The sequence below is a fragment of the Mesoplodon densirostris genome, chromosome 1 (genome assembly GCF_025265405.1).
Source record: "Mesoplodon densirostris isolate mMesDen1 chromosome 1, mMesDen1 primary haplotype, whole genome shotgun sequence".
NCBI classification, from domain to species: Eukaryota; Metazoa; Chordata; class Mammalia; order Artiodactyla; family Ziphiidae; genus Mesoplodon; species Mesoplodon densirostris.
Genome location: NC_082661.1, coordinates 20,318,391 through 20,462,569, shown reverse-complemented (window position 1 = coordinate 20,462,569; position 144,179 = coordinate 20,318,391). Strand labels below are relative to the sequence as shown.

General features: G+C 43.5%; 2 protein-coding genes and 1 pseudogene across 2 annotated transcripts; all 3 read left to right on the top strand.

The window, feature by feature from the left end:
- Positions 1-33,471: 33,471 nt before the first annotated feature.
- On the top strand, positions 33,472-46,738 carry DUSP5 (dual specificity phosphatase 5). The gene is made up of 4 exons (XM_060102595.1): positions 33,472-33,930; positions 38,963-39,111; positions 42,137-42,356; positions 45,253-46,738. Exons 1-4 carry the CDS (start codon positions 33,552-33,554, stop codon positions 45,663-45,665), a joined length of 1,161 nt encoding a protein of 386 aa, XP_059958578.1. The 5' UTR covers positions 33,472-33,551; the 3' UTR covers positions 45,666-46,738.
- An 18,717-nt stretch (positions 46,739-65,455) lies between these two features.
- LOC132487809 (large ribosomal subunit protein eL28-like) lies at positions 65,456-87,950 on the top strand (annotated as a pseudogene).
- Positions 87,951-92,390: 4,440 nt separating this feature from the next.
- On the top strand, positions 92,391-125,145 carry SMC3 (structural maintenance of chromosomes 3). Its single transcript, XM_060099752.1, has 29 exons — positions 92,391-92,549; positions 93,536-93,611; positions 98,844-98,882; positions 100,390-100,457; positions 102,350-102,421; positions 102,792-102,871; positions 103,149-103,227; positions 104,629-104,746; positions 105,721-105,896; positions 106,467-106,547; positions 106,782-106,946; positions 107,241-107,362; positions 108,840-109,053; positions 111,362-111,465; positions 111,643-111,742; positions 112,358-112,518; positions 112,849-112,990; positions 115,230-115,380; positions 116,842-116,994; positions 118,353-118,504; positions 119,263-119,421; positions 120,048-120,155; positions 120,656-120,764; positions 121,643-121,890; positions 121,977-122,189; positions 122,512-122,703; positions 122,849-123,026; positions 124,077-124,183; positions 124,787-125,145. The coding sequence occupies exons 1-29, from the start codon at positions 92,535-92,537 to the stop codon at positions 124,856-124,858; spliced, it is 3,654 nt and encodes a 1,217-aa protein (XP_059955735.1). The 5' UTR covers positions 92,391-92,534; the 3' UTR covers positions 124,859-125,145.
- The last annotated feature ends 19,034 nt before the right edge of the window (positions 125,146-144,179 follow it).

Genomic DNA, 144,179 nt, shown 5'->3' with positions numbered 1-144,179 from the left:
TAGCTAACGAGCGGATGTGACAATAATAGTAAGTCTCCCCAAATACTCCATTCGCTTCCCTTTGTCTCCCACCCTCTTCCTGTGAAGCTGTGACTAGTTCTAGCCAATGAAATATGAGTGGAATGGACGTCTGTCACTTCCAAATGTAGGCAGTGAAAAGACCAGGCATGATTCTCCAGTCTGTCCTTTTCCCTGACATGAAAGGGTGGAGATGTACAGATGGCACCTCCAACCACCTAGATCCCTAAGTCACTGTGTGGAGGAGGGTCCCCCACTGCCCCACATGGGACATGCAGCATGGGAAAAAATAAACTTGTCTTGTGTTAACGGCAGAAATTTGGGGGATTGTCTATCACCATGCATCTCCTAGTCTATCAGTAGTGGAATCAAGGCTCAACCCAGCTCTGTCTTTACCATGAACTCTAAGGCTCAAATTATCTGGGTATGAATCTTATCTAGTAATGGCCACCAAAATCCTCAGAACAAATCGAGCCATTTCTCTCCTTCCCCTGCATGCTGCAAATCAGTAGGGGACATCTCATGGAGCTCCTGGGTATCTTAAAGCCCTCATTAGTAACACTACTCTGTCCATTTGGTTCTGGTGGAACCCAGGACCCAGCCTGGGCAGTGAGAACACTGAATTTTCCTAGCCCCAGGGACTGTGCACACGACTCTGGTTGGTGCAGACAGGGCAAATCCCAGGGCTTGTGTAGGATTTACCAGGGCAAGAAGCACTCTCTCTCCTGTTCATCCTTAGGGGGTATAGGCCTGAGCCGATGGCCATTTTGCCACCCCATGGGACCTAAGAGTGAAACCAAGCCCCATGGTGAGTGCTGAGCTGAAAGACAAGACCCGATGGTGTCATCTGAACCACTGGATTCAGCTGGGTCTGATTCCAGCTCTACTCAAAAATGGCTGTTGTTGACCAAAGCAGTTCAAATGGAACTTTTCTGTCACTTGCAACCAGAAGGTTGTGAGTGGGATGTCGCTGCCCCATCTGCTTCTGCCATGCTGCAGAGTACTGTGTGATCTCGATGGAGGGAGAAGAGATGCCTGGGGACCCGGGAGCAGGGGTCAAGGGGACATCTGGAAGAGACGGTGGGCTTGGGCAGAGCAGGGCTGAGGTGCTGGCAGGATGCCTGGAGAGAGGTGCCTGGCGGGTATGGAAGGAAGTGTGGACAACAGTCTGAAGGGTGCTAGAGCCTCTGATCCAGATACGGGAGGTCACGGCTGAGGGTGCGGGAGGATGTGAGACCATGGGACGGGGGCAGGGAGGGGAGTGGGGGTCCGAAAGGGACCAGAGAAGGGAATGGAGTCCAGACCTTAGGGAGTGGGAACCTCAGTTCAATGAGAGAAAGAGTTAAGTGGAAGGTGTTTGTGGCTTGGGGCCAGCTCCTGAGCTACTCTCTCCCTCAGTCTCTTTCTCTGTTAAGTGGGTTCACAGTCTCCCTGTGTTGTGCTGTGGTGAGGCTGGAGGATGCAGGGCAAGCCCATCTCTGAGTGCCAGAGCTCAGCCAAGCTGAGCTGGTATTAATTAAACGGGAGAAGAGAGGTAGAGGACCCAGTGTGGATGTGAAAGGAGAGGCGTTTCCAGAAGAGGTGGCTTCCTTCCTGGTGTTCCCCGAAGACGGCTCTCACAGCCTGTTGTTCTGAAATTGCCTGTTGCCACCCAGAGCCCCTCAGGTGGAGGCAGGACCTGTTCTCTTTGTATCCCAGAAACCAGCTGGCACGGGGTTGGCACAGAGCGGGCCCTGGGGGAGTGCTGGGTGTGGGGACTGGTAGAGGAATGGAAGAAGGACTAGCTGCCCTGCTAACTTCTACAGAGGAGGAGGAGAGGCCCAAGAAGAGGCCGTGCAATTTGTCTCCTAAGAAGTTACTGGTGGCTGTTGGGCATCACATGGTTGACTGAGGATCTGCTGCTGTTCCATGTGTCCCTGTCCTTCCAAAAGTCACTGCCCACCACCAGCAAGCGAAAGGAACTGGGGGACAGGGGGGTATCGGGCTGCACCTCTCACTGAGTTTCCCAAGGGCAGACCAGGCTCCCTTTCTCAGGCCCAGACTTGTCACCAGCTGGCTGGTAGCCAAGGCTGCCGCCCCCTCAATTTGGTAGGGGCTCTTATCTCAGACTGCTGGAGGAATTTGACACCTTTGACCCGCTTTCATCCTTCCTGGGGCAGTCTGGCGGGCAGAGATGTTCCAAACAGCAGCTGGGCTCATCCCCAGAAGGGCCACCCATGTATAGGTGATGGTGGCACACCAAGGGCACTTCCCCAAGGCAAGCCCCCAGGGAACCTGCATCCTGGTGATATCTGCTGAGGCCCAGGAGTGATGCGGGAGGGTTGATCTGACGTGGGCTGGGGCAGAGACCCTAGAAGAACCCTCTGCTCCCGAATCCCTACTTTGCAAAACTGCACTGGCCCTGCGGCCCTGCATTCCATCCTTGCAGTTGTTGTGAGTCCTCCTTTAAGAGGAAAATACCCCCAGGGTGGGACACAATCACTATAGGGAATAAAAACAAAGCCCTCAGCTGTGGCCCTGTGGACACAGGGAGAACACAGACTTGCTGGAAGGGATGATGAAGAAAGAGAAGGAGTGGAAAAGGACCTCAGCAAACCTTTCCCTCCTTCACAACATTGCCTCCTCGCAGCAGGGTGGGGCTGAGCTCCCTCTCGCCTTTCTTCCCTTCCAGACTCTTTGTCAGCTGCTGGGTCCGGTGACAGGGACACCCGGTTTGTTCAATCAAGTCCCTTGAGGTGAGAGTAAGGTGAGACCCGCAGAGCCTGGAAGAGAGTAAGGGTCCCTCCCCTACCTTTCACCCCTCCCACCCTCTCCCTTGTAGCCCACCCTGTCTCAGTGAAGAGGAGAGGCACATCTGAGGGACAGGGCTCAGAAGACAGTGGGGGACTTGGGAAAAGCCGCCCTTGCCTCGCCTCTGGATCCTCAGTCCCTGGGTGGGGCGGGATGATCCTCAGCGTCTCTTCCAGCTGAGACCACTGCAGTCTTCAGTGCCACCCACCTCATCCTCCTGACACATAAGAGGAGAAGATTTTCCCCTTCTCCCTGCTCCCAAGTGATTCCCAGGGGTACTGGAGGGGGGACAAACCTTTGTTCCAGATTGGGGCCCCTCTCTGGATCCAGGTGAAGCCTGAAAGGCACAATTAATGCCCTTTACCTAGAGCGGTGGCTCAAAGTATAGCAGGAGTTTATTCTGATGTCACTAGTTTGAGAACAGCTGACCCAGGGAAGACTTAGGCTAGAGTTTGTGGGGGGACGGGGTGTGGAGTGGAGACAAGGGAGAGGACATTCCAGTGGCCTGGCTGGCAGCAGCAGGTGGGCTTCTCCACGGGAAGGAGCTGGACCAACTCCGGGGTCAGGGGTCTGGCCCTCCCTCTGGGCTGGGGATGCTTATGGTGGGCAGGCCAGGGGGAGAGCTGGCCCATGGTTTTCATAAGCTGTTCAGAGGAATGTGAAACCCCACGATACTGGAGCCTTTCTCTGAAAAGCTTTTAATTTATGTAATACACAATGAATATTTGAATACATTCTCACCAGAAAAAGTCAGACCATACCAAAACACAGGGCGCAACCAGGAAAAGTCCTCCCCTGATGCCCCTCAGTGCTAGACCCCTCCCCAGAGGCAGCCACTGTGATCTGTTTGGGGTTTGTCCTTGGAGAACTCCCTGTACATGTGTACGTACACACAGAAGTACACGGCTGGGGAGTTTTTACATAAACGGGATAACGATGGGTATATTACACTTCAACTTCCCACCCCTCACCTCCCCCACCGCACCCCCATTTAACAGCTCATCTTAGCAATCCATCACAGGCTCTGGGACTCTTCTCAACAGCGTCTCTGGTGTGGTGGCTCTTGGGGCAAGAGAAAGAAACATGTTCACACCACATAAGACCATCTTCCTTTTCTTGGGTCCTCCACACGCCCCATTCCAGTCATGCCCACCCTACCCTGACACACACACTCTGACAGTGGTCTGAATTGAGGAACCCTGCCCCCCAGCTCTTGACCTGCGTGACAACCCCTGAACTCCCAAGCACTAGGGTGCCGAGGATCTGGGGCCTCCAGGGCAGGCATTGCTTGGCCCCCAGAAGGCCCTCCCTGGAACCAGAGCGGGGATGGGCTCTGGAAGGCAGTGTCACCACTGAAAGAGTTGTGTGCATTTGTACCTTTATCCTGAGTGGGAGTCCAAAGTCTTCCCTCATCCCAAAGGCTTCCAAAACCCTAAAAGATTAAAACCACAGCTATAAATTGATTACTTCTTAATGGGAAAGAGCATAGTAGTCAAAATAATTCAGTTCTTTCTAGAGCACTTTCTAATGTACAGTCGCAGGCTCCAGAGTCCTGCTTGGGAATATGGTGGCCTCACCCTCTCCCCAAGCTTGGGGCTGGGGACAGAGAAGAGGGAGGAAACGAGTGAGAGAGAGAAAAGTTCAAGATAAGATGAGGAGTGAAGCAAGTGAGCAACCCAAATGTCCCCACCAAAATCCATGTCCTTCCTAGAACCTCAGAATGTAACCTTATTAGATAGGGTTTTTGTAGCTGTTTACTCTTCATGACTGTAGTCTTGTAGTAATTAAGTTAAGATGAGGTCATGCTGGAGTGGGTGGGCCCTTAATTCAACATGACTGGTGTCCTCATACAAAGAGAAGAGAACATACACAGAGGTCCCAGAGGGGCAAACGCCACATGACAGTGGAGGCAGGGGTTGGAGTGATGCATCTGCAAGCTAGGGACCCACAGGACTGCTGGCAAGCACCGGGAGCTAGGAAAGAGGCAGGAGACAGCCTCAGGGACCAACCCTGCGAACACCTTGATTTGGGAATTCTAACCTCCAGAACTGTGAGAGAATGCATTTCTGTTGTTTAAGGCACCCAGTTTGAGGTACTTTATTATGGCAGCCCTAGGGCCTGAACACACCAAGACAGGGTGGCAAAAAGCAGAGCTCAGCAATGGGTTCTCGGGAGACCGTGAAGCTCCCCCCACCCCCACCAGAGTCCCCGGCTGTCAGTAACTGCAAGGGCCAGACCGCTCTGGGTCAAAGAGTCTGCACCATGTCCTACCCTAGCTGGGGCTGCGCTCTCTCAGGTGTGCAGGCAGCTCTCAGCCTGGAGAGATTTCCCCTAGTAAACAGCAAAACCAAACACATGTTCCCCTCCAGGCCCCGCGTCACCTGCCACTTGGCAGTGAGAGACATCAGCCCAGCCCCTGGCTGGCAGCGCCGACAGGCGCCCATCTGCTCCGGAAGTGCCCGGCCTGGGTAAACACAGCCGGGCCCTGCCTCTCACTGCCGGACCAGCCGGGCCAGGCGGGCCGTGCAGGAGCCCTGGGCCTCAGGCCCCCTCAGGGTCACTTTCTACCCCAGGCTGGCCACGGCCGGCTGCCCCTACTGGAATGCCATCCCTGGAAACTGGGAGGGAAGACACAAGAAAGGAAGAGTGGCGGCTCATCACAGGACATAGCCCCCCTCCCAGGTCACTTCCTTGAACCCCTCCCTGCTGGGCCCAGGGTCACTGCCCCCGCCCACTTGCCCTCCCCTCCTCGCTCACGCCCACGTAAAGCCATCTGCCACCTTCGCCCCCGGCAGGCACCACGTCTGTGACTCAGCGCCCAGCCCTGAGGCTGCTCTGTGGGTGGCCGTGCCAGAACCTTGGTGGGGAGGGAGGTGCTGGGAAGGGGGCCCGGGGTTGGTGGGGAGGGGGAGGGCTGGGGGGAAAGACACGTGCAAACCCCAGGTGGCCTTTCCCTGAGCACCAAACCCTGACCACACTGCCTTCATCCGGTTCTTATAGCAGATGACTCTCCAGCAGAGGTGTTGCCTAAAACGTAATAGTCTCGTTAAAATGCGCCTAATTCGGTTCCTTTTTTTCCTCCCAGTTCCACCAGCTGTTCTTCAGGCCCTGACCCTGGACCCAACTGGGACCTGTTTCTCTTGTGTATTCCACCCTCACCTCATGTGCCACCCCCAGCGCCTTGCAGCCCTTGGAACAGCATATTCACCCCATGCGCCCTTGGGTGGATAAATTCCCGCGAAAGGAATAGAGATTTCCTGTCACCTCCCTGCAGACTTGAGCAAAGAGCTTGACCCCAGTGCTTATCCCAAAGGAAGAGCGGTAATGGTGAGACCGTAGGTGTCATTCTGGGGAAGGAGTAAGTGAGGGTGGAGAATGTCACCCCTACCAGCGGCAGGACAGGGGCTGGTCCTCGCCCTGCGCATCTTGGGAAGGTGGCTCCAGGTCTGCTTCTGAGTCAGGAGCTCTTTACGTGTGTGTTCTTTTCCCTCAAAGGGGCTTGGCCCCTGGAACTTGGCTCTGGAGGAAAAAACCTGGAGGCTGGGCCTGCCCCACAGCTGGAAGATTGGGATTTGAGGCCCAGCCCCAGCCCGGGGTTGAGGATAGGGGTGGAGGATCCAGCCCCGGAAGACCTGAGTTCCCAGCCCGCAGGAGCCTGCTTGGGCCATCTGTCTCCACTCACTCTTGCTGAGCCTCCTTCCAGAGGGTCCAGCCTCCTTCAGGGCTCTCATAAGCTGCGTGGAGATTTAGCCACCTCGCCCCAAAGCTGAACGGAGTCCTCGGTATTTGGCCCTCGTTCCCTCCCTTACCTGGCGGCCCCCTGGAGTCTGTCTCAGGATTCTCTTACAGAACCAAGCAATGGTGCCCTGTCTTCTTTTCCCAGCCCTGTTCCCTCCCAAACATGCTACAGCCTCCTTTCATTTCATAGTGGTTGTTTTACTGCTGGTAGCCACAAGGAAACGGATCGGGCCTAGCAAAAGTAAAGAATCCTGGAAAGCTCCAAGAAACCTCAAACTTGTAGCAGGAAGAGTATGAATGTGTTTAACTTCTGGCTCTGCAGCCACGTGTAAACTTGAGCAAGATACCTACCCTCTCTGTGCCTCGGTTGCTTCAACTCCAAGTAGGGGATAACATGAGTATCTGCCCCAAAGGGCAGCTGTGAAGGTTTAATGAGGCAGAGAATTGTGAAAATACACAATCTGAGATAGTTAGTCTGGTTCCTTCCAAAGTGTACACAGTCTGCTAATAGTAAAAATTAATCATAGTCACATTCATTATTCATTTAGCACTTTTCTGTGTCGACGCAATGAGTGTCAGACACTGTCTAAGGATTTGCCTCCCATAAGTCTGGGTTCTTTCACCGCAGTCTTTCTTCCCACACTTTTTCAAGAGACGGTTCAATGCCCCCGGAGGCGCGCCTCCCTCTCCCTGGGCACTGGGTTATTTTCCAGGCTAATCCTCTCTAGAGGAGAGTCTCCCAGGCACATATGCTGCTTCCCAGAGCAGGAAGGTGGGCAGAAAACAGCCCCAGCTGGAAAATCAGAGTTTGCATTTCCACACAACTTCTTCAGAATAATAGACTTGTAGAAAAAACCAAAAAGCTCCACTTAGAGAGCAGCAAGCTATTTTGCCCAGGGTTCTCCCAACCTGCCCCATTTCACAGCTGCAGAAGTTGTGATATTTCCCAAGGCCACACAGCAAGTAAGCAGCAGAGATTCCACCAACACTGAGCACCTACAACATGGTAGGTACTTTATCCACCACGGTAGGTTCTGTATCCGTCCACGTCGTAAACACCCGTGGCATCCACGCCATGCTCCCAGCTCTGGTCAGAGCACTGGAGAGGTAGGAACCTGGAATGGCATAGACATTCTATGGAGAGGGATCAGACCCCACACAGGTCCAAAAAGTCACTGCTGAGACTGATAAATGCTATGAAGAAAATAAATCTGGGTGCCAGGTGGAGTGGTGGGTGGATTTAGGGGAGGGGGCGCCCTCTTTACCTACTGTAGTCAGAAAGGCCGCTGAAAAGTGACATTGAGCAGAGACTGAAAGATGAGACACAGGTATGTGAAGCGCTGGAGGAAGAGGCCTCCAGCTAGAAAGATGGCAAATGCAAAGGCCCTGGGGCAGGAGTATGCTTGGGCTCTTCCAGGAACAGGAAGAAGGCCAGTGTGGCTGGAGCAGCAAGAGTGATGGGCAGTGGAGGAGGCCAGGAGGAGAGGGAGGCAAGGGGCTTCATTGCCACAGTAATGAGCCTGCATTTATTCTAATGGCAACAGGAAGCCACAGGAGGTTTTCTAAGCAGGGCAATGACCGTTATGATGGGTCGTGTACAAAGATCACTCAGGTGGCTGTGTGAAGAATGGATGGAAGGGGGGCAAGGAGCTGTGAGGAAGCTTTGGTGGCCTGGACCACCGGGCCAGCTGTGGGGATGGAGGGAAGAGGAAGGCAGATAAACACCTGATACTAACACATGTGAAGCACTGGCCTGGCATGCATCAAGGGATACTCAACATAGAGTTGGGGGCCCAAGAAGAAAGGGTGCTGGTGGCTAGATGTGTGGCCAGGGTTAGGAGACGGGGGCGGGCAGTGACAAGGAGTTGGGGGCCTGCCTTTCCTGGGCTTAAGGCCACAGGAGGCCAGCAGCCCGGGGTGGGACCCTGCAGGGACAAATTCGGGGGATCCCACATCCTCCTTTCAGTTCCCTAATGTGTATGATGTCTTTCTCTTCTTAAAAGGCCATTGTCAGAGGCACTATGTGTGACATATCAGTGTTCCAGAAATAAAAACCTGGAAGCAATTAGAATAAAAAACAGCTTACTATATTCAGTTTTGTATTTCAAAATTTTGTTTAACTTGTACATACACGTGATAAAAATGTCAGAGTACAAGAGCATATAGCAAGAGGTAACTCTCCCTCCACCCCAACCTCGTCCCTAGAACATATTCTGTTATCTATTCTTCTTAATTTTTCCAGAAATAGTCTCAGCATACACACACATATATATTACACATTAAACATGGAAATAGCATAGTATAGCATTTTGTATCTTTTTTTCACCAAGCCATATTTCTTAAAGATCATTTCATATTAGTCCATGAATCACTATTTCATTCTCTTTTAGTGGCTGCATGTTACACCATTACAGAGCTGTATCATATAGGAAAGTAGGTATTTAGATGATTTCCAGGTTTGGCTAATATAAGCAATGTAGCAACAAACATCTTCATATGGAGGTCTTCGGCATTTCCATTGGATAAATTCCTAGAAACGGAATTTCTAGCTCAAAGGACAATTACATATTTTTCTGTTTGAATAAGTATTGACAAATTGCTGTTTAGAGCAGTTGGACTAACTCACTCCCCACTCTCACCCACAGCTGACCCTGACAGCATCGCTTTCACAATGTCAAAACAGGTCATTGTCCAAATGTTTCATTTTTGCCAATCTCACCACACCTGACAACTTGCATGTGTTAAGTGTAAGCCCACTGTCATTGGTGTGGTGGGTGTTATCACCCTCATTCTGCAGTTCGGAGAGCTTAGTTCACTCACCCCAGGACAAAGCCAGTGTCCCAGCACTGCTGTGAACCACAGAGATGACAGAAAGCACGTCTGGGAACAGAATAGGCAAGGCCAGGAGTGGGGAAGCTGAGGCCAGGCAAGGGTGTGGTTGCCTAAGCAGACACTCAGGCTCTGGCAATCAAGATGGGGGAAGGGGACATACAGGTCAGAAGCCAAGAGACCAGTCAATGGTCAGGTCTATAAACCCGCTCCACCAGGACCAGGGACACAGTGCTACCTCTTCTGCGCTCATGCCTGGGCCAGCCTGAGCCCCGGATGTGGGCGTCAATGAGCCATATTAGGGCTAAGGGAAATAGGTCAGTCACTTGCTGGAGGAATAGCAAATTTAGGAGCAGAGATGAGAGTGGATGTTGACATCGGGGACTAAAGCCCCAAGTTTCCTTTCTTCCTACCATGAACAGCTTGGCGGTTGCAAAGCAGGAAAATGCAGTCTCCATTAAAATTGAGAGAGAAAGGTCCCTGTCAATAAACCACAGTTGCCAAATGAACCTAAGTTTAGCATCACACTCTAAGCCTGTTTGGGAGCCTCTTGACTTTTCTAATGGGCTCCACTTCCGTGAACTCAAGGTAATGGAATCAGCTTCAGAGAAAACAATGTTCTAAATAAAGAAATGCAATCAGAGCTGCTAACCTCTGACAGAAGACTCTTCCCGTGCACCTTGGACTTGAAGTAAGGAATGTATGCTTTGAGAGGGTGTATGTGTATGTGTGTGTAAAGATTATGAATTTCAGGCGTGACTGAAACCAGAAAGTCCTAACATGTTACTAAGGCTGGCCTATTAAACAAACAAAAACTCAAATAAAAAATTTAGAGTAAGGAGGGCAGGGAAACCTGACTTTTGAAACTGACATTAGGGTCCATCCAGGTATAGGGGGTATTATACAGAGATAGGATGCCCAAAGGAGTGGGTTTCCAAAGACCCCCTCCCAGACTCACGGCACAAGCCTGAGCAGCAATTTGAAAACATGGAATGTTCCAAGGTGGGCAAGGCAAGACTCCCAAAGCAGGCTCATCCTAGAAGCTTGCATCCATAAGGAGAGGGCTTGCTGAGCTATGAAGGTCAGAATCAGGCAACCATAAAGGCCTTCAAGGGGGTCCTAGGGTATCAGCCCAGAGAAGCCCAGGGTGTGGTCTGTGGCTGGCAATGACTGTCTGAGATACTGGAATTTCCAGTTGTTCATCCTTCTCAGTGAAGATGGTCTCTACTCCTTCTCCAATTTTCTGGAAATTTCCATGGTCTTCCATATTGCCTATCCATCCATCCCATCCATTCCACTGTCTCAAGCAGTCCGTAAAAAAACCATTTTTTGAGCCTATGACAAATCAAAGACCATGCTAGGCACCATGTGGGATACAGAGTAGGGCACAAATGGTGGTGGAATGTTGGCAGTGGGGACTCTTACACAAGGTCATGGTGAGTATAGGTAGGTGTAATCACTTTGGAAAACAATTTGGAACAATTTGCAAAGTTGAACTTGCACACCAATAACCTAGCAATTAATTCCTCTCCTAGCTATATACCCCTCCAACTCTTGCAGCTGTGTGAAAGACATGTGTAAGGATGTTCAAAGAAGCATTGTTCAAAATAGTAAAATTATGAAAAACCCAGATGTCTATTACCAGAAGGAACACTTTGTGAATTATGGTCTGTTCCACAATGTACTATTATGCAGCAGTGAAAATGAATGAACTATAGTTTTATGCAATAAGATGAATGCATCTTAGAAATAAATGATGAGTTTCTATTTTTATTTTTGTTGTTGTTGTGGGGCTCTTTTTTTTTAATTTTTATTTTTGGCTGTGTTGGGTCTTCGTTTCTGTGCGAGGGCTTTCTCTAGTTGCGGCGACCGGGGGCCACTCTTCATCGCGGTGCGCGGGCCTCTCACTGTCGCGGCCCCCCGTTGCGGAGCACAGGCTCCAGACGCGCAGGCTCAGCAGCTGTGGCTCATGGGCCTAGTTGCTCCGCGGCATGTGGGATCCTCCCAGACCAGGGCTTGAACCCGTGTCCCCTGCATTGGCAGGCAGATTCTCGACCACTGCGCCACCAGGGAAGCCCTGGGGCTTTTTAAATTATTTTATCACTAACAATTTTTCTAGCTTTACTGAAATATAATTGACATATAACATTTTGTAAGTTTAAGGCGTACAACATGGTGATTTAATACACATATATATTGCAAAATGATTATCAAGATAAAGTTAGTTAACACATACATCACCTCACATAACTACAATTGTGTGTTGGCGGGTAAGAAAATTTAAGATCTACTCTCTTAGCAACTTTCAACTGTATAACACAGTATTGTAACTGTAGCCTCTACACTGTATATTAGATTCCCCAGTGTACCACCGTTTATTTATCCATTTACCTACTGAAAAATATCTTGGTCACTTGTAAGTTTTGGCAGTTATAGAGTATCTGTAAACCTTCATGTGCAGATTTTTGTGTGGACATAAATTTTCAATTCATTTGAGTAAATACCAGTTAGTAGGACTGGTGAGTTCCTCAGTATGCCTAGTTTTCTAAGAAACTGCTGAATTGTCTCTCAAAGTGGCAGTACCATTTTTGCATTTCCTCTCTTTGAATGAGAGTTCCTGGGGCTCCACACCCTCCCCAAGACTTTGTCTCATCTGTGTTTTGGATTTGGGCTATTCTAATAGGTGTGTAGTTGTAGCTCATTGTTTTAATTTGCAATTCCCTAATGATACATAATGAGGTATCTGTTCAGATCTTTTGCCCATTTTTAATTTTTCAGGTTACTTCCTTATTGTTGAGTTTTAACTGTTCTTTGTGTATTTTTAAAAACAGTCTTTTATTGGGTATTTCTTTGCAAATATTTTCTCTCAGTCTGTGGCTTGTCTTCTCTCTCTTTTGTAGAGCAATTTTAATTTTTAATGAAGATCAGCCTATCAATTATTTCTTTCATGCATCATGCCTTTGTTGTTGTAAAATGATGAGTTTTTAAAAAGCGAGTTTCAAATTAACACAACTTTGTAAATCAACTATACTTCAATAAAATAAATTTTTTTAAAAAAAGAATTTTAAAAGCAAGTTTCAGAAGACTACATATACTGTATCATTTTTTTCTAAAGCTTAAAAACAAGCAAAGCTAAATAAGATTTTCTAAGGAAATCAAACAAATGTATCTTAAAATTTTTTTAGAGCCAGGAATACTGAGCATAAAATTTTGGATAGTTGTTACCCCTGGGGGCAGACAGGTTATGGGACAGGGGAGGACCCCACCGGTAGGGCCAATGATCTAGTTCTTGGGCCACATAGGAGGTATCAAGTGTTTGTTGTATTATTATATTTTATTCATTGCATATGTTCTTTGATATCAGAAATACATAGTAAACATTTTCATGGCAATAACTCCGTGGAAGGATGACTTGAAGGAGACTGCCATTTATACGAGAAAACAGAAACACAGACCCCAAAAAAGGCATTTCGTATGTCATAGTGCAAGAAAGAACCTTATGAATGACCATACTTGTTTGGACTCATCGTAAGTGACTGAAACCAAATTCAAACTATTTCAAGCAAAAGTAAGTCTTAAGTAAATAATAAGTAAGTAAGCAAGTCTGTCTCGTTAATTGAGGTGAGGCCAGGACCAGGAACTCTAAAAACTCGAATAATGAGCGACTCACTTCCTCACTCTCTCTGTTTCTCTCTGTGTGTTGGCCTCATTTTCTCCCACTTTGGATGGGTAGCTTGGGGACCTTCCTTCTGGTGAAAGAAGGAGAATAAGGGATGCAGATACTGCCAGCCTGGCTTGCATCATGCACCACGTCAGTTTGGCAAACCCAAAGGAAGGAGAGATGGGTTTTTCTCCCTATGTTCCATTCACAAAATCCCAGGCAAGGATTCCAATTGGCCTGGTTTGGGTCACAGGTCCATCCCTGGGCCAATCACAGTGGCCCGAAGAAAGGGTATTATGTGATTGGAGGCCTCATCAAATCTCAGGGAGCGGACGAGGGGCGGGCTACTCAGAGAAAAGGGAGTCCTATCGTCAGAGAGAGCAGCGGAAAGGATGACAGGTCAGACAAACATGACAGATGTCCACTCCCAAGGCTCAGACAGCAAAGGGAATAAGAGTCGGGGAGTGGGGAACACAGTGAGGCTCTTTGGAAGAGAAGGTCCTAACGTGTAGGCTGAAGAAAGGGCAGAACTTGAGGCCTTAGGGAGGGAGGGAGGCTCCTGCCAGACCCTGGAGGCTGGAGGCTGACTGTGTAATGCAGGAATGGCTCGGGGTGATCCTGGGGGAGCCATTTTAATTGTTCTGTGGGCTGGTCGGCTCCAGGGTGTAAAAACAAACCCTGATGGGAGGGATTCCCTGGGAATGGAAAAAAGGTAAGCAGAAGGCAGAACACAGGATGTTGCGGAAGCCCAGAGGACGCCCCCACACAGGGGTCCGGCTGAGTCAAGCGGACGTCTGGGGCTGTGGAGGGGGCAGGTTGGAGGCAGCTGGGAACCGAGCACCGCTCAGGGCCAGAAGCTCTTCCCCCTGGAAGGAGTTGCCTAGAAGGATGGTTTCCAGCCCGGCCGATCTGGTTCACCACCCCCAGACTGCAGCCCTCAGGAATCCCACGCCAATTGTGCCAGAGGGGCGGCCCTTGGTGTTGGGACCAGGGCCCAGCAGGCCGGGTGGCCACGTTACTGGCCTCAGGAGAGGCGGGGCCTCCAGGCCCAAGAGTCCCAGCTTCAGAGAAAAGCGGGGGTGGCGGGCGGGTGCGAAAGCACATCAACTCAACAATGCCATGCATGCCGCGGATCTATTATGAGTCCCGGGCTCTAGCGTTTGCCCTGGATTCGAATCCCTGTTTTGACACTTGACGAATATGTGACCTGGGCCGCATGCTTCACTCTCTGAGTCTCAGCTTTCCAATCAGGAAAAGGCCCAGATCACAGTGTCGTACCTACCTGAAGGGCCGACTGTGAGGCTCAGGTGAGAAAAGGTTATCGTTGGCATGAGGTTCTGCATCAGTATTTGCCATGGTTATAACATGACTTCCTAATTTATAGTCCCTGAGATGAGAGTTGTGAGCCCCCAACAGTGCAGACAGCCACACAGAGGCTAAATGACCCCGTCCTGAGGACACTTTAGAAGGCGCTGTACAGTCCATTTGAAGCACTTCCCCACCCCTGGGCCTTTGCTTATGCCATGCCCCGACACTTGGAAGATGATTCCCTCAGATCCTACATAGCTGGCTCCTTCTCATCCAGGTTTAGGATAAGCGTCATCTCCTCAAAGAAACCTTCTCTGATCACCCTAACTAAAAAAAGTAAACTCCTGCCCTCCATCCAATTACTCTCATGTATGATCTTCCTTTCATTATTACCCTCTTATATTAACTTATGTATTTTATTTGCTTATAATCTGATTCCCCTCTGGAATATAAGGTCACTGAGTACAGACACCTCTTTCATCACTGTATCCCCTAGCCTAACATGGCACATTGACTGGTGCTTACATATTTGTGGAATGAATAAATGAAGACTGCCCTGGTAACACTCAGGCCATGCATTTCAACTAAGGCTCAGAGAGGTTCCCTTACATCTCCCATGGCCTTATTTACATCTGGCTTCTCAGAGCTCCTGGCTGTGAGGCCCTGGTTCAAGTCAAGCCATGGAGACACCAGAGCCGGGCACCAACTCCTGAACCCCCATAGCAACCTGGTCTTCCCTGGGGTTCCTGGGGTTCACCCAGAACCTCTGTGTGGGGCTGGGGCTGGCCAGTTGGAGCTTAGCTAGAACATCCATCAGTCTATCAATAAACATTTGCAGAGTCCCTCGCTACCTGCCTTTGGGAGGTGTCCTGGGTTGACCTGAGGAGACAGGGCCTGTTGGATATCCTCCTTGGCCACTATCCTGAAGCCTTCTCCATGGCACCTACTGGGCAGTATCATGCCTACATGTTTAACCCTGAATAACAATTTATGATTTCATGCTGAAAAATGTCACTGAGCTACAAGCCTGACACCCCAGTTTGCTGATCAGCTTGAGCTTCTCTCCCTGCAAGTCAATGTTTTTCAAGGCATGGTCTATGGCCCATCTATAACAAATCATGAGCTGCTTGTTGGGGTGGGGGGAACTACACAGGCTCCTAGCCAGCCTGGACCTGCTAGATCAGAATCTCTCTGCAGCAGGTTTTGGAGTCGGCACTTTTCTTTAGAGTAAATAAGTGGGGCAAGATCGCATAACTAGTGAGTGGTGGAGGAGCACCAGACCCGGGCATTTGGGCTCCAGAGCCTGTGCTCCTAACTTTTGTCCAATGGTACCTCTCCATTCCCCCAGGCCCACCACCGCCTGCCCCAGCAGAGACTCGGCAACGATTGTCTAAGTTCCATTTGCACTCTTCCAACGAGCAGGTCCAGTCCCCCTGATGATGGCCACCTCCATCCTTTGGCAAAGTCTGTTGTGAGCACGCAGGTCGGTCTGTCTCCCCCACAAGCTCAGAGGGTGAACAGTTACTTGGGTCATTTCTGCACCCCTGGAAGCCCAGACAGGGTCTGGCCCAGATTGACTCCAGTCTCTGTGGGTTGCAAGAAAGGATATATTCACCCACCCAATACTTCTGTGCCTACCATGTGCCAGGCCCTTTGTGGGCACTCAGGATGCAGCAGTGAAAAACCAAACAAAAATCCCTTTCCCCCAAGGAGCTTATATTTTGTGGGTGAAATGTACAGGTGAAGTGATAATGGCCCCTGCAAGGTCTGCTGGGAAGTAAATGAAATAAACTGTTAAGTGTGGAGAGAAAGGTAAGAGCTCTGGGGACTGAAGCAATCAGAGAGGGCTTCCTGTAAGAGGCTTCATTGGCATCACCTTCCTTATTGTTGAAATCACCTAAGATAAGTCTGTTGAAGACTTGGATTTTCTCTGTAGAGCCTCACTCCCAGTGGCCAATGCTAAGGACGTGGTGTATCAGGCACAGTTCCCACAGTTCAAAGCACCTTGACCAGGGTCTGCAGGGAAGGTGTGGGGGTAGGAAGAATGAGGGTGGAGAGTCAGAGGGACACTTATTAGTAGTAATGTTATTTTGAATGAAATCTTTGTTCTGGAATCCAATCCCAACTGTTTCTCTTGGGTTGCTGTGAGGATTAAACGCTTAACTCGGACAAAGGAGGAGAGGTCAATTAATGGACGGCATTGTTGCTGTTTGGGGTAGAAAACACTCTCAGTAGTCCCAGCTCATCTACCTTAGTGGGCAAGAGGGAAAGGTAAGAGATGGTCTGGGAGCCTCAGATTATGTGGGGCCTTGCAGACCATGGTGAGGAGAATGGATTTAATTCTGAGATGGGAAGCCATTGGAGGCTTTTAAGCAGGGTGATGATGAAAGATCACTGGCTGCTTGAAAAATGAACTGTTGGGAGGATAGGGTAGAAACAGAGACCAGTTAGGAGGCTACTGCCAAGGTCCAGGTGAGGGACAGTGGAGGCTTGGATGAGGGTAGTAAAAGAGGAAATGTCTTGGTGAACACACATGAATTTTGGATGTGTGAAATGCGGCAGGGGTGGGGCACGAGGGAAAGACGAATCAAGGAGGACCTCAGGTTTTGGGTAGGTAAATGGGGGTGCCATATTCTTAGATGGGGAAGGTAGAGGAAGAGCAGGTTTGGGAGACAAAATCAAGAGTTCTGGCATGCTTGTGTTGGTGGTGGTGGCTGAGTAATGCCCCGCTAATGATGGAACCTGTGAATGTGTGACTTTACATGGCAAAGGGACTTTGCAGATATGATTAAGTCGAGAATTTCGAGATGGGGAGATTAACTTGAATTATTTTGGTGGGCCCAGTGTCAACACAAGGGGCCTTATAAGCGGAAGAGGGAGGCAGGAGAGTCAGAGCTATTCAGTGTGAGAAGGACTCAACCCACCTTTGCTGGCTTTGAAGATGGAGGAAGGGAACCTTAAGTCAAGAAATGAGACAGCCTCCAGCAGCTGAAAAAGGTAAGGAAATGGCTTCTCCCCTAGGTCCTCCAGAAGGAACACGTTCCTGCTGACACCTTGCTTTTAGCCCAGTAAGACCCATTTTGGACTTCTGACCAAGCTCTCTCCTACCATTCTCTCTCTCACCCACTAAGTTCTAGTCCCAGTAGCATTCATGAATCCTCAAACAGACCACACTGGTCCTAGCCTCAGGACCTGGAACATTCTTTCCATGATTCATACATGTCTGGCTCTTTTTGATCATTCCATCATTACTTCAAATGATGCCGCCACAGCAAGGCCTTTCTGGCCCCCAGCTATAATCGCTCTCCCTTCTCCCCAGCTCCTACCACACAGGCTAGCTTTGCTGAGTTTATTTGTGTATTACCTGTCTTCCCCACTAGAAAGAAGATCCATGACAGCAGGGAACTCATTTACCTTGTCTATCACTGAATTCCTAGTACCTGATCCAATGCCCGGCATGTAGTAGGTACTCAATAAATTAAATAAAAATGAATGTTAAAAAAACAACAAACAATAAATGTTGGTGAGAATGTGGAGAAAAGGGAAACCTCATACACTGTTGGTGGGCATGTAAATTGGTGCAGACACTATGGAAAACAGTATGGAGGTTCCTCAAAAAAATAAAAATAGAACTACCATATGATTCAGCCATCCCACTCCTGGGTATATACCCGATGAAAATGAAAATACTAATTTGGAAAGATACATGCACCCCAGTGTCCACAGCAGTATTATTTACAATGGCCAAATATGGACGCAATCCAAGTGTTCGTCAACAGATGAATGGATAAAGAAGATGTGGCATATATATTTAAAACTCAGCCATTAAAAAAAAGTGAAATTTTGCCATTTGCTACAACATGGATGGACCAGGAGGGTATTATGCTTAGTGAAATCAGACAAAGACAAATATGGTATGTTATTACTTATATGTAGAATCTAAAATATAAAACAAACAAATGAAGATAACAAAACAGAAACAGACTCACAGATATAGAGAACAAACTAGTGGTTACCATGGGGAGAGGACTGGGAGGGAGGCAAGATACGGGGTAGGGGGTTAAGAGACACAAACTACTATGTATAAAATGAATAAGCAACAAGGATATATTGTACAGCACAGGGAATATAGACCATATTTTATAATAACTTTAAATGGAGTATAATCTATAAAAATATTGAATCACTATGTTGTCCACCTGCAACTAATATCATATTGTAAGTCAACTGTACTTTAATTTTAAAATAAATAAATAAATAAAAATGAATGTGATTTAGAGAAGAAGAAAAAAAAGATAGTCCTTGGTTTATGGCCACAGAAATCTAGAGTCTGAATGCTATCAACCAGCTCCCCTTGAATTCACTGAGCCTATTATATGCTATTTCCTGGGAGGCAGATGGGGAGAAGCCAGCCAGGAGCTCACAGCCCAAGAGGAACTCATGGAAGGGAAGCGGAGGGGAGGGAAGGAGAGGGGAGGGGAGGGGCAGGGGAAGGGAGGGCAGGGAAGGCAGAGAACTCAAATACAAGGCCCTCTGGTAAATGTCCAAGGAAAGTGAGTAGAGTCCCAGGAGCTCAGCGAGGACTGGCTCCGTCCACTTAGGAAGGAGGAGGAAGAGATGCGATTTCAGGGGCTGGGGGTCCGAGAGCTGGGGAGAAAGCGAACGCTCTCTTAGCTCTTTCTGAGAAGGCAAGTGTGGTTAATTCAAGAAAATTCTGTCTGAGGAATATAAACAGCCTAAGAGCCAACTTTGGCACCAAGCCGTTTGCAATCCAGCTGTGGAGAGGAGCCCCAGAAGGGCCCAGCGGAGCACTGCAGGGGTGCAGTGCAGGGAACAGCTTCGGAACGTAGCTTGGGGTCAGGCAAGCCTAGGTCTGCGTCCCACGTCTGCCACTGACCGCTGTGCCTCAGCTTCCTTATGAGAATGTTACCTCCTTCACCAGGTTGCTGTCAGGCTTAAAGGAAGATAATAAATCTGAAGTGCTCAGCAGAGAGCCCTGCGCACAGTTTAAGTGCTCAGTAAAAGGCAGCCATTATTATTAAAATAAGTAGGTTGTTCACGGGGCGGGAATCTCTTAGTGTTTTTGAGATTCCAGGGGTGAGAGGGCAGGTTAGTGTACCTAGAGATGAATGTCTGGGTCATACATAATCCACCAACCTGTGTTTCTCCCGGTGGGGTGCCCGGCAGACCACCCCAAGAGACCGTGAGGTTTGGGGTCTGTGGCAGGATCCAGAAATCGGAAGTTTAACAACCCCGCCTCCCCACCCAGTGACGTCAGGCCACTCAAGGCCAAGAACCATTGCTTCAGCGGGGCTCCCCTGGTTTTTGCCTTTCAAAGCAGTGTTTGGATGACTTTCTCATGGAGGCTGAGTGCCTTAACCCTGCCTTCAGTTTCCCGGAGCTGGGACCTTCCATGTGCAGTCAGAAACACACCTGGTTTGGGGATCTCTGAGGGCTGGGACTCAAGGAGACCTTCTGAATAAGGATGCGGTTCAGAAATCTACAGAGGGGCTTCCCTGGTGGCGCAGTGGTTGAGAGTCCGCCGATGCAGGGGACACTGGTTCGTGCTCCAGTCCGGGAAGATCCCACATGCTGCGGAGCGGCTGGGCCCGTGAGCCATGGCCATTGAGCCTGCGCGTCCGGAGCCTGTGCTCCGCAACGGGAGAGACCACAACAGAGGGAGGCCCGCGTACCGCAAAAAAAAAAAAAAAGAAAGAAAGAAAGAAAGAAAGAAAAGAAATCTACAGAGACTTGAACTGCGGGGAACACTCTGCCTTCTGCTTGGGGCCCCCCATAATTCTACCTCCTGAGCTCCTTTGCAACCTATCCCTGTAACCCCTAAACTGTTCCTTGTTTAATTTTTCTCCGTGGCATTTATGACTATTCCACAGGCCACTAGTCTTACTCATTGTGTTTAGTGTCTATCTACCTCCATTAGAATGTAAGCTCTCTGATTATAAGCTTTTGTTTGTTTATTTGCTGTTTTGTTCTGTTTTGGTCTTCTTTGTCCACGCTGTCTCCTTGGGCTTAGACCTGCTGGCTGGCATAGCACAGGCCCTCAATAAATATTCATTGAATGAGCGAATGAGTAGGACAGCTCTAATTCCTTCCTGCCCCAGAAGCTCCCAGTTCAAGAGACAGTACAAACCTGTGTCCCTTCTCCAGCCTTGTCACCAGCTAATCCTTGGGGCAGTGTTGGGGGTCGGGTGGCCTCTATTCTGGGCCTTTAAAAGTTTTCCCCTCTCCCACGCCAGTGTTTTCTTTAATTGCCCCTCTTGTGAGAATAGAGAACATGGCATGGGGCAGGGGCTTTCAGAGCTGGCTAGTCAACAGGCAGTCATTCCCTTTTCTGTCTTCCTCTCTCACATTCCTTTTTAGGGGGCTGAGTGTATCACAGGAAGGCATGTGCAGCCTCAAGATATCCGTCCTATGTTTACATATATAGACAAAGAAATATTTACATACTTGTTATTTTTAGTTATACAAGTAATAGTAACAGCTGAACTTCACTGAGTGTTTACTGAGTGCCAGGCATTGTGCTAAGCATATGCATCTCCTTGTTTAACCCTCTAAGCAACCCCATGCGGTCAGTTGTGTTATTACTGTCATCCCACTTTACAGATGAGCTGCAAGAGCTTCAGTGTCCGATCCAGAGACACATACCTGAGTTTGAAGCTAAACAAGATGGTCTGACTCCAACATACCCCTCATTCCTAACTGCTACAATGACTGCCTCTCTCAAAAGGTGTGCTCATTATCAGAAAGTCAAACAATAAAGAAAGTAAACAGAGGGACTTCCCTGGTGGTCCAGTGGTTAAGACTCTGTGCTTCCAGGGCAGGGGGCACGGGTTCGATCCCTGGTCAGGGAACCAAGATCCCGTGTGGCACAGCCAAAAATCTTTTTAAAATAAATTTTTTAAAAAAAGAAAGTAAACAGGGGGAGCTCCCTTCACTCCCCCAAAGAGGCTGCCGTTAGCTGATAATAGCTTTTATACTAGGGAATTTCTTATACCAGCAGAATATAGGTAAGAACAAGAAGGTCTATATGTCTATAAAAACGCACACCCACCTAGTTAAGTGGTTTTTTTCTTTTCCTACAATAGTAGTTCCAGACCTTTTGTTTCACTTAGTTTTTTCACTCTCTAATAATACATTTTGGACCAGATCTTTAAACTTCAATAAGTGATGCCTCCCCTCTTAGAAGCTATAGGTTGATGTTCTGGCTGCCGAGGCTAAGGATGAAGTGATGTGATGAAGACAAATCTATGGATGAAGCGAGAGGAGGTACATAACATGCTGGCCAGATCGCAGCTGGGCGAGTTTGGACTCTTACAGGCTTAGGAGCTGCCTTTAGAAAGGGGGGCTTGTTTGTTGTTGTTCTTGCTTTTTAGCTTAGGTAGTTCAGGGTACCATCCTGTTGGCTGAGAAACGAATAGGCTTCCCTGCCTGTATCAGCGGATCTCAAAGCCAAGCTCTCCTGGGCAGCCCCAGGTAACCTCCTGGAGACTGGGCTCAAGGGAGCCGAGGGGCTTCCATTCTAAGGATCCTTAAGTATTACACCCATAATTCATTGCTCAGCTTCCAGGCATAGCTACTGTGCTAGCCACCAAACTCCTGGCAGTAGTTCATTTAATCTGCAAAACCCTACCAGGTATTTCACTCTCCCCACCTTACAAATGAGAAACTAGGGCTTCCCTGGTGGTGCAGTGGTTGAGAGTCCGCCTGCCAGTGCAGGGGACATGGGTTCGTGCCCCGGTCCGGGAGGATCCCACATGCCTCGGAGCAGCTAGGCCCGTGAGCCATGGCCGCTGAGCCTGCGCGTCCGGAGCCTGTGCTCCGCAACGGGAGAGGCCACAACAGTGAGAGGCCTGCGTACCGCAAAAAACAAAAAAAAAAACAAAAAAAATGAGAAACTGATACTCAGAGAAGTTAATAACCTACCCCGGATCGCACAGCTAGTAAGAGGCAGCGCTGTGCCTTTCTCACTAAGGCCTCAACGGATCGCAGCAGAAGGTTGGAGCTGGTTGAAATCTAACTCTGGCCCCTTCTTCCATATAAATGAAGCACACAGCCCAGGGCCCTAACAAAGTTGGCTGCAGGCCACACAGCAGGTGTGAGGAACTGACTGAGGTTCCGGTTTTTCAGACTCTATTTGTTATGAAAGACCTCCAGGGAAGTTGGTAGAACTGAATGGAGTAGCGTCAGTTCTGCATATCCTGGTAGCCCAGAGGCATTGGAGTAACTGACTTCCTGAAGAGGACTTGCCCACAGTAAAACAAAATTAAGCCGTGTGTCAATATGAAGCCAAGGCAGAAGGGATCGTAATCTATAACTTCCTCCAAAGAGAAAGGTCCTACACCTGCCAAGGGGAGTCAGCTGATAGAGCTGCCCCGAGGGGGAGTATGGGGTGTGGGGGATATTATTACTGGAAACCTAAGACACCAGAAACTCATCCTTCAAATAGATCCACTCACTCCAGCTGGCCATTTTTACCAACAGGGACCATCCTTGAATCTGGAGCCCCTAATTAAATCCCTCCACCCCAATCTGCCAAAGCCACATGTATAGCCACCTAGAAGTACTTCTCCCCCCAGTTTATTCTTTTCTGTTAAAAGCAAACAAAACCCTCTGCCCAAAGAGGTGTAGACTAGGATGTCCTTCAATAGGAGATCCAGATAAATAAATTATGCCAAATCCGTACCATGGAATGTTCTGAGGCCCCCCGCAAAAGACTAAAGGGCATCTGGAAGATAAGAGCACTGAGACTTACTAGTAAATGGAAAAAACGAAGTTGCAGAATGATAAGCAGAATACATAACTGAAAATATGGTAAATATACAAAAAGAGTATCACAACTTCATAAGGAAAAATTCGGAAAATACAGAAAAGTAGGGGGGATCACACACCCCCGCACAGACCTCCCACCCTGAAAAAAAGAACCCTTGTTAATATTTGCTATATTTCTCTCAGGCCTCCTGGCTAGAAGTGGTCGTGTTACATCAGGTGGTGGTCAGCACACACTGGAGTGTGACCAGAGCTCAAATCCCAGCTCTTCCACCCCTACCTGGGAGAGCCTCACTCTGCGTGCGAATCTGTTCTGCGGAAGTCATTCCACCTTCTTGGGATGGTTGTATTGATTAAATGAGGCCAAATATGTAAAGCACTGAGTGCCTAGCAAACAGCACTCAATAAATGCAGCTGTCGTTGTCCTTTGTAACCTGCCATTTCCCTCAATATTTTAACATAATTGATTTTGAACATCATTCAGAATCTTTGAAAACGTCACACGTGATGGCTGCTGAATGTACCGATTTCTTCACCATTCTCTTATGAGAAATGTTTTGGCTGCTTCCATTTTTACCTTCGTATAAATAGCCCTGTGATGAACACTATTGTAAGTAGAGCTTTACGTCCCCCATGTTTTGAAGATTTTCCTTACGATCATTTCCCAGAAGTGGAATTACTAGGCCAAAGGGTAATCACCATTTTCAGGCTTCATCGGCGCAAGGCCTGATTGCACAAAACGGGCCATATTTCCTGGACGTAACCTCCCCCACCTCCTTACCATCCCCAGAGCCTCCCTGCCCCCCACCAGGATGGCCTTCTGCTCCCCGGAGAGGACACCTGGCTGCCGCCACCTCCCTTGCCTCCTTCAGTGGCCGAGCTTCTCCCCTCTGCCCATGTAAACCCTCCCTGCTTTCAGTTCTTACACCTCTCCTTGGCCCACCCTGACTGCTGGGCCCTCAACCATCTCCCCTTCCTCTGGGTTTCCCAGCCCCCTGAATCTATAACCAAGTCCAGCCTGACTCATGGACCCTCTTTCCCTTTCAAGATTCAGATTTGGGTCCCTAACACCCAGACAGTAAGCTCCTGAGGTCAGGAATGAAGCCCTGGGCTCTTCTTCCTTCCCCTCTCAGCCCTGGAGTGAGCAGTACAGTGCTAGGATCTGAGTTCCCATTGGGCAAGATGTCTTCCTAGGGTCAGCTGTGGTCCAGGCTAGGCACTATGGCTGCAGGGACCTTAGGAGCTGGCTCCTCCCTCGCTCGGGGCGGGGAGAGGGAAACATAAATAATCGAGTGTAACCATGAAGGACAGGGGTTTTGATACAAGTTCATAATAGAGGAGAGAGAAGGGAGGGTGTCAGCTCAACCTGGTGGGCTCTGCTCAGGCTGTGAACCTTGCTGGATGTCTTGCCGTGTGACCCTGAACAAGTCATTTAACCTCTCTGAACCTGGATGCCCCCTTCTGTACCAGGCTCTCTCCACTGGGATGTAGTGAGGTTAAATCAGTTATTCAGGTGAACTTGCTTAGCCAGAGGTATGCAGCAGGTGCTCACTAAATGTTTGCTCCTGGTGAGGGCTCCATACAGACTTGTGGATTAATAAAGGGGCTGCACCGGCAGGGTGCTTGCAGCCATGGGACTCAAGCATCTCAGCAGGCCTGTTCTTCTCGCTTGGGGACTAGGTTGCTGGATGCCTATTTCTTCCACTGACGGGCGAGTTTCTTGCAGGTTCTGGCCACCTGGGTCTCCACACCAGAGTCTGGAGGGGTATGTGGAAGGGTTGGCATCATGCTTACAAACAGTCTACTCGTGAATCACCTCTGCCTCCGGTGCAGTGCAGCAGTGGGATGGAATGTTGAAATGCCTCCTTTTACATCCATTTTCTGAACTCGTGACAAGCCTGCTCCCATCCCGGTTGCAAATCCTCCCCCCTAGCAGGCAGAACCTTGCATGAGGCCCAAGGAACAGAGGCTTCCGGGGGTGATGTCACTCAGAGCTCAAGGAACACCAAGGGCACCAAGCTGGGCTCTCCAGTTATTCATCCTCCCTGCAGTCAAGGCGGGCTCTGAGCAGGCCCATCCCTGCAACAGATGTGGCTCAAGGTTATGGCCAAGGTCAGGCCTGTTATGTGTCCTTTAGTGGTGGGGGTGGTGCAGAGATCACTGGCCTCAAGTTTGGATTTAAAGCTGAGAGAATCCTTAGACACCATCTAATTCAACCACCCTCCCCTTTGTAGAGGGGGAAACTGAGGCTCAGAAAGGTCAAGAGATCTGGCCAAACTCACACAGCTATGGCATGGGTTATAAAGCTAGGACTTGCTCTTTCCAAACCCCACAGTTACAAGAATTCTCATCAACCTCTTCTCTATCTGGGGTTACCTCTCAACCCACCCCTACCCCTATATACACCAATCACTATAATACTGATAATAGGGGTACCATCTATTGGATAAGCTCCTGAAGGAAGCACTGGGGCTAAATGTTTAGGATGTATTGTCTAATTTAAACCTTTCAACACCTCTAGGAGTTGTAAAATAACTCCTTGCTAGTCCAAGTGTGGTCTGTGGCCAGCAGCAACAGTATCACCTGCAAGTTGGTTGGAAATGCAGACTCTCCAGCCCCAGGAGGAGAATCTGCATTTCAGCAGGCTTCCAGGTGATCTTAGGCACAATCAAGTTTGAGAAGCACCGCCAAAACTCCTCCCACTTTAAAGACAGGAAACGTAGCATGGAGCAGGGGAGTGACTCCCACAATGTCCCACAGCAGGTGAGAGGCGGAGCCCTGGCTGGTGGAACCTTAGGCAGTGCCCTGGCTCTGAAGTCTTGAGGTTTAGGAATGTTTTCCCACTAGTTCTAGGCCAGAGGAGGTAGGATTCCAGACCCCACCTTCCCCAGGAGCAAGGAAGTTACTGATAGAAGGAATATCCCAAGCATTTTACACGGTACTTTCAAGTATATTATTTTGTTTTTACTTTACAACTTGTTAATTATCCCAACTTTACTAAGAAGAAACTGTCCCTTGGAAGAGTCTAAGCCATTTGTACAAGACTGCACTGCTGGCCAATTCCAGAGTCTGGGCCCGACGCTTGTCTCCTTTACTCCAGAACGCAATCACTGTTTCTCCAAGCACAGAGTGGCATCCCAGTGGCAGGAGAAGTGACTGTAGGTGGAATACAGATGAAAGTCTATTTGAATTGTCATATATTTTAATTTCTACTACAAAAAACCACGATTAGATTATTAAACCTCAGAGACTACTGTTTAGGACAAAATATGGGTTGGTTTTTTGTTTGTTTGTTTAATGAGTCTCTGAAAAATCAATTTCAGGAATGATAGAGGAGGTGGTACTCAGATATTGCAAAGTCCATGAAGGTGGTAAAAGACTGGAGTGTGGGACACAGCTCCAGGCACCACACAGCAGGGGTGGCGGGGGAAGGGGGGAGAGAAAACCAGCAGCCAGAGAGATCTCTACTCAGAGGCTGTAGATTTTTCACATATAGGTGGTTTTCTCCCCATGGCCTTCCCATCCTCACTGCCCCCAGAGTCTTAGTATGGAGCAAATACAATGCTCACTTAAGGGCACACACTCCCCATTTTTAAAAAAAGACCAAGTTTTACCAGCCATTTATCTTTCTAGCCAGAATCTCTATGGTGAAGCTGGAGGGACCACAAACTTGCTCCTTCTAACATCCTCCCACACCCAGCCCACTTCCTGTAGCTTTCAAGGATGCCCCATGCCCATCCAGGCCAGACTTGAAATGCTGCAGGGGGTAGGCTAGGAGTGGGGGTAAAAATCCCCCTCGCATCCTTCAGAAATAGTCTGTGGCTCCCCAGTGGAGGGGAAGAACTGCATCTTTGCTTTCAAGTGTTTGCTCTCTTCCATCTCTTCCTTTCTCTAACCATGTCCACAGCCACTCTTTTTCGGTCAGACCTTTGAACTTTGAGTAAATGGACATTCTCTGCTGCACCCCCGTTTCATTCAGGGATCACAAGTAAAGAGTTCTGGCAAATGAACAAAAATCTTCTAGGAATTCAGAAAACAGTTATAGTAAGGAACAAGGACTGTTATCTTAGAAAAGATAAGGTGGGAAAGGGACAAGATGACCATCTTCAAATATTTCAAAGAGGGTCTAGGTTTAGACAGTATTTCTCCAGACCTGGAAGCAAAGAGTGGAAAATACAGGGAAGCCAGCTTCAGCTCTTCGTCCTTCGTCAACTGTAAAATGGGGGCAATAGTGCTTACATCACAGGGAGGTTGTGAGGATTAAGTGAAGGGCTCAGGACATACCTGACATCTCATAAAAATCACAGGATATGCTTGTTTCCTTTTTTGGCCTCATTCAAAAATGCCTCATGAGGCAGTAAGCTCCCTCCCTGGAAAATTTCAAAATAGAATTACAATTCCTTACTGCCAAGATTCTGTGCTTCCGTGCTGCCTGTGACTTTTCATAAAGAAAAATACTGGCTCACACGGAGCCCTCACCATGCTCCAGCAGGCAGAGAAGGGCTTTTTGTAGGTACTTCATTTAATCTTCTCATCAGCCCTATGAGGTAGGTACTATTATTATCTCTCCCCGCCCCTGCCCCGTTTTTTTTTTTTCACATGAGACGACTGTGGCTTCGAGAGGTGAAGTAACTTGTCCAAGGTCACACAATCAGTAAGCGGCAAACCGGGGACTTAAACGTCACACTCCAAAGTCCTTGCTCTTACAATTGGAGGGGTTATTTATCAAAGCTAAACCCCTCTCCCAGACTTGCCTGCTCTAATGCTCCAGGCTTTATTGATCTGTCTTCTGTAAAGTTTCTTCAGGTCTCAATATCAAAACCACCTAACTTAGCACTTATTATTGTGTGAATGGCTTCTTGTCCGTCCTAGTTTACTGTAAGTGGGTCTGGGGATTTTTACTCTTTAAGTATCCTTTTGTACTCAGTAAGCCTTCAGAACAAGTTCACAGGATTCTAGTAATTCTTTCTTTCACTGACAGCTGAATTAGACAGCAAGTAACTCCTTCTTCCCTGTCATGCCTACCCCCGTCTTTTTTTTCCTGTGCCGTTAGAAAAGTCTTTTCTTGGCTGGAAAAAATACTACAGTCTGTTCAACTAGTTAATGTTTATTGAGTTCTTAATATGCACCAGGCACTGTTCTAAGTACCTTTCGTGGATTAGCCCACTGAATCCTGATAGTAACCTATGAGCTAAGTCCTATTTTCACTCCCATTTTACAGAAGAGGAAACTGAATGTACCAGTGCATCAGGATTTGACTGAGTAAATGCTTTGCTGATGGATATTATTAATAGCAGCAACAACCATACAAATACCTTATGCTTGCGTCAGGCTATAGCTTTATGTATATTATGTCATTGTCACTCACCATTAGCAGATAGGCACTAATGTCCCTATTTTATAGAAGAGGAAACCATGACAGGAAAACAAAAGGGTGAGTGATTCTCAACAGTCACACAGCAAGTGCTGCCTGTACCCGAGTGAACATTGTATTCATTCCACTCTAAGATCTTGGGGGCAAGGGAGATGGGAGGGTCATGGGGAGAAAAACACCTACACACACAAAAAGCATTCTACAAATATTAGGGAAACAACAGAAGCCGGTCATAGCAGAGGCTGGACAGGAATCCAGATCTTTGACTCCTAGTCCAGTGCTCTTTCCTTTGACCAAGATGGTGGGAAGCAAGTCTTGGGTCCAGACCCAACAGCAGTCTTGATTGGGGATGTTAACACCAAAGAAAGTAGTGCTCTTAAAAAAAAACCCATCATTTTCACGTCTCTGCTTTTTCCACCTTTTCAACAACGAGCAAACGCGCTACTTTCATGATGAGAAACAAGCAAATGAAGAGAGCTGGCAAAATGCATCGTCTGAGGGCTGGAGCTGCTAGAGGACCCTTGGGTTGGCTTCGGGGTGGCACTCTGGGGCACCCTCTGATCCATCCCCACAGGCCACCTGGCCCCACTTTATGGGCAGAGGAAGGAAGCAGGGACGATCACAGGAGTTCCCAGGTCCGTGAAACCCCCTGACATTGGAAGCTGAAAGCTGTGTGTGCACTTTTCCAAGGAACAGGCCCACACTTTTAAAAAGGGGCACTATGACCCTTCAAAGGGTAAGAACACCAGATCGCAATGATGAACCGGGACCTGAGGACTAGGATGACCGGTCAAGGAGGGTGAAGAAACATAAAAATCTCCTTGCCCGACTCTGAGCAGAACTGGCAGGGGAGAGTGAATGACAAACAGAACAAGGTCTTGCCTCATACGCTCATGTTAATTTAAATTCTGCTTCCTTCCCTGAACCCCCCTCACTCCCATTCCAAAGCAGTGGGCAGGGGGTGGGGGGTGGAGAGAGGCATGATTATTTAAACAGTTCCAGTCTCAGACACACTCCTCCTCCTCCTAGGCCTGTGGCCTCTGAATTCTAGTTCCTGATCCTAGGGCCTGTGCGTCCACAGCTTCCTATCTTGCCTCCTGACCCAGGGTCTAAGGCCCTGATTTATGCTGTGGCCAACTTTTCCCCTAGGTGCCTCCTAAAATGCCTGCTGCTTTCAAGCCTCAGCAAGCACTGGATTCCATTCCACCAACACTGCCTGAGCTCCTACCATGTGCTGGGTGTTATGACTGGGTCACAGATGGTGGGATAAGTCCTGAGTATGGCCTGGGAGCCTTCAAACTAATGGCAGGACAGATAACACTCTGTTGGGGGAGGGGGAAACTGCACAATGTGAGAACACCCAGGAGGGCGACTGATTAACAGGCTGGGGGATTAAGGGGGGGCCTTCTTGGAGGTGCAACGGTAGCTCTGGAGCTGGTGTGTGAAGGCAGGGAAGGATTCCTAACAAAGGAATGGGGGAGGCCCTCAAGTCCTGTAGAAAAGTGTGGAGGCAGCAAAATACTGGGCAAGTTTAGGAAATAGGCAGTTTTGTGTGACTGGAGCCTGGGGCTGGGGGAAGGGGGAAGGGGGAAGGAAGGAGACAAATGAGGCTGGAGGTGGGTTACGGCCAACTGGCTAGAACAAGGACCTTGATGTTCCACTAATGAATTTGGATTTTATCAGACAGTGCGTAGGTGCCACTGAGGGTTTTTGAGCAGAGCAGGTGGGCTCTGTGCTCTGATCTAAGCTTAAAAAGATCACATTGCAGAAGACAAGAGAGAAAGGAGAGGGCTTGGCGATTGGGAGGCAGGATGCTACTGTAGGGCCCAGTGCAGGGGATAATGAGGCCCTTTAACTACAGCTATGGCTAGCACGGGCTACATAATTTGCGGGGCCCAGTGCAACAGGAAAATTCAGGGTCCCTTGTCCAAAAATTATCAAGAATTTCAGGGGCTTCCCTGGTGGCACAGTGGTTGAGAGTCCGCCTGCCGATGCAGGGGACACGGGTTCGTGCCCCGGTCCGGGAGGATCCCACATGCCACGGAGCGGCTGGGCCCGTGAGCCATGGCCGCTGAGCCCGCGCGTCCGGAGCCTGTGCTCCGCAACGGGAGAGGCCGCAACGGTGAGAGGCCCACGTACCTCAAAAAAAAAAAAAAAAAAAAAAAGAATTTCAAGAGAGTGACAGCAGAGCATCAAACCAAGCGTCATGCCCTCTAAGGATGGCCTTGTGCAGCTACACAGGCCACACACCCAGGAAGCTGGCCCTGGCCATGGGACTAGAAAGGGCAGGTTAGGAATGAGATCTGGAAGGCAGAGTCTCTGGAAGCCAGGGACTTGGTGATCTGTTGGGGTGGGACGTGACAGAGCAATCCACTGATGGACGACCTTCCTGCACTGTTTGCCAGGCCACCTTTCCACTACCCTCTTGGGTGGCCCAGGATCAACTCCTATTTATTAATAAGTCTAAACGTCACCCCCCCGCCCCCTCTCCTGCTACACACCCGGACCTGTTCCTATAGGGTCCCTATCTAAAGGTGTCACCATTTACTCAGTCACCCTCTACTCCTCTCTCCGCCATCCCATCCCTTCCGGCAATTTACTTCCTAAATGTCTCTCCCATCTGTGTGGCCTCTTCAATTGCTGCTATCACTGCCAAGTTCCGGCAGGCCCTTATCAGCTCAGGCCTGGATTACCCACAAAAGTCGCCTGTCTGTCTCCCTGACGCCGGTCTGGACCCCACCTCCACTTGCAAATAAAACATCCATCCTCCACAGTGCCACCTCAGTGAGGCCCCCAAATGCTCACCTGACCAACTCACTGAGTAACGCCCTCATCTGGGGCTGCTCCAGCCACACGATAAGATCCAAATGCCTTAAATGGCACACAAGTCCCTCTGTCACCTGAGCCCGCATAACTTTCTAATAAATGCCAGAAATGCCTTAGTCTCCCACGTACCTCCAGCACATACCTTTTGCTGGGTTCTTGGTTTTTTTCCCTTTACCGCAAGCAGTTTTCTCTGCCTGGAATGTCCTCCACTCTCCCACTCCATGGCCTGGTTCACCTTGATTCACTCTCGTTAAGCTCACCTCCATGGCCCACCTCGCACACCTGACCGTGGATGCTCTTCCACACTGCCTACAGGACCTTAGGCCTGTGGCGACTTCCCTGGTGGTCAAGTGGTTAAGACTCCACGCTTCCACTGCAGGGGTTCGATCCCTGGTCCCCTGGTCGGGGAACTAAGATCCCACATGCCACGGTGCAGCAAATAAATAAATTAATTTAAAAAAAAAAAGAGGTCTGTGTGCTGGACCAAGCCTCCTCTCCGAGCTGGGGGCAGCTGGAGCAGAGTGAGTCCTGCTCACTTTGGTGTCCAGCAACCAATACAGAGCCTGGCCATGTGGGTGTTCCACACATGTGTGGTTGTAGGTTGAAATGTCTGGGGCTGGGTGACACTAGAGGAGGAGCAGATTGCAGGGAAGGCTGGCACGTATAATCCCAAAGAAAGAAACCCCCCCGCCCCAGCATCACATCTTCGTTGGGATTCCACTGGAAGCGGGAGGACAGTGCCTCTGACTGAAGGCATCTGAGACCCAGAGGCAATGGTCAGCTAGCTGTTGTCTGGTTTGACTGCATTTGATTTCAGAATTGGACTTCTGCTTCCTTCTAAAAACCTCACTCCCCTCTGTCGGTAGTAAACAAGCCCCTCCCTAGTGGAGGCAGGCTGCTTTCCATCAGGCAGTCCCCTCCTGCCTCAGGCTCACAATAAAATGGTTAGTCCTGAGTTTGGGGGTAGAAGCATGCTTCCCTCAAGCATGTCCCTGCAGCTACCAGGGCACAAAGCTGACCCTCAGTAAATACTTGCTGAATGGGTGAATCGTGTCCAGTTCCCCAAGATCGGGGATGGGAAGCCTGAAGCTGCTGGGGACTGGTCGGGGCAGACAGCCTGGGATTATACTTGAGCCACAGATAATCCCCCAAATCCAGAAGCCACCTGTACAGTTGGCTGGGCTGAGCTCCATCAACGGTGCATGTTGATGCTGCAGCTGATTTCAGGACAGATTTTTCTGGGACCCAGAAAACGGTTCCTCAAAAAACAATTATTCTAATTTTTACTGGGAGTGTGACAAAGAAAAGGACCATCAATCCTTTGAGGGCAGAACCCATTTGGGGAGATTAGTTGCTTGCTCTTCTCTCTCCACTTTTACTTTGAGGTACTTTTATTATGAAAAATTTCAAAATATGAAGAAAAGTAGAGAAAACAGTATAATGAACTTCCAGGTACCCATCACCAAGCTTCAACCATAACAACACAAGCCCAATCTTGAGTCGATAGCCCAGCCTTCGAAGCAAATTCCAGCTATCATGTCATTTCCCGCGTAAAGACGGTTAAGGATCAAAATCTACGTCAGATCCATCTGGGGGCACTGGCCGAGGGCGCCCCTAGCTCTGCCTACCGCGGTGCCTGGCCCGGCCCCCAGCGGGTTCTGAACCTACGTCTATGAAACTCTAAACCCACGGCGCGCCGCCAGCTCCGCCTCCCCCGCTTCCTCCTGTTCCCGCACAGCGTGGGTCACCTCGGCCTCGTGGCGTTCCTGACACCCCACCGGCAGTCCCCGGTGATGCGCGAGTGAGTGTCTCCGCGCAGCGCCACAGAGAGCGCAGCGAGCTACCTTCCACTTCCTCTTTCTCAGGCTGACTAACGCTCGGCGCCCGCCCAGCGCGTCCGGCTCCCGGGGGGGCGTGGCCACAGCCCGAAGGGGCGGGGAAATACCCTTATTCGGCCTTATATGGGCAGCCACGTCACAGGCTGTACACCCATTCACATAAAACGCTGAGCTGCCGGCGGAATCCCCGGCTTCTGGGGCGGCGAGTGGCCGGGCCGGCTGCCGAGCGTGCAGGGCGGGAAAGAAGAGTTGAGCGGTCGCTCCGGCGCCGGGCTCGGTCGGCCGGCCGCAGCCCTGCGGGTCGCCCTCCAGGGCCTCGCCGGCGGTCACCCTGGCTGTGGGCACCTGCGGGGCGCACGGCGCGTGGCCGCTGCGCGGCGGCGGCATGAAGGTCACGTCGCTCGACGGGCGCCAGCTGCGCAAGATGCTCCGCAAGGAGGCTGCGGCGCGCTGTGTGGTGCTCGACTGCCGGCCCTACCTGGCCTTCGCCGCCTCGAGCGTGCGCGGCTCGCTCAACGTCAACCTCAACTCGGTGGTGTTGCGGCGGGCCCGCGGAGGCGCGGTGTCGGCGCGCTACGTGCTGCCGGACGAGGCGGCGCGCGCGCGGCTGCTGCAGGAGGGCGGCGGCGGCGTGGCGGCCGTGGTCGTGCTGGACCAGGGCAGCCGCCACTGGCAGAAGCTGCGTGAGGAGAGCGCCGCGCGCGTTGTGCTCACCTCGCTGCTCGCCTGCCTGCCCGCCGGCCCGCGGGTCTACTTCCTCAAAGGTGAGCGCGTCGGGGACGCCGGTCCACTGTCACCGTTCGCGCCGGGACGGCCCGGGCTCTGGGGTCCCCTGCTGGCGCCGGGCGCCTTCCTCGACGCTAGAACCCGAGCAGTTCTCCGCTGGCGGGAGTCTGCACCTTGGGGCTTGACGTGCGCTAGGGAGGGCACTGCCAGTGTCAGCGCTCACAGCTTCCCCACTCGCGTTCCTCGAAAGCGCTTGACGATCGGCCTTTCGGCCCCGGTGGGTGGGGTGAGGTTGCTTACGCAGCCGGGGCCCTGCTTCTCAGCTGGGGGTCGGTCGCCTAGTGCTGGGCGCGGGCCGGCTTTCTTGGCGCCGGCTTCACCGCTCTCGCTGGGGCCTGCGCTCTGGAGCCGTCCTGATGGACAGATCTGGAGTGATCAGCAGGTCGCAACACCCTCACCCCCGAAGTGTGGCGCCGCGGTGTCCCCTTTCCTCCCTCCTGCACGATTAACGTATGTTAGGCTGTGTCTTCTTCGACCCTCTTGCCTTTCTGACCCTGACGAGTCCCTCTCCTCCCCTCCCCTTCCTTTCCATTTCATTTTATTGCTTTTTATTGTTCCTTGGCTTCCCCTTCTCCCCTCCCAGGCCTTTCTCTAGCTCCGTTTGGAGCTGACACCCTTTTCACCTCCTCTCCCTCACCCCGGGATCATCTGTACTGGTCGTGGGCCAAACCCGGCGGGCCTAACGCTGTCTGCTAGGGGTGGGAGGCAGGCTGGCCAGCGAGCCAGGACACATGAGAGGTGCCACGGGGTGGCTGTGAAGGGGATTGCGTCGCATTTCGTTTGAGATCACCAGAAGCTGCTTCACCAGTCTGCCCATTCCACCTGCTGGGGGAGATGACGTTGGTGGTGGGTGGGTGATTTACTTTCAGGGTCCAGAATATTGATTTCTGTGTCACTTCCTACGACTGCCGCCGCCTTGTATTTGAGTCCTTTGTAACCTCAAATGTATTGAAGGCGTAGCCTGTAGGGCAGACATGAGGACTCAGCCTAGGCTGCTCCAGCCGACTCTGACGGGGACACCGTGAGATGTAACACTGATGTGGTTCAGAGCTCAGGTGCAGTGAGCTGAGAGAGTAAGAGCGCTGTTTTAAAACCGTGCAACTTGTGGAGTTTTACACGTTCCAGGCCAGGAGATTCCACAGGCACGTGGGCAGCTCCCACCTCTATTAGCACCTCTTGCAGACGGTCCCCTGTTGATTCCTGTTAGGGAAACAACAGAGGCAGAAGATGATGATCTTCCTCCTTTACCCAGCCTCAGCCCCCAGGAGATGGAGAGTGCCCTCCAAGCTCTGCAGAGGTTTTTCACACATAGTCCCTGATTTCTTTTTGATTTGCTTTTTGTCTCCTCTTCTTAGCAGTGAGTACAGAAAAAGCTTCTGCCTCTCCAGTAGCATGAAAGATACATTCCAGGAAACCCTTCCGGGTCCTACCTCTGCTCCCCACCCCTCTCCAGGGGGCCATGCTAGCAGTTTGGAAGTTATTGCCACAGGAAGTAGGCAGCTCTGTAGACTCACATCTCAGGAAAATTAATGTTCAAAAAATTTTTTTAATGTAAGTAACATACAGCACAAAGGCTGTACAATGAAAAGTGGATCTTCTGCACACGCTAGAACTCAGTTCTACTCCCCAGAGACAACAGTCAACTATTTCTTGTTCATCTTTAGATAAATTAATTTTCCATGAATAAAAATAGAATGATTTTGTATATTTCCTGTTCCTGCCTCTTTCATCTAACTAGATCTTGAGAGATTTGTCCATACCAGAGCATACATGTCCTATTCACTTTTTAAACCCATCCCCTGGTGATAGCCAGTAAGTAGGTTGCTTCCAGCCTTAGTATTTGAAGCAGTGTGGGAGAGTATACCTTTGTCCAAATGCTTTTGCATGTGCACTTTCAGTAAAATTATGAGAATTGCCAGGTCGAAAGTTATGTCCGTTTTAAATTTCAGTAGAAATCGCTTAATACTTACCCTTATAACAGTGCTAAACTTTAAGTTGTTGCCAAAGAAAATTATTTCTTTACCTAACTCATGTCCAGATAAAAGTTCAGGTTTTTAATCTAGTGGCATCTCAGATCGTGGGGCAAACCTTTTTTTTTTTTGGCCACGCAGCATGTGGAATCTAAGTTCCCCAACCAGGGATCGAACCCACGCCCCCTGCATTGGAAGCACGGAGTCTTAACCACAGGACTGCCAGGGAAGTTCTGCAATGCCTTTTACACTTCCCTCAATGCCCACCCCTCCCGAAAAAACCCACTAAAATGAGATGACCAAACGGCATTGTCAGTGCGTATTTATATATAGCGTCCGTGTGCTTTCTCCGCTCAGCTCCCCTGGTAATGCGGTGGTGATCAAAAACAGAATCACTCTGAAGAGGATTGAAGCTGCCAAAAGAATTGCCACGGCTCTTGGAGCTCAAGTGAGGCACCAGAGAGGAATGTTCTGTCTCTCCACGCCTCTGATGGGAGTGGGTGAAAGACAGACCATTTAATCTATAGGACTCCTGACCCCAGCTGGAAGAGGCAGGACCCTGTTTATCTGTCCCTCAACTACACTGAGACTTTGTCTGCCTGCCTTATTTTGTCAACAGGCAGGCAGGACCCAGCCCACACCCGCACCTCCTGTCTGTCCTCCTAACAGCCAACTCTTTTTATTATTATTATTATTTTAATTTATTTTATTTTTGGCTGCGTTGGGTCTTCATGGCTGCCCACGGGCTTTCTAGTTGCAGCGAGCGAGGGCTACTCTTCGTTGCAGTGCACGGGCTTCTCGTGGTGGCTTCTCTTGTTGCAGAGCATGGGCTCTAGGCAGGCGCACGGGCTTCAGTAGTTGTGGCACGCAGGCTCAGTAGTTGTGGCTCGATGACTGTAGAGCGCAGGCTCAGTAGTTGTGGCACACGGGCTTAGTTGCTCCAGGGCATGTGGGATCTTCCCAGACCAGGGCTCGAGCCCGTGTCCCCTGCATTGGCAGGCGGATTCTTAACCACTGTGCCACCAGGGAAGCCCAACAGCCAACTCTTAAGTGCTCTGTTTAAAGCCAAGAGATGGGGTGGCCTGAAGGCTTCTCTTTCCCAAGCTTCATTCTGAAGTTTGAGAGGGCCTGGGCCACTCTTACTTCAGATTCCCATCCCCTATCACTCAGTTTGTCTCCTGGGACCCAAAATGTTGAGGCCCAGGCACAGGAAGTGATTTGCTAACTAGGGACACCTCTTCGGAGGAAGCTGAGGGTCAGTGTAAATGTGGTTTCTTTTTGCCTTCTGGGAGGGAAGGGGGTGGGGGCAATGGTGGGGAGGGAGGGAAAACTAAGCCACAGACACCTTCAAACTTTCCACCTCCGCCTCCCTCCGGCATGGCCTGTCATCATGACCGGGAACGTGGTCATTGTGGAGGTCCAGAAGCTCATTTGGGAAGGCCCAATTGGCTATTTGTTGAAGTGACCACAGGGGAGATTTGGGTGTGCTAAATGGGGTTGGGGGCAGTTCCAGCAAGCTGAGAGGAAGCAGTAATGGCTAGATGACTCATTCTAGGAATTGGCTGCAGCTTCTGGGAGAGAGCTGGAGACTGCCGTGTAATCCATTAACCATTTGCCTACTGCAGGGGTTTAAAAAACCACCATGTGCTCCACTATGGGGCTATTAGAACACCAAAAGACAGAAGAAAAAAAGGGGGCCTTTTTGGAAAAATACATGGTCTCAGAATGCTTATTTAATTGATGATTTAGGGAATTCCTAATTCCTGGCAGCACTTTCACTGCCAGGGCCCGGGTTCAGTCCCTGGTCAGGGAACTAAGATCCCATAAGCTGAGAACTAGGATCTCACAAGCTGCGCAGCATGGCCAAAAAAAAAAAAAAAAAATTGATAATTTGACCCCAAGTGAATTCTCTGGGCCAGAAAAAGAAGCAGGTTTTCTGGAGGCTCTTGGAAGTGTCTTAGGTCCCTTTGGATTGGAAGCAAAGTGTTTCCCCACACAAGTCTGGCCTGTGCACCCAGCAGCAATTGGCATTCTGAGGCTTCGTGGCCAGTGTTTCGTTTGGTTCTTCCCTACCTCATGTATGGGCCTGAGAACTTACCTACTCAAGTGTCTATGACTTGGTCAGAGAGTAGTTTTTACCTTAAGTGATCTGATCCATTTGGAGAAGTTTAAATATAGTGAGGATTTTTATAGAATCATACCTGCCAGGTATGAGGGTGTGTGTGTGTGTAGCTGGGGAGAAAGTTCAGGAGGGGAGGGTAATAAGGAGATAAAGGGAGAGTAGGTGGCCATCAAGGAGGAAGAAAGAGTTTTTACTTAAGGAGGTAAGAATTAAGTTCAGAAGGCCTCATTGCTCTGGTTTGAAAGGTAATTAATTGATTAATTAATTAATTGATTAATTAATTAATTGAGATTGATTACATTGGACCTATGGAGAGGATTGTCAGCAGTGTTCTTAGCACCTTGGCAAAGAGAAGGGGAAGGGCTGTTTTATTGCCCTGAGTTTAAACCTCGTGTTAGCCCCCATTTCCTTATGAATAGAGGGGGTTTCGTGTATAATCCAGTTTAGAGCTAAGGGACTAGGGATGAAACAGACCAGTTTAGGAGTCTCATTCACAAATTAATGAAATTCTGCATAATCACACCTGCAGTTTAGATAAATGAGAGAAAATAGCTTTTGTTTTCTGGAGGGATTTGGTTAATATTTGCCAGATGTCAGATATATTTCCTTTCACAGTTTAAGCTTCTTCTGATAGGCATAGAAAGTTAATCATTGCCTCTCTGAATTATAGCTTTTTAAGAGAGAGAGAGAGAAAGTGTGTGTGTATGTGTGTGTGTGTGTGTGGAGCCCGTTTCTATTTTAAAACTATTAAAACTATTACTTGTTTTTTAATATGACCAAAATGTATAGTAGCTGAATATTTTTTTACTATTCCACACTCAGGGTATTGATCAATTCTGGGCATTTTCTGACGGCCTGAGAAAAATCGATGCTTATATCTTTCTTGCTTTTTTTTTTTTTTTTTTTTTTGTCTTTTAGGGGGATATGAGACTTTCCACTCGGAATATCCTGAGTGTTGCGTGGACGTAAAACCCATTTCACCAGAGAAGGTTGAAACCGAGACAGCCCTCATCAGTCAGTGTGGGAAGTCAGTGCTCAACATCAGCTACAGGCCGGCTTACGACCAGGTACACGCTGTGGAAGTACCACCCCGGCTCCTGGCTCTGTTCCTTGCACAGCACCCTGGCTCTTCCACTCCCTGCTCAGCAACCTTGGTTGGTTTGTTTGCGGATCAGGGAGTTGGCAGAGGCCTCTAGCTTTAGAGAGCCTCTGTTGCTTGCCAACTTGAGTTTCCATCTAAGAGTAAATGGGCTTCCTTCCAGCAAATAAGCTGACAGGAGCAAATGCGCTTCAGGATGCTTGGTGGCTTCTGGTAAAAAGTGGAAGCGAAAGATATATTATTATTAGCTGGCCTGGGAGGTGCAGAGAAGCTTTGAAATACCGGTTTAGGTTTCCCTGAAGACGTTTCAGAGCTGACTTTCAGGCTTCCTGTGTTGATCTTCTTCGTAACTGTTCATGCTCTGCAGTCTGCAAACCAACCCAGTACCTGTAAAGGCGTGTCTTGGTATTTTTAACTGAAGGAGGAAGACTGGGGGAGGGTTGTAGAGAAATTACTATTTGGATGGCTAAGCAGCCTCCCCTAGGGGTTTCTGATGCTTATAATTCCATAAATTCTGAAACCAGAGATCAAGACACACTAGAGGATTTCAGGTGTCTACAAACATGTGGGTTTTTTCCCTTCAAAGAACTGTACTTTCTGGCAACTCATTAAAGGAAGAAAAAGTGGACGGCTCAGGCAGGGGTTACCTATACAATGCAGGAGAATGTGGAAAAAGCCAGCAAGGACCCAAATCTGCAGAAAACAGAGATCAAAACCTACCTTCCCATTTTACAGAGGGAAAAACTGTCACAGCTGGTGGAATGATTGATTTTGCCAAGAATCCTACAGCTGGGTTCATGGCCACACTAGGCCCAGAACTCCCTTCTCTTAACTCCTTTTTCTGGTTCTTTTCAGGACCCTGTTCTGTTTTCCACATGCCTTCTTTTGGAAGAGGGCCATTCTAGGCATCTGACTTGGTAGGAGGAGCTTTTTGCACAAAAAGCTCTTTGCACCAAATAAGAACATACCCAAATCATAAGAAGGAAGATTTCTAGATACTGCCTAAGATGCCAGCTGCCTGCCAAGAGCAGAGCTCTGCCCCTGGGGATAAACTTCCAAATACAGCCAGGTGGCTTTTCCTTGAATGGAAACCTATTAGCTTGGCGAGGTGCCAGGGTTATTATTTTGTTTGTTTCCTTTTATTACAATTACAGTGTATGATGAACCCTGGGCTTTCAAGCCATGGGCATCCGGCTTAGCTGAATTTCTATTTTTGTTTGTTTGGGTGGTGTTTTCCCCCTCCTTTCTCAGAAAGTGAAAGAGAAACGAGAATTTGCAGGATGTTGTGAAAGCACAGCAGACCTTTGGCCAAGCAAGGACCAGGGAGGCCCTGGTGTGTTTCCACGGTTCATCTGGGGAACCCCCTAGTGCTACTCTTAGTAGCGCTTCTGCTTGAGAGAAGCTGGGTGAGGTGGTGTTAACCTTTGGGGTTTCTGAAGGCCTTTGGTTTCTTCCTCTTGAGTCCAAAAAGAAGATTTAAAAAAGGAAAGAAACATGGTTTCTGGGGTGTTGGGCTAAGCTCCAGGAGAAATTGAGTAGGATCCTAGGCCTGGTGTGTCAGCATTTTCCAGGCTCTAAAGAGAGGGAGAGATCTATGTAGGTACACCTAAAGTGTTAAGCTCAGGGGCCAGCTAATAAAAATACTGGTTACTATTACTACCTTTTGTAAAATCTCTATAACTTTCTTTCAAGTGGCCAAACTGGCCTTTGCCTTAAACACCTGACTTCTCAGGAAAGAAAAAGCAAACATCCATGCGGGGTAATTTGAGAATTGCCTTCTCTTGGCCCTTGTCCCATGCCCCTTTCCCTATTGTGGGTCTGGCAGAGAGTTTCCATTCTACTCTTATTCCAGGACAGGAAATGGAAACACAGGAAGCGGATGGATGATATGGAAAAGGCTGCCAAAGACACAGCCACTGTCACCCCAGCTCAGTGTTTTCCCTCTAAATCTCCAGGGGCTCCCATTGTTCCAAGTATGGAACAATGGCTTTTCTTGCCACCCTGGAAATGCTGAGACTGCCAGAGTCTGACTAGCTAGCTGTTCTTTTTAGCTTTGCCTCAGGGTAGATGGTCTCTGGTTCTTTGGGGATCCTTCTTAACTAGAAACCTCAGGTATAGGTGGTCTCCCAAAAGGGTGAAGATGTACACGTCTCTCACCAAAACTCAGCACCACAAGAAGAAGATCAGGCCTGGGACTTCCCTGGCAGTCCAGTGGTTAAGACTCCACGCTTCCATTGCAGGGGGCATGGGTTTGATCCCTAGTTGGGGAACTAAGATCCTGCAGCCTTCATGCCACGCAGCGCAGCACAGCCAAAAAAAAAAAAAAAAAAAAGATCAGGCCCTGCTCATGGCCTAACAGCTTTTCATTCTCTGAGAACTTTGGATAGATAGTGGTCATTTTCACTTCTGAAAAGTATACTTTTTTGGGGGGCGGGGGGAAGCATATTTTAGCATCTCTGAGCTCCAAATGCATCTTAGGATCAACAGTGTCCTAGGTTTGATGAAACACATATACAACGCCAGGATTGTAAAGGAGGGGGCTTACCTTGTTGGACCGTTTTCCATTTTATCTAGAAGGAAACCGAGGCTGCCCCGAGGTTTAAAGGGCTCACTCTGGCACTCTCAGGGCAGCTAGGACTACAGCCCGGGCCTCTCAAGTCTTCCATCACACCACCCTCTTCTCATCCTTGTCGCATAGGAAGGCTGCCGGCATGTCCTACCACCTCAATATATATAAGAAAATGAAAATCATAGCCGTCTGGGATTTGCTGTCACTGAGTCACAAGGCAGTAATGTAGGGTAGAGAGTTTACCAGGACGGAGGCTCCACCCACACACTCTTGGGTGAACTGCGCTGACTCTGAACTCTACCTGGAAACCAGAAAGGGAACCTCCCACCTGAAAACAAATAGGTCAGGGTTGTTTTGTTTCTTCTCCCCAGAGAGCAAGCTAATCCAACATTTCCTGGTTGTCCTCCTTTGCCCCTCCTTCCAGGGCGGCCCAGTCGAAATCCTTCCGTTCCTCTACCTTGGAAGTGCCTACCATGCATCCAAGTGCGAGTTCCTCGCCAACCTGCACATCACGGCTCTGCTGAATGTCTCACGACGGACCTCTGAGGCCTGCACGACCCACCTACACTACAAATGGATCCCCGTGGAAGACAGCCATGCGGCTAACATCAGCTCCCACTTTCAAGAAGCAATAGATTTCATTGGTAGGTACAGCCATGCGGCTAACATCAGCTCCCACTTTCAAGAAGCAATAGATTTCATTGGTAGGTACAGCCATGCGGCTAACATCAGCTCCCACTTTCAAGAAGCAATAGATTTCATTGGTAGGTGCAGCCATTCCCCCTCAGTTGTTTTGGGGGCCCCTTAGGGGAGCGTGTTCTTGGATTTTGATGTATTGATGGGGGTTCCCTTCACTGAGAAGAAAAGCATCTTGTTGTAGAGCCAACTTGGCTGGTTGGATGCACCGACCAAAATGACAGAGGAGAGGATTTGAGTTGCTATTAATAGGAGCTTTAATTTGCAAGATAAATGAATTACTACAATTTTATAGCAATACTCTGTTGCTCTTGTTAGTGTTTCTGGCTGGGCGGGAAGCAGGGTGCATCCGTGTGTGATGCTCCATGCCAGGGAAGCTGGGGAGGGAAAGAACCACCCAAACTGTGCTTCTACGTAGGTTGGGATATTTTTAAAAGCAAACAGAAGGACTGAGAGAGCACTCCTTACGCACTGAGCCCCCAGGGCCCCGGCAGCTTTCCACGGTTTTTGGCAGACTGCTTTGGGGGCAATTGTTTTGCATTTTCAGCTGATTTTGGACTAAAGATAGCGCTCGTCTCAAGCTCTGTGCTTTATGCACAGAGAAGTTGGCATCTTTTTGCATCCTTTGTACGTTCCGTGAGGCAGTTATCATTTACTCCATTGTGTAGGCCTGGAAACCTCTGGTCCCTCTGCCTAGAAAGGGCTTTGGGCCTTGGGATTCCAACTCCTCGAGCAGGCTGGATTGTTCTTTCATTTGACATCTCTGTTTCCCTCAAGCATCTCCCCTGGGGGCTGGACTGACTCTTTTGTGTCTCAGATTTGCAAGCACCCACCACTCCCCATCCTTGTGGGCTTGCCTCCCTTTCCAGAGTCCTTCTTTCCCTTTATCATGCATAGCTGTTGAAGCTGAGCAGCGATCTTCCTGCCTCGTGCTCTGAGGGATGTTGGAGGGAGAAAGGCTGGTGCTGGGTGCAGCAATGATTACTTAGTGCAGGGAGCCGTTAAAGGCCCCCCTTCCACCACGTGGTGGGCCCTCTGCTCAGCACACACAATCTCTACTCCACAGAAGCCTGCAGAGAAACTCACCAGAGGCAAAAGGCCGAGCCTCCCTCCCTGTTCCCTGAGCCTCTGGGCTGCGATGGTTCCTTTGGAGTCTCTGAGAGACAGTCAAGATGATGGGGTCAGGGTGGGAAACCCTTGACTTGTTCTCCCTGTCCCTGGGAATGCCTTGCCCTTGTCAGCCTGTTATTTAATTATCTAGATAGCTTCTCAGTGAGGTCATGAAACCCGCCCCCATCACTTCTCAGAAGCCTCCCTCCCCATCCTGTGTGTGCACTGTGTCTGTGTACACAACCGCACAAACCGACAGCATTCTGAAGGCACACGAGATGCTTTTCCCCAGACTCCTTGCCATCCTGAAGGAAGGAGGGACTGAGGCCGAACCATGCATTGACCCCTTCCGAGGGCCACATAGAAGGCAAGCCCCCAGGGGTGAAGTGGGATCCAGAAGCAACACACTGTAGGCCCTTTGCTTTCTGGGATTTGGCTCTGGGCCAATTAAAAGCTAGACTACCAGCTTTTGGCTGGTGGAGGAGCAAAAGAAGGTTGGAGTCACGACCCTATAATCCTAGGAACTTGGAGTCCCTTTTGAACTAATTTACAGGAACTTTTTTTTTTTTTTCTTTTTAATCAGAGACTGGCGCACTTCTAATGAGGAACCCTGGGGTGTCCTTTAGGATTTTCATTCTGTTGGGGAAACTCCAGGTTCCTCCCTGACTCCTCAGAAGCTGGATCTTTCAGATCTTAGAGATGCATTTGCAAATTTCTTGAACTTGAGGAGGGAGGTGGGTAAGGGGGCTGACTTTTTATTTGCCCTTCAAAATCTTAAATGTTTTTGCATACTGTGGCCTTACATAGTGCCATGGACATCTAACTTCCTGTGATGTAATTGTTTCCTCACTAGCAAGAGAGGGAATTGGAAAGACTCTTTTTTGTGGTTTTTATTTGATGTGTATATATGTTTAACCTTTTACCCCGGCTCATTTTTAACAGTTGGAGCTCTTTTGGGGGGAGGAGTAGAACAGAAAAGGAGGGCACCCTGCTTTTGTCATATTGAGCTAACAAATGCTAACTGAAGGTGGTAGCTTTATAGCAGTGACTCCCATTGTTGTGCAAGATGGAGTTTGCCAAAGCCATTTATATCCTCCGTCTAGTAAGCGTTACTTAGCCAAGGCTATAATTGGTGGCTGTGCACTATTTATTGTATGTTTGGTTGGTTGGGAACCCTCGGTGCTGAGCCAAGCATCCCGCCCTGGCACAGCCAAACAGGGATCCTGGGGAGGATGGAAGGCCTCAACCAGGATGAGGGCTAGGTCATCACCATCAGAATCAGACCCCGAGAGGCAGGAATTGCTTCTCCAAGTCAGTCTTTGAGCCTGGGACCCTCTCAGGGAAGTGTGAATGTGCAATAAAAACTTGCATGCAGCTTCAAAGATTTTCCCAAAGTCTTCTTGAACTGCATCCATGGAACCCGAGTTAAGATGGCGTCCCCAGGAAGGAGTTACTCCAGGTCTAGCACCTCCGGTGGCAGAACCTGTGAAAGTATCCTGGAGAACTAAGGATTGTGAAGGTCCTACGCAGAGATAGACATCATGGTGGGACCCTAAAGTCTGTCCTCAGCAGTGGAGGTTAAAGACTGGCAAAAGCCTGGTGTGGGACCACAGACGTTGAGCAGGGATGATGATTTGATAACTAGGTCACTTTTGTTTTTTAATTCTTTAATCAAATCCAGTTGCCTTTGAGTTCCAATCCCAACTCATTTCCACTGTCTTTTCTTTCTTCCAGACTGTGTCAGGGAAAAGGGAGGCAAGGTCCTGGTTCACTGTGAGGCTGGGATCTCCCGCTCGCCCACCATCTGCATGGCTTACCTCATGAAGACCAAGCAGTTCCACCTAAAGGACGCCTTTGATTACATCAAGCAGAGGAGGAGTGTGGTCTCGCCCAACTTCAGCTTCATGGGCCAGCTCCTACAGTATGAGTCCGAGATCCTGCCTTCCGCGCCTAGCCCCCAGGCTCCCTCCTCCCAAGGGCAGGCAGCCGGCCCTTCGTTCATAGCCCATCTGCAGACACTGAGCCCTGATGTGCAGGGTTCCTACTGCACGTTCCCTACCTCGGTGCTGGCACCACTGCCCACCCACTCAACGGTCTCAGAGCTCAGCCAGAGCCCCATGGCCACAGCCACAGCCACATCCTGCTAAGACCAGGGTGGGAGAACCAGCCCAGCTCCAAGAACAGCTGTGATTTTGTATTTTAACTTGTGGACATTTCATACCTGTGCAATACTGAAGACCTCACTCTAGCCCGCTGTCCTGGTGGGACAGTGAAGGGTCACCAGGTTTGCAAACAAGCTTCACACTGACCTCGGGGATGGGTTCTTGGGACTGAGGGAAGGCCAAGCCATTATGAGAGCACAGCACGTGCTGACTACTGTATTTCCAGACCCCCTGCCCTCAGGACTGCCCCGTCTTTGCACCTCAAAGTTTGCCTTTTCATTTCAAGCATAAGGCAATAAATAACCTGCAGCAATGTGAGAGAAAGCAGTTGCTGGACCAGGAGAAAAGGCAGTAATGAAGCTGATTCATTTTGAAGGAAGCACAATTTCCACCTTATTTTTTTAACTTCGGCAGTCTCCGTATCTGTCTCTGTTGCTTCAGGGCATAAGCTGATCACCACCTAGTCAGGAAAGTAACCCTACAGGGTTTTAGGGACATGATGCATATGCTGATTTGAACCCTCAGATGTTTTTGAGACTCTGTCTTGGGTCAGGTGGAGTCATTTGGGTGAAGTAGTGAAACAGTAACACTTCTGGTTTCCTCTTCGCTGTGGGTTTTACCCTGACTTTGGACTTGGGCATGATTCTTGCTCATACTTGAACCTTTCTCGTTGCATCTCTCCTCAAAGCAACTCTGGCGTCATTTGAAAAGAGTTCTTCAGACCATAGACCAAAAATCACCCCTTTGAGGTGGTGGCACGGGGTGCCAGGATAGAAAGGGTACCCACTGTCTGAGTCAGTGGCATTGAAACGGTTGTCACCCCAGCTTGCTGTCCTTATATGTGCTTGTCTCGTCTCTGGTGACACTTGTTTTCTTCCCTGCCCCTCGGGGTTGTCTTCAAGCTGTTGACTTCTGGGATTTGCAGATTTCTCAATGTGGTACTACTTCTTTTTTGTCTGTAGGTTATTTCTCCAGGGGAAAAGGCAATAATTTCCTAAAATCCATATGAATGTGAAGAAAAGCAGTATGTTACTGGTTGTTGATGTTGTTGTTTTTTATAGTGCAAAATAAAAATAGTAAGAAGAACAAAAACGCTTCTTCATGTTGGTGAGTTGGGGTAAGGCAGGGATACACTGAGGCGGGGCCCAGCCTGCCTCACTGGGTTTTATTTCCGAATGAACGCTAAGGTGATGGTGGTGGGTGTGCAGTTGGAGGCATGAGGCTGTGCGTCTGCTCACGAGCTGGTGATCATAACAATACAGAATAATGCTTTCCAGTTGGGAGGCTTCCCTTGGCTCACTTGCAAGAGAACTCCTTAGGCTCAGGCCACATGGAGACGTGGTCAGAGCATCCACCCACCCTGGGTTCTTTGTGAGCCCCAGGCAGAGTTCAGCTTGAACCTCCACTTCTTCGTCCATGCAATGAGTGAACTAAGCTAGATGATCCCAAAAGTCCCTTAGAGCTCAAGACCCTTGATTCCAGCAAACCTGAGGGGCAAGTCTGTGGTCAGCCCCCTCCCTCCAGTGCCTGGCATGTGGCAGACTCCAAAAAGTTTGGAAAAATGACCAAGGGACAGATAAGTGAACTAGGTAAAGGTTTACCTGAAATGCCTGTTCTCCCTCTTTTACCCTTGGAATTAATTCTTCCAGATAATTCCCTCAGGAGATCCTAGGTAAATCCCTCAATGAGCTGATTTAAATCCAAGGCTGAATCAACTTGCCTTCTGAGTAATTTCCTCTGTGGTGGAGGAAGGAAGGGGTGATATTTGCGTCTTCCCATGGCTTAAACCTCTGCTCCAGCATAACTCTCGGGGCCTGTTTCCTCATCAAGGGGAACGGGAAATTGGCTGGGAATGATACCATACCTGCCTGACACAGGGATTCCAATCCATACGCCCTGATTATGGGGGGGGGGGTCCAGAGAGGCCTCCAGCTCCCCCCCAGCAAGCACCATGTCAACAAATAGCAAGATGGCGGCGGAGCCCAGGGTAGCCCAGCTCTTTCTAAGCGTCTCACCTCAAAGACTTTGCTTGAGACTTTGCTCCCCACACACCTGTCCTTCCCCACTGGTTCCTTGGAGAGTCCTCAGATAAGAATGTCACCCAGACTGGGGAAGCTGCATTTCCTTCAGTCTGCACCCCTCATCTGCATAATCCAAGCAGGGTTTCCAGGGGAAGAAAGTAGAGTGAAGGGCACCGTATAGGAGGAAGAAATCTGGGTTCTAGCCCTCACCCTGCCCCTGACTCTAGTGCTTTAGAGCTGATCTCTAATCTTGCTGGACCAAACTTCAGGGCTGGGTCTACCTGAGGTCCCTCCCTGGTTTCATACCTCTGAGCCTCCGCTCTGCCTTGGAATGTGTCCCATTGTGTGGACCTGTCCAGGTGCTGAGTGCCTGGAGGGGCCGCAAGCAGGGAGAGCCAGGGAGGGGGAAGCTGGATGCAGGCTGGGGTGATGTGCTAAGCCACATCCCACTTGCTGACATTTGCTTTATTGCATTAAAGTCTTTCTCTGAAGGGTGAGTAAGTCCTCTAAATCAGGCATAGGAGGATTGCTCATAAGCCAGTGAGTCACTGGAGGGTAAGCCAAGTGAAGCCCCACAGCTGGGGATGGCTCTGTAACTCTCACTCCCTTAATAGTCTTCTTATTAATTACACCTCCATTTTTGCCAAGACCAACTTTACATTGGCTTCCAGTGCCAGGTGGAGAATTAAAGCTGGTGTTATCCAGTTCCTTCATCCCCAGGTTTTGAAGGAACACCTCTCTTGGTCTCCAGCAATGCTTCAGGCAGAGATGTGTCTGGGAGAATAGAAATGTTAATTCTCTATTCTGTTCCCCAGCAGAGTCTGTGGGTGAGCTCCTCAGATCTACCCTAGCTCCTGAGCTAGGCCTGACCTAGGGGGCAGGAAATGTAAAAGCAGCTCACATCAGTGTGCTCGCAGGAGCCCTGTGTACCCATGGCTCTCCTTTGTGTGAGGACCCAGGGAGAAAGTACCCCAGATCTCAATACCCTGAAAGGCTGCATCTCACTGAGTTGCTGGTGGTTTCTCTTCTGAACACCATAAAGTTGGTAACCACCCATGTTTCCCTCTTTGCTCAGGCAAGGAGACAGCTCAGAACCAAATTTTTAGCCTACCTCTGGCAATTTTATAGGACCTTATGGCATATATTTTGGGTATCAACTCTACCTGGTTTCCATTAAAATTTCCCAACTTTATTTTTCTTTACTTCCATTTCCACGGTGACTTTTAAAAAAGAATAACACTTGGGTAATAAATATTAAACATACCACAGTGCGTTTATAGAATGAGGTGATATGAACGTAGAGAGAAGCCAGTACATCCTCGGTGTTGCTACTCTCCATCTCACTCTGAAGGATTTATCCGTGGGACTGTGTAAATCTTCACCTTCTCAGTAAATCTGCCAAGTTTTGTATTCTTTCTAGAATAAGCCCTGTCCAGAACCCAAACCCCATGACTAGGGCCTGGCTCCATGTCTTAGAATCTCTGGCACTGAGACCCTATATTCTGCTGCTGGTGACTTTCTATGGGGGGAGCCCTGGACCAGATGGACAGATTGCTCAAAGCCACAGCACAGATGCTCCCAACCCTCACACACTGCATGTGATGGATGTGACTCTGTGCCTAGATAACCATCATCCGTCCATCCATTTAACGCTGAGCACCTGCTAGAACCTGGGATTCAGTGGGGAATGAGAGCTTCATAAGTACTGATGACTGTCCACTGGACTTTCTGTCCCAGAGTGGAGCTGGCCTCCCAAGGTGGACCCATGTCCCCAGCCCCACACAATCCCCTTCCCCAGCTCCTCTCTTCTTGGCTCCAGCTCCATCCTCTCCCCTCTGGCCCCAGGATGCTTCATACCCAAGCTCCCAGACATACCAGCCCGTGGACATGGCTGTGTTTCCCTGTGCTAACCATCTGACCCCTGCCTTGGCTCATCCCTCAGGTTCTCTTGCATTGTTTACTACCTTGTCTTGAACACTGGATTAGTCTTGCCCCATCTCCACCCCCCCACCAGTGTGCAAAAAGAAGTGAGTTCTTATTGAGCCATGGTCATTTCTCAGTCATTTAGCTAACATCAAAAGTGTGCATTAAGCACCTACTATGTGCCACAAGTCAAACTAGGCATACCCACAGGCATCATCTCTTTAATCCTCAACACAACTCAGTACAAATGATTTTATTGTCTCCATTTCCAGATGCATAAACTGAGCCTCAGAGATATTAGGTAACTTGCCCAAGGTCACACAGCTAGTAAATGGTGGAGCCTGGGATGAAACTATTTCATTGATGCCGTACCCCTCTGAGCACCTGGCGTACACAGTAGGTACTTTTGTCCATTGGGCTTTTGTCTTCAAGAAAGAGAGTCTCCTCAGGCCACATTAAAAAAAACACAACCTTGGGCTTCCCTGGTGGCGCAGCGGTTGAGAGTCCACCTGACGATGTGGGGGACACGGGTTCGTGCCCCGGTCCAGGAAGATCCCACATGCCGCAGAGCAGCTGGACCCATGAGCCATGGCCGCTGAGCCTGCGCGTCCGGAGCCTGTGCTCCACAGCGGGACAGGCCACAACAGTGAGAGGCCCGCATACCGCAAAAAAAACCCCACAACCTTTTGTGTATAGACATGAATGGCATTTAATGCCCAGCTACACTCCACTCCAGCTACAGTGGATTTATGACAAGCTCCTTTCAACAAGCCATGCTCCCTCCTGCCTCTTTGCACATTCTGGCTCCTCTGCCTGGAACACATTTCTCCCCTAAATTCACCCTTCAACTAAATAACTCCTATCTGTCCTTCACTTCTCAGCTCAAACTTCACCTCTCTGGGGAAGCCTTCTCATGCTCCCAGACTAGGTCAGACATCCCTGTTCAATCTCTCATAGCTCCCTATCTATATCTTTTCTTCATATTTCACCAAAGTTTAAGAATTATTCATTTACCTGTGATTATTTTAATAATGTTTGTCATCAGACTAGAAGCACCAGGAGAGCAAAGATTATATTGAATTTCAAGAGGGATCTAGCACAGGGCCTGATTTATAGTAGGTGTTCAATAAGTATTGGTTGAGTGAAGGAGTGAATGAATGACAAGTTAGGAATGAAAAGCCGTCAGAACCAGAAGCTGCTCTCTCCATCTCTCTCAAAGTCCATGCTGTCCTCTGCACATAAGCTCATAAGCCTGTTAACCCCAGGTCCCACTTTTGAATCCCTCCCCAGTCCTAAAGGAAACAGGTTTCCTAGATTTAATTACTGCTACCATATTGGTCAGAGTCCATGTCACCACATCACCTCATTGGTCACTGGTCAGCCTATGGACACCCTTGGGTCAGGTGTCCACCCTGGCACCAATCAGTTTCCTCTAAGTTCAGAGAGCTGCCTAGCTCAGAATCCCTGAGCAAGGACTGTAGATGGAGCAGTTTCAGCTAGAAAGGGTGGAGATCCTGCCACACACTGGACTAACCAGCCACTAAAGAATTTAATTAATGCCCAAAGACTGAGTATTCAATAAGAAGGTCCTGGAGATGACCAGATAGCCTGGGCACAGAAAAACTCAACCCTACCCTTCTTGTCCCACCTCCGGTGAGCACCCACATATTATCAATTAGGGTACCTAAATTTAAAATCATGGTAGTATTTATTTATAGTAACAGGTCAGATCCCTTCCTGCCACACACATCCACCCCCATTCACTTATAAAGTTTATAGAAACCTAGAAGCCACTAGCTGGTAGTTTAAAATAGACCCTTGAAGCATCCCTACGCTTTTCATCCTGGGCTTCTCCAGCAGCCAGGAGAAAATGTGCTGCTTGAGAGGAATAAACCTCCCAGAGAGTGAAGCCTCAAATATATCTCTAAGGTAGGAAGGCAGAAACAGTTTCTCTCCAGCCCACGAGGAAAAGAATAGTAGACTTAGAATCAGGAAGCATAGCTGCCAGACCCTTGGGAATCTAACTGCTTAGGACCTTTATTTATTTTTTTACAGATTTATTTATTTATTCATTGCACTCGTTGCGGTGCGTGGGCCTCTCATTGCAGCGGCTTCTCTTGTTGCAGAGCACGGGCTCTAGGCACGCAGGCTTCAGTAGTTGTGGCACACGGGCTTAGTTGCTCTGCGGCATGTGGGATCTTCCTGGACCAGGGATCGAACCCGTTTCCCCTGCATTGGCAGGGGGATTCTTAACCATTGCGCCACCAGGGAAGCCTGCTTAGGGCCTTTAAAAAGACCTTTAAAAAAGCACTTACTATGGGCAGGTTGTATGCCGGCTGTTTTCCATTATGTTCTCTCATTTAAGATCCACAAAAACCCTGCAAGAATAATATTGTTAGCCCTATTTTACAGATGAGAAAATTGAGAGGTTACAAACCCAGCCCAAGGTTACACACTTAGAGCCTGTGAATGTCAAAGCCAGGATACCCAATTGCACTGGACTCCCAAGGCTGTACTCTCTCCCCTAAACAACACTGTTTTCCAGAAAGGAAATTCAAAAGATTCTCAGTTATGTCTCCATGTCTGTATCCCTTAAATAAAGCTATGAAATCTACTTGTTCTTTGGAACGGGGTTTCAAGTGATCTCATTGTAATAGTTCATTAACTGTACAAAGCCTTCTCTTCCAACATTATTGAGTTTAGATTTGGGAGCTGAATTTCAAGTGGGACATGGACAGTGTTTACAGATAATGGTCAATGAAGGGATTGGAGACTATGTTATATGAGAAGAGTTTGGAAAGGTAGTGATGTTTGGCCTGGAGAGGGGAGCCAATGAATTGTCTGACTGAAGTTGTGTAAAGCAGTTTCTAGGAACTCAAGGGCTGGAGTTTCAAAAACCTGAGTTTGAATTCTGGCTCTGCCACTTGCTAGCTGTGTGGACATGGACAAATTACTTCTTCTCTCTAAGCCTCAAAGTTCTTATCCATAAAAAGAGTATACTAATTGAATCTACCTTGTGGGTACAATTTTGAAGAGTAAATCTGATGAGGAATAATTGCCTTGTATGAGGTCAAAGACATAGTAAGTCCTCAATGAATAGTGGTTATGATTATTAATTACAATAATTACAACAGTGAACTACCCACTGGTGTGAGGGTTGGGCAAGCAGAAGTGGAATTTCTATTGGAAAGTCTGCTGTGGGAAGGATTCACGCCTCAGGGCCTTTGCACACATGCTTCCCTCAGCCTCATCCCTTCCCTTCCTCACCTGGTCATTTATGGGCCTCCTTATACCTCATTCGTGACTTCACTTCCTCAGGGAAGCCTTCTCAGATTTCAGGATTCCATATTAAATGCTCTCTTGGTACCTGTACCTTCCCTTCAGAGCACTATCACATGGGAATTAAATAATGATGCTCATAATTTTCAAAAATCAACTTTATAAAAAAAACAGTTCTGAAGAACCTAAGGGCAGGACAGGAATAAAGACGCAGACATGGAGAGTGGACTTGAGGACACAGGGAGGGGGAGGCGTGGGCTGGGACGAGGTGAGAGAGTGGCATGGACATATATACACTACCAAATGTAAAATAGATAGCTAGTGGGAAGCAGCTGCATAGCACATGGAGATCAGCTCGGTGCTTTGTGACCACCTAGAGGGGTGGGATAGAGAGGGTGGGAGGGAGGCGCAAGAGGGAGGGGATATGGGGATATGTGTATACGTATGGCTGATTCACTTTGTCATACAGCAGAAGGTAACGCACAATTGTAGAGCAATTATACTCCAATAAAGATGTTGAAAAAAAATCAACTTTATAGAGGTATAATTTACACAGCACAAAATTCACCCACTTTAAGTTAAATTAGTTTTGACAAATGTATATATACAGTCATGTAACACTTCCACAATCAAGATATGGACTATTTTATTCACCCCCTAAGTTTCCTTGTGTTCCTTTGCATTTACTCCTCTTTCCCCACCCCAGACTTTGACAATCACTTGTCTGTTTTCCTTCATTATAATCATGCCTTTTCTAGAATTTCATGTAAATGGGATCATAGAGTATGTAGGTTTTTGAATCTAGCTTATTTTACTAAGCATAATGCATTTGAGATTCATCCATGTGTTCATGAGTACTAATTTTTTCTTTTTTTTTTTTTGGCCGTGCTTCACGGCATGTGGGATTTTAGTTCCCTGACCAGGGATCGAACCTGTGCCCCCTGCACTGGAAGCACGGAGTCTTAACCACTGGACTGCCAGAGAAGTCCCCATGAGTACTAATAATTCCTTTTTATTGCTATAATAGTACTGCATGGCATGGATATGCCAATGTTCGTTTCCAATTCACCCATTGATGGACATTTGGGTTGCTTCCAGCTTTTGGCTATTATGGATAAAGCTGCTATAAACATTCACGGACATCTTTATTGTCAAATGTTAAGTATATTTCTAATTTTATAAGAAACTGCCAACTATTTTTCAAGTTAGTTATACCATTTTGCATTCTGACCATTAATAAATGAGAGTTCCAGTTGCTCTGTATCCTAGCTCATATTGGTAATGTCAGTTTTGTTTAGCCATTCTAGTAGTATGTAGTGGTACCTCACTGAATTTTTTTAATTTGTATTTTTGTAATTACTAATGACGTTGAGAATTATTTCATGTGCTTATTGTCCATTCATATATCTTCTTTGATAACGTATCTTTTGAAAATTTTCTTCAAATAAGCTATTTGTTTTATTACTGAGTTTTAAGAGTTTTTTTTTTTTAATATTCCACTGATCTATATATCTATCCTTATACCAGTAACACACTATCTTGATTATGGTAGCTTTGTCGTAAGTTTTAAAATCAGGAAGTGTGAGTCCTTCAACTCTTTATTCTTCTTTTTCAGTATTGTTTTGGCTGTTCTGGGTTCCTTGAATTTTCACATGAATTTTAGTATTGGCTTGTCAATTTCTGCCAAAAAGTCAGCTGGGATTTTGGTAGGGCTTGTGTTGAATCCGTAGATTTATTTGTCAAGAGTCTTAACAATGTTAAGTCTTTTGATCCATGAACAGGGATGTCTTTCCATTTTATTTAGGTTTTATTTAATTTATTTCAGTAATGTTTTATAGTTTTAAGGGTACAAGTCTTGCACTCCTGTTGTTAAATGTATTCCTAAGTAATTTTTTAAACCATTGCAAATTGAGTTTTTTTTAAATTTCATTACATGGATTAATTTTTGAGTGTTAATCAAACCTTGCATTCCTGGGATAAACCCCACTTTACCATGATGTATTATCTTTCTTATATATTGCTGGGTTTGATTTCCTAGTACTTAGTTAAAATTTTTTGTATCTTTATGGGAGATATGATCTCTAGTCTTTTCTTGTTATGTATTTGTCTGGTTTTGATATAATGAAAATTCTGCCCACATATAAAAGATTGGGGAAGAGTTTCTTCCTCTTTCAATTTCTGCAAGAGATTGTACAGAATTAGTATTATTTCTTTCTTAAATATTTGGTAGAACTTACCAGTGAAGTCACTGGGGCCTGACATTTTCTTTCTGTGAAGCTTTTTAGCTATAAATTCCATTTCTTTAGTAGATACAGAGCTATTCCACTTATTTCTTCTTGAGTGAACTTTGGTGGTTTATGTCTTTCAAATAATTTGTTTATTTCATCAAAGCTGCTGAATTGCATTGCACAAAGTTGTTAATACTATTTCCTTATTATCATTTTAAGATTTTTAGGTTCTATAATAGTGTTCCTTCTCTCATTCCTGATATTAGTAGCTTTTGCCTTTTCTTGCTTTTTTCCTGATCAGCCTCGTTAGAAATTTAACAATTTTATTTATATTTTCAAACAACTAGGCTTTCAGTTTCATTGATTTTTCTGTACTATTTGTCCATTTTCCACTTCATTGATTTCCACTCTACTTTGTGTTGAATTTACTCTACTTTTTCTAGTTTCTTAAGGTGAAGATGGATCACTGGTTTATACTTTATTCTTTTTCTAAAATAAACCTTTAAAGGTATGAATTTCCCTCTAAGCATCCTATACATTTTGATACGTTGTGTTTTAATTTTCATTCAGTTCAAAATGTGTTGTAATTTCCCTTGTAATTTCTTTTTTGATATATTTATTTCCAGAATCTGGGAGATTTTCTAGATATCATTCAGTTATTGATGCCTAGTTTAATTCTGTGGTCAGGGAACATACTTTGTGTGATTTCAATTCCTTAATTTTATTGACAATAATTTTATGGCCCAGAAATATAGTCTGTCTTGGTGAACGTTTCATGTGAAATTGGAAAAACACATGTGTATTTCTCTGTTTTGGGGTGGAGTGTTATGAAATGTCAATTAGGTCAAAGGTGATTGATAATTGTTGTTCAAGTCTTCTATATCCGTACTGATTTTCCGTCTACTCTTCTATCAGTTACTGAGAAAGGAGTGTTAATGTCTTCAACTAAAATTGGAATTTGCTTTCAGTACCACCAGTTTTTGCTTCATGTATTCTGAAGTTCTGTACGTTGCAGCAATGTTTAGATTGGTGTGTCCTCTTGATGAACTGACCCCTTTGTTTTTATGAAATGTCCCTCTTTGTCTCTTGTTCTGGTCCTTGTTCTGTTGTCTATATTGCCTCATAGTAATACTGCTACTCTACCTTTTGAACCTATCTGTGTATTTATATTTAGAGTTGTTTTCTTTCTTTCTTCCCCCACTGCCCCCGCCACACCACTCAGCATGTGGGATCTTAATTCCCTAACCAGGGATCGAACCTACACCCCCTGCAGTGGAAGCGCGGAGTCTTAATCACTGGACTGCCAAGGAAGTCCCTAGAGTTGTTTTCTTGTACACAGCATACAGTAAGATCTTGCTTTTCTTATCCAGTCTTACCATCTCTGTCTTTTAAATTACCTTTAATGTAATTATTGATATGGTTAAGGTTAAATTTAGTATTTTACTATTTGTGCTCTATTTGTCCCCTCTGCTTATGTACTTTTTTTTTCTCTTTTCCTGCCTTCTTTCAGACAAATTGAGTATTTTCCATAATTCCGTATTTGCTGCACTGTTGGCTTATTGGTTATACTTATTTTGCTGTTGTTATTGTCTTTAACAGTTGTCCTGAGGTTTAAAATATACGTGTTTAACTTACCACTACCTTCAAATAGTACTATTACTATTATGTGTAGCAGAAAGAACTTCTAATAGTATACTTACATGTCCCTCTTCCCAGTCTTTGTGTTACTGTTGTAATGAATTTAGTTCGACATTTGTTATAAACCCCATAATAACTTGTTGTTCTTTTTGCTTTAAACGGTTGATTATTTTTTAAATAGATTGAAAAATGAGGAATAAATTTTTCTGGACCCTTGATTTTGCAATAATTGGCTAGCTCAGGGAGTGTGAGGATGGCCTCACTGTTACATCTTGAGGTAACTTCCACTGAGAACACTGGACAGTCCCTGAGTCCCCGGCTGCCTACAGCTCCACTCCAAGCCATGTGTCCTCTTTTGCATAATTGTCTTTCTTAGTTACAGTCCTCACAGTGGGGGGGGGGGGTCACAGAGCTCCAGAGCTGGGCTTCTTTCGAAGTCCTCTGTCCCTGCAGATGCCTGCAGCCCAGGACAGGCTGTGATGTGCCCTTAAGGTCTTTTTAAAATTTACAAGAACATTGACCTTCATGCCAGAGCATTAATAATCATGATGGCTCACATTTATTGAGCTCTTTCTATATGCCGAACACCTTGCTAAGCCTTTTGTGTCCATTGTCTCTTAATTCTTACTGCCATCTGATGAGGTAGATACTACTACCAGTTTTACAGATGAAGAAATGGAAGCAAGAAGGTTTAAGTAAATTGCCCAAAGTCATACAGCAAGCTCAATAAGGGAAACACGATTTGGTTCTTAGTGGTCTGATATCAGAACCAAACACTCTCAATTACTGTGCTCTACATCTCCCCAGTGACCTGCCTGGGGACACTTTGCTGCCCTCTCAACACACACACACACACACACACACACACACACACACACACACCTCCATTGGTGTTATACACCTGGAGAACCACTGGGTTTGGGGCCTCATCTCCCCTGTCCCATTCTGCACATCAGTGCCTGTGATTAAGAGCATGCACACTGTTGACCTGTGTGGTTTAATGGCCACAGCACTGGACTGGGAGTCAGGGCACTCCGTTCTCACTCCTGCTCTGTGGCTCACCAGTCATGCCTCTTTAGACACATTAGTTAATGTCCCAGGGCTTGGAGTTTCTCAATACCTAAGGGAAAGGGGTTGAATTAGATCAACTCAAAGGCTCCTTCAAGTACCAACATCCTATGAGTCTATGACTTAGTGGCCTTGCTGATAGAGAGCTAATAATTTACTTAACCTGGCAGGACATCTAAGATTTATTTACTTTAATAATATTTATCAAAACCCAGAGCTTAACTACTAACTTCATGCTCTTAAATCTTCTCTGGCTTCCTGTTTATCCCAAAGGTTATCTTTTCAAACTGCCCTTTGGGCTTATAAAATCTCTTTTGTGTTCACTACATATTATTAAGTGAACAAAAATCAGGTTACACAACTGTATGTATCCCATTTTATTTTTTTAAAAGTGTGTGTATACTTGTATGTGTAAAATATATATACAATATATATAATAAAATTATAAGTATATATAATAGATTTATATAAATGTAATATATATACATATATTGATATTGATATTTACATTTATATAGTCTGAACAGATGTGTATCAAAATTTAGGATGACTTTTTCTGGATGGTGAAATAACTGGTGATTTTCAGTTTATTTTTTCTTTATATATTTTTGTCCTTTGCAATTTTTGTCCAATGGAATTGCTTATATTTTTAATACTTATTACTTACAAACACAGTAGCTCACAAACCAATAAGTTATATCTCCTTTGGACTCAGAATCCCCTGCTCCTTTAACTTCTTCTCTGGGTCTTCTCCCAGGTTGGCTACATGGCTTTCCATTTTAAAAAACAAGACGAGGGAGGAGGGGGTTCTTGACACATGGGACCAAGTCATCTAACCTCTGGAGAGTCAGCCCTTTCTAGCCCCAGCTTTTGGCTATCCCCCTTATCCCCAACCCCCAGTCACTCTCTCTCCTTTTGTGTCAGTATGTTGGGGACCAACATTTTCCTCAACAGGTCTTCCCAATTTTAGTTTCTCCCTCTACAACTGATCTTCAGCACTTCTGGCTTTCATTCACTGATTTGTTCATTCATTCATTCACTCATCATAAATTATACATAAATCAGAATAACTGAATAAGTGTGTGGTTTAGAGTTGAGGGCTGAGGTTTGAGTCTGAACTTGCCCGAGGTATACCAGGATCATGTGAAAAGCCCTTGGAAAACTGTAAAGACTGGACCAGTGGGAACTGTCATTGCCCAGGCCCTGTGCTTACCCCCATGGAGGAAGTGAGGGGGAGGAGCCTCTGTCCTCAAGAAGCTTAGAGCTGTCTGAGAGAGTCCAGGCGTAAATGCAAAGGGGTAGGGGGAAGGCAGGGAGGGATGCAGAGATAATATTCATAGACATGGGAATGAATGTCTGGATTCTGCAGAGGATGAAGAAGTCTGAGTCAAGAATCATCATGGGGTGTGGGGACGGGGTGACTGAGAAAATAGTGTGCCACTAATGTATTTATCAATCCATCTACTCATTCATTCCACAAATTGAGCATCTAACACCAGCCTGGTGCTGTCATAGTTGATAGAAATGAAGCAGCAAACAAAACAGATAACAATCCCCCATCTACCCCATTTTGTACATTCCATGAACAGCAGAGAGACAGGAAGTAAACAAGTATATAAACAAGATCATTTCCAAAGGTGATAAGTGCTATGAAGAAAATAACACTGGGTAGTGTGTCAGAGAGCAACCAGGGGAGGTGACATTTGTGCTTGTGTGTCATTAGCTGAAATAGAATTCAGGGGCTGGACTGAGGAGAGAGATGGTAGGGCTGTTGACTCAGAGGTGCTAAGATTCCCCTCCTGGTGAAAAAGTTTAACCTTTTACTAAACTCTGCCTTGTATCATTCTCTGGCTCAGAAACATTCAGTGGGTTCCCACTGCCCTCTGGACCAAATCCTAATTCTTTAGCTTGACATTCAAGGGCCTTCACAATCTCCCCCAGCCTGCCCATCTGCCTGCCCACATCCTCACATGAACCTTCCATTCTGGCCTCAGTGGGCTCTTCATTGTTTCCACTTAGGCTGTGTCCCTTTGCACCTCCATACTTGGGTCCTGGGAAAGTCTCCTGAGTTCTCTTGTCCACAACTATCCTGCTCTTCTCAGGGCTCAGGCCTTTTCTCTGCCTGCCTGCTCTCTTAGATTGTTTAAATGTCTCATAAGCAAAGGACTGACTCTCCTATAAGAATGTGTCTCCTTGAGGGAGGGGCTGGCCCCTTCATGATCCTCTCTCCATTGCATTTGCTCTGTACACCTGCCCAGAAACACATTAAGTAGCTTTACAGATCAATCATCTTCTTGTATAAAATAAAGAAGGAAAAACAGAATGAGAAGAGTCCAGAAAACCAAAGAGGTTTCCCACCCAAATTCACGGAGCCAGAAGACAGAATTAAGCTGTGGTCAAGTGTTCAGAAGCAATCAACAAAGAAGTGAATCCATTTACTAGAGGAATTAGAAGTTGGAATAACTCCATCTACTTTGTGCATCTAGGGATCAACCTGCTTGGCGTTTCATGCTCTGAGCCGGAGAGTTCTGGGATTCCTCCCATTCCTCAATCCACAAGAGGGGCAGAATCCTGGACTCTGGTCCAGAGGAATCCATAGCCCCTCTCTCCAAGGTTTCCTTCCTCAGTTTCATAGGCTTCATCATAGTTTCTTCCCTTTCACCTGTGGGGGAATGGAGCACCTCAGTTTACCCATCTGAAATGCAGGATTGTGGGGGATCAGCTGCACCTGCCCTTCCCTCCTCCCCTTCAGCATCCTTTGATACTGATGCTCAACTTCTGTGCTTTGAGGCTATGATGTCAGGGCAGTGGGAGGTTAGGAGAGAGACACATGACTATCATGATGGATGTTTGGGATGAAAGTCAATACCGTAAATACATATTCATCGTGACACTCCTTCTGCTGTGTCTTTCATCTGGGGAATCTAAACGCCCTGGACAAATGGTAATTAATATTCACAGTAGCTTCCACAGGAGGATGCAGTCTGCCTGCCAAAGGCCAGAGGGCCATAGTCCGAGTACCCCTCCCTCAACCCTCCCTGCTCGCTCCCAGCTGCTGCCTACCCCAAGGTGGCAATTGTGAGTTGGATAGGATGCCTAGGTCTTAGACGTCTGGGGGATTTCTCTGCCTAGAAGGCTCCCAGAGCAGATGGAGACGTCCAACTAACCTCTTGCTCCCACCCCTACCCTGCTTTCCCAGAGGATGACTAAGTGTAAACCAGGGCAGGAGTGGGAGGATTTCCTGCCTCCACCAGCAAGCTGGGGCCAAACAACTAGTTAGCTGACTCAGCAGGAACCACATGGCTCCAAAAATGCAACTACCTCTGCCCAGATACACCTCACGCTCCCTTGGCCCTTTGGACACAGTCACCCGCTCGTCCTCCCTCTTCCCCCTACCCCAGGGGAGCTACTCCAATTGATGTTTGCCTTAACTCTGATTATAGAGGAACTGTATGCTCATCAAAGAACGCTTGGAAAATATAGAAAAATATAAAAGGGAGAATTATTTTAGTAATCCCATAATTCCACAACTCCCCAAATAACCACTGCTGAAATCTTGTTACACTTCCTTTCTATTCTTTCTAGGTTTTTTGGATTTTATCTAAAAATTAATATATAATCATGGCAAATATATATACATAAAATTATAGATTGCATATATATTATTTTATATATATAAAATAGGACAGAAGGCTATAAAGTGAAAAGTTGAAGTCTAGCCTAACTTTCTATTCCTACCCAAGAGGAAACTACTGTTAAGAGTTTCTTGTGTATCCTTCCAGAAATTGCCTATTGCACGTCCCAGCGTGTATATGCACACTCATTTTACATAGCTGAGGTCATACGGTATTGAATAATTTAGCCTTATCTTCACTTCACATGAATACATGAGCATTTTCTATTCCATTAAAAATTATTGGTTAGGGCTTCCCTGGTGGCGCAGTGGTTGAGAGTCCACCTGCCGATGCAGGGGACACGGGTTCGTGCCCCGGTCCGGGAAGATCCCACATGCTGCGGAGCGGCTGGGCCCGTGAGCCATGGCTGCTGGGTCTGTGCGTCCGGAGCCTGTGCTCCACAACGGGAGAGGCCACAGCAGTGAGAGGCCCGCATACAGCAAAAAAAAAAAAAAAAAAAAAAAACATTATTGGTTGAACAACGTTTTTATCGACTGCCTAACATTTTATATTTTTGGTATGCCATAGTTTATTTAACCTTTTCCCTCTCGTTGGGCATTTACTCAAGTGAGGGGCAGGGAGAAGGAAGCAAGTCAGAATGAAGCGTTGGGAGGAGGAAGCGAGCTAGCTGAGACTGAAGACCTAATGTGTGCCAACCACTTTTTCTATCTGCCCAATCATTCAATGTGAGAATTTAGGCACTGTTCCCATCCTGCAGATGAGGCAACTGAGGTCCAGAAAGGTTAAGGAAGAATCTGCTTATAGGTTAAAGAGTCAGGTTTTAAAACAAGATTTGTCAACTCCAAAGCCCATGGCTGTTCTATTTCACCAAGATGACTTGGAAAAGTCCCAGGGTTTAAGATTTCCCATTGCTTAGCATAGGGGTGGGGAGAGCCCTTCATTCACTTATTCTCTCATTCATTCCAATAACATTGATGTGCCAGGCAAGAGGAATTCAGGGTGGGAAAGACCCTGTCCTTGTTCTCTCTAGAAGGTCACAGTTGCATGGGGGTAGACATGTAAATAAGTCATCAATCTGGTGTGGGAGAGGAAGATGCAAGGTGTCATAAGGGTCAAACTAGGGGTTCCTCTCCCATTCTCCAAAGGTTAAAGAAGGGCTCCAGGATGAGGACACTCTACGCTGAGTCAGTCCTCTGGCACCATCCAGGAAGTGCCAGTGAGGCCTGAGACGCCTCTGCTTCCTCTCCTCCGCAATCCCATGCGCCCCAGTCACTGGAGGCAGGAGCTGGCTCCACCCTGACCTGGCTTTTGTCTCTGGCTTCCTGCCCTTCACAAATTGGCTTGCCAGGCTCCCACGTCAGTCGAGTGGGTGGTGGGCCGCCAATTTCTGAGAAAAATTTCAAGCTGATGTTTCCGGTTTGTTTTCTAGGAGTTCAGGAAATGTTTATCATACTCTGGGGAAGAGTGGGCAACACAAAAGGATTAGTTAAATGCTTGAGCTCTGGATGGACAGATCTGGATTACAGTCCTGTTTCCACCATTTGCTCGGAGACTGCTGGAAAATCATCACTATCAGTCAGAACTCTTAGTAACAAGCCACAGAGATGGACCTGGATGATCTTAAAAAAAAAAAAAAAAAAAAAAAGGGAATCCAGTGCAGTAGAACTGGCAGGGATTCAACAGGGGTAGTCTTGGGAAAGGAGCAGAAATTAAGGCAGTGCTCAAGGCCCAGAGCAGCAGAAGGCACAAAACCACCCTTTGGCCGGGAAGCATCTACTGAGGACGCTGATGTCACTGCAGCCAGATATCACAGCAAAGAGAGTTCTAACTCTCCAGCACTCCAGGGGCTCAGGGCCCAAGCCTCAGATCATGTGCCCACACACATTGCCAGGAAGCTGGAAGGGGGAGGATCTGCCCTTGGACCTCAGTGGTAGGAGGTAGGGTGCTTCCTTCCTCCAAGCCGACACACAAGGGCAAGTCCTGCATACGTCAGGGGGCTTTGGAGCCTGGATAGCGAAAAACTCAATGTCCCGGACATGCCTAACATCTCAGAGCTTTTGTAAAATAGAGACGTTAAGGGAATTCCTTAGTGGTCCAGTGGTTGGGACTCAGCGCTTCCATTGTGGGTGGGGCATGGATTCAATCCCTGGTCGGGGAGCTAGGATCCCGCAAGCCGCGTGGCCAAAAACATAAAAATAAAAAATAAGATAGCGACATTTATAATGTCCACTTCAAAGGATTGCCATGAGGATTTTTTTTTTCTTTTAAAGAAGTAAAGTGCTTAGCACAGTGCCAGATACCCAGTAAATGCTCAGTAGATGTTAGTTTACTATTATTGTTGTTGTTGTTGTAATTATTATTATTATTATTATTACTCTTATAATCCACTTTCTCTCTTTTAAAGTAAAAAACATGGATAGTTTTCACTATAAAGTAATATATGCCATAGATAGAAAAGTTAAAAAATACTGAAAAGTTGAAAGAAGAAAATGAAATCTCCTACCACCCACAGAAAACCACTGTCAACATTTTGGTGTTTCCTGCCAACCTGTTTTCTATGTATTGGTTTGGGTTCTTTCATTCTTTCTTTTTTCTTTCAAACAGCTGTGATCATCCTGTGTGTACAGTTGTGTATCCTACCTTATAGCATCTGCACTTCCTCATGCTGTTAAAGACTCTTTGTAATCATCATTCTTAGGAGCTGCAAAATATCCTGTGGAGTGGATAGACTCACTCCCCAAGTATTGTTTCCACTGTTTGGAGGGGTGGCGGCAAAGAGGGGTGGTATGCATTTACAAATTATGAGTGTTTTTTCAAAAACTGTTTCTGATTCTGGAATGCTTCTTTGGAATACCAACGGATGCTTAATTGACACCAATTAAGCAATTTGTTCAAGAAACTTTCAAGAGACTGTTTCCTAAAATTCCCACAAATCTGATGCAGGTCAGGGGACAGGACCCTACTGGATGCGTACCACATCACTGATTTTTTTTTTTTTTTTCTTTTTGGCTGCGTTGGGTCTTCATTGCTCTGCGCGGGCTTTCTCTAGTTGTGGTGAGCGGGGGCTACTCTTCCTTGTGGTGCGTGGGCTTCTCATTGCGGTGGCTTCTCTTGTTGTGGAGCACGGGGTCTAAGCGCACAGGCATTACTAGTTGTGGCACGCGGGCTCAGTAGTTGTGGCTCACGAGCTTAACTGCTCCATGGAATGTGGGATCTTCCTGGACCAGGCCTCGAACCCTTGTCCCCTGCACTGGTAGGTGGACTCCCAACCACTGCACCAGCAGAGAAGTCCCCTATCATTGAATTTTGACAGGGCATTTTCACTGCCACCAAGAGTATGAGTCCCACAGCCCCACAGACCTGGACAGGGCAGGCCTGCCCACTGCTTTCTCACCGTTCCCAATACGCTCAACCACTGTTTAGACTGGGGTGGTTTATCCTGCCTGTGAAATTACCTGCCTTTAGTGTAGTAGGAAGTGCCCTGGCTCTTCCTTTTGGCAGCTTGGGACTTGGGGCGATTTTCTTATATCTCTCAACCTCTTCTGGAAAATGAAGAGAATCGCGTATAAATTCACTTAGTGTTTCTTCCTTCTTCCTTCTTCCTGGAGAGTTTCATATTCTTCCCTTCTTCACCTTACATCCCCCACGAACACACACCCCGATTTAGCCCCAGCCCCTTCCAGCCTCCCGGCACCTGCCGGTCCCAGGCCGGGCTCCAGGAAGTGGCTCCCGCCTACGGAGCACCCAGGGATCACGTGACCCGGCTCCCCCCACGCCCAGGGGTGACTAAAATGCCATAGGTGCTGATTATTTGGACTTCCTGGGCAGGGCCTGGCAACGGCCAGCGGTGGGGCTTTGGAAGCAACAATAATTACTATTTTGCAGAGTGTGATTCTGATTGCCCGGCCGAGGAGAGGGTCCCACCCTGAGCTGGGAGCTCCGTGGGAACTGCCCCGGCCACATTCTCCGGCAGCGCTTGCGCAATGGGCACCCGCGCCCAGCCGGCAGGGAATCCAAGGGTGCCGCGGGCGGGCAGAGGATGCGCCCCAGCCTACCCGGGCGCAAATACGCCCTGGCAATGCCCTGGTCACCGGTGTGGGAATGAAGTGACCGGAAAGGGTAACTGAGGAGGGCAAAGGGAAATGAACTCGTCCTCTCCCCTCCCAACCACACCTCCCGGCCTTCCGAAACGCCAGTAAAACCTAAAAGAAGCAGGGGGCTCAGAGCTCTCCTTGCCCAACTCTCTCCTTTCATGCAGTTGGAAACTGAGGCCCAAGCAGAAGTGAGTTGGTCTACTTGAAGTTTCGATAAGAAATGACCAAATGAGAGTGACAGGAGCTTTCGGAAGCCCTGTCCACGACATTGTTTATTGCGTGCGATTTCAGTGGCTCAGAAAGGCTTTCCGACCCCCCAACTCCCCAACACCTGAAATTCCACTTCACTTCTGTGAGGCTTTGATGCCCAATAAAAGTTAAGCTTCCCCTGGCGGGGATCACTTTCCATGTCAGTAAGCAGTAGTTTCTGTTCCTTTTCTGAGAGCAGGTGTGATGGGGGAGGGACGGACATAAAACTTCACTGTGCCAGGAGGAGTCCTCTGACGACTTCCCAAATACGGTGTTTTCAGTTTTCAATACACTTGCAATGGCAATTTCCAGTCACCTTGGCAACAATGTTGTGAGGTGGGAGAACACTTAACTGTCATTCGCATTCATTAGATGAGCAAATGGAGGCCCTGAGGAGTTCAGTAACTTGCCCAAGGACACACAGTAAGTACCCAGACAGAGTTGAAATCCTGGCACCCAGCTGGTCCCCATAGCCAGTACAAGGGTGTGATGTTAGTATTTTTGTTGACTGGTTTATAGAAAAGCATGAAACAAGTCCTGGGGCTCAAGAGTTGAGAGGGCTTGGAGTAATACAGTGCAGAACGCCTGCCTTCTCTCATTTGAGCCTCACCGACAGCCCTAGGCAAACATCATCCCATTTTCCAGAGGAAAAACCTAAGGCTCAGAGATTTACTAAATTCATTCAACTGTGAGGACCTCCAGGGCAACGAACTCGGTCATGTCCCTCTTTTTATGTCTGAGCCATAACTTTATCTATGAATGTTTGTTGAGTGTTTGCAGAAAGAATCCTAACACAGTCTGTGCATTTTACAGATGAGAAAACTGAGGTCTGCAGCATTAACAAATATGCCTGGGTCCCATAATTAGTGGCAGAGCCTGGACCTGAGAGTTCTCGATCTCCACTCTGGTGTCCTTTCCACTTCATTCATCCATTCATCCATTCATTCATCCAACTGTGGGAACTGAGCTGACACACCTCCAGATACTGTGCTGGACTGAGGATACAAACAGGATGGGGAATAGTGTGAGAAGAGTTGAGTACTTGCTTTGAGTACAAAAACCTAAGGGAGGGGTGGAGTGCCAAAAAATAATATTTTAATGCAATATTAAAAAAAAATCACATGGCAAACTAAGGCCCATAGGCCTTCAGCCTATTTTTGTAAATAAAGTTTTGTTAAGATTAAATCCCAGTCCCTGTTTTGAGGAGCCCACCAGCTTCATCAGGGGAGAGAAGCCCAAACGGAGTATTTATTTACTTCTCCATGAATGTCCTCAGGAAGCAAGCAAGAGGTGAGGGGGAGCGCCGGGGCAGGGAAGGAAATGTGCAGAAGTCTAGCTGTATTCCAGCTGGGGTTATTAGGGGAAATGACAGCAAAGTTCTTTGGTGTAGGAGAGACAAGGTCAGGAGGCAGGGGAAGGAGTGGTAGGTAAGCAGGTCTCAGAGATTAAGGAGAGGACAGAGCAACGCAGGGCCCACCAGGCTGAGAACATCCTCTAAGGACTTTGGACCTTACATCACAGGCTGGCAAACAGCGCTCAGGCTGACACTGAAACAGGAGAATACGACACAAACCAGAGGGGGCGGATCTTCCCTCAGAAATATGTTCACCCCACAATGAATATGTTTGGCTGTCTGTCCCTAGATGTATCTGGGGTGTTTGCCCCCCTCTAGTCCTTGTCTGCCATCCTGGGGCTCTGTGGCCTCATCTGTGCCTGGACCTCTCCTAAGGGCAGAAGATGCCCACAAGCTGCTACTGCCTTGAGTGAGCTGCTAGAAGCCAGGGAACACCTTGGGAGAATGGGAGCCGCCATGGAATCCTCCTCACTTGCTGAGAATATTAGAAATGCATATTTAAAGATATTCCATGTAAAAAAAAATAAATAAAATAAATAAAGATATTCCATGTGAATCAGAAGAGAACCTGGCATAAAATAAATACTCAAAAAATGATGGCTGTTACTTTATGTTTATTATAAAAGTAGTTTAAAGAATTTTTAAAGTTATGATTTGAAAGACCCATGTTTGAAGGATGTTGTCCTGCATATGTTTGTCCTTCCTCATGTTTATGTTGATTGTTGATGGTTGCAAGATGTATCTGCTAGATCAGGCTGTCGGCTAATAGCTGAGAGGGCAGGGTGTTTGGGAGGGACTAGAATTCTGGGGAAGGTTTAATGCAAAAGGACTTCCTGGAGGGGGTCGCTGGGCAGAGTTTTAAAGGAATTGATGAGAAGATGGCTGAAATCGTGCTGAATGACATGGCATCTGAAAGATGGAACAATTTTGCCTACCTTCTCTGAGAATTAACTGATATCATATACATTAAACGGTTGGCACGTAACAAGAACCCAGTTAGTGATGGATGATGAATGGGGGTGGGGGAGAGAACGAGGGAAATGGGCTGAGAAGCAGGAGACCTCGGTTCTAGGCACACCTGTGCCTCTGGTTAGCAATGTGAGACTTTGGGTACATCACTGGCCCTCTTGACACCTCAGATTTCTTTTCCTTAAAATGGATTATTCAGGTTAAGATTTCCACCTCTGGGAGTCCCAGATTATAATAAATACTAAATGATAACAGCTATTGTTTATTACCACCTACCATATACCAAGCACTTTTCTAAGTGATAAACATAACATCTCATGTGATTTTCACAATAAAGCTGTTAGTGGACTCCATTATTATTCCCATTATATTGATAAGGAAATAGAGGCTCAGAGAAGTAAAGTAACCTGTACAAGTGGTAGCTTTAGTAAATAGGGTCTCTGACTCCAGGAAAGCAGAGAGATGCTGCCTCCTGGGAGCTGTCCCCTCTATGGAGAAGCATTTTCCCACATGGCTGGGACTGGTGCTGGCTGGGACTCCCTGGAGACACCGGTGCTACAGGAAGGAGTCTGCCCTCCTTCCCGGCCTCACTACCCAGTTTCTGCGGCAGCACCAACCCATAACTTGAACATCCACCCACCCACCCACACCCCCACCTCAGCACTGACTTTCCCCAAAAGCTGTGTCACTCCCAACAGATGACATTCAGGAAAAAGCTCTGTGGTTGAATCACAGTGACCACTTCCTGTTTCGTTCAGGGTCCCCTGTGCTCCAGAGCCCTCACTCTGCCATGCCCTGTTTAGTAATAAGAGCCATGATACGTATGACCCCCAGCTGCCAGGGAGGCTTAGTCACCCCTTCCTGTGCCCTTATCCTACCAGGTTGAGAGGCACCAGCTCTCAACTTCAGCCCTATTCCACAACCCTGCTATGGAAAGCCTGGCGGGAGACCCTGGTTGTCCTGGGGCTGGGTAAGGAGGGAAAAGAACCAGGACCCCATCCCTCCAGACCTGTGATGTAAGCCTGATGGGGACAGGTAGGCGGATGTTCAAGCCTCAGCCATGAAGTAAGGAGTAGTCACTGACCCTGTGGGCGCCTCCTGGGCACCCACTCAGGGGATATTGTTGTCTCCAAGCACAGGGGTCAGGACTCTGAGTGGAAAGACAAACACAAACGGGGTTGTGTGTCTTGGGGGAAACCCCAATCCTCTCCCAGTTGCTCAGAAAGGGCTTCCTGGAGGTTGACAAACTGCAAAGAACGTTGAGTGTGAGAGCGGAAGAAGTCATCAGATATTTGAAAGGCTGTCTGGTGGGGGACACTTCCTCCGGGTAAGTGCAGAGAGCAGAATCCAAGAATATTGTTTAAGATCTTTCGAAGTCTTAAGGCTCTAAAGATCATATTTCTTGCCCACCCTCCTCCCAGACGTAATATAAAATTAAGTAATCTAATTCCTAAAGACAAGTATAAGGGAGTCCAATAAGGTTCTGATGTTTCTCATAATGACCACTTTAGTGCTTTCATTTCTTTTGTTCTCTTTTTTTAAATAGTGTCAAATATCAATGTCCCTTGAAAATTTGTTTATGCTTTCAGATGCCTCCACTTTGCTGATCCTGTCAGCCCGGTTTGGTCTGCCTGTTGGATGGGTGTCACTGGGCCACATGTGTTGTCTAATATAGGGAAGATCTTTCTCACCATTTGTGTTGTGTGACCACTGAGTGGGCTGCCCAGGGAAGGAGTGCCTGGTCCTTGGTGTGTTCCCACCCCCACGAGGTCAGAAGTCCCCAGGATGGGGATGTGTTGTGTGGGAACGGGAGTCAGGAAAGGGGGTGGTTCATCCTCTCAAGTCCCTTCCAGTCCGGTGATGCAGGGGTGGGAATTCCAAGCACTTTGGAAGGAAAGCGTTCCTCAGGCCCGCTCCAGGCTAGGGGTCACCAGCTGTGGGGACGGCCTCTGGGGTCCTGTTGGGGATTTTGAGGAGAAGAATTTCCCTTCCCCAGGGAAGGCAAGCTTAGCCCCGCTTTGGAGGCTTTGGGACCAGCCCTGCAGGTACATCTGGAAAACCAGCCACTGCCACAAGATGGTGCCAGTGGTGGATGGGTCAGGACCAAACGGGCGGAACTAAGGAGCATCTGAGCCACTAACCCAAGCAGTCTGTGTTTAGTCCTGTTTACACAAATGCTGCCCCCAGGTCCTCTGCTTGACAAGAGCTCCTTGAAAGTCACAGCTGCCTTATTGGTCCTTGTATACCTGGTACCAGCCCCCAGTTAAATTAATTGAACAAATAGAGTCAGGAGAAGTGGGGTGACATATTTCTTTTAGGCAGTACATAAATGCACATTCTATAGACAATAAATAGAATGCTTTCTGATTGTTTAGTGACTTTCCAAAAGGATACACAGAAAACTGGCCATGGCATTTGCCCCTGGAAGGGGAGACCAAGGGACGAGGTCTGGAGGTAGGAGGGAGACTCTCGGTCACTTAGTGTCATTTTTATCATGTGCATTTATTACTTACATAAACTAACATTAAAACGCTGGCTTAAAAATTTTCCAAAGTGCTTTCAGCAACAACAGCAGGTGATTTAAGAGGTGGAACGGAAGTACTGGATTTTGCAAGTGCGTGAAACTCCCTAGAAGGGGCTCTCAACTTTTACTCAACTTTATTGACTTTCAGTTTACAGTTTTCACCACACTGAAGTGTTTATTGTCCAGGATAGAGCTCATTAAACACATCTGGTTAAAGGCGGGCTTGTGGTGAGGGCAGGAAGCACAATTTCCCCAAGAGAGGAGTCAGAATAAGGTACCTCAAATGACAGTCACCAAGATGACCAAGAGTTACTGGCAAAAGATTACCTCGCAGTCATGTTGTTTTTAAAGAAAGTGAGTCAAAATACTTCTTTGTTAAATCAGTTATTCCAGAGAAGCTACAGAGTAGATTTCATTGACACCAAGAAGTTTGCAACCATCCATGAAAAAGAGGGGATTTCCACTTCAAGGACCAATGCTGGGCCACAGAGCCCTTCCTTGACCTCCTGCTGACTCCAAGGTGAAACCCGCATTTCCTTCCCTCATTTGTGTAAACACTGGACACCTTGACCTTGGAGAATTGCTCAAACTCTCTGGGACTGAATTCCACAACAGCCAACTGGAAATTAAAATTCCTATACTCTGTTCTGTGTTCTGATTGTGATGCTAACAGGATGAATCTATACATGTTTTAAATGCATAGAACTGAACTTCTCTGGTGGCACAGTCGTTAAGAATCCGCCTGCCAATGCAGAGGACATAGGTTCGAGCCCTGGTTCGGGAAGATCCCACATGCCGCAGAGCAGCTAAGCCTGTGAGACACAACTACTGAACCTGTGCTCTAGAGCCATCAAGCCACAACTACTGAGCCCACGTGCCACAACTACTGAAGCCTGTGCGCCTAGAGCCTGTGCTCTGCAACAAGAGAAGACACCGCAACGAGAAGCCTGCGCACCTCAACAAAGAGGAGTCCCAGCTCACTGCAACTAGAGAAAGCCCGCGCGCAGCAACGAAGACCCAACACAGCCATAAATCAATCAATCAATAAATTTATAAAAAATAAAAGAAATAGGGCCTCCCTGGTGGCGCAAGTGGTTGAGAGTCCGCCTGCCGATGCAGGGGATACGGGTTCGTGCCCCGGTCTGGGAGGATCCCATATGCCGCGGAGCGGCTGGGCCCGTGAGCCATGGCCGCTGAGCCTGCGCGTCCGGAGCCTGCGCGTCCGGAGCCTGTGCTCCGCAACGGGGGAGGCCACAACAGTGAGAGGCCCGCATACCGCAAAAAAATAAAAATAAAAAAAAAAAAAAAATAAAAAAAAATAAAAGAAATAAAATGCATAGAACTGTATATCAGCACAATCAACTTTACTGAGCAATAATTTTAAAACAAAAAACTTTTTTAATCCTATGCTTTAAGTAAGACGCTCCTTACATGGCATCCTTTTTACCTGTTTATTCTCCCTGGCATCCAGTGCAAGGTCTAGCTCACGGTACACATTCAACAAGTTGTATATTTGTCGAATGAATGAATATGGAAAGAGCAGAATGCTGATGGCAGGCAGGTGCTCAATTGTTGTTTGTTCCTGTCACCTTCCCTTTAGTCATTTCAGATAATAGGACACAGTGCAGGTTTCCAGAAAATACTAACCGCTTGATCAGTTCTCGGCCACTTGGGCAATGTTTGACCCAAGGGGAGAGGAAAGGCAGCTGCTGGCACGGAGAGTGACCTCGGTGGTTTCCTGTGGCCGTGGATACATTCTATATCCACCAAGTGACTTCTTCCTGCCAAGCACGTGGTGTGGATACGGAATCAGTTTAGGCACATCCCTCTCCTTGGTCACCTCGCATGATGGAAACTGAGCATTTATCTCAATGCCCTTGGGTTAACACACACTGGGGAATCACCCAGCTTCTAGTCTCTACAGAAGTCACAGCTTATTTCAAATGACCCCCTGGGAATTAGACTGAAGGAGGCTGGGCAGGAAACCAGCCAGGGTAGCCAGAGCCGACCAGCGTGGACCCTGGGACTTGACCCACCTGTTCTCCCAGCCCTAATCAGCTCTGGAGGGACCCATTTATTCTAAGTAATAACAAGAGTGGGAATAATGAAACAGGAAACTAATGTATTAGTTTATCAGGCCATTCCTGAGTCCAGCAGCAGCAGTATTGTTCTTTGCTACAGGATAAGGCAAGCCGAGGCTACTATATAAGCAGAAGGTTGCTCAGAACATAGAAGGAGCGCAGAGGGATCTGGCAACTCTTTACAAGGGAGCAGGTGATGTCGTAGAAAGAAGGTGGCCTTAGAGTCTGAAGCAATTGGTTTGAAATCATAGGTCCAGCACTTATGAACTGTATGATCTTGAGCAAGTTACTTCAAGTCTCTGTGTCAGTTTCTCTGTAAGTAAAATGGGCACAATAACACCTAAATCATACTGCTTTAAAGTGTAAATGAGATAACATACAGGAAGATCCAGGTACAAACTAGATATCACCCAGTGGTCACTTTGTTTTAATTATTTTTTATGGATAACTTTCATTTGCAAAGGTAACACATGCTAATTATTGAATATGGAAAATATTCAACAAGCCAAAAGGAAAAAACCAAAACCTCTCCATCATCGAGAGGTAGTATTTTAGTATTTGTCCTTCCAGGCTTTTTGTGTATTATAATTTTTTTAAAACAAAGATGAGATCCTATGCCCACGCCATCTTCCAACCTGCTGTTTTCACTTATGAGTGTGTATTAACATCATCTCATGTCTTTAACTGGTCTTCCACGGCATCATTTAAAAAAAAATGTCTGGCATAGTGTCCTACCAGATAGCCATATCATCATTTATTCAACCAATCCCATATTGTTGAGTATTTTCACCATTATAAACAATGCCGAAATGAACATCTTAGCAGTTGAACATCTTTATTACTCCCCTATGAGGAATTTCCTAAAGGAGAACTGTTGGTCCATACTGACAAACAGGCTTCCAAAAACTTCATGTCAGTTTATGTTCCCACCTACCAAGTCCAGCAGTGTCCCCGTCTTGATTGTCGACAACGCTTCCTTTCTCTCCAGCGGTGGTAGCCTGATCACTTTCTCTTCTCCGTTCTAAGGATTTTTCTGTCCAAATACATAAATTTGGTCTCCCAGCCTCACAAGCCCTCTTCTACCTTGTCTAGTTCTGGAGACACAAACTCTGACTATCGTCTCCTGCCAGTTATCCATCCCAGCCACCAAGTATTGCTTCACAGAGGACCGCTGATAATGAGTTAAATGACTGCTTATTTGCTATTGAATACATTTCCTAAATCTCATCAGCCTTGTTCACAGATCCCATCTAGGGTGAGTTCTTTCCTTAAAAGTTTTCCACAGATAGCTAATATCACTCATTTTCTGTGGACACTTCTGAGAGTGAGGCTCTGGCTTTCTCTCTAAAGTCAGGAGTTGGGGAGGCAGGCATTTTATCAGAGCTGAAAGTAGCAAATTTGGTCCCTGGGACAAATAACAGGAAGTGAAGGCTCAGATCAATGGAAGGGCCTCCGTGGGGGAGGGGCATGGGGGAAGCAGAGGTCCCATTTCACACACTGTCCTTGGCTTGTTGGCCCACATCAATCCAACCGCTGCTTCTGATGCCACGTCTGCCCCTCTGACTCTGCCACCTTCTTTCCCTTAGGCACTCTCGAGATTACCCTGGACCCACCCACTGGGAAAATCTCCCAACTCAAAATCCTTAATTTAATCACATCAGCAAAGTTCCTTTTGCCATGTAAGGCTGTATAATCATAGGTTCTGGGATCAGGGCTTGGACGTATTTGGGGGTCATTATTCTGTCTACCTCACCTGGGCAAGCCATTTTCTCTCTCTGGCCTGAGTTTTCTCATCTGCAAACTGTGAGTCTTTGACGAAAAACTCTCCAGATTCCTTCCAGGTTTGGCTGCTGGGAATATTCTGAAATGTGAAATGTAGGGTGGCTGAGGTATAGAAACTGCACTGAATTTCTCCTGGGTTTCCCTATTTCTTCCTCTAGGACTCCACCTTCTCCCCTAAATTCTACTGATGTCATTTTTGCTTATGCTCCTATTGATTGAAAAAGCCCACATAGTGTGTTTACTATGTTCCAGGCTCTGTTCTAAGCACTTTGCAGCTATGAAACCATTTAACCTTCACAGCAACACCAGGAACGAAGTGCAGTGGTAATCCTTATTTTATAGAGGCACAGAGAGGTTAAGTAACTTGCACAAGATCACACAGTGGCAGGCTGAGGTCAAACCTCGGCTGTCTGACTGTAGATTCTGTACTCTTAACTGCTGATGACCCAGCCTCTCAAAGCCCTTGACCCACAGTCATGTAGCCATTGTTTAAGTCTTCTACACTGTGAGCAACTCAAGACGAGGAGCCTTGTCTAATTCTGTGACTCCCAGCTCCAATAACACCCTGGCACACAAAAGTACAACAACAAAAAAAACCGACTGATTGAATGAATGAACATGGGCGTGACTACTTATCTACCTGAGAGTCTCCTACAGATCAGAGCCATGTTTGAAGGACATGAAAATAAACATTTATGGGACACTTCAAAAGAGAGCATGATCCTCACACCAGGTTTGGGTGGTAGGTAGTGTTATTAACGTCATTTTACAGACAAGTTAAATGCAACAGAAAGGGGATAAGTCACTTGCCCAAGGTCAGCAACTGGATTTGACTTGAGACCAGCTTGACTCAAGACCTTGCATCACGAAGGTCAGCATGAACTCCCTGAGGCCTATGTTTGTAAAGTTAGGACCTAGTATGACTATGGACAACGGAAGAGAAGGAAGGAGGCAAAGGAACATTTTATTGGGCAACTATTATGTGCCAGGTGCTTTACATAATATATACTATTTAGTCCTCAGAGTTACCTTATTGTCCCATTTCACAGATGAGGAGGCTGAAGCTTACAGAAATTAAGTGACCTTCCTCAAGTCCACTGGTAGAGCCAGGATTCAAAACCAGGTCTGTCTAACTCCAAAATTCATGATCTTTCTGCTATCACTAGGCTGCTGGGCCTCAGTTCTCTCATCTGTAGAATGGAGTTGGAAGAGATGATCTCTGAGTTCCAGCTCAGCTTTTTGGGGTTTTTTTTTGCGGTACGCGGGCCTCTCACTATTGTGGCCTCTCCCATTGCAGAGCACAGGCTCCGGACACGCAGGCTCAGCGGCCATGGCTCACGGGCGCAGCCGCTCCGTGGCATGTGGGATCCTCCCGGACCGGGGCACGAACCCGTGTCCCCTGCATCGGCAGGCGGACTCCCAACCACTGCACCACCAGGGAAGCCCTCAGCTTATTTTTTAAAGCCAGCGTTCACTGTGCACTTATCCTATGCCAGGCAGTGTGCTAAGAACTTCACTTATGTGATTTCATCCTCACGACACCCTCTGAGGTGCTACTATTATTATTTCCACTTTCAAGTGGGGAAACTAGGGCTCAGACATAATGTCTGAAGTTACACAGCTACCACGAGGTCCAGCCTGAGTTCTAACTGCAGCTTGTCTGATTCTTAAGTCAAACTCTTACCCATCCACTATACTGCCTCCAGCAGTCCCAGACAGTCTTTAAAGTGAGAACATCGTGTGTTCCTACAGAATCGGAACCAGGCTGGAGTAGGCGTGGGATGAGTTCCTCAATGCGTGGGCCCCTCTTCCTTTGGATTTCAAAGACTCCCTTCAGTGAAGTTCTGTTAAAGTCAAAAGGTGACATGCTTCCATGGACAGTTGGCCAAGGTTGAGTCCAGCCCTGGCACCTCAAAGGCTTGGCTGTTGTCTCTAATCTTGTTATCAAGGCAACTCTGGATCACTCTATGGTCCTATAGTTATTCTCTCTTCTTCTTTCTTGTCTTCCCACCTGTGCAAGAGGACACTTGAGAGCCAGCAGCTCCAAGTGGCCCACTTGTCGCTGATTGAAGGAGATGCTGACTTGAAACAGAAACAGTTCCCAGGACCGTCAAGGCCCCAAACAGAAAAAGCTACATTCTCTAAACACCTTGAGAGTAGAAGCTCATTCACAGCTGTACCCGGAGCCTTACAAGGTGCTGGGAACAAGGTGATACTCAGCAAACGTTGAATGAACTAATTACTGAAAGCAATTCCCTAAAGAAGTCAGCTAGGAAACTGGAATAGAGTGATGGGCTAAGATTTGTAGTGACAATCAGAATAAAAGTAAGTGTATGTATGTGTGTGTGCCCCAGAGCAACAGCTCAGTAACGCCTGTGATGTGCAGCCTGTGTCCCTCTACTTCTCCACATCTTATGAACTGGGGCTGTCAATATAGAAGGTTTCAGCCCACCCAGTCTTCAGGCCTGAGGAATGAATCAACCTCTCTCTCTCTCTCTCTCTCTCTCTCTCTCTCTCTCTCCTGCATGTGCATGCACTCTAAAGTACAAATAATATAAAACAACATCTTGCAAAACTCTTTCTTTAGCCTTGTGTTGTCTCATTTTTACCTACTATCTTGGATTTTAGCTATAAATACATAGACATTGGTTTCGAGCTCTCCATCGAGTCTTAGTGTGTTACAGTACAGTACTGGTACCAATAAACGTTCGCTGGGTAATTGATCTTGCTCTGTTTTATTTTTTCTCCGTACTTCAATCTCTTAGTTAAAGAGCAATTTTGGCTTTATGATACGCCCAACAGTTATAAGTACTTCTTGACTGCCCTCTAGTGGGAAAGATGAAAAGTGAAACTCAGAACAATGTTCATCTTTCCTACTGGAATAAAAGTGGCCCTTTTTTCCTAACTTACTGCACTTCACATCACTCAAAATTGTAATCAAGGGCTTCCCTGGTGGCGCAGTGGTTGAAAATCCGCCTGCCGATGCAGGGGACATGAGTTCGTGCCCCGGTCCGGGAGGATCCCACATGCCGCGGAGAGGCTGGGCCCTTGATCCATGACCGCTGAGCTTGCGCGTCCGGAGCCTGTGCTCCGCAACGGGAGACGCCACAACAGTGAGAGGCCCGCGTACCGCAAAAAAAAAAAAAAAAAAAAAAAAAAAAAAATTGTAATCAATCCTACACACCACCATATATAAAAAATAGACAAACAACAAGGATTTCCTGTATATCACAGGGCACTATATTCAATATCTTGTAATAATCTATAATGGAAAAGAATCTGAAATATGCTTGTTTATTTATTTATAACTGAATCACTTTGCTGTACACCTGAAACTAACACAATACTGTAAATCAACAATACTTCAATAGGGCTTCTCTGGTGGCGCAGTGGTTGAGAGTCCGCCTGCCGATGCAGGGGACACGGGTTCGTGCCCCGGTCTGGGAAGATCCCACATGCCGCGGAGCGGCTGGGCCCGTGAGCCACGGCCGCTGAGCCTGCGCGTCCGGAGACTGTGCTCCGCAACGGGAGAGGCCACAACAGTGAGAGGCCCGCGTACCGCAAAAAAAAAAAAAAAAAAAAAAAAAAAAAAAAAAAAAAAATACTTAAATAAAAAAAGAATAATGGGATAAATGATTCAGACCTGGCCAAAGTCCAGCATCCTGATGGCATCAGTAATCAAATCAAAGATAAACTCATGGATTGACCTAGTCCAATCAGAATGAACCTCAGAATGTTTCCTGGAAATGCTAGGATAAAGACACTCACTATTTTTCACTGAATTTCAACATGGAAGCATGCAGCTCTCATGCTGCATCTGAAGGGAGCCACGAAGAATGGAGACAACACCAAGGCAACAGCTGAGAAATGTATAGAGAAAAACTGAATTTTGGAGACATGATTTCGGCCCTGGGTTAAGTCATATCTGAAGCTGGTATGTCTTTGAATTGCTTGATTTACAAGAGCCAATAAATTCTTCTCCATGCTTAAGCCAAAAGGAAAAGCAAAAGTGTGATCTATCCAAAGTTAGTAGTTTAGGGACTCCCCTGGTGGTCCAGTGGGTAAGACTCCACCTCCCAATGCAGGGAGCCTGGGTTTGATCCCTGGTCTGGGAACTAGATCCTGCATGCATGTCTCAACTAAAGATCCCACATGCTGCAACTAAGACCTGGTGCAGCCAAACAAAAATAAATAAAATAATAATTTAAAAAACCCCACAAAGTTAGCAGTTTATCCTCACGTTACAGATGAAGCTGATGTGTAGAATGGGGCTTCTCAAGCTAAATGTGGTGAAGGACCAGTTTTTATATATTTTTTTAATCTGTTGCAAATTACTCCATTTGTAAAATTCAATAAAAAATAAAAAATTAGATAAATTACATTTAAAAACAGACATACAAAATAAAAACATAATTGTTACTATCAGATTCAACAGACAATATTACATTTCAATAAACATAATCAGAACAAACATAACAAAGGAAAAAGTAGGGCCTCCCTGGTGGCGCAAGTGGTTGAGAGTCCGCCTGCCGATGCAGGGGATACGGGTTCGTGCCCCGGTCTGGGAGGATCCCATATGCCGCGGAGCGGCTGGGCCCGTGAGCCATGGCCGCTGAGCCTGCGCGTCCGGAGCCTGCGCGTCCGGAGCCTGTGCTCCGCAACGGGGGAGGCCACAACAGTGAGAGGCCCGCATACCGCAAAAAAAAAAAAAAAAAAAAAAAAAAAGGAAAAAGTAAAACAATTGCAAAATCTGTATGTGTTGTTCATTAAATGTGCATGTAATAACCGATTAATATAGATAATTGCTATTATGCTAATAACTTTTTTGTCATTCTTCAGTCATAACTAAACAAAAATTATAAGTACAATATGTTTCCCCACTTCGAATGAACACTATTTATATCAATATTGTGTTTTTAATGGACAAATACACATACTTATGGCTTGTTAGTCTATCTAATGCAGGCAGAATGGAGTATAATTCTACTCACAAGGTACAATGTCTGTTGAAACAGTTTCTAAATTTTGTTTTAATAAGAGCTCTAGTGAAGAAACCAGTATTACAGAGGTTTGTTAATGGGAATGGAAGAAGAAATTTTAAAGCCATTCCAGGAAGCTCAAGATTTTCACCTTTCACTTTTACCCAAAGTGAAGCAAATGATTCTGATTTTCAAAATCCATCTTCAATTCTCAATCCATTGTCATTTCCACCAATTTATCCTGTAAGGTTATAAAGTTGAATCAAATCAAATTTGCTTTCGATTAAAGCAAAGGTTTCTGGATCTGTAAATTTCCCATCATGGATCTTCTTTTGATGGAAATAAAATTTAAACAATTCTGTGAAATCTGTAAGACATTTGACCATAACACTTCCCAGATGTGCAATATCAAGATCATCACCTACTTTACTGATAATTGTTGTAAAATTATGGAGCATGTTATAACAGTCTATGGAAACTCTGCTCTTCCAAGCTTCTCAATTTTATTTTTGCTCTTCAATCCCATCTGCCATTGAAAATCATATTGCAGTCTTTCATTGCTTAGAAGTAGTAAGATCATCAAAAATGCCAAAAATATTACACAAATAAACTAGTCTGTCATCCAAACCACATATTTAAAAGGTGGGGACCTTATGTAGGTGTGTTTTTCACTTGCTAGGAACACTGAAATTTTGTTTCATATTCAGACATTGTTAATAGAACTTTCCCCTTCAGTAAGCATGGAATCTCATGCCTATCATACGCAATAATAGGTGTTTCCATGTTATCAGCTTCCATGTCATCACATAATAAAGAGAAAAAAATCTCAAACTTAGTACATCAGCTTTTGCATTATTCACATTTTTTTACTACGTAACTAGACACTGTTAAGATAAGCTAAATTTTTTTCATTGCAAAGCTTTCTTGATGAGGGAAGCCGTGTGTTGATTTACATACTCATGCAAGCTCTTTAACTTGGGTAATAACTTCAGAATGTTTTTCTGTCAACGCAGCTGCACCATTAGAGCATATTCCTACACAAATTTAAACTCAAACCACATTCCTTAGCAGTGTAATCCTTCACAGTTTTATGTAGTTCAGAGCTAGTTGTGTTGTCATCAATGAGGCTGAAAAAAAATTCTTCCTCATATCTCTACCATGTTCAAATTGCATATACATATTTCAAATTAATTGTCATGTTAGCAGTATGTGTGCATTCAACAATTTGCAATGAAAAGAAAGAAAAATACTTTGCTACCTGTATTTGTTTTGTGAGTTAATCTCACAAAACATGCCATGTCATTAGATAGTTGCTGAATTTTTCCAGCTATGAAGAATATTTGACCTACCTTCTTTGCCACAAATTCACACATAATTTCCAAGATTTTTGATATAGTTTTGCACAATTTTTTTTTGTTTTAGCATCCCAAAGTCCTACTTTATTAGACACAATTAACAATGTTTATATGGGAAATTTTGAACCTCTGCTTCTATCAATTTTTTAAAATTCAATATTCTTGCAAAGTGTTCTTTAAGTTTTAAACTTACTCTTTTGTTTTCTTTGTAAATGCTACCTAAATTTGATGACTTTTTATTTATTTATTTATACAATTTTTAAAGGTTACACTCTATTTATATTATTACAAAATATTGGCTACAGTCCCCATGTTGTACGATACAGCCTTGTAGCCTATCTTACACCCAATACCCCCCACCACCCAACCCCTATATTGCCCCTTCCCCATTTCCCCAATGGTAACCACTAGTTTGTTCTCTATATCTATGTCTTCTTCTTTTTGTCATATTCACTAGTTTGTTGTACTTTTTAGATTCCACACATAAATTATATCATGCATTATTTGTCTTTGTCTGTCTGACATTTCACTTAGCATAATGCCCTCCATGTCCATGCACATGGCTGCAAATGGTAAAAGTTCATTCTTTTTTATGGCTGAGTAGTACTCCATTATATATATATATATATATATATATATATATATATATATAAAATACATCTTTAGCCATTCATCTGTTGATGGATACTTAGGTTGCTTCCATATCTTGGCTATTGTAAATAATGTTGCTATGAACGTTGGGGTGCGTGAATCTTTTTGAATTAGTGTTTTTGGTGATTTTTTTTTTTTTTTGGCTATATAGCCAGGAATGGAATTGCTGGGTCATATGGTAGTTCTATTTTAAGTTTTTTGAGAAACCTCCATACTGTTTTCCACAGTGGCTGCACCAATTTACATTCCCACCAACAGTGTTGGAGGTTTCCCTTTTCTCTGCATCCTTGCCAACATTTGTTATTTCTGTTCTTTTTGATGATAGCCATTCTGACAGGTGTGATGTGATATCTCATTGTGGTTTTGATTTGCATTTCCCTGATTAGTGATGTTGAGCATCTTTTCATGTGCCTGTTGGCCATCTGCATTTCCTCTTTGGAAAAATGTCTATTCAGTTCTTCTGCCCAGTTTTTAATCAGGTTATTTGTATTTTGATATTGTGTTGTATGAGCTGTTTATATATGTTGGATATTAATCCCTTATTGGTCATACAATTTGCAAATATTTCCTCCCATTCAGTAGGTTGTCTTTTCATTTTGTTGATGGTTTCCTTTGCTGTGCAAAGCCTTTAAGTTAAATTAGGTCCTACTTATTTCTGCTTTTATTTCCCTTACTTTAGGAGATGGATCAAAAAAAGAATATTGTTGTGATTTATGTCAAAGAGTGTCCTGCCTGTTTTCCTCTAGGAGTTTTATAGTACCTGGTCTTACATTTAGGTCTTTAATCCATTTTGAGTTTATTATTGTATACAGTGTTGGAGAATTTCTAATTTCATTCTTTTACATGTAGCTGTCCAGTTTTCCCGGCATGACTTATTGAAGAGACTGTCTTTTCTCCATTGAAAATTCTTGCCTCCTTTGTTGTAGATTAATTGACCATAAGTGCGTGAGTTTATTTCTGGGCTCTCTATCCTGTTCCACTGATCTATATGGATGACTTTCTTTATTAACTTCATTTGCTAGTACATCTCTGCAGATAACATACCACAGTTTTAGTGGTTTAGTATCAGTTATGTCCACAAAAGTGAGCTTAATACATGAAGACTTATACTTTCAAGTAAAACTAATACAAATTCTTTTGGTTTTAATTTCTTCAGAATCACTTTCACAGTCATCATTTGTTTTATTACTGCTGCTGTTGCGTGTTAGGAAAAGTATGTCTTTTCTTGATTAAAAGAAGTCAAGTGAAGAGTGTTTTGACAACTGTAAGTTATAGTTAAATATTATTATGAAAATTTGCCTTCCTAATTTAGCTAATATCTACAAATTTTAAACATACTTTTACAAAAACTTTTACAAAAAAGTTATATTTAATAAGTAAAAAATAACAAATTATAAAAAGACCTAAATGCTTTTATTTTCTCAGATTTTTGTATGCATTTGGTTTACAGTTGACCAACTAACCCTTAAAATATCACACATGGTAACATTGTCCTACTATACATACAGCTCTCAATACACCTAACTCATGGACAGCACCTTTTCTATCCTTTGTTCAATGAAACAATTTCCCTGATCATGCACTGGACGTCAAATTGCATGAGAGTTTCTAAACATCTGCTCTTCATCCTGTACTGCTCTCCTCATGCGCTGCAACAAGCAGTTCGTGGGCTGCAGGGAACTGAGTATTGACCAGAAGACCTAAGTGAGTTGCCCAAAATCTACTGGTGAGTAAGTAGTGAACCATCTTTCTCCTAGTCTAATGCCCTCTTCATTTCCCTCTCTAAGGAAATGAACAATTTCTTTACCCATTAAATGGTTTTTGAGAGGATTGGATGAGATTTATCCATGAAGTGTCTGCACAGAGTCTGCAGGAGAGTAGATGCTATGACTATGATTATCAACTCACTGTGTGAGGGAGACTGGTATCTCACCAACCAGATTCCTAACCCTCACTCTCCTCCTCAGGACAAAGTCATGCGGGGAGGGGTCAATTCATTGGCACCATTCAATCAGCACAGATACCCACCAATGCTCTCTTTCCCAGTCCTTTCCTGTTTGAGAAGGAGCTTCCATTTGAGATCTTTATCTTCAGTTCTCCATATGACACAAGCCTAGGAATGGTGTCCTCAGGAGCTGTGCAATGCAGTCTACATGGTCGTACTTGGCGTCATTGTCTAGAACAGCCAGGACCAAGCCTTGGCACTGGGACACAGTCTCCTTCCAGGTAATAGATTCACCAGCTTTCCTCCCAGGGAAGTCATTGTGGTGACTATAAAACCAGCTTAGATAACATAATCAAGATCCCAGTGACTGTCCTTTACTCCTTTCACAAATCAACAGAAGGTAACTGTGACTTCAGACATGATCTGCAAAGAGCAGAGATTTTATTTTGTGACTTCCAATTCTTTAGCCCAATACATACCTGTAGTTGATGTTTACTTGGATATCTGGTCCAGGACTGGTGGTACTTGATTAGTTTCCTTCTCTGGGATGCATAAAAATATGGGATGAAGGCAAACCCAGTGCCCTGGGCAACAAGAGGCAAGGTCAGGTAGGTATAAACTTCAAAGTGCTTAAGCATATCTTCCTTCCTTTTTTGCAGAAACATGATTGTCACATTTTGTAGTGAATGAATGAATGAGTGAAAAACAATCAACACCTGAGTGTATAAGTCACAATGTAATTCCAAGGGACTGCATGATACACCTTGAAGCAGCCAATAGTCTGACCTTTAAGGAGTGTGAAATGCAGGTGGGCCAAAAGCATGGGGAAACATTCAAAGGCAACAGAAGAGTGGTGATCATTTTGAAATGCATAGAAATATCGGATCACTATGTTGTACAGCTGGAACTAACCTAGTGTTGTAGGTCAATTATACTTCAACTGAAAAAAACAAAAAAAGGCCGGTTGCAGAGAAACGCACACACACACAATGGAGAAGAAAATTCTGCAACATGCTCCAACGTGGATGAACCTTGAAGTCTTTATTCTAAGTGAAATAAGCCAGTCACAAAAAGACAAACACTGTATGATTCCACTTGTATGAGATGTCTAGAGTGGTGAAATTCATAGAGAAAGAAGGTAGAGTGGTTGCCAGGGGCTGGGGGAGAGGGAAATGGAGAGTTATTGTTTAATGGGTAAAGTTTCAGTTTTTCAAGAGGAAAGAGTTCTGGAGATGGATGGTGCTGATGGTTGCACAACAATGTGAATGTGCTTAATATCATTGAACTGTACACTTAAAAATGGTCAAGATATGTAAAATTTATGTTATGTGTATTTTGCCACAGCTAAATGTGTCTTCTCCATATTTTAGCCTACAGGATACCCTTCAATTATGCGGACTCCTTTTAAACTTCAAAAAGTTTCATGGGGCCTGTCTTCACCTTCTAGCTGTTCATTCTTCATGCATTCAACAAAAGGCATTATTTCAAACCCTGATAGAGAATAGAACGACCAAAACTACTATAACATTTATAATCCTTTTGAAGGGATGTGTATATGTCATTTATTACAATAGCATCTATTGAAAACAATGATGCTAACAGAGAAAGAAATATTTTTTTAATGTATGAGAAGGTGCTAAACCTTACTCACAGAAATGAAAATGCAAATAAAGACATTAAAATATCATGTTACGTATTTCAGATTGGCAAAGATGAAAAAGTTTGAAAGCACTTGGATTGGGGGAATCATTAACTTATCAAATTATTATTGATCACCTATTATGAGTCTATGCTGGACACTGAGTAATCAGAAGTTAACAAAGTAAACAAAAATTCCTTCTTTCCAGGGGCATACATTCTAATATGGGCACAGGGGTATACAGTAAATGAAAATGGAAAAGAGAAGAAAAGAGAGACAGAGAGGGACAGAGAGAGAGTGTGTGTCATATAAGGAGTCCTCTAAAGAAAAATAGAGCAGTGTAAAGTATGGTAAGTGACCAAAGGGTACTGTTACTTTAGATAATGTGATCAAAGAAGACTTTCCTGATAAGGTGACGGTTGTGTAAAGGCCTAAATGAAGTGGGGGGTAAGTCTTGGGGATGTCTGGTAGAAGTGTTTTCCAGGTAGTGTGAAGTGGTCAGGTGACTCCTTTCACAGATATCAATTATAAAAATTGGACTAGGGAATTCCCTGGCCATCCAGTGGTTAGGACTCCGTGCTTTCACTGCTGAGGGCTTAGGTTTGATCCCTGGTTGGGGAATTAAGATCCCACAAGCCATTCAGCATGGCCAAAACCAAAATCAAACAAACAAAAAAACCCCCAAAAAACCGGACTAAAAGTTAGGCAATAGTTTCTTACATATGGCAACAAAACCACAAGCAACCAAAGAAAAAATAGATATACCAGGTGACATTAAAGTTTAAAACTTCTGTACTTCAAAGGACATTATCAAGAAAGTAAAAAGACAATGCACAGAAAAGGGAGAAAGTATTTGTAAATCATGTATTTGATAAGGGTCTAGTATCCAGGATATATAAAGAACTCTTACAATGCAACTGGGTCCTCTCTTTGGGTCTCATCATGCTAAAATCAAGGAGTCAGCCAGGTTGCAATTTCATCTCAATCTCAGGAGCCTCTTCTAAGCTCACTGGTTTGGGGCATAATTCAGTTACTTGCAGTTGTAGGACTGAGGCCCTCAGTTCCCAGAGGTTACCTGTTATTCTCTGCCATATGGCCTTCTCCACAGCTTAACAGACCAGCAGGGGAGCATCTCTGGCTTGCAATCTCTCTGACTTGACTTCCTTTCTGATGCCCTCTTTTGAAGGGCTCACCTGATTAGGTCAGGCCCATCCAAGATCATCTTTTTTTAAAAATTAACTCAAAATTGCCTGATTAGGGATCTGAATTACATCTGCAAAATCCCCTCAAGTCCCTTTGCCATATATGGTAACCTAATCCCTGGAGTGATGTCCCATCGTATCCACAAGTCCCATCTACACCCAAGGGGAGGAGATTATACAGGGCATGTACACCAGGGGACAGAAATCTTATAAATCTGCCTGAAGGTGAGGGAGAAAGTCAGATAGATATGTAAGGGAAGAGAAATGCAGGCATCAGGAAGGACAAGTGCAAAAGTCCTGAGGTAGGGGATACCTGGTACACTTAAATGCGGCTAGAACAGAGAGGGGCGGTAGCAGGAGATGAGATCAGAGAGGCAAAAATGGGCTAGTTTTTTGGGGAAACTTCTAGGACTTTTATCCCCCCAGAATGTTTTTATGAAAATTTTCAAATACAAAAAAGTTTAAAAATTTTTACAATGAAATCCATATACCTTCCACTCAACTTTCCCATTAATGTTTTAACTACACTTACTTCATCACATCTGTCCATCTGTCTACACAGCTAATTTTGGGGGGATAAATTTCCAAGTAGGTTGCAGACAACAATACACCTCCCCCTAAATACTTCAGCATTCATTATCATTACCTAGAATTCTCTATTTAGTATGTTCTTTCCTCTGATGTAAAATGAAGATACAATTAAATGCAAAATTCTTACGTGAATAGTCATGGAGTTTTGATACACGCAGAAACCTTGGAACCAAAATTCCTATAAAGATATAATTACCATAACCTTCCACCAAATTCCCTATGTTCCTTCTCATTTCCCCTGGAACCTCCCCTAAGTAATCACTTTTTTGATTTTTTTTCCCACCATGGATTTGCTTCACCTGTTCTAGAACCTCCTATACATAGAGGTATACCGTATGTATTCATGTAGGTAAGACTTCTTTCACTCAGTTTAATATTGTTGGGATTCATCAATGGTCATTGCATGTATCAGTAATTCATTTCTTTTTGTTGTCAATATATATACCTCAATTTATTGATTGAGTCATCTGTTGATATACAAATCATGTTGGACATACGTTTTCATCTTAGGCAAATACCTATGGATGGACTTGCTAGGTCCTAGGGTAGATGTATATCTAGTTTTATAAGAAAGAAACTCCGTATCCGGCCGCTGCCACGAGAGAAGCTGCCGCCAAGTCCGCGCATCTGCAACGGATGGTCGTGCGGAACTGCTCCAGCTTCTTGATCAAGAGGAACAGCAGACGTACAGCACCGAACCCAATAAACTCAAGGCCCGCAACTCCTTTCGCTACAACGGGCTCATTCACCGCAAGGCTGTGGGCGTGGAGCCGGCGGCGGACGGCAAAGGGGTCGTGGTGGTCATGAAGCGGGGATCCGGACAGCGAAAGGCAGCCACTTCCTTCGTGCGGGCCACCATCAACAAGAACGCCCGGGCCACCCTCAGCAGCATCCCGCACGTGATCCGAAAGAACACACGGATTTGCGTATGGCCGTCATCCGCAGAGCCAGCGCCATCCTGCGCAGCCCGAAGCCTGTGATGGTGAAGAGAAAGCGGACCCGCCCCAAGAAGAGCTCCTGGGCGATCTATCCCCTTCCCCAATGCAATAAAGCTGTCAGCTGACTGGCCTCAAAAAAAAGAGAAACTTTTTGCAAACTGGTTCTACCACTTACTTTACATTTCTATCATGAATGTATGAGTTTCGGTTCCTCTAAGACCTCGCTCTAAGACCTCTAGTGTTATCAGTATTTTTAATTTTAGTCATTCTGATGCGTGTATAATGGTATAAAAACAAATCTTAAGTGTGCTGAGTTTTAAAATGATCAGAGATTTCAGGGTCTTGAGAACTGTCTCTTTGGAAAGGTGCCAAACAAACAGCTGAAGTCTCTATGTTGAAAAGTATAAAATATGAAGTTGCTTTTGAGAAAATTGATTGAATGAGGTTTTGTTTGTTCTTTAGCCAGAAAAACAGATGATACAATGTCAGTATTAAATGATTTTTAAATCAATAATTCTTTTTTTCCAGCTGACTTTCAACCTGGAAAAAAGAAATTTAACTTTGGGCTACAGGCCAAAAAATTGGGAAAAAAATCTTGGTCCTGAGGTTAGGGTCTTTAAATCTTGCCTATAGCAAAAACTCTGGTTCTAGAAAAGGTGCGGGGAGGAGGTAAACCTCCCTCTTCTTAGTAAATAACTCATTTTTGCATTGTGTTGCTTCCTCCCCCCACCAAAAACCCTTATACTAAATTTGGCGATTTTGCATTAAATAACTTTTAAATTGTAGAATATTTTAAAATATCAATTAAATTGGAAAATTTATCACCTTATTTGTTAAAGAATGTAATTTTGTGCTTAACCCTGTAGTGATAATTATTACAGAATGCAAAATCAAGAATTTGGAAGATGGCATATTTGATTCCAAGCCAGAATTTGAATTTCTGCACTAACCTAAATAGCTAAAGTTTTGAGTAAAGATGATATAAACATGAGATTTCAATAGCATATTTGAAATTATAATGTATTTTAATTATATATACATATATAATTATATATATATGTATATATATATATATCACTGGTGACTTTTATGGAATGGTTCCAGAATGACCCAGATAATCTGTACATTATATAAATCTGCACATGACCTAAATCTGGGTATGGTTGTTTTTTTTTTTTAATTTATTTATTTTATTTATTTATTTTTGGCTGCGTTGGGTCTTCGTTGCGCATGGGCTTTCTCTAGTTGCAGAGAGCGGGGGCTACTCTTCATTGAGGTGTGCAGGCTTCTCATTGTGGTGGCTTCTCTTGGTGCCGAGCACGGGCTCTAGGTGTGCAGGCTTCAGTAGTTGTGGCACGTCGGTTCAGTAGTTTTGGCTCACGGGCTCTAGAGTGCAGGCCTAATAGTTGTGGCGCACAGGCTTAGTTGCTCCGTGGCATGTGGGATCTTCCCGGACCAGGGCTCGAACCCGTCTCCCCTGCATTGGCAGGCAGATTCTTAACCACTGTGCCACAAGGGAAAACCTGGGTATGGTTTAAAGATCCATAATGAAAATTTTTCTAGTTTTTTTTTCAGCTTTATTGGGATATATTTCACATATAATAAAATTCACCTGTTTAAAGTGTGCAGTTTTTAAATTTTTTTATTGAAGTATAGTTGAATTACAATGTTGTCAGTGGTTTTTACTATGTTTAAAAAGTTGTACAACCATCATTACAATCTGATTTTAGAATATTTTGAAAACCCTTCCCAAAACCCTTCCCCAAAACCCATTTCCCAACCTTCCCACCCAATCTGTAGCCCCAGGCAACTACTAATCTATTTTTTGTGTCCATGAATTTGTCTATTTTGGACTTTTCGTATAAATGGAATCATACAATATGTGCTCTTTTGTGACTGGATTCTTCCACTTAGCTTAACATTTGCAAGATTCATCCATGTTTATTTGTGGGTTTTTTTTTGGCTGTGCCACGCAAGTTCCTGGACCAGGAATTGAACCCAGGCCATAGCAGTGAGTGTATGTGGCCGTACAGTCTTCAGCATGTATTGGTATTATTTTTTATTGCTGACTCATATTTCATTGTATGGATAGAGCACATTTTACTCATCCATCAGTTGATGGACATTTAGATTATTTCTACTTTTTAGCTACTATGAATAATGCTGCTATGGACATTCATACACAAATTTTTGTGTGGAAGTTTTCATTTCTCTTGGGCATATACCTAGGAATGACATTGCTGGGTCATATTGTAATCCTATGTCTAACTTTTTGAGGAATAGCTAAAGTGGCTGCACCATTTTACATTTCCAGCAGCAATAATATAAGACAGTTCCAATTTCTCCATATCCAAGCTGACACCTGTTATTGTCTGTCTTTTTTATTTTAGCTATCCTAGTGGGTGTGAAGTGGTATCTGACTGGCTAATGATGAGCATCTTTTCATAAGTTTACTGACCATTTGGGAAAATGTGTATTTAAATCCTTTGCCCATTTTTAAACAGAGTTATTTGTCTTTTTATTGTTAAGTTATTAAGTTGCTAAGTTATTGTAAGAGAGCTTTATATATTTCGGATCCAAGTCCCTTGTCAAATATATAACTCACAAACATTTTCTTGTCGTTTTACTTCTTTTGAGGCACAAAAGTTTTGATAAAGTATAATTTTTTTTCTTTCATCACTGTGCTTTTAGTATCATATTTAAGAAACCATTGCCTCATCCATAGTCACAAAGATTTACTCCTATGTTTTCATCTAAAAGTCAGACTCCCTAAAACTGCCTTAAGGCCAGCCAAGATAATAAATTAGAAGCAGTACCACATCTTGGACAGAATGAGTGCCATTCTCAAAGGTTTAAAGGATGAGGGGTGGTGGTCCCCATTAAATCTCCATTTAATTCACCGGTTAGGTCCTTGCAAAAACCAGACTGATCCTGACAGACAGTGGACTAACAGAACTTAAGCGAGAGGTAACTCAGCTGCAGGGCTGGAGGTAGAATCCTTACTAGAAGAGATCAACACAGACTGGTAGTTATTATCTGGCAAAATGTATTCTTTTTCATCTTCATCTGGAAGGATTGGAGCACTCCCATGGTGCCTGCAGCAATTCACATCCAAGGGCACATTACTTCTTTGCTCTCCGTCATAATATAGTCTAGAGTCCTTAATTCTCTCATCATTGAGCAGATTATCATGCTGGTCCACTATACTGACACCAGGTTCCTCAGATCTGGGAGGGCGGAAGTGGCAAGTATACTCTGAATGAATACCCTCTTGAAGGGCTCCAGAATCCACTACTGTGGCATAAAAATTATTTTGAGCTGAAAGTACTTGAGTTCCTGAAATCTCTTATCTGCCTCCCAAAAGAGCTCAAAGTAACTCAACTGTCATAAATCCTCTTTCCGGGAACTCACAGAGAAGTCTGACTCTTATCACTGAGTAACACCCAAACAGACAAAGTCACAAAAACTAGCAGGTCTCCCATCTGATCTCCTAAGGGCCCATTTGACTTTCCTAAAAGTCATTTGTTTTCCCTTATGTGCTCTTTCTCTCCCCCTTTTCACCTTCAAATAAGTCATTTGTTTTCCCTGAAGTGTCCTTCTCCCCTCATCTATTAAAACGGTATATAAAGAATTCTATGAAGGGAATGAAGTTAAGGGGATGAAGTTAAGAGGCTACTAGAAACAGTTCAATCTAGAAAGAATAAGGTCTAGAACTGCCAGCCGCAGCGGGAGGGATGGCGAGGACCAACCAACTTGAGTGGCTGCTGAGTGGCAGGTAATTTTACAGCGACCCAGAGATCCAATTTCTAACAATATGTTTTTCCCCAACGATTGATAACAGACCAGATACACCCAGGGTTGCCACTAGCATCTCGTATCTTTTAGGCTGTTATAAAAAGGGAGGGAGGGGTAGCTTTTAATCTTACCTAAATCTCTTTTTGTTGCAGTTGTCCAATCTGCCTAGATTTATAGCAGTTGGCAGAGCAGTAAAAATCGCCCGGGGTATTAATAATTATGACATTATTAAAACTCATTTTCGAGTGTCAAGTCCATTTGGGGTGTCGTGCGACTGGGCGGTCCAGACCCAGTGGGGGCAATTCTAAATTTATAAAAGTTCCCAGAGCGAGAGAGAATAGTGGAGCAGCAGGGATTCTGCACACAGAATCCCACTCACGTCCAGTACGTTGCATGTTCGGGGACCTGCGCCAGCACCGCAGTTCCAAACAGCCCGAGACCACGTGGCCACCCGCACGCACCGCTACTGGCCCTTAGACTCCCAGTCTTAGCTTTGGCGCCTAAGCGTTCCCCCCTTGTGGTCGAAACCATTGGCTCCACGCTCGGAGGGAATATGGGCCAACCTCACGATCAAGGCTCTTGTCCGAGTGAAGCTTCCGACTAAGTCTCAGGAAAAACTCATCTAAAAATTGAGGAATCAAATGAAATTCACCTAAAGACATCGAAGAAGCTCTCCTTTTGCCAAAAAGAAAGAGCTGATCTGACCTTGATTCCCCCTACGCTCCTTGGGGGCTGCGAGGGTGGTTCCGTCCGAGGGGGGGACTCCGCCTCCATGGGCGCCGCCATTTTGTTTGGCTAGAGGGGAGAGAGCGGCGCTTTGGGAGGAGGGGTCTCCTAGGCGCCTCACCTGAGCCTGCTTCCGAGTTGTTGCTTCTCTCGCGGGAGGCCTTCTCCCCGGCTCGGGGCGAGGAACCATGTACATAAAGCAGGTGAGGGCTGTGCGTCCCTCCCACCCTTCACGGGCCGGTGAGGACCGCTCCTTGAGGCGGGGGTGTCGCTTCTCCCCGCAGGGTGGGCGCGGGGCTGGACTGGGACTGGATGGGAGGGGTGCGGGCCCGGCCCGCAAGCGCGGGGGCCGCGGAGAATTGGGGCGCCGCTTTGCAGCCTGGGCCTCCCCGCAGGGCGCTCGGCTGAGGGAGGCGGGCTCTCGGGGAGAAGGGTGGAGGGGTCGGCGGGGCGGGCCCTTTGGAGGGAACCGGGCCTTCCCGGGAGGGCGAGAAGCAGCCCTGTCTTGCGGGACCGGCTAGCCCCCCGCGGGCCTTTTGCGTGGGATGTGTGGAGAGAGGGTCTCCCCGGCCCCGGGGGCGCCCCTGAGGCCCAAGCTGGGGTGTCTCCCGACTTAACCGGAGAAGTGAAGGGGCTTCTCGTTCCTGCTGAATGTGTAGCGCCGCCTCATTCCGTTGTTACTTCTGTCAGAATGGTCTTCCCGCGCTGGAGTCCACCCCAAAGATGAGCCCCTTCACACTCTTTACGAGAAGTGTCTCTGCTGGAGGTGTTGGACTCCAGGCAGTCCTGTCCTGGAACGGCGGCTGTTTTTGGCCCGAGTGTGTGACTGACAGGGGCGCCCAGGAAAGCTGGGCCGGTCTGCATACTTGATAGACTTTTAGACGGCCCTCTAAGGATTAGCGTTCCAACGAACCGTATACAGGCTGCTTGATTTTGAGAGTTCCCTAACAGGTTACAAATTATAACTTCTAAAAAAGCAACGGTGGCAATGGTTACTGATAAACGGGCTGTTTTAAGAAGTATTTTTTAATCACTTTCCAAAATGAGTTTTTCTTCTAGAACATGGAAGCTTTACTGTCTTGCGTTAAATGAGAAACCAGAATGGAAAGGAGTGCAAAAGGAAAAAGTTAGCTTAGAAGTTATTTCTTTTGGGGTGTGTTCTGAAAAAAATCTCTCTTTTATTTATTAGGTTATTATCCAGGGTTTTCGAAGTTATAGAGATCAAACAATTGTAGATCCCTTCAGTTCAAAACATAATGTTATTGGTAAGTGTTCATGGTTTACTAGATCAGATTTATGTCTCTACAGCCGTTTAAATCCTGCCTGTGTTTAGGCTTAAGGAGACAGGAATTGTCTCTGAATATTACATAAATTTATGTGTATTTTTTTCTATATGAAATTACTTTTCTGTTTTTTATCTGCACTGATGAAATTTCTTCGTTTATACGGTTAAAATACTTGAATAAGACAATCATAAATTACTCGTTTTTATTTGGTAGCCTCGTGTGTGTATGTTTTGACAGATTTAAGTTTATAGTGAATGACACTAAATTTAGCGTTTCAGCTCTTCTTGGTATGTCATTTTCTAGTTAAAATGGACACTGTTGCCTTATTTCAAAGGTGACCATTCTTTTTTCACAAATTAGATTGTTCTCAGATTTTTTTTTTATTTCCTATTATAATGTCTAAGGACAGACTACACAGGTTGGTGGGAAGAGCATAAACTTTGAATTGTAACAGAATGGGGTTCAAATCCCAATTCTGCCATGTATTCTTCAAACTTGACTTCCTGAGCTGCTTAGTTTTCTCATTTGCAAAGTGGAAATAATGATATACATCTCATGGGGCTGTTGGGAAGATTAAATGAGAAGGCAGTTGTGTGAGGACAAGGGGCTAATGGTGATTGCCTTTCAATATAATAGTTAATCTATAGGTTCTTCAGATGATAAGGTTCCATTTTGCTCGTACAGACAGCAGAAGTGTTTTCTGACAGTCTGCTGAGTTTTTAAAGGGTAGGTGAAATGAGTGCTTCTAGACACCAGAAAAGCAAAGAATTGCTATTGACATAGATTTCTGCTACAGTGTCCTTACAGAGTTTATTGGCAGGCTAGTCGGCTTGGTCTACCATAACAAAATATCGTAGACTAGGTGGCTCAAACAACAGGGATTTATTTTTTCACTGCTCTGGAGGCCTCCCTCTCCATCATGCTCACAGGCCCTTCTTTGTTAGAGCCTCTCCGTCACCCTCTTACAAGAGCACTGATCCCACCATAAAGGCCCCACACTCCTAACCTCACATTAATTACCTTCCAAAGACCCCCTTCTCCAAAAAGCTTCACATAGCGGGGTTAGGGCTTCAGCATATGAATTGGGTGGGGCGGGGACACAGTTCAGTCCATAGCATGGGTGAGGTGAGATTCATAGAGAAATCAGCAAAGGGTGAACAGTGAATACTGATGTTCCCAGAGAAACTTGGAGAATCATACTTTATTTTGAAATAAATAAATAAATAATAAAATTTAAAAATTGAGGGCAAGGAAAAAACCTGCCCTTGGTACATCAATTGCAACTTTGTAGTTGGGAATAAAGAAAACATACTTTTCCCTCTGCCTTGCCTACTGGAGAATCATTAATTGAATTGGTGTGCCATAAGGGTAGCTTGATTGTACTAGAGTTTTACTTACATTTTGATTATAAGTGCCTTCTGATTTTCGTCAATAAAAAAACTTTAGAAATGGAGAAAAATGAATAATCACTAGATTTATATTATTTCCTTAACTTACAAATTAAAAGTGGATAAATATCTTAATATGTCAATTGTATACAGTTGTCCCTTGGTATCCTGAATGCTTGTGTAAAACCTGTTATAAAATCTTAGTGTTTTTGCATATAACCTAAGCATATCTCTAGATTACTTATAATACAATGTAAATGCTATGTAAATAGTTGTAAATACAATATGCCTGCTATGTAAATAGTTGCCAGCTTGTGGCAAATTCCAGTTTTGCTTTCTGGAACTTTCTAGAAAGTTCCCCTACCGCCCCCATCCGGAATATTTTCAATCCGCAGTTGGTTAAATCCCCAGGTGTGAAACACAGGGATTTGGGATTCAGAGGACTGACTGTAATTTTATAAATGAACTGTAAAATGATGGCCGTTATTACTTGGAATGATTAAATTATATCTTTAGGGCCTATCAAGTATTTTTGTTTTAGCTATTATCAGACAGCTGTTTTACTACTTTGGTTGCAACATTAAGATTGTTAATAGTCACAGTTAGAAAGGACATTATCTAAATGTTCTTTCGTTTTAGCTGAAAAAACATAATATGACTTTGTTTAACATATTTTAAAAATAGGCCCCTTAATCATATAAAAAAGACCAAAAATAGTATACAATGAGATTGTTCCTAAAAATGTCTTTTGAAAGCTTACCACTTTGATTGTTTAATGGTTTTGACCCTTAAAAAAACACAAGATTTGAAGGCAGATACCTCATGTGCTGATACTTGAGTGTTTGATGTTTAAGTGCAAGAACCATAAACCTTTTTAAGTTTACCTTTTTTCTGGCCTTCTAACAAAAGAAATATACGTGAAGTTATAGAACATAAAGAGCATAAAAGCTAAAAGGAAAAAATTTAAACTGTAATCCTTCTCCCCAGAGCTAGCTTGTGGTTTCCTGGAAAACAGAGCCCAAGGCCTGCTTAACTGCTAAGGCTTTAATGGGAGGGTGCAGTCTGAGGGCAAGGGGTTGGGGCGGGTAGTGGTCATAGCTTTATAAAGAAGATACACCTGGTTTGCGGTCACATTGGATAACTTACAGACAGACTTTGTAAACCCACCACACCTTGGAAAGCTCAGGTGGGAGAGGTATGGAGAAGGTTTTATGTGCTGGCTTCTGTCTCTCTTTGGTCAAAGTTTACCACATAGGGCATTGATTCCCCACCTCCCCCCACGCACACTGTGCTTTTGGATTGTGTTACTCTGGGGACTAACCCCCCTGGAGTGGTTGGGGAACTGCAACCTCCTTTGGGTTTTCACAGATCTGAATGCACCCCCAGGGTAGGCTGAAACAACCTGAGGTGTTGGGAGACTAGCCTCTCTATTGACAGGCAGCCAAGGCCTGGGTTAGGGCAGGTGAATCTGGGGACACACATAAACTGGGTCTATCTCAATAACCCTTCAGTTTTTGTGTACATATATATAAGTACACCTTTTTAAATAAAAATTGGGTTGTAGTAATCTGTTGGTAATCTATTTTTTTCTCCTTCAGAATAAACTGAAATATCTTTCCTTACCATTAAGTATTCAACATCCTTAAAATTGCTATGTAGCATTCCACTGTGTGGGTAGGAGCAATTCTTAGGGAAATTATAAATTTTTCAGTTATTTATGAATGGATTATGGTTTGAACTATTTCTGTAATTTTTTAATGATAAATTACCTTTTAAATCTTTTATTTAGTGATAATTTCAAATTTACAGAAAAGTTGCATAAATAAGAACAGTACAGAGACACTACTTGTGTATCCTTTACCCAAATCTACTGTTTTGGTTTTTTTTTTAATTAATTAATTTATTTTTGGCTGCATTGGGTCTTCGTTGCTGCACATGGGCTTTTTCTCTAGTTTCTGTGAGCAGGGGCTACTCTTCGTTGTGGTGCGCTGGCTTCTCACTGCAGTGGCTTCTCTTGTTGTGGGGCACGGGCTCTAGGCACGCGGGCTTCAGTACTTGTGGCACACAGGCTTAGTTGCTCCGCGGCATGTTGGATCTTCCCAGACCAGGGCTCGAACCCATGTCCCCTGCATTGGCAGGCGAATTCTTAACCACTGCACCACCAGGGAAGTCCCCCAAATCTACTGTTAACATTTCCCCACTTGCTTTATCATTTGCACTCGCTCTCACACTTATTTTTCCTTAGAGTAAGTTATGTACATCATGGTTCTTTACCTGTGGCATCAATGTGTACTTTCTAAGAATAGGGATATTATCTTATATAATCACAGTGTAATTATCAATGTCAGTAAATTTAACATCAATACAATAATGTTATTTTATTTTCTAGCTATGTTCACTGACCCAGAAATTTTCTTTGTAGCATTTTCCCCCTCTAGTACAGGATTTAATTTAGGATCAGGCATTGCGTTTAGTTGTCATGCCTCTTTAGTCTCATTTAATCTGGATAATTTCCACAGCCTTCCTTTGTCTTTTACAATGTTATTTTTGAAAAATATTACATAAATGATGTGTCCTTTTCAGGGTATTCCACCTGGAGGCACATGATATCCATCTACTTCTTACTGATGATAGTTTTGATCACTGAGAGAGATTCTGTCCAGTTTTTCCACTGTATAGTTAGTGTTTTCTCCCTTGCAACTAATAAATAATATGGAGATGGGGAGAGACGTTTGGACCATGCACATATTGTGCTCCTTATCAAAATTCCCCCTTAGATTTAGCATTCATTGATAATTCTTGTCTTTATTCTGATGGTTACAGAATGATGATGTTCCATTTCCAGCACTCCTTTCACATTTACCACTTGGTATTCTACTGTAATCAAACATCTTTACTCCTTAGCTATATATTTATCTTTTTATTATCAGTATGGACTCATGCATTATTCCCGCCCACCCCTGCCCCAGCACTAATTTATAATTCATCTAATTATTTTGGTGCTCAAATTGTCCTAGATTTAGCTAATAGAAGCCCCCTTCAGGCTGGCCTCTGTGTCTGTTATATGCCTTTTTTTTTTTTTTTTAAAGCACTTCATTACTTTCTGATTTCTTTAGAATTTATCTTGGATTAAAGGTGATGACTTTGGGGCTAATTTGTTCAGGATATTGGTCAAGATTGAGAGAGAGAGTGGCATAGTTATTCATGACTTTTAACAATGCAAATTTTGTTAAACAAAAGAAGTTCAAATGAATTCATTAAATCTAAAACATTTGATATCCTTTTATGTATAGAATTGCTTATTTCTGAACTCAGGTAGTAAAAAAAAAAAGTGCCTTATAGTTGTCTGTATTTTTGTGATTCTAAGAACTATACATGATGTATAGGGCTGATCAGAAACTGTTTAACATGGAAATGGTTTGAAATTTTTAAATGATTGTTTAAGTATTTTAAATTTTTAGCATTATGTGAATCTTTAAATTGTTAAAAAATTTTATTATACCATTGTAATGATTATAAATCATGAAAACCAGGTAGTATATTTAGTTATTCCTGTTAATTTTAAAGTATTAGGAAAGAGCAAAATAATAAACAACGAAATAAATTTCTTTAAGAAAAAAATTATCTGAAGACTATGCAAAAATTGCACTCATCTGGTAATTAAAGCTGTTTTGTTTATTGATTTGTTGTTCACTGTTCTGTTGTACTTAATTTCAGTTTTTAAGATGTTATGTTAGAAAATTGGATTTTATATTTTTTGAATACTTTCTGTAAAGTTATTGTTTTTTATACAAAATAACATGAACTTTTTGAAATTTTGTAGTGGGCAGAAACGGATCTGGAAAAAGTAACTTTTTTTATGGTAGGTATTACTTTTTGAATTCTAAACATAGTAAGATCTAGGTATCTTACAGTAGTTTATCTGAGGTTATGTCTGCATGAAACACAAGAAACACTTCTTCAAACGAGGTTGCAATTTAATATAGAGGGTTTAGAGTATAAGAATCTGAGCTCTACTCTAGTGATTAGCCATGTGAGACTGGGCAAAACAGTTAACTTCTCAAAGTACTCTTTCACTTTAAAAACAGAGATATTTGCCCTGCCTACCTTAGATGGGTTGTGAGAATCAAATGAGATAATATGTATGGAAGTGCTTTCTAAACTTGAGTGCTGTATATAAATGTTGTAAATGCAGAGAGAGAGAGAGATTCAAAGAATGTAAGTGCAGTAGAATAGTTAATATTATGGAAAATGGCTTATCTGTTTCATCTAAATCAATTATTTTAATAAAAGATGGAGGGGTGTAAAAAACTAGACTCAACAAAGACAGTTGTTGTCAGAAGGTAGTAAGTAGAGCTTTGAAAACTATCTCTAAAGATAAAATGCGCTTAAGAATAGTAATGCCTCTGTTAAATTCTTTGGGGAGAAAAAATATTTTAACAGATTTGGACTGTACAAGGAGTAGATTGAAAAATTTTGAACCTCTTAGTAGCGCTTGAGGAAAAGGAGGGTGTAGTAATAGCAAAGGTTCTATCCCTTCTTTACTTATAAAGCTAAAGGGTACTCTTTACCCCACCAGTGGTTGTAATTTGGGGATGGTGAGAAGAGTAGGATTGAAGTGGAAGTATTCATATTTCCTGATCTCCAGGGGGGATGAGGGCCATTTGAATCTGTCCCTCCAAGGTGATTATAAAAGAAAACCAATCCCCACCTCCACCCCCAGCATACACATTCATATATACATACTCCTTCTTTTAGAGTGTCAAAGCTCTCTTGGGTGGACTGGGAATAGAACAGTTGAGTAAAGAGTTCCATTTCTAGGAGAGGGTGGTCCAGTTAGGCATCCTATGGAAGCAGGAATGGCTCCGTCTTACAGAAGACAAAGGGTAAGTAAGTACTGCAGTAGAAAGTGGAAATCTGAAACATTTCCTACTTAGTGCTATTTATTTTGACAAAGTATGCAATTAAGGATATTATAGGAATATATCCTATTTTGTTAAATATTTTAATTTATATTATTTATATCTAGTGGATAAAAGCAATTATAGCTTGAAACCTAACCATGTATACTTTGATCAAGAGGTACACCTTAGTTCTACTCGTCTATTCGTGTATTTCAGTGTTTTTATTTTCTTACCTTAAATATTTCAGTGAAAACTTAATGTTTTTCTAATATCATCATTTCCTAGCTGATTAGTCTGAAGTACAGGCAAAGTTTCTGCATTCCTTTTGTCTATATGAAACAGGTAATCTACTTTATTTGCATTGTTCATTACCTGATATACTGTATTCTGTGAAGGTATGGGAAATTATGACTAAGGCATAAATCCTTTTTTAGATCCTACTAATAGTTGTTTTTGTATTTCTAGCAATTCAGTTTGTTCTCAGTGATGAGTTTAGCCATCTTCGTCCGGAACAGAGATTGGCTTTGTTACATGTGAGTGAGACTGCTTTATGGATATTAAATACTTCTAAAAATACATTGTCAATTCTGGTAAACAGAATTATTTTTTCAAGTTTCAGATCCTTCATGAACATGACACAGTGTATCTCTTACGTATGTTGTTCTGCTGTGAAATTTAGCTTACTATATTAATGCAGGATAAAGGCTTAAATTTTATATAATGGTAAGAAAATTGTGCGAGTTCCCTATGGATGGATATGCCTTCCATATAAATATAAATTCTTTCTTAGGAGTATGGCCTGGTAATGGTCTGGAAGCAGGTTTGCTGAGAAAGAAGAAAGTTAGGTTGGGGATTAGAAACTTTGAGACTCAGAATCAGAAGTTAATTGTGGGGACTTCCCTGGTGGTCCAGTGGTTAAGACTCCATACTCTCAATGAAGGGGGCCCAGGTTTGATCCCTGGTCAGGGAACTAAGATCCCACATACCGCAGCTAAGCCCGCGTGCCGCAGCAACTGAGCCCGCGCACTCTAGAGCCCATGTGCCACAACCAAGACCCAGTGCAGCCTACATAAATAGTAAATAAATAAATAAGTTAATTGGGAGCATAGAAAAGCAACCATTACAAACTAAACAACATAAAGTTACTTTTAGCCATATTTATACTTAAATGGTAACATCATTTGGTAGCAATGGTAACATCCAATATGAAAGACAGTATATTTATAGTAATGAAAATTGTTAGAGTTTTTCTTTAGATAATTATGAATAATCTAATTTTAGGATAAGAAAGTATAAAAGACTATGATAAAATGATGTAACTTTATTTATTTATTTACTTACGTACTTATTTACACTGGGTCTTTGTTGTGGCATGCAGGATCTTCATTGCAGCACACGGGATCTAGTTCCCTGACCATGTATCGAACCTGGGCCCCTTGCATTGGGAGTGCAGAGCCTTAGCTACTGGACCACCAGGGAAGTCCCTGCCTTGTTTAAATATGGCTTATAATTAATTTTAAGACCAGAAAGCGAGATTCCTCAATATATCTCCACAGTATCTCTCAGACTTAAAGTTCTTTTTCTAACCATTATATTTTTCTCCCCTTCACTCTTTTTTTTTTTTTTTGTCTGCGCCGTGTGGCTTGCAGGATCTTAGTTCCCCAACCAAGGATTGAACCAGGGCCATGTAGTGAAAGTGCCAAGTGCTAACTACTGGACCGCCAAGGAATTCCCTCCCCCACCTCTTACATTTGAATTTTTAGTCCAGTAATCAGGATTGATTCCCTATAGAAAAATCTCTCTTTAGGTTTCTCAGATTAGCATTAAAAGAATAATTTCTTTAGGTATCATTCTTCATTGTATTGAACTACTACATAATAGCAGTTTTCACAATCTAGAAATTATCTGGGCTTGGTATGTAAGTAGTTGGGTCACAAATCGGTCTGACTGTGACCCATATGTTAAGTGCATATGTTTTCATAGCAAATTTAAAACTATATAGAATATCTCAAATGTTTAAAAAGACAGTTTTTATCATGTGACTTTGTTAGGGTTCCTTTCTAGCATTAAGGTGAATCTATAAGAGAGAAGCCTCAAAGTGTTTTATATTTTAGCAAATAGGTAAAATTGGGTGGCTATGGGGTCTTATGCTCTAATGAAGTGATATGCAGAACAAGACCTATGTAAATCTAACTTTGACATCTCTTGCATAGTTCTCATTTTTAAAATTCAGAATCAAAAGCTGTTTGGTTGAGTTTTGTTATCCTAACCCAGTGTTTGCTGCTTTGGCAAGAGGGATATATATTAGTCTGATAGAAATTTTTCTCCATTGAATCAGGCTTGTTACCATGCACTAAACTTTAAAAGTATTTAAAGAATATGAAAATCCCACTTATGCAACACATTAATTTTTCTCATGTTTTAGGAGGGTACAGGACCTCGTGTTATTTCTGCTTTTGTGGAGATTATTTTTGACAATTCAGACAACCGGTTGCCAGTGAGTAACTGCTTTTTCTTTTCAGTAGTAACATTGAGAATTTTATTGATGCAACTGACTTTTTTCATGCTTTGAAACACTTATAGTTGTACTTAGGCTTTTATAATTTAGTTCATACTAAAATAACTATAGCTTACATACTAATTTTGTCTTAAAGTTGTAATGAATATTCTGGTAAACAAATGGGAATGTGCAAGCCATTGTGAAAAAATGTCTTTGTCATAGTAATGAGTATTCGTGGCATATCTTTAGTGAGATGGTTGAAGTTTCAAAATAATTGCTATGGTGAGGGACTCTGAAATGACCTTATTAACTATAAAGTTTCCACTTTTACTATTAGATTTAACTTTGGGCTTTTCCTTTTTCTTAGATCGACAAAGAGGAAGTTTCACTTCGAAGAGTTATTGGTGCCAAAAAGGATCAGTATTTCTTAGACAAGAAAATGGTCACGTAAGCATTTTTCTTTATTTTTGTAATTTCTATACAAAAGAGTAAAAGTATTCTTTTACTTGCCTCATATATGAGGTACTTTTGCCTCATGTTCAACAAGTCACAATTTAGAGCATAAACATAAGAATCAGAAGATTCTCTGAGGCTGATAGAACAGAAGGGTTAAATGACTGTGCTGTACTCCTTCATGCACCTTAACTCAGGAGTTAGTGTACTCTTTTTGCTTATAGTTGGATTGTTATGTATTTGAAAAATTTTTTTAATTGTTTATCAACAGGAAAAATGATGTGATGAATCTCCTTGAAAGTGCTGGTTTTTCTCGAAGCAATCCTTATTATATTGTTAAACAAGGAAAGGTAAGAAATATGTATCTTTTTAAGTGGAATTTGTTTTCTGAGTATATTCATTGAATGATGAGTTTGATTTCATTCTAGTGGTTGGAATGAAAATAGACCTTATTGTCTTCTGTTTTCATTGATTTATTTTGCACTGAAGTTTGTATTACCTTTTTTGTGGCCATAAATTTATGTACAAAATAGATCCATTGCATAGTGGGATAAAAGTATTTCAGTAGAATTATTTAAGTGGATATTATTTTCTTGGTGATCTGTTATCATTTACCAAGGTGCACTGTACTGGAAGACATTTTTGGTTTGTAGAAGTTACAATCATATTGAAGAATGTTGTAGAAAGTTTATAAAAATCACATTTGAAAAAAGTTACTCTCTGAAATTAATACTGTCTCTGTTAGTATATCACAGAGTTAAAATGCTAGAAAGCTTACATTACCAGAAATCTACCATAGTGCTACATATTATTTTCCCTTAATACAATTTATATTCTTTATAGTTTTTAGGAGTTATATACTTTATCTGATTGTTCTACTGTTTCCTCATATGTTTTAACTATATATATCTAAAATAATTTCTTTTTCTTAGAATATACCTGCAGTGTCCTAATAGTTTTCTGTTGTGCTATATTGAGCTAGAGGAAAATCCTTTTAAAATGTCCACTTCTTATTTCATGTTGGAGGCTTTTTTAGGTATGTGTTGGAAAGTTAGCAATCAGAAGAAGTGATTAGAAAGAATATGGAGTTTCACTTTAAGAGCAAGATTTTGAAAAGACTGTCTTTATAAGAGAAATTTTAAAAGGAGGCTGGGGACTTCCCTGGCGGTCCAGTGGTTAAGACTTCGCCTTCCAACTCAGGAGGTGCAGGTTCAATCCCTGGGCAGGGAGCTAAGTTCCCACATGCCTCGGGGCCAAAAAGCAAAACAGAAAACAGAAGCAATATTGTAACAAATTCAATAAAGACCTTGAAAATGGTCTACATCAAAAAAAAAAAAAACTTTAAAAAATAAAATAAAAGGAGGCTGATTTGAAAGCAGTTGTCTGAGTCTTCCCTGCACACATGCAACATAGTAGGTTCCTTTACATCATTTCAGTTTTTGCTCATATGTCATTTCATATAAGCCATCTATGTCTGCCTCTTTTACAAGAAGAGCATTACTGTCACTCCAACTCTTTATGCTATATTTTCTTGTTTTGTTTTTCCGCATAGCAATTATAATGTAATGGTATGCATACTTCCTGTTTTTTTTTCCGCTAGAAAGTAGGTTCCTCGAGGGCAAGACCTTTTCTGTTCATTGCTATTTTCCCAGTGCGAACTCATACTTAAAGCTTAGCATGTGAATAAGTTTCAAGGTAGAGCTCTTAAAGAGCAGTCTGTAGCTCTGTAAATATTTTTCTAAAACTTTTAGATCAACCAGATGGCAACAGCACCAGATTCTCAGAGACTAAAACTATTAAGAGAAGTAGCTGGTACTAGAGTGTATGATGAACGAAAAGAAGAAAGCATCTCTTTAATGAAGGAAACAGGTAAATGTGATTCTACATTATTCTTTTTGTTGTGAATTACTTTTTCATTGTGTTATGATACTTGAGAGGAGTTATCTATTCTCAGAAGTATATTGTATGATAATTTGCCTATATACTGAATGGAGAAAAAATTAGTTTCAGGAAGTTTAAGGTTTGAGAGTTCCAATAATTTGTCTCTTTGAATAAAGAGTTGTTACTGTGAGATAATAGTGCTTTTCTAGGTCACCTACTTTGTGCCTCTAATGTCCTTTTTATTATTAGTGAGGATAATAATGTATGTGTTCCTCAAAAAAAAAATTGCTGGAATATCAGTTGGCATTAGGCTTTAAGTTGTTCAGGAGCAAGTAAATGTGAAATTTTGAACTTCCAGTCTTCCTTAGTACATTTATTATGGAAACCCTACTTTGCTTTTCAAGTGCTGTGCCCTCTCATGGCTTAGAGTCAGACAGTTTTGGGTTCAAACTCTGACTAATAATTACCTGATATTGTGACTTTAGACTTGACCTCTCTGGTCCATAACTTTCCCATCTTGTGGAATCCTTTTTTATAGTTTGTAGTGGTGAGTAGAGAAGCAAAGAAAGTATCACCATGATTGGAATATAGTTGGTGTTCAATATGTGGTAGCTATAGATAATGCTGTTGTAAGAACTGAGAATCGGTGACACCAGTGATGTTAGGTATGGTTTTTTTTTTTAATGTCATGGGAAGGCACACTGGCTTTTAAAGGAAGTTTAAACAGAGACCTTTACCACAGGTCATATAAGAATCAGTGTCATCATGTGTTTATTCTCTGATGCTTTTCATAATAAAACATTTTAATGGCCATTTTAGCATCTTGGATTTGGTTACCGCATAATATCAAAGAAATAATGCTAACGTTCTTAAGATTAAGTTTGACTCATGGTATATTTGTGAATTGATGTTACATAAAAATTTTATTCAACTCCTTCACCCCTCTCCCATTTATTTTTAAGAGGGCAAACGGGAAAAAATCAATGAGTTGTTAAAATACATTGAAGAGAGATTACATACCTTAGAGGAAGAAAAGGAAGAACTAGCTCAGTATCAGAAGTGGGATAAGATGAGACGAGCCCTGGAATACACCATTTACAATCAGGAACTTAATGAGACTCGTGCTAAACTTGATGAGGTAAAATACTTGGCCACTTCAGTTTAATTTTATTTTTACGAATATATTAAACTCATTCTATATTTATACTTTTCAATGATTTTTAAACACAAACTTCAAATTTTTTAAATCTCTTAGTGAATTCATTACTCAGCAAATTTACACTATCAGTTTACTCCAAGGAAAATGCCTAGACCCACATAGTCCTTGCTGTAGTTGTATCTGAAATATAATTAGGTGGTGGTGTCAGGCAGACCAGGATGAGAGGAAGCCACCTTTAAAGTTTCATGGATTTTTTTCCTGGCTTTTTAAGGTGTAATTTGTAATTAGTATTGCTGACATTTTGTACAAAAATTTGTTTTAGGTAATGCTGAAAACTACAGGCATTTTCTATTTAAAACCACTACAATTATTTTTGGGAAAAAAATTTTAAGTCAATGCTTATTTTAACAGATACTTAAAAATTTTGCTGAAAATACTTAGCAGATATTTAAAAATTCAGATATTTTAAATTTTAGCAGATATTTAAAAATTTTAAATACTGAACAAATTCGAAATGAGTTAGAAATCATGGCTTGTTTTTTTTCCCAGCTTTCTGCTAAGCGAGAGACTAGTGGAGAAAAATCCAGACAATTAAGAGACGCCCAGCAGGATGCAAGAGATAAAATGGAGGTAAGGTTATAAACCAGGTTTAGGTTAAGTCATATTTTTGACCACAGTAAACTTTTTGTACCAGAATTATAGAATGGTAACTTCAAGTGGGGTGTCACTGAGATTGAGTATTGGAAAGACAGTAGTACTGAAAGTTTAAATGAAAGAAAAAGAAGAGACAAATCAATGGTGTCCTGATTTTGCTGTTGTATTTCTAGTTGTCTAACTTGTTTCTATTTGATACTTTTTGAGTAGGATATTGAACGCCAAGTTAGAGAACTGAAAACAAAAATTTCAGCTATGAAAGAAGAAAAGGAGCAGCTCAGTGCTGAAAGACAAGAACAAATTAAGCAGAGGACTAAGTTGGAGCTTAAAGCCAAGGATTTACAAGATGAATTGGCAGGCAATAGTGAACAGAGGGTGAGTTAAAGTGCTAAAAATGAAAGATATAAATGTTCAGGTGAGTGGGAACTGCAGAGGACAGTCCTTTCTGTGGCACGGGTGCTTGAATTTTTGTAAAAGATTTGGCACATTAAAATAATTTGTATTCAAGTTGCAACTGAGTACTATCTTTGTTACTTACATTTAAAAATTAGTTTTGTGTTGCAGGATCAGTCTCATGCATTTTTTTCATGAGAAAATATTTTATGCTAGACTTATAAATTAAACAAAAGTTTTTAAACAAATTGCATTTTTACTTATCTTCGTTTACAGAAACGCTTATTAAAAGAAAGGCAGAAGCTGCTTGAAAAAATAGAAGAAAAGCAGAAAGAACTGGCAGAAACAGAACCTAAATTCAACAGCGTAAAAGAAAAAGAAGAGCGAGGAATTGCTAGGTTTGGGATTTTTTTCACCAACAATTCTAATTTTCTACATTGTTTCTCTATAGAACCTTATTAAATAGTTATGGGTTAAGAAGGTACAGTAAATAAAGGCAAAAGTTAAATGCCCATTTCAAAGTAATAGGCAATGTCGGCCAAGCATTATTGTATGCTTATTGCCTATTCAAAAGCCCTAGGAGATCCACAGTATCACCACTGTAAATTTGACAAACTTGAGGCTCTGGGGGTGTTCAATAACTTGCCCAAGATAGCATAGCTAAATGTTGGGCATTTAAAAACATGCATGATGATTGTTCTTTTTTTACCCAAATTGTATCCTGCTGTGTGTTCATTCCCCCACTTTATGTCGTTTTAACATCTAGACAATTTAGTATCTATCCGTAGATTGGACTTGCCAATGTTTGCTGATTTCACAGTTTAGTACATTATCATGTTTTTATGCCACTTATGTTCATTTTAATGAATTGCCTGTTGATATCTTGTGTCCATTTTTTTCTTATTTTTTTTGTCAGCTTTTTAAAATAATTTATTTTATCCTACTTATTTTTGGCTGTGTTGCATCTTTGTTGCTCTGCACGGGCTTTCTCTAGTTGTGGCGAGCAGGGGCTACTCTTCGTTGCAGTGCGCGGGCTTCTCGTTGCGGTGGCTTCTCTTGTTGTGTAGCACGGGATCTAGGCGCGCGGGCTCAGTAGTTGTGGCTCATGGGCTCTAGAGCACAGGCTCACTAGTTCTGGTGCATGGGCTTAGTTGCTCTGTGCCATGGGGGATCTTCCCAGCCCAGAGCTCGAACCCGTGTCCCCTGCATTGGCAGGCAGATTCTTAACCACTGCGCCACCAGGGAAGCCCCTTTTTTCTGATTTTTTTTCTTACGTTTTATAGGGTTGTTTTATGTTACCTGGGCATTAATATTTGTTCTGTATGTTGTAAGTGTTTTCTCTTGCCTTTCAACCTTCATAGTGTCTTTTATTGTAAGGAGTTGAAAATGTTCAAATAGTTAAATATAGTTGGAGCATTTTTGAAAATTCTTGAGATATGGGGTACTAGATTTGTGTGGGTTTACTGATTAACCCAGACCTGGAATGACCTTAAATCCTTAGGGGATGGGCTGTTTTACCTGACTGTAACTGATTTTGCAGGTAAATTAATGTTATATAGAACTAGTCCCAGGAGCTCCATTAGATAACAGTGCTTTTTATACTTAATTCCTTCTTTTTTTTTTTTTTCTTTTCTTTTTTACCACACCATGCGGCTCGTAGAATCTTAATTCCCAGACCAGGTATCAAACCCAGGCCCTCAGCAGTGAGAGGGCAAAGTCCTAACCATTGGACCGCCAAGGAATTCCCTTCAATTCCTTCTTTTATGGAATTATAGAAATGGTTATTGTCTCTGTGTACTCTTGAGGTATCGACTGCAATTAAACTTGGTTATTTCCTGTTGTCCTTTTCAAACCATTCTCTTCTATCTTGTGTAGATTGGCCCAAGCTACGCAGGAAAGAACGGATCTTTATGCAAAGCAGGGTCGAGGAAGCCAGTTTACATCAAAAGAAGAAAGGGATAAGTGGATTAAAAAGGAACTCAAGTCTTTAGATCAGGCTATTAATGACAAGAAAAGACAGATTGCTGCTATACATAAGGATTTGGAGGACACTGAGGCAAATAAAGAGAAAAATCTGGAACAGTATAATGTAAGAACTTTCATAGCTGCTTTGTGAAATCTTTCAGAAGAGTGTGAACATGTGCAGTTTTATCTATTTAAGTTTTATTTGTAAATGGTTTATCTTAAAATATACACAACCAGATACTTAATTAGGCAAGACCAGCACAATTTAATATGATACATATGGTAGTTCTCTTTTTCAAAGAAGAGTTCTTACATGTCAGTGAGTGTCCATATAGATTGACTATATTTTAAAATATATTTTTATGACTTGGTAATATGTACCTGAACTCTGCCCTTAACTAAAACATGACTTTATAGTAACTTAAAATTTTTCCATTTTTATATTCTAATGTAATTTTCTGTCAATGTAATAACTTACTGCAGAATGTATATATATTTTGTTAAAGCATTGGTGATTTTATAACATTTTCTAAATGAATTAAACATTTACTATGCATGTTTAGTTAGCATTTTCTTAAAAAGTGAAGTAGAAGATAAAATCATTACTTTCAGAGCAAGAAAGATCTTACATTATTTAAAGTTAGAAAGGGAGAAAAATCCTTTAAGTGTTATGTGTGGATATATGTAGGTGATTGGAAGTGATGAGAAGGGAGTGTGTAGGACAGGTGTAAGGTGAGGAGAATACATATATACATGCCCAGAAGGAACCTTCTTACCCCATGAGATCTGTACCAGTCGGTATGGTTGGTTTATCAAAACCACTAAAAGCATAAAATCTTAAATGTGTATCTTATGTATATTTTATGTATAATATTTATATGTATTTTTTACACATATATAAATATACGTATTTATAAGTATTTAATTTTAAATAGATAAATATATGCTTATGTACCAATCTTTATTTTTTAGACTTTTTTTTTTAAGAGTAGCTTTGGGTTCACAGCAAAATTGAGAGGAAGGTAGAGATTTCTCATGCCCCCTGCCCCCACACATGCATAGCCTCCTTATCAACCTCCTCCAGCAGAGTGTGTATCAGTCTTTTGATGTAGAGCCCAAGGTATTTCTTATGAATATGAGTAGTGATTGGAGTTCCTAGGGGACTTTCATGTTATGAACCACACATGTAAATACAGTTCTCCTTGAAGTTGGATGAGAACAGAATTCGGGTTTCAATATAAGATCATATATTGCATTTAGTTGTCATGTTTCTGTTATCTCCTTTAATCTGGATCAGTTCCTCAGTCTTTCCTTGACTTTGCGACGTGACATTTTGAATTACTGTTATAAAGTGCACAGTATCTATTAACTTATGTATTATATATTAAATAATTATTTTCCCTAGTCTTTTAGAGTTGATTTGCCCATTTAATCCAGTTTTTAGTGACTCACCTTTGAGTTTGTCCAAAACTAAATCAATTTTTTTAAAGAAACAACTCTTCCTTGTACTCATATCATCAGTTTATCTAATATTTAATGTAATCAGTTACCCCAAAACAAAAACATAGTAGGAAGCAAACAGAACTGACTCTGTAACCATAAACAACTCAACTGGTAGGAAAAGTGACCAGGAGTAATAGACAGCCTACTGGCCTTGAGAGTCCAGCATACTTTGGGCTTTGGTCAGGATATTTTACGGAGGGAATGGAAAACACAGGTTGATCGAGGTAGTCAGTTATTTGGGAATTTGTTAGTATAGTTTCAGCTGTGATAGCTACAGTCCTGTCTTGAAATAAAGAAAAGGCATTTTGTCTTGAGTTCATGGAAATATCAACCTCAACAGGTTCCCTTTTTGAAGAAGTTGAGTGATAAACCAAGATTTTCCAGTGAGAGGTTTTATTCATTCTTTCTCAAGCTTGAAGTTATTTTTCAATATTTCAGTCACACTTAAGTGTATCAAAATGACCACTTGTGAGAGTAAACTCTGTATAATGGACAGAGATGATTTTACAGTGCTAATTAATTGTACAAAACAGCCTTTTTGCTTCTTAGTATATTCCTACATCTGTTATGTTCTAGTGTATGTGTTTAGAGGGGGAAGTGTGAAAAGTATACACTGCAGTGTTTTGAGAATTTATTAATGTACTTTTTCTTCTAAAATTCTAGGGTGTGTATTATAGAAGTAGTAAAGACATTAATGAACAAATTAATTGTTTTGATTTATGTATATGCCTGTTAAACCATCACCACAATTAATATAACAAGCCTGTTCATCACCCCAAAATGTTTCCCATACCCCTTGGTAATTCCTCCCTCCCTCCTTTCCTGTCCTCCTCCTCCATCCCCTGGTAACAACTGATCTGCTTTCTGTCACTATGGATTAGTTTGTATGAAATTGGATTTTAAATTTGAATTATTTTTTATTTCCATAGAAACTGGATCAGGATCTTAATGAAGTCAAAGCTCGAGTTGAAGAACTGGACAGAAAATATTATGAAGTAAAAAATAAGAAAGATGAATTACAAAGTGAAAGAAAGTTAGTATAGCCTAAAATATGTCTTAATATTTTTGAGTAATGTAATTACTGGCTGTTAAACAGTCTTTAATTTATAAATTAACTATTGAAGTTTAATTTCAGTATTTATTCAACATTGTATACTATTAGAGTATTAATATTTTCAGAATTAAAGACAGTCTAATTTTTATTGATTAGTTACTTGTGGAGAGAGGAGAATGCAGAACAGCAAGCACTTGCTGCTAAAAGAGAAGATCTTGAAAAGAAACAGCAACTTCTTAGAGCTGCAACAGGAAAGGTGGGCAGGTTCTTTCTTACCTCAGTTTGCATTGTCAGTTATTATTGCATAAGAATTTATTAGCTTTCAAGAGTAGAGTGCAAATTACTTGTCTTATAAATACGAAAGAATGGCTATCATTTAAGCACCCATGCTATTAAAGATAGCACTTTTGATTTTTAGATGGCGAATCCATTTTTAATGCTGATGTCATAGAACAGAATCCATGATGTAAAGTATTGCACGTAGTTGGCATATTTCAAGGAAGTGACCTGTTTTTGGAGAGAGTGTTTAATCTCTGGTATATTTTTTATTTTTAAAATTTTTATTGGAGTATAGTTGATTTACAATGTTGTGTTAGTTTCAGGTGTACAGCACAGTGAGTCAGTTATATATTACATATATCCACTCTTTTTTAAGATTCTTTTCCCATATAGGCCATTACAGAGTATTGAGTAGAGTTCCCTGTGCTATACAGTATGTCCTTATTAGTTACCTATTTTATATATAATAGTGTGTATATGTCAATCCCATTCTCCCAATTTGGTATATTTTTTAATGTTTAGAGTAATAGGTTCATTTCTTACCAGCAGGAGTGCCATTGGCACTATTTTAATATTTTTCACTTCTAAACAGGCCATTTTAAATGGAATAGATAGTATAAACAAAGTGCTAGACCACTTTCGTCGAAAGGGAATAAACCAGCATGTTCAAAATGGCTATCATGGTATCGTGATGAATAACTTTGAATGTGAGCCTGCTTTCTACACATGCGTGGAAGTCACTGCTGGAAATAGGTGAGATGTTTTTGCTTGATATTTTGAGTTTTTAAAGGAAAGAGGGAATAAGAGTAACCTAAGAAACAACTTTTTGTAGTTTTAATACAATATGTCTCCCATTATCATCCTGTATCCTCAGATACTTAATTTTCTAATTAAAGATGTAGGTGCTAAGTGTTTGTTCCTAATCGTAGAAGCTAGAAATTTCCCTTTTTTGTACTTCCTCTCCCTCCGTTGAAATTCTGTAAGTAGTCCTCCCCTTACAAATTGGATTGCATAGAAAAAAAGTGAATTGTTTGCTTAAATGTTTATAGCACTTCAGATGTATCTTGTTCTCTTTACATGTAGGTTGTTTTATCACATTGTTGATTCAGATGAAGTCAGCACGAAGATTTTGATGGAGTTTAATAAAATGAACCTACCTGGAGAGGTTACTTTTCTGCCTCTTAACAAATTAGATGTAAGGGATACTGCCTATCCTGAAACCAATGTGAGTTGATGTGTGTTAAGGTCTTTCTTTCAATACGTTTTTTCTTGTGTTTAGCACATCCTAGTGCACAGGCACTGTACATTGGGATTCACGTGGTCTGTGAGATAAACATTCCTGTCTTACCAAAGAGCATAGTGCTGGATGAGGAAAGGAAGGGAGACAGAGGTCACAGCCAAGACATAAAACAAACCATTGCAAAATGTTCAAAGTGTTAAAATATTGGGTTGGCCAAAAAGTTCATTTGGGTTTTTCCTTAAGATGTTACGGAAGAACCCCAACGAACTTTTTGGCCAAACCATACATAAGCACAGGATACTTTGAGAGTGTATCTCAGGGAGACAAAATTAAGATTAAATAGCTGGAGAAGAATTCCCTGAGGAACTATCATTTAAAGTAAATTTTTTTTTTTTTTTTTTTTTTTTTTTTTGCGGTATGCGGGCCTCTCACTGTTGTGGCCTCCCCCGTTGCGGAGCACAGGCTCCGGACGCGCAGGCTCCGGACGCGCAGGCTCAGCGGCCATGGCTCACGGGCCCAGCCGCTCCGCGGCATATGGGATCCTCCCAGACCGGGGCACGAACCCGTATCCCCTGCATCGGCAGGCGGACTCTCAACCACTGCGCCACCAGGGAGGCCCAAAAGTAAATATTTTAAAGTTTTCTGAATGTACTTTTTTTTAATGGCTTATAAATTACAGTAAAAATATCTAGCAAGATGACAGGCTCTGAAAGTATACTGTTGCTTTTGTTATTAGCTGGTATATTTTTAAACAGATTAAAAATGTTCCCTAGACATCATTCTTGAAAAAAATGTAATTGCTTTGAGGTGTTTGGCTTCAGAATATTGATGGTAGTAGCAACTATTTCACTATTTTTTAAGGTTAAAGCTAAAACCCTATGAGAATGATCTACAATTTAAGAGGAACAGTGAGAATCTTATAAGCTATTTTAGTCGTTAGCTTTTTCTTTTTTTAAATGTACAAATTATCTTTGAAGTTTTGGGGAGGAGAAATTGAGTCATAAATGTGATGTGTGAATGAAGCAAGACACAAAAGAATGCATGTAAGTATGGTTCCCTTTACACTACCTGAACACAATAAGCTTAGATGATAGAACTAGAAGTGCAAGGAAGTAGTGACCACAAAAGTTATATTGGATTGGCCAAAAGTTCGTTCGGGTTTTTCCGTAACAGGTTATGGAAAAACCCGAATGAACTTTTAATAGTGGTCATCCCCAGCAGGTAACCATTGAAGGTAACCACTATGATTAGGAAAGGGTTACACTCATGGCTTCTGGGTGTCAGTAGTGTTTTGTTTCATGTCCTGCATGGTGGTTATATTGGTGTTTGCTTCGTAATTATTAATTTAAGCTTAACATTATTGCGTTTTTCTGTATGTAGGATGTATTTCTTTTTTTTTTTTTTTTTTTTTTTTGCCGTACGCGGGCCTCTCACTGTTGTGGCCTCTCCCATTTTGGAGCACAGGCTCCCAGACGCTCAGGCTCAGCGGCCATGGCTCACGGGCCTAGCCGCTCCGCAGCATGTGGGATCTTCCCGGACCGGGGCACGAACTCGTGTCCCCTGCATCGGCAGGCAGACTCTCAATCACTGTGCCACCAGGGAAGCCCGTATTTCTTAATTCAAAAATTCTGTCGCCAGTTGAGAGAAAAAAGGGAAAATAAATTTTATTTGAAAAAAATTTTATCTGAATATTTAACTTAGGTTATGTATCTGTAGATAGAGAGAGAGAGATAAAATAAAATGAAAATATTTTGAGGAAATACTACTAGTTTACATTTGGCCCTTCTATGTGACAGAGGCTATCCTAAGTGTTTCACATATATAACTTGCCTAGACTTAACAACTTTGTCAGGAAGGTACTGTTGTTATTGCAGTTTTATAGATGAAGTAACTGTTATATAGAGAAGTTAAGCACCTTCTCCAGAGCACACATCTGAATAGCAGAACTGGGATTTGAACTTGAGCAGTCTGGCTCCAGAGCCACTAAGCTCTTTATCTCTGTGCTCTAGCATTGAAAACCTGGATGATTTACATGAGCACAATTTCCAGTATATTTCAGTAGAATGATTTTTCTAACTTTTTCAGTATAAAAACCAACAGTTTTGAAATATAAAGGTATTTTGTTTATTTGTATTTCAGGAAGATGTAATTCATGATTCTGCTAACACATTTTAATTAACTGTGTTTTGATCTCTTTGCTTGCTTGCAAAATATTCATTTTTAGGATGCTATTCCTATGATAAGTAAATTGAGGTACAATCCCAGATTTGACAAAGCTTTCAAACATGTGTTTGGAAAAACACTTATTTGTCGTAGTATGGAAGTTTCAACCCAGTTGGCCCGTGCTTTCACTATGGACTGCATTACCCTGGAAGGTTTGTAATAATAATTCTTAGCTTTGAACAAATAAATTCCATTTTAGTTTTAAGAGTGTTTGAAAATTCATGTCCAGTTATTTCTCATTTTTAAAATAGTTGGTTTATTCAAGTCAGAATGTAAAAAGGGTCACCTCTTTATTTAGTTGATGTCTCTTAAGTATAATCATTTGATGTACAGTAGAGTTTCTTAACCTTTTTTGCACCATGGACTTCCTTTGGTTCTTTGGTGAAGCCTCTGGACCCATTCTCAAAATGTTATATTTTATTCATTTATTTTTGGCCTCATTGGGTCTTCGTTGCTGCGCACGGGCTTTCTGTAGTTGCTGTGAGCGGGGGCTACTCTGCGTTGCAGTGCACGTGCTTCTCATTGCGGTGGCTTCTCGTGTTGTGGAGCACAGGCTCTAGGCCCACAGGCTTCAGTAGTTGTGGCTCGCGGGCTTAATTGCTCCGTGGCATGTGGGATCTTCCTGGACCAGGGCTCAAAGCAGTGTCCCCTGCATTGGCAGGCGAATTCTTAACAACTGCACCTCAAGGGAGTCCTCAAATTTTCTTAGTTGTCCAAAAATATTTTTCTATCCAGGATCCAGTCAAGGATGCATTCAATGCCTTTTCTTTAGATTATTTCAGTTTCAGTATAGGACAGGTCTCCTGTTTTCCTCCCATCCCAAGAAATTCACTTTCTCAGAGAAAGTCTTGTGTTCTGGATTATCTTACTGCTTTTCTCTTCATTAGGTTTAGGTTAAGCATTCTTGGCATGGGTGATGTGTACTTCTTATTGCACCACACAATGTGTCCCACTGTTACTGATGCCAGGTTTGACCACTAGCAAATCTTGGTTGTAAAGATGCCTTATCCCCTTTGTAATTAATATGTGGGATTATCCTTTAAGAATACATGAATATCAGTTTCCCCCAAACTTCTTCCCCAGTGGTTTAGCATCCTTTGGTGACCCTTGCTTGACTCAAGTTAATACATTGGGGGTTTCTAAATGGTGGTTCTAAAATTCTGTGATTGCTTCTATATTTATTACTGTCACTCTTCTGTCAAGAGCCCCCTCCTTTTTTCTTTTTTATGTATTGCTGTGATTCATGGACTTCTTTTTTTAATTCCATGTGTTATCACATTGCCATCATTATTTTTGATTTTCAGATTTTCCCAGTTGTGGCTAGTGGGAGTTTCAAGCTAGGTTCTGTGTCCTGTTGACATGTTCCTATTAGTCTTTAACACTTCTTTCCTTTTCTGGCGGATGTTCAGGCTCACCTAGAAGGTATATTTTTTTAAATGCAAATGTTAATATTGTAAAGCAAAATTTTTTCCAGAGTGACTTAAACTCTTAACTTTTACATTCTTGTTAAATAGGTAAAGCCTTTAGATTAGTCATTTGATTATTAATCAATTTATTGTTGAATACAGAAGTTGTTATACAGAAGTACTAATTTTCTTATGTTTTGTTTATAGGTGACCAAGTTAGTCATCGGGGTGCTTTAACTGGAGGCTATTATGATACAAGGAAGTCTAGACTTGAATTACAAAAAGATGTTAGAAAAGCAGAAGAAGAACTAGGTGAGCTTGAAGCAAAGCTCAATGAAAATCTGCGCAGAAATATTGAAAATATCTTTTTGTCTTATGTTGCTGTAGAGAAGTAACTGTTTTGGTTGGGAATATAGAATCTTTTGCGTGTTAGATGTATTTTCTCATATGCAGTGGGGAAAAATATCCCATGTGTTTTACTTTGACTTTTCTTTAAGCACGGGAGCTTATGTAGTATGTCTTTAACTTCTGAAGACAGGGAAAACTAAAAACTATTTTAACATCCTTTGCTTAGCTGTTAAATAGCTAGTAGCAATAAATCTACTTCTGAGAGAAAAGAACCTGAGGAACACAAAAATTTAAGGTTATGGAGGGAACTGAGGAGTATTTGTCAGACAGTTTTATAGGAGGAAAACCAGGACAGTATTTCAGTGGAAGAAGGGTGGACAGCATCAGGAATGCCACATACTACATAGAAGTTAAATATATAAAGGTTGAAAAATGTCCATTAGAGGTTATTATCTTGAGGCTCAGATTTAGTATTAGTGGAGGAAGTGTCCATCAAAATGCAAGTCTTAGTAACCATAGTTCTCTTAGTTCTTTCAAATAAAAATGGTCTTCTGTGAAGAGTGACTCGTTGGATTCACAGCTGTGAGACACTTGTGCATGTGCATCTTCTTAAAACAACCATGGTATAAAGAAGTGCTTTATGTGTACTTTGCATTATGTCACACAATATTAAATACACGTACTCAAGCAGCAAAAATAATTATTTTTACTGCTTCATTAGGATATTCTTTATTGGAACTGGCATTTTTTAAAATGTGAGTTTATAGCTTTTCTGTCATCAGTTGCAAGCAAAAGCACAGAGAAAAAGGTAAATAAACATGTTAGTTTTAACTTTGCAGGGGTCTGCATAGCATACTTTTGAGAACTGCCCAAATTTGGCAAGATGTGAGCACGAAGCATGGGGAAATACTAATAAAAATGAGGTTGACAGTAGGCACCAACTACTTTCCTGTATTTGATAATCCAGCTAGATGGAGTTATTAGTCTACATTGGGCAAGGCCTCCTCTTCATATCTGACTCCCTTATATAGTGCTTTAAGCATAATAGATTATATAGTAAATATTTGTTGAATGAAAAAATATATATGTATTATATTTCATTTAGCTCCCTTTAGGGCTTCCCAGGATTGTATTTATTATTTATTTTTTTGTATAGCAATTAGTAAAACAGTATGTGTTATTTTGAGAGAGAAGTGGGGTGAAATGTTTTAAGCTTCTTTTATGACTGAACACAGTGTAGTATTTAATTCAGCGTTGTTATGGTCCATAAATTTGTGGAAATAGCTTTATTTACGGATAAAGAAAAGGAAGGGGGATACACAATGTTTTGTTAACAGGCACCAAAGAAAATTTTCCTTAGCCTTGTATATGGATTAATAATGAAATTGATCAGCTGATGAACCAAATGCAGCAGATAGAGACTCAGCAAAGGAAATTTAAAGCATCTCGAGATAGCATATTATCAGAAATGAAGATGTTAAAAGAGAAGAGGCAGCAATCAGAGAAAACCTTTATGCCCAAGGTTCGTTAAGTATGCTTTTTTTTATAGATTTGCTTTAATTATAAAGATTTGGGGTGGACCATATATTATATAAGTTATATAACGTATACATTCTGTTTCATTTTCATTTAGGCCCGTACTTTTGGGAAACTACATGTATCTTTATCACACTTTTACCCATGAGTACCCAGAGTCTCCTTTTGTAGGCCTCATTCAGACTTTCCAACTTCATTAAACAAATAGGCATTTTGAGCTGCGGCATAATAGTACTGCCTGATAGTAGTCAGCCAGTATCCATTTTTGTCTGTAAAGTACTATTTATGGATTTATTTGATTGCACTCTGACCAGATTGTGCTAAAATGAGTAGAAAGTAAACTATTACTGCTATTACAAATGATAATACACATTGGTGTCATAAACATGAAGCAGTTTTGACAAAAAACTATTAATTTTGTACATCAATAGTACTAAAACAACAAAGTTTAGAATATATATATACCCACAATTATACCACCCTAACATTCTAGCAACTTCTTTTTATAGTTTAACCATGGAATATGATGTGTTACACACATCCTGCAAATACTGCATCATAAATATTTTTCTTGTTGCTACATAGTTCTAATTATCAAATATAATGGATATCTAATATTTAATTGAGTTAATATGATTACTTAGCTCACTTTAATATCAAATATAGATAGTTGCCAATTTTTCACTATTATAAGTGATACACTGACTAGTACCTTTATTAATAAATGGATGATCTGTCATATAGCAACGTAGCTTACAAAGTTTGGAGGCAAGTTTGCATGCTATGGAGTCCACCAGAGAATCACTGAAAGCAGAACTTGGAACTGATTTGCTTTCTCAACTTAGTCTGGAAGATCAGAAGAGAGTAGATGCACTGAATGATGAAATTCGTCAACTTCAGCAGGCAAGTAGAGTTGACAGGAAAAACATATTTTGTTGACAATTGGCTGTTGTGAAAAATGTCTTTCTGGCTAATAAAGGAATGTGAAAGATTATTGAGAAAATATAAGACTTATTAGACTTCTAATATCCATTAAAGTAAATGAGGTTTTAATAAGTTTTTCCAAACCATATGTTAGGATTGTGTAAGAAATCTTTATTTTCTTTCATCTTTCTTAATGCCCATTTGTCATTGGTAAGATGGAGCTTGTTAGCCTTGCTGTATTTATTGACCTGACCACCTTTACATATTTAATAATATTGTTTTGATTAAACATTTTAACAACATTTGGTTTTTAAATACAGAGATGTAAGCAATTAATACTAAGTTCAAAAAACGAAAAGCAGGAAAAGAAAAATATTTTTGGTAGCATGCCTTATAAAAAGAACCAGGCACAGAAACAGCATTCTGAATAGATAAGAGGGAAAATACAGGGCTTTTTTTTTTTTTTAATATAGGGCTTTTTGGAAAGGTGTAAAACTCTATTTCAGCTCATTTGAACAAAAAATAATGGAGAAAACAACAGATTGATAGCATTCCTATATGTGAAATGTGCATGGCTATGTAGACAATTTTGTTTTTTCTTCTAGGAAAACAGACAGTTGCTAAATGAAAGAATTAAGTTAGAAGGTATTATTACTCGAGTAGAGACTTACCTCAACGAGAATTTAAGAAAGCGCTTGGACCAAGTAGAACAGGTATGCTCTTTTTCGAGGGTTCCTTGACAAGCGTAACCTTTTGATAATGCTTATATGAGAGACTCTGATTTAGAGTATGGGCTCTGGGGACAGAAAGCCTAGCAGTCTGACCACCTGCCCTGGCTTGGAGTTCTAGCACTGCCACCTAGTGTACAGCACTGGGCAAGTCATTTAATATTTCTAAGCTCCAGTTTCCTCTTGTGTAAAATAAGCATAGCAGTAGTACCCGTTTTGTATGATTATCTGGCACATTCTAGGTAGTAAATATTAGTTATGAATATTTTCTCATCAGTAGTCAGATACTAAGAAGTTTTCTAGAAATTTTTTCCCCTTTAATGGATACATTAAGTATTTACAATTATTTGAAGTATGTTTTTTGGTTTTCTTAAGTGTTTATTCAGACATATCAACAGCTATATAAACGGCAGTTATAACATTTTGAAACTAACAAAATTCATATTTTTGTGGTTTAATGCTCTTAAGTTCCTTTTGTGTTATAGGAACTCAATGAACTGAGAGAGACAGAAGGGGGTACTGTTCTCACTGCTACAACCTCAGAACTTGAAGCCATCAATAAAAGAGTAAAAGATACCATGGCACGATCAGAAGGTGAATTTTTATTTAGTAAAAATATTTTTGGTATTTAGCTTATTGGTTTTATAGGATTGTTTACTACAAAATGAAATATCCAGATAGGCAAAAGCATGTACCAGTAGTTTTATGTGTTTTCCATCATCATAAACAGTTTATAGTGAACAGAGTTTAGGGTGTTGATTATAAATAGTAACCTTTGTTTTGTTGAAATGTTTGTGACAATTTTATGAGAGACCATACATTACTAGTTTCATTGACAAAAGTATGAAATAGCTGAATCAAGTTTCTTATCACTAGTTGCTGAGAAGAAAGTTATTTTAGGTTTTTTTTTTTTTTTGCGGTATGCGGGCCTCTCACTGTTGTGGGCTCCCCCGTTGCGGAGCACAGGCTCCGGACGCGCAGGCTCCGGACGCGCAGGCTCAGCGGCCACGGCTCACGGGCCCAGCCGCTCCGCGGCATATGGGATCCTCCCAGACCGGGGCACGAACCCGTATCCCCTGCATCGGCAGGCGGACTCTCAACCACTTGCGCCACCAGGGAGGCCCTATTTTAGGTTTTTATAAACATAAACATTAAATGTAAACTGTATACCTTGACTCATGTACACTCCCAATTTTGTTCTGAAGTTTTCCTAAGTTTTCACAGTAAAATTTAAACCTATCTATTTTGATAGATTTGACCTTGAAAATCTTTGGTCAGCTAACACTCTGGCTTTAAAACAGGTGTTATGGGGAAATCCCTGGTGGTCTAGTGGTTAGGACTCTGTGCTTTCACTGCTGAGGGCCTGGGTTCAATCCCTGGTCATGGAACTAAGATTCTGCAAGCCACGTGGCTCGGTCAAAAAAATAATAAAATAGGTGTTATGGCCTAATTTGTTTTTCCCCCCATTTTAGATTTGGACAATTCCATTGATAAAACAGAAGCTGGAATTAAGGAGTTGCAGAAAAGTATGGAGCGCTGGAAAAATATGGAAAAAGAACACATGGATGCGATAAATCATGACACTAAAGAACTAGAAAAGATGACAAATCGACAAGGCATGCTACTGAAGAAGAAAGAAGAGTGTATGAAGAAAATTCGAGAACTTGGATCACTTCCCCAGGAAGCATTTGAAAAATACCAAACACTGAGCCTCAAACAGGTAAATCTGATTGGTTTTAAATTTGAAATCTCATTGCAAATTTCCCTGTATGTGGATTTATTTATACATTTTTTTCTTCTTTATAGTTGTTTCGAAAACTTGAACAGTGCAACACAGAATTGAAGAAGTACAGCCATGTTAACAAAAAAGCTTTAGATCAGTTTGTAAATTTCTCTGAGCAGAAAGAAAAGTTAATAAAGCGACAAGAAGAGTTGGATAGGGGGTACAAATCAATCATGGAACTGATGAATGTACTTGAACTTCGAAAATATGAAGCTATTCAGTTAACTTTCAAACAGGTATGTTTCTATTTGTAGTAAATACACAAGCTAAAATATTCAGGTATTATTCAGTCTATTATTCAATTTGTAAAGATTTTAAAACTTTTTTTCCACTGATAATTGGATCTAAAACATGCAAACAAATCCAGTATATAGGTTGCAAATACAGTAACTGGAATGTTTTATACAGCTCTTAAAGGGGATCCAATCTGTTATTCTTGTTCTTAAGATTAAAAAAAAAAACTATTTTTGATTGCTTTTAAATAATTTTTATCTTTTTTTAAAAAAAATACATATTCCAATTGATACCCTATCTATCTATCTATCTGTTTATTTTAAGGTATCCAAAAACTTCAGTGAAGTATTCCAGAAGTTGGTACCTGGTGGCAAAGCTACTTTGGTGATGAAGAAAGGAGATGTGGAAGGCAGTCAGTCTCAGGATGAAGGAGAAGGGAGTGGTGAAAGTGAGAGGGGCTCTGGGTCACAAAGCAGTGTTCCATCAGTTGACCAGTTCACTGGAGTTGGAATTAGGGTAAAATACCTTTACATTCAATTTTCACAGTAGAATTTGTAGACTATTTTGCGAATCTAAATTGGTGCATTGTATGCAATTTAATTTTAAGAGATGATGGTGATTTTACCCGTTTGAGATATTAACTCATTAAATATTTTCTTAGGTGTCATTTACAGGAAAACAAGGTGAAATGAGAGAAATGCAACAGCTTTCAGGTGGACAGAAATCCTTGGTAGCTCTTGCTCTGATTTTTGCCATTCAGAAATGTGACCCAGCTCCTTTTTACTTGTTTGATGAGATTGACCAGGCTCTGGATGCTCAGCACAGAAAGGCTGTGTCAGGTACAATTTTGGTTTCATAGTTTCATAGTAACTTGCTAGAAATGATAGCTTACCTCTTTTTTTTTTTTTTTCCCTTCATCCCCACTCCAATAAATTCCCTCACTTTCTTTTTTTTTTAATTAATTTATTTATTTTTGGCTGCATTGGGTCTTTGTTGCTGTGCTCAGGCTTTCTTTAGTTGTGGCGAGCGGGGGCTACTCTTCATTGCGGTATGTGGGCTTCTCATTGAGGTTGCTTTGTTGCAGAGCATGGGCTGTAGGCCCGCAGGCTTCAGTAGTTGCGGCACATGGGCAGCAGTAGTTGCGGCTCGCAGGCAGCAGTAGTTGTGTCCCGCGGGCTTAGTTGCTCCGTGGCATGTGGGATCTTCCCAGACCAGGGCTCGAACCCATGTCCCCTGCATTGGCAGGCGTATTCTTAACCACTGTGCCACCAGGGAAGCCCCGATAGCTTACCTCTTTTATAGTATATTTCTTGTTGCCTGAGATATCCAGGGAGACTTGACAGGGTATTAGTCAATAAATAATTTCTCTTTGAACAGGTTTTCAAAAATCTAGTATTAGACTGCAAAGTTTAGTTCTGTGAGAAATAGATGTAATAATTGAAAATCCTACTCCAGTTAAACTTTTATACAAACGTCTCTCCTTTTAACACTTTTTCTCAATGCTTGAATAGTCCCTGTCATAAACAATGTTGATTCTGTGTTTAAATAATCTATATGTGATCTTTAGTAAGTTTATGCAAACAAATCCAGTATACAGGTTGGGGGTGTGGGTAGCAGGAGAAGGTTGCTTTTGGTTTTTTGTGTGAGAAAATTTACTTTGCTCTGACATTATTTCTAATGCTGTGTTAGAAGCTGTTCTTCTTTATATTCTGTAACTAAGTTATTTGTGTTAAAGATTTATCCCTAGTTTAAGAAACAAGTTGATATTTTTTGTAGATGTATGCATACAGCCAGTTTTAAGTTTTAGGTAAGAGTAAAAAGATAGTTGCTTTATAATTTTCAGTTCAACTGAAAAAAGGGTTTTATTAGATTACTATTTCTTTTTACAGATATGATTATGGAACTTGCCGTACATGCTCAATTTATAACAACTACTTTTAGGCCTGAACTGCTTGAGTCAGCTGACAAATTCTATGGTGTAAAGTTCAGAAATAAGGTAATTTTTTTATATTAAGTTTAAGTTCATGTAGTATTCAATCCATTATATCTGTTGAATTCTTGTTTTATATTACTTAAGTCATGAAAGAAAATTTAGAAAGTTATTGAAAAAACTTAAAATGCCTATGAAGGTTATCAGTTTTTTTGTGGCATTCATTGCATTGGTTTTATTTTTATTGGCATTAAGAGACACTATCTTCCTGTCTATCTGTTTAGTGCTTATTTAATGCACAGTCTTAAACAGTTACATAAGTTCATTTATATTTGGTTAGACACAACTCTTCCTGGTGCTTTCAGCCTTAAGATTCTTTAAAATAGCAAAGTAATAAAAACTGAACAAAAATGTGGTTCAAATATTTAGATGTTAGTACTTACCTATATCTTCAGAGCATTAAAATGCAGAATGTTTTTTAAACTCATGCATTGAACAAACAACATTGTAAATAAAGGTTTTTATCAGTCAGTGTTTTACAGTCATTTGACTTGGTATGTAAAATTTATAGGTGATTGGGTGTAGTTTTAAAATATTACCCTATACAGGGGAACACTGATATATTTCTTAAAGATTTAACAGATTTTGTTTTTAACATTTATTCTTCAGGTTAGTCATATTGATGTGATCACAGCAGAGATGGCCAAAGACTTTGTAGAAGATGATACCACTCATGGTTAATTGGAAAATACTTGCCATTGGTTTGGAAGATGTGTATAGTAATATGAGCCTTATACCCAGGAACTGTAAATTTAAACCTAAATATCTGGTCATTATTAATAGTTTTCAGACTTAGAGCATACATAGCCCTTTTATATTTCTGTCATTGTATTTTATAACATGCTCTGTAATGTTACATTTCTACTTATAGTTTAAGAATTTTATTTCCCACACAACTTTTTGTAAAGTGTCCTATTTTAAATCTTTTAAAATGTGCTAAATAGTCTTTCCTAATTATTTTATCAATTATATTGCCTCTTTTTTATAGCTTCAATTAAATAATTGGTTTATGACTAACTTTGTGTTTTATGTGGCTTTTTATTTATGGTTCTATGATTAGAAACAAATTTTTCTTAAATATGTACCTTTTGTTTTGCTTAAGAAAAGGTCTGCCTTCACCTAAAAGAAGATTTTTAAAACACAGTTTAATATTCTGTTGAATTATAGCAGTGATTCCCAATCCTGGCTGCATTTTTAAATCCATAAGGGAGCTTTTAAAAATGTAACATTGCTGGGCTTCCCTGGTGGTGCAGTGGTTGAGAATCTGCCTGCCAGTGCAGGGGACACGGGTTGGAGCCCTGGTCTGGGAAGATCCCACATGCCACAGAGCAACTAGGCCCGTGAGCCACAACTACTGAGCCTGCGCATCTGGAGCTTGTGCTCCACAACAAGAGAGGCCGCGACAGTGAGAGGCCTGTGCACCGCGATGAAGAGGGGCCCCCGCTCGCTGCAACTAGAGAAAGCCTTCACACAGAAACGAAGACCCAACACAGCCAAAAATAAATTAATAAATTTAAAAAAGAAAAAAAGGTAACATTGCTGAAATCATTCCCTAGACCACTTAAATTGAAATCTTTAAGGGATAGGGTCTTGTTCATTGTTAATTCTAAAGTTCTGCAAGGTGATTCTGACCCTCAGTGAGGGTTAGAACCCCTGCTTTAACTCAATGTAACAGTCCTTTAAAAAGTGTTTTTAATTTAAAACGGCACTGTGTTTAATAGAAGTTGGGAAGAGTATCCAAGAAATTGAGCTATAAAATTTCCTTGTTTTTCTGGATAAGTAGTTTGGAAAACCTTGTTATTGAAACACTGGTCTTTTCCCAGATTAGAGCTTTGCTGCTTATTGTGTTTTAAAATTGCTTTATTGAGGTAATTCATACCGTAATATTCACCCATCAGAATGGTGCAATTCACTGCTTTTTAGTTTATTCACAGAATTGTGCAACTGTCTCTACAATCTAATTTTAGGACATTTCAGTTACCCCAAAAGTAACACTGTACCCATTAGCAGTCACTCTACATCTCCCTCTCCCCTTATCATTTCTCTGGCAACCACAAATCTAATTTGTGTCTCATACTATGGATTTGCCTATTCTGGACATTTCATATAAATGGAATCATACAGTATGGGACCTTTTGTGACTGACTTCCTTTATTTAGCATGTTTTCAAGGTTCATTTTTGTTGTAGCACATACCGGGACTTGATTTCTTTTTATTGCTGAATAATATCCCATTGTATGAATATACAGTTTGACCCTTGAACAACATGGGTTTGAACTGCTCAGGTCCACTTATACTTGGGTTTTTTTCAGTATAGCACCTGTATTGTCATTTTGCTGATCTTTAAGTATGAGGATAAAGATAATAATATGTGGAATCAAAAGATCTAGGGTTTGAGGCCTTATTGTATCCAAACTGTTTTAGCTTCCTGCCCTTGGGTGAGTTTGAGGGAGAGAGAACAGTACATGAATTTTCAACCCCAAAGGGGAGTCAGCACCCCTAACCTATATGTTGTTCAAGGGTCACTGTATACCATGGTTTGTTTATCCATTCATTAGTTGGACATTTGGGTTGTTTCTACCTTTTGGCTCTTATAAATAACGCTGCTATTTATGAACAAGTTTTTGTGTGAATATGTTTTCATTTTTCTTGGGTATTTACCCTGGATTGAAATTGTTGGGTCATATGGTATGTTTAACATTTTGAGGAACTGCCAGACTTTTCCAAAGGCTGCACCATTTTACATTTCCACCAGTAATATATGAGGGTTACGATTTTTCCACATCCTCACCAACACTTATTTTTCTGTCATTTTAGTATAGCCATTCTTCTGTGAAGTAGTACCTCATTGTGGTTTAAATTTGCATTTTCCTGATGACTAATGATGTTAAGCATCTTTTTATGTGCTTACTGGTCATTTATATATCTTCTTCGGTGAGATGTCTATTCATATCTTTTGCCCATATTTAAATTCTGTTACTCGTGTTTTTATTATAGAATCATAATTTGCATTATTATAGAATACTAATAACAGAAGTTAGAGTTCTTTATGTATTCGGGATGCAAAAGACCTTGTCAGGTGTGTGACTTGTAAATACACCAGCCCTTGGATTGTCTTTTTACTTTCTTATTGGTATCTTTTGAAGCATAACATTTAAAAGAAATAAGCTCATTTGTCCAGATTTCCTCCTAAGGACACCAGTAAGATTGGATTAGGGCCCACTCTCTCCAGCCTTACTGTAACTTGATCACCTCTAAAAGGTCCTATCTCCAAAACAGTAGTGATATTTGGAGGTAGTGGCTTTGGGACTTAAACGTGCATTTGGAGGGGGGCTACAATTCAGCCCATAACAGTTACCGTGGTACTTTTTTCCCCCAATGTGGGTACATTTAGTTTTTCAACTAAACTTCAGATTTTGCCAGTATTTCCACTAATGCCTTTTTTTCTCAGATCCCACAGAGGATACTACGTTACTTTTACTTGTCATGTCTCCTCTGGTCTGTGACAGTTTCTGAGTCTGTTTTTCATCCTTGACAGTTTTGAGGACTGCTTTTCAGATGTTTTGTAGAATGTCCCTCAATTTGAGCTTGTCTGCTGTTTTTCTCATGGTTAAACTGGAGTTAAATATATAATACCATAGACGTGAAATGTCCTCATTACATCACATCAGCAGTGCCTGTTATTAACATGCTTTATCACTGGTGATGTTTACCTCGATCACCTGCCCAAGGTTGTTTGTCAGGTTTCTTCACTATAGTTACTTTTTTCCCCCTTTGACACTCCTTTGCAAGCAAGTCACCAGTACAGCCTATACTGGGTTGAATACTCTTGTGTCCTTGGAAATCTCCCTTATTCTACTAGGTCTTTTTTGTAGATTCTTTGAGATTTTCTACATAATCATGTCATATGCAAATAGAGACAGTTTTATTTCTTCCTTTTTAATATATATACCATTTATTTTTCTTGCTGACATTTTTTTTCCCTCAGAGTTTATAGTTGTTATCTACAAGAGGGTTGGTTTGTTAGGAGTCTCCGTTGGTGGGAGCCAGAAATCCCTAAAGAGGCGCTTCTAAAATGAGGAAAAAGTATTGTGACTTTAAATTTAACATGTACGTTCACTTTGAGTTTTCATTTTGACCAGCTGAATCTCTGTAGAGTTTAAATGTTCAGTATATTGTTTATAGTTTTGCCATAATATAACTGATCTTCCCTAACAGAGAATTTGGTATAAGAAATATTCTAAGACCCCATTCAAAGGGTTATGTAAGCACAGATTCTTTCTGATATTCCTAAAATGTTTCTTAAGCATCTCCCCAAGAATATTCATTATGAGTCACTACCTGTGGAGACTGAAATGGTATATAGTTTATGATCTATAACTTTGCCCTGATATGACCCACCCTCTATAATAAAGAATTAGGCAAGGGATGTTACCTGCATGCCATCATTCTAGAACTTCCTAATAATCTTAAGCATCTCCCCAAGAATATCAGTATAAATGAGACTCCAGCTAATTTGTAACAATGAGCACCTAGATAATGAAACATAGAATATAAATATAAAACCCATATTCCTTGTTATATCTCAGTCATAAATTTATTGTTTTATTTTTATTTTTGTGCCACACTGCACAGCTTGTGGAATCTTAGCTCCCCGACCAGGGATTGAACCTGGGCCCCTGGCAGTGGATGTTCAGAGTCCTAAGCACTGGACTGCCAGGAAATTCCCTATAAATTTTTAATTCTTAATGAAAATGAATAGAAAAATGTGACAATCCTGGACATACTTGGCTAACCCAGAAACTCAGAGGAAGGACAGAAATTCACCAAAGGAATTAGCCAGTGATTCATAAATCTAAAAAGTGCTTCTCTGTGGCTGGATAGTCCTGTCCAGATTTTTCCACTTTGAGATTTTGTTAATATTGTTACCAAGTATTAGTAGATTTGAAGTGTGTATATAATTTTATATCCTGAATTTTTCACTTAGTAATACAATATAAAATATTCCTCTGTTTAACCTCTTCAGAAACAAAATTTTAATAGCCACAAAATTCTGTCAAATAGAAGTAGCCTAATTTACTTAAAATACCTCCTCCTATTGGGTGCTTAGATTGTTTCCTTTTGGCTACAATGCCAAAAACAAACCCCCTTAAACTGAGCATTTTTACACAGAACTGTGGAAATTTAGGATTATTTTCCCAAGGTAGAAAGTTTGTATAATTTTTGCACCTTTTAAAAAAATGTAAAATATGGAATGGTTAGCTCTTTGTTCTCCCTGGTTAACTATGAAAGTAAGAGATATTTTGTACCATAATTGTACAGTGTTGACTGGCCCTCCACGTTACACCCAATAACAGATTTTAAGGGCGAGTTACCACCATCTTTAGTTTTCTTTACCTTTTCCCTCCCCACCCTTCTCCCCTTTTCTTTCGCCCTCACCTATTTAGGTACACTCTGATCACTTGTGTCCCTGAATGTCCTAGGGGGATTGGGTTACTCCCGGTTGCCAGACTTCTGCATGAAAGATGTTAGTGTTGCTCCATAAATCTGCCACCATGTGGCACCGAGTCTCCCCTTCCTAGAGACAGAGAGTCTCCTGGGTGTAAGAGCCTTTGTGGCAGCCAGTAACTGCACGGGGATATGAGGCAGCATAGAGATTAGGTTTTCAAGGAGAATGTGGATATATTTACTCTCTCAAGTCATCACATTGGTTGGTATAAGTCTATTGCAAAGAGGACATTAACATTTGAATGTCATCTTTTATGTATTCTGTGTGCTTCAGACCAGTGCATGGCATGTTGATTATATAATACACAAGCAGTCAAGTGTGCAGTGATACCAAGTCCTGCTTTAGCCTCATAACTTAAGTCTGAAATTTTTCCTTCATTAAAGATGATAGTTATAAAGACTGATAACACAGAAGTACGTACAGGTGAGAGAGAAAAACAAACAGTAGAAAGTTGAATTTGACGGACATGGATGTGAGACCAAATCATTTGGAACCAAAGTCACAGAGGCAGTTAATGTGTAACATAGTAAAAGGGTCATGCCACTTATAAGGCAGAAGCCTTTGCTAGGAGAGGTTTTTCAAACAGGAATCTATCATACGCCCTCAGAATCTGAAATGACTGCAAAGCTTTGCTTCAGCTTTATCTATGCAGCTATTTTTTTCTCCTGATATTCTAAACCTCAAGTTACTTTGTTTATTTCCAGAACCGCTAGAGGGGGCCCTTGACGCATGCCAACCCCTCCATTTTTCCAGTCTAGTTTTCAAGCTAGTTTCCTCTTTAGTTCCTCATTAGTAGAGTTCCAGGAGCAATGAGAAGGTCAAGGTGTGATATTCTTGAGATTGCCCTGTTGCTGGAGTTTATGAGCTAAGTGTTATAGCCGCTTGCAACTCAGTCATAAAGCGGATGCTTTCAGCCAAGGTACCTAGTGCTCGCAACAGGTTGTATTGCTATTTAGAAAGATATACAGCAGCTGTTTAATAGGATCTTGTTAACAAAATGGCAACACTTTCTTCCAACAGCCCCACTTGTTTCTCCTCAGAGCAGCATTTTTTTCTGCCGGTGCCTTCTGAATCCTTCTGTAGACCCAAAAGAGATTGTCTTTGTTTTCCCTGTTTCTTACTTCTGACTCACACCTTGCATCCCTTAATGGAAACACCTTCACCTATTACGTTGCTTTTCAGTTTACCATTTCAGCATCATCTCCCCAACACTACTCTGAGTCAGAATTAGGATCTCTTACGTTCTCTCACAGAGTGATGACAATACTTAATGATTTGTTTTCTTGTTAGAAACCTAGTTAGCACCCCTGTAGCCTTGGAGAAAGCACTGTTATCCTCTTTAGGATTTTTCCAGAAGTCCAGTTTCTGTACTGCTGGAAAATAAAGTGTTCATCGTCTCGGTGAGCAGGTGTGAAGGAGCATGTGTGCCTGCCTGTGCACATGCACGGCCCTGCCTCTGTGCCTCAGCTGGCGTCACACAGCGGCCTGAATCTTGTCCTCCCTGACACTCCATCCATGCCCCTGAGGCTAATACTGGCACCAAGCATGGCCTTATGATGCACTGGAGTTTAAGGTACAAGTAGAGAAATAAGCAACATGGTGTTTCACTTCTGAGGTGAGAGTGTCTTTCATCTCAATTGTGAGATTAAAGCTCTGGAACCTTCAAGAAAGAAATTACTGAAGCTGCATGCCAAAGAGGTCTTTCCAGTGACTCTTTGCTTGCTTTTCTTTTTCTTGTGGACATGCTCCTGGGGTGTCTGTCTGTCTAACCTCTGCCCTTGGCTGGGTATTAAAAAGAAACGTTTGGGGACTTCCCTGGCAGTCCAGTGGTTAGGACTCTGCTCTCCCAGTGCCCAGGCACTGGGTTCGATCTCTGGTCAGGGAACTAAGATCCTGCAAGACACGCAGTGTGGGAAAAAAAAAAAAAAAAAAACAATTTCAGGTGGTCAACTTGTAGGTGGTCCCCGGGAAGGAACTGCAAATCCAAAACCAGGAGCCCCCTTTCCCCTCCGCTCTGTATCACACAAGCATCTTTGCAGAGGAGGAGCTGGCTGAGTGCTTTTGATTCTGGAATTCTCTAGCAGTTCACCATCAACTCCTCTTAAGTTCCCCAACCCTATTCTCTGCTCCCAATTTGAAAAAGGCAAAGGTTGCACACTGAGCACGGCCACCACTGCTACTCCTCTTCCCTAGCCTCTTAGAGCTCAGTTTTCCCTGAGGAGAGCCTGGGTTCAGTCCTCATTCATCTTATCTTCCAGTTCTGAAGAGCAGGACTGTGATTCTGTGCCCCTTCCCATACCATCCCTTTTCTCTTTTGGTTCTTAAATCCATTTAATTAGTCTTCACTTTGTAGTTTGCAGGTATAGGAAGGTTTTAAAGCAGTAACTTGAGACATTTGAGGTAGAGGCAGACTTGGAAGTTGATAGAACTAAGAATAGTTCCAGGTGACCAAGCTTTTGGACACACTAGTGCAAGGGCAGGGCATGGGGATAACATTTTATTTGTTCTTCAAGGCTGAAAAGGTTCTCCGGTCTCAGGAAGTCAGGCCCCCTTTCTGGGACCTCCACAATCTATTCTTGCTCCAACAGATTGAATATGAAAGCAGGAGCAAGGGCAGAACCCTCATCTGAATCAAACCTGTGCTTTTCCCCAAAGTTCTTTTCCTCTGTCACTTTAAAAACAAAAACCTTGTATTTGCCTTACTTTAGAGTAAAATCCCTTTAAAACCCTCTACCCTGTAAGCTCTGTGAGGACTGGGGCCATGTCTAAGTTTTTGTTTTGCTGTTTGTTTTTGCCGTTTTTATGCAGAGTGTAGAGTGAATGATTGATGATAGCAGCTGGCACTTACTGAACACTTACTATGTGCCAGGCTCTGTGCTCAGTGATTTATATTCTTTATGGCAGACAAACCTCACAACAACCCTGAGAGAGGAACTGCTGTCCTCGTTTTCCAAAGAAGGTGACCAAGCCTCAAAGAAGCTATTTCCCCACCCCAAACCCCAGTCACGCAGCTCTACATGGGGGCAGCCGGACCCCAGCTCAGGTCTGTCCTCCTCTGAGGTCCACAGGCACGTGGTGCCTCCCCGTCAGTGAGACTTCCTCCTGCCTGCGGGCTGTGTCCTGGGACACCCCAGGCTGCTTCTCCCCTCCGACTTCTCCCTCGGACTATTTCTATCATCGCCCTGGTTCCCTTTGACAGGGCTCTCCCCATGTGGAAGGCGGCGTGGATGCTCAGCAAAGCTATGCTCTGTGGGGTCCACTCTGCCCCACCCTAGGGGTGAACCTGGTGGCTGGGGAAGAAGCTGGAATAATTTAGTAGAAGTTTGACGAGAAGTGTATGAATACCCCATATCCTGGCGGAGTTCTAACAGAAACCTATGTTACCCAGGCCTTGCCTCATCATCAAATTCACCTGGAGTGTTTTTTAAATCCCCCCCCCCTTTTTTTCTTTTTCTTTTTTGGCCATGCCACATGGCTTGCAGGATCTCAGTTCCCCAAACCGAGGATTGAACCTGGGTCATGGCAGTGAAAGCCCCAAATCCTAATCCTAACCACTAGATCACCAGGGAACTCCCCACCTGGGGTGGTTTTGGAAGATGCAGTTTCTCCCGTCTTTCCCCCCGGAGATTCTAAATCAGCAGGTCTGGGGCAGGGCGCAGGAAGGCCTCAGGTCCTGCCTGTTAACTGGGGAAATCTATGGGCCTCAGAGTGGGCTCCGGCCTGGTGAAATCCTTGACCTCTGGAACAAAGAATGGCCAGTGACCTGGGAGAAATCCTTTTGAAGACGTCTATGCAAAGGAAAGCAGCAGACTTTTTTGGTTATGCTTCATCCAAAGAGGAAAATGAAACTTTCATCTGAACCAAGGTAAAGAGTGGGTGGCAGCTGGCTGCAGGGGGGCGGGTGGGAGGGAGGCCCCTGCGACTGGCAGACCAGAGCCGCCGCTGTCCTGACCCGCCTCAGGACCATTCCACCTCCCCCATTGGACTGGGCGCTTTAAACTAATTCCTGTCTTGAGGGGAGAGTAGTTTTAAACTTTCCAGCTTGACTCATGGGCTCCCTCAATAGAAGGAGCCTGGAGGCTCCCAGCTGAGGGTCCGTGCCTGCTGCCAGCAGTTCTAAGGGTGACACTCAGGGGATAATCACTGCCCTGGTGCTGCAGTGGACGCAGCTAGAGGGCCTGACAGCTGCTCCCTGCTGCCCTGATACCTTCCTTGCACACCTGAGGTTTCTGGGGAGCTTTTGTTGAAAGCCAAGAGCCAGGGTCCAAGATGAGTGTGACCAACTCAGGGTGTCCTCTCACCCAGCCAGGGAGGAAAACCCTCTTTTCTTTATCCCGTTTTTTTTTTTTTTTCGGACACACCGCACGGCTTGCAGGATCTCAGTTCCCCAGCCAAGGACTGAACCCGGGTCACGGCAGTGAAAGCCCCAAATCCTAACCACTAGACCACCAGGAAAACCTCCAGTGCCTCTTGCCCAGAGTCCCCACTAGGAGCAGTTCTGACCTCTGATGTGCACCAGGCCCTGCTCTGGTAGAAGCCCCAGGCCTGCCCAGGCTGTCACCGGCCTCACTAGGACTCCGCTTCCTTCCAGACGGCTTCCCGCCCTCCTGCTGCCTTCACCCCTGGGCCTGAGGCAAGGTCCTTGCAGCCAGCCATCCTCCATACCTCCCCCACCTCCTCCGAAACCTCTTATATCGCGAAGGCTTCTGGAACCTTCGGCCTCAATCTGAACACCTGAAACCTTCCTTCTACCCTCTGATGATTTCCTCTGAGGTCTCTCATTGTTGAAGCCCTTTTGATGGAGACCACATTTCCTCACCTGTCTCTTCTCTCAGGCTTAGGGAGAGGGACCCGTGAGCTCCGGGCTCTCTGTTGCCACTTTGCGTCGTCACTATGTTCAGCAGTCGCCCCTCTGTCGTTCCATGTACCCCCTCCCCTCCGCACTCCCCCACCACCCACATCACTACCAGCATCCTAAGCATCACCGCTCTCAGGACACAGGTGCACTTGGCCTTAAGCTTAGCCTTCCTCTCCATCCACAGCCCGTCATCCTCCACAGGGGCTGCATTCTTTCCAATTTCCACCCTCGGGGATCCTCCCACCCCAACCCTGGCCTCTTCCTAGAAACGTGAGATCCGTGTTGAAGTATCATTTTTGAAAAGTTGAAAATATGATTCTCTCATACACAATATAGGGAGCGTGTGTTAAGAGATTTATCTCATTAATGAGGGAACCAGCAGCATGACAGAAGCTCTATAGGTCAACAAAACTATAATCTTCGGGGTTATTTTTCTAGCCTACAAGGATCATTTCCAACTTCCCAATCCTCTATTTCTTTCTAAGTTAACATCTAACTTTGCAGAGTCTACACCCTAATCAGTGGAAGACAGTGTGTCAAACGAAATGGCCTTCCCTTAGAGAGTCAGAAGGCCCCTAGGGGGCCTGTTGGACACTGCTCTAGTGTGACCTTGAAAGAGCATTCAGTAGGCTTACGCTTATTTCCAAGAACTGGGTACATTTTCTAAACATCCGAAGCCTCTTGGACCCCCTGCTCTAGCCCTCAGAAGTGTGACCCTGAGGAAAGTAGCTCACGGACTGGCAGGGTGGGAAGGGGGAGGCCTAGGAAAGAGCACCTCGGGTCAAGCCCAGCTGAGTAGGTGTAGGGGTGCTAGGAAGGAAAGAAGTGGGGTCTGGGGCCTGTACCACAGGGAATGGATGGGTCGATGTGTCGGGGACTGGTTTTACTCAACAAGCATTTGGTGAGGACCTGGGATGTAAAAACCTACGAGTTAGGTGCTATGATGAACCCATTTTACACGTGAGGAAACTGAAGTTTAGATTAGGAGCAGGCCCACAGTCGCCAAATTCATAACTGGTGAAGCCCAGCGTTAATCCCCGCCTGGGCCTCCTGTGCGAGGCCACTGGGTGGGAGGTGGAGGGGGGCTTCCTCTGTGTGTGCGCACGTGTCTGCACTCTGGTGCAAGGGAGGAGGCGCCCCTACCAGCCGTCTAAACAAAGCCAACTGCAGGATTCCTCACATCCTCACCGCGGGGCCCTCATTCCTGCCCCTCTTCAGCAGCCGCCGCCTAAGACCCCAGAGAATGAGCTCGGAGGGCGGGGCCCACAGCGATGACGGCAGCTGGCAGGGCCTCTGATAGCTTCGTCCTCTGGCTTCCGCGTTGTTCGCAGGCAGGATGGGCCTCTGCTTTCCTGTGCACTAGCAGCAGCAGCAGCAGCAGGAAGAGACCAGCGGCTCTGGGGTCTGTAATCGGATCACAGGCTGCGATGGTGACAGCTGTGCCAGGGGCCTGAGGAAGGGGCTTGGGCAGGTGGAGGAAGGCTGGTCCTGGGCTTGTGCTCATTCTTATCCTAGAGGCAGCTCTCCTGGGGCCCTGGGACCCTCACTCCAGCGTCTGCCCAGAGCTCCTAGTGCCGCCAACACAGCCTGTCCAGGTGTGTTTTCTCATACGTGGAAGCACCCACCATCGAGGGAGGTTCTGAAGAAAAGCCGGGGTTTGCCTCCCAGCCCTGGCATTTGCTGGTTGTGTGGTCTTAGGCCAGCTTGTTAACCTCTGTTTCCATTTCCTCTCTAGGAAAATGGAGATACCACATGAAACTATCTTAAAAGGCGGTTCTAGAATTAAATAAGAACAGAGTGCTTTGCACGCCTTGGTTGCTCCATAAGAATTAGGTTTAATTTTTTTTTATGCCAGTTGGCATCTAAGTTACATTTGTAATATTTGGGGCCAAAATTAGCTTTAAGAAAAGCTCCAAAGAAATCCATGCTTACAACATGTATATAATTCAGGGGTGTGTGTACTTGCTTTTGAAAGTAGTCAACAGCCAGCTGCTCTCTGATATGTTCAAGATGGAAAGTTACCGTACGGTTATCTATTGCTGTGCAACAAATGAGACCAAACTCAGTAGATTAAAACAACCACCATTCTATTCTATCTCATGATTTTGTGGGTCAGGAACCTGGTCAGGGCTCAGCTAGGTGATTCTTTGCTCTGCGTGACGTCAATGGCAGTCCCCTGAGTGGGATTCAGCTGGAAGATGGGATCACCTGGGAGAGTCCAAGGCGGCTTCGTTCCTGTATCTGGTATGAAGTTAAGGGAAACTAACCGTAGATGTCCCAGAGCAGCACTCTCACATCATTCATTTGTTAGGCGACTCACAAAGCCACAGAGCCCAGCCGAGTTTCAAGGTGAGGGAAATTGGGCCCCACCACTGCACGGGAGGAATAGCCAAGATTTTGCAGCCATCTCTAATCTACCGCACTTACCCTCAAGTAGGAGCTTATAAAATATTTATTTCCTCATGTAGAACTTTTGCAGTGGCATCTTGGGGGGGTAGGAAGAGTCCTGGGCTCACCACCAGGAAACCTGGGTTTGAGTTCAACCCACTATCGCTTTGAGCCCCTGTTACTCTTGGGGCCCTAGATCTGACGCTGGGAACACAGAGGTGGGCAGGAGCGTATTCCTGGGTTGTAGACCTCAGCCTGCACCTGCTTCTACTGTGGGTGACCTCAGGCAAGTCCTGTCCCTTCTTGGCACTCCACTTTCCTGTCTAGAGGAACGGAAGGAGGCTGGACTTGCTGCCCACTGAATCTTTCCCCAGGATCACCACCCCTGCCAACACTCCCAGGGCTCACTAGGACTACTGGGGAAACAGAGAGGCCTGCTGGCTTCCTGCTGACCTTCCAGAGCGGTCTGTGTGCCCCTCACCTTTAATAAAGTCACAGAAAAACAGCTTTACAGAGCTCAACCGGGGAGGGAGCTGTCTGACTCCTGTCACAGCAGGAGTCCTTTAGATGGCCAGCTCTCCCAAAGCTCCAGAACAGGAAGGAGATCCCTGAGCCCTCCTCAGAAACGCCGAGGCTAAAGAGCTCCACCTGCTCTGCCAGCTCCTGTGTGGGAGGGACTAAGGATCCACACCCCTGGCTGAGCCACATGTAAGGCGAGAGGCCCAGGCTGTGCATCCCTCCACTCGCTGGTTCCAGATGGATCTCCTTAACCTGGAGAGGTCCCCGGAGCAGGCAAGCAGTGCAGAGTCTCCAAAAAGCCCTGCAGACAACCGTGGTCCCAGCCTCTGCCCCGGACCCCCTCCCTGGACCCTTCAGGATGACTCTGGAGCCCCTGATGCTCTGTGGCTTCCCAGGGCCCTGGGTAGGCATGGACCAGGTCATCTGGGGACAGAGGAAGGCAGCAGGGCTCTGGCCACCAGCAGAGGAGGTGGGGTAGGGTTGGCACGTGTTCTGGCCTGGGCCCAGGGCTGTGGGATTTACAATCATCCTGGGGCCTATACATGCCTGGAGCAGCTTTTTTATTTTGAGGCCATGAGTAATTGAGCCAACTGTGTGCTGTATCCCACAGCCGGCCTTGCCTTTTCTCACTCACGAACACACACGTGTATTTACACCTTTACACACACACACACCAGCACACACATCATTTGGAGAGAGAGAAGTACCTTGTATGGAGGGTTTGTCCTCTGTGCTAGGCGGGTGCCAGGTGCTTTTCCTACGCTCTCTTATTTACCTCTGAAAACTCTTTAAGCCGGGCCTCATTTATCCCCATTTTGCAGAGAAGTGAACTGGCTGAGCTAAGGTGAGGTAAGGTAGCTTGCCCAAGAATCCACAGCTAAGTGGCAGAGAAAGGATTTGAGCCCCTGTCCCCTCCCCACCAGCTCAGGCCCTTCCCAGGCTCAGTCCAAGGCTGCTATGTCCATTCATCTATTGATGGGCACTTAGGTTGCTTCCATATCTTGGCCATTGTAAATAATGCTTCAATGAACACAAGGGTACATGTATCTTTTCTAATTAGTGTTTTTGTTTTCTTTGGAAAAATACTCAAGAGTGGAAGTGCTAGATCATATGGTAGCTCTATTTTCAACTTTTTTGAGGAATCCTCGTATTGTCTTCTATAATGCCTGCACCAACTTACATTCCCACCAACCCTACACAAGAGTTCCCTTTTCTTCACATCCTCACCAACACTTGATATTTGTTTTGTTTGTTTGTTTGTTTTTTGCATTACGTGGGCCTCTCACTGCTGTGGCCTCTCCCGTTGTGGAGCACAGGCTCCGGACACGTAGGCTCAATGGCCATGGCTCACGGGCATAGCTGCTCCGCGGCATGTGGGATCCTCCCGGACCGGGGCACAAACCCGTGTCCCCTGCATCGGCAGGCAGACTCTCAACCACTGCGCCACCAGGGAAGGTCAATATTTGTTCTTTTTGTTAACAGCCATTCTGACACGTGTGAGATGATATCTCATTGTGATTTTGATTTGCATTTCCTTGATGATTAGTGATTTTGAGCATCTTTTTTTTGTGCCTGTTGGTCATCTGTAGGTCTTCTATAGAAAAATGTCTATTAAGGTCCCCTACCTATTTTTAATCGGGTTGTTTGTTTTTTTGATGTTGAGTTGTATGAGTTCTTTGTATATTTTGGATATTAACCCCTTATCAGATATATAATTAGCAAATATCTTCTCCCATTCAGTAGGTGGCCCTTTAGTTTTGTTGATAGTTTCCTTCGTTGTACAAAAAAACTTTTTAGTTTGATATAGTCCCGTTTGTTTATTTTTCCTTTTTATTCTTTTTGATGTGATTGTAAATGGGATTGTTTTCTTATTTTCTCTTTCTGATAGTTCATTGTTAGTGTATAGAAATGTAACAGATTTCTGTACACTAATTTTGTACCCTACAACTTTACCAAATTCATTGATGAGTTCTAGTAGTTTTTTTGGTGACATCTTTAGGATTTTCTTTGTATGGTATCATGTCATCTGCAGACAGTGATAATTTTACTCCTTCCTTTCCAATTTGGATTCCTTTTATTTCTTTTTCTTGCCTGACTTCTGTGTCTAGGACTTCCAAAATTATGTTGAATAAAAGCGGCAAGACTGAGCATCCTTATTCCTGATATTAGAGGAAATGCTTTCAGGTTTTCACCACTGAGTATTATGTTAGCTGTAGGCTTCTCATATATGACCTTTATTATGTTGAGGTATGTTCCCTCTATACCCACTTTGTGGTGAGTTTTTACCATAAATGAATGTTGAATTTAGTCAGAAGCTTTTTTCTGCATCTATTGAGATGGCTATATAATTTTTATTCTTGTTAAAGATGGCTTATCACATTGTTTGATTTATGGATACTGAACCATCCTTGCATGCCTGGGATAAATTTTATTGATTCTTTCAAAGTAGTAGCTTTTGGTTTAATTGATTTTTATCCATTTGTCCATTTCTTATTTCTTTGGTTTCTGCCCTTGTCTTTATTATTTTCTTCCTTCTATTTATTTACCCTGAATTTAATTTGCTGTTCATTTGGTAGATTCTTAAGATGGAAGCTTAGATAATTTACTTTAGAGCATTCCTTTTTTTCTTTTTCCTAATATGAGCATTTAAAGCTATAAATATCCCTCTATGCACCACTTTAACTGCACTCCACAAAAGTTGATATGTGGTACTTTTTTATCTTTTCTTTTTTTAATAATTAATTAATGTATTTATTTTTGGCTGCGTTGAGTCTTCGTTGCTGCGCGCGGACTTTCTCTAGTTGTGGCGAGCGGGGGCTACTCTTCGCTGAGGTGCGCGGGCTTCTCGTTGCAGTGGCTTCTCTTGTTGCGGAGCACGGCCTCTAGGCACGTGGGCTTCAGTAGTTGTGGTACGCAGGCTTCAGCAGTTGCGGCTCGCGGGCTTCAACAGTTGCGGCTCGCAGGCTCTAGAGTGCAGGCTCAGTAGTGTGGCTCACAGGCTTAGTTGCTCCGCGGCATGTGGGATCTTCCCTGACCAGGGCTCAAATTCATGTGCCTTACATTGGCAGGCAGATTCTTAACCACTGTGCCAACAGGGAAGCCCTGATATGTGGTACTTTTATTTTCATTCATTTCCAAATATATTCTAATTTCCCTTTTGATTTCCACTTTGGCCCATGGATTATTTAGTAGTTTTCTGTTTAACTTCCAAATATTCTGTATTCTTTAATATTTTCATATGCTATGAATATATTATTCAAAAATTAAATTTGAAATAATTTTAAAATAAGAATAATGACTCACAAGTTATGAGTGAGAATCTACCCACACACTGAACTTTCCATCTTCCCCTGACTACTCTCTCTCTTGTGTGCCATAATTCATCTCCATCCACCCACCTGCCTAGGCCAGAATACTTTTACACTGTCCTTAGCTTCTCCCTCTCTCATTCCTCATATCCAAATAACTACCATGGCTTGTGGCTTTTATTTCCTGAGGTTTATGAAATATGCCCCACCTCCTTTGCTGTTATCTCAGTAGAAGACATCATTGACTCTAGTTTGCACACATGCAGCAGCATCCTAATGGCTTCCCCACAAAATTCTTATTAGTTACAAAGGGGAAAAGAGTGACTGTACAGTATAGAAGCCTGGAAGATGTTATCTTAATCAGGTGGTCAAAATGAACATCACTGTTAATGGGACAAATTGAAACCTTGCACCTTGTTAAGATGCAATGCGAAAAATGCATCCTAAATATATCATTTGAAATGTTATGTCAGAAAATCCTATTATTTTAATTTAATCTGTATTAAAAATTTCCTTTCTATTATTTGATTTTATTAGCTTTCTTTCTTAGGGTTAGATTTCTTGATGTGCTCAAAATTTTTGGTTTTCAGGTTCATCTTCAGTAGTCCACAGAGGTGTTTATTGTGCTCTGGAGCAAGGATTAATTTTTTTTTGATATTTTATCTATTATTCTTTTGTACTTGAAGCAGCAGTAGTGCCTTAAAATATGAACTTATAGAGCAAATCTTTAAAGTCCAACATTCTGTCTATACTCTGATGTAGTAGAAAGAGCCAGGCTCTCAGCAGCCCAGAGCCCTACTTTTGAATCCTAGCTCTGCTGTATGATCTTGTTCATGCTTCTGAATTTTGAGACCCAGTTCTCTCATCCAACAAATGGGCATAATAACACCTGCCTTGCAGAGAATTTTGTGAGGATTAAGTGAAAAGTGCCTGGCCCGGCTTCCCAAATGTTGACTTTGTAGTTGAAACTGTGATTGACTCTCCCATACAGCATGAATGAAACAGAGCAATCTGCTATTCTGCCAACAGGTGCAAAGGAGGCTGCTGGACTTTTAAAAAAACAAAAGGACTCCAGACACCTGTGACTGCTCACATTGACACTGAGTGGTCCCTTAATCCAATTTCTGTCTGTGTGTTCTCAGAGGGAGTAAGTGGAACACAACGAAGTCTGAATGTGTGTTATTTCTGGAGCCAGACAGTGAAAAATCCAGTAGCAGGAGTAACCTTTCTGGTGCTGATCAGTTGCTGGAGCTCTGGTAACTTGCAGAAATTAACTAGGCAGGACCTATGTCTTTCTTAGGGACAGAGTCAAAGGGTCCTGTCATCCAGATCCAAACAGCCAGTAGTAATAAGAAGCTGGGGGATATTGGATGTTTAAGTGTGGGAGGTGAGAAGCTAGAGCTACATTTAAAAAATTTTTTTTATTGGAGTATAGTTGAGCTACAATGTTGTGTTAGTTTCAGGTGTACTGCAAAGTGATTCAGTTATACATATACATATATTAGAGCTAGTTTTGAGTGAAAAAATGTCACAGATGAGCCCTGGTGAAGATCTGAGGCTGCCTTCCTTTGGCATTTTTAAAATTAAATTCTTGAGTATTGATAGCATTTTTTCTGGAGCATTTCCAAACCCAGGACCCAGCATGGGGGATTTGTCTCCACTTCCCAGATATTCCAAGATTCTTTTTGTGGGTTCCCTCTCCCTTGGAGGTGCTCACCAGATCCCTTCCAGCCTGGCACCTGACTCCTAAAGTCATGGCCAGCCCCACACGGATTTTCACTTGAATTACTGACTCTCCCTTCTTTTTCAGGGTCTGCCTCATGGCCAGTACATCCTTCACAAGGACACCAGAGGGGGAAATTAAGGCAAGAGAGAAAGAACTGAAAAAGGTATGTGACTACATTTAAGGCACTTTCACATTTGGAAATTCATTTAATTCACTGAAACCTTATAAGGCAAGGAGGACATAATACTTATTTTTACTTTATGAATGAGTTTCAGGGAGCTGGTAATAAACCCTGGTCACGTTTAACTTAATCACAAAATTTTGAAATTATAGAAAAATACCTTATTTTGCTACATTAAAAGAAATGGTTAGGGCTTCCCTGGTGGCGCAGTGATTGAGAGTCCGCCTGCCGATGCAGGGGACGCGGGTTCATGCCCCGGTCCAGGAAGATCCCGCATGCCGCAGAGCGGCTGGGCCCGTGAGCCATGGCCGCTGAGCCTGCATGTCCAGAGCCTGTGCTCCGCAACAGGAGATGCCACAACAGTGAGAGGCCTGTGTACTGCAAAAAAAAAAAAAAAAAAAAAAAAAGAAATGGTTAAAATTTGTTGTTTTATTAGTCAAAATCAGCCTAAAAGAATTATTTTTGTCCTGTTTTTTCTTTCACTTACTACTGAATATCACTGTAAATGATAATGACAACAACAAAATAAATATCATTTATCAAACATGTTCATAGTAAGTAGGCGCTATGATAAACCTTTTTTGTCTCATTTAATCATCACAACAAACCAGTACAGTAGATGTTAATAGCCCCATTTTCCAGGTGAGGCCAAAAGAAATGTAACTTGTGTATCGCTTAACATTCTCACGTAATTATTTTCCTAAGTTCCCATATAGTGTTCATGATTGGGGTTGTTAATTGCTACATGCTAGTAATGTTTCCTAACTCACCCAGTTCCTTTTCCCTTGTTAGGTATGATGATTAAAAGAGCTGGGGGGGGGAGCATTATTCATTTATTTGTTGCACAAATATTTAGTTAGCTCCTCCGATGCTGTCAGGTGCTGTGTTAGATCCAGGGGACACAATAGCAAGACAAGAACATTCACTTTCACAGAGCAGCCCACAGCTTCCAGGGGATGTAGCCTGCAAGAGGCAAATACAAGGCAGGGTGGGACAGGGGAAGCCCTGGATGCTGTGGGAGCACAGACCAGGGAGCCTAACCCATGCCAGCAAGGGCAGAAGAGCAGCTGCCAATTAAGGTTAAGTCACTCCAGGAAGAGCGGAATGGGTTGAATGGTCACAAGCTACCATATGCAAAACCATTATGGCCACCAGACATGGGCCATCCGTGACCCTTTGATAGAACTTGGAAATGTAGGGGTCTCAGGGGTTCAGGTACTTTAGGATTTGGAGCCCAAAACTATTTTCATTCCATGGTAGTTTCATCAGAGTCTTGTTTGCCATTCCCTAGGCCACAGGGACCTAAAACAGCAATGGTCAGGCCTCTATTGTCCTTGACATTGGTGATGACAACGATGGTGGTGCTGGTGCTGGTTTTGACAGCTTTCGATAACCGAGCAGCTACATGCTCACTTCGTGAATGTTATTTCATTGATCTTCACGGCAGTCCTATAGATAGTATTGTTACCCTCATTTCTTTAGGTCAGGAACTAAACCAGAGAGGTTAGGTAAC

Bases quoted from the DNA above. Each gene is read 5' to 3' on its own strand.
- DUSP5 (XM_060102595.1), top strand. From the start codon at position 33,552: ATGAAGGTCACGTCGCTCGACGGGCGCCAGCTGCGCAAGATGCTCCGC. The intron at 33,931-38,962 runs GTGAGCGCGTCG...TTTGTCTTTTAG, and splicing joins GCGGGTCTACTTCCTCAAAG to GGGGATATGAGACTTTCCAC. The intron at 42,357-45,252 runs GTAGGTACAGCC...TCTTTCTTCCAG, and splicing joins AGAAGCAATAGATTTCATTG to ACTGTGTCAGGGAAAAGGGA.
- SMC3 (XM_060099752.1), top strand. The intron at 109,054-111,361 runs GTAAGAACTTTC...TTATTTCCATAG, and splicing joins AAAATCTGGAACAGTATAAT to AAACTGGATCAGGATCTTAA. The intron at 122,704-122,848 runs GTAAAATACCTT...ATATTTTCTTAG, and splicing joins TCACTGGAGTTGGAATTAGG to GTGTCATTTACAGGAAAACA.